The sequence below is a fragment of the Polypterus senegalus genome, chromosome 11, assembly GCF_016835505.1.
Source record: "Polypterus senegalus isolate Bchr_013 chromosome 11, ASM1683550v1, whole genome shotgun sequence".
NCBI lineage: Eukaryota > Metazoa > Chordata > Cladistia > Polypteriformes > Polypteridae > Polypterus > Polypterus senegalus.
Genome location: NC_053164.1, coordinates 94,182,345 through 94,304,240, shown reverse-complemented (window position 1 = coordinate 94,304,240; position 121,896 = coordinate 94,182,345). Strand labels below are relative to the sequence as shown.

Below are 121,896 nucleotides of genomic sequence, written 5' to 3'. Positions count from 1 at the left end.
GAAGGAGCCACACCCACCAACTCCAAGACCATTGGATACGATGATAACTCGCAGAGCCACGCCCACCAACTCGGACGCAACGACACATTGACTGTTCATAGAGGCATATTTCTCGCGGAGGTGAATCGCCAAATTTAGCGTGTAAAACAGTTTGCGAGGGGTATCCCATGGGATCCTTAAAACAATCCTTTACAACTGAGGTTAAAACACAATGAAGTAAGCAGTCTTTAAAAACCGGGTTTTCGGTTACGACGCATGACCGCGTGCACCATGGCAAACTGTTTTACACGCTACATACAGCAATTCGCATCCGCGACAAACATGCGTTTTCTTCACTCATGGACAATTATATGTTGCTCTCTCCAGAGTTCCATCTTTTCATTCACTTTCTGTTGTATCCTCAAACCCTCCCTTTTTAGACAACTGTGTCTTTCCAGAAGTGTTCAACCATCGATAAATAATTATGCTGCGTTTGTTATGCCGCAGGTTCACTATTGTGTTGTATTTTGCTCTCTCCAGAGTCCAATCTTTTCATTCGCTTACTGTTGTATTCTCACACCAACCCGTTTTAGAAAACCATGTCTTTCCAGAAGTGTTTAGCATTCAATAAATAATTATGCATGAGATTGAGCGTGTGTCTACCCGGCGCAAACCGTGGAATTCCCACTAAGTGCGACTCATACGCTCCCACTGGTTACGTCCCTACCCTTTGTACACACCCCCCTCCTACCTTGCTACTACCGTGGTTGGGTGTCTTGTTGGATTATATATAGAAAAGCAGCCAAAATAAGCACAGAGCAATGAAAAGTCTACGTGAGTCACAGATGCATCTGGACGTGCAAAGACGACAACGACTCAAGTGACGAGTTGGAGGTGGCCACATGAGCAGGCAGTGCATACTGAACGAGAAATCAGCAGACTAGCATGACGGAGGAAGCGAAATGGACGTCCTTCTCCTCTTCTCCTGTTCCACCCTCCACGCCTGATCGCCGTGCACCCCCATTCCCCCATCTGGCAGGAGAAGGCGTGATGGAGGTCCTCCAGTTTTCAGTCACGGACGATTGTGTGTTGGTTCATTCCGTGCATTGTTACAATGTTGCTTTTCTTGCTGATTTATTACATTTCCGATTTTTCAAATGTTAATTTTCTCCTTGTGCTTAAAAATCATTAAAAAACCGGTCTGATTATGCGGCGCATGGTACGCTGTGGGTTGGCTAGTATATATAAACTGCTCAAAACAATTAAAAGAACATTCTGAAAGCACATCAGATCTCAATTAGAAAAAATCATGCTGGATATCTATACTAATATGGACTGGGTAATGTGTTAGGAACAAAAGGATTCCACATCATTTGACAATCTGAAAATTATCAACCTACAAAGGGCTGAATTCAAGGACACCCTGAAAACCAAAGTGATAAAATGATGCAGCAGGCTAGGCCATTTTCCCAAAATTTCATTGCAACAACTCCAATGAGTACTCGAATGAGTACTCAGTAGTTTGCCCCCATGTGCTTTTATGCATGCCTGACAACGTTGGGGCATGCTCCGAATGAGACAACAGATGGGGTCCTGGGGGATCTCCTCTCAGATCTGGACCAGGGCATCAATGAGCTCCTGGATAGTCTGGGGTGCAACAAGGTGGCGCCGGATGGACCAAAACATAATGTCCCAGAGGTGTTCAATTGGATTTAGGTAAGGCCAGCGTGGTGGCCAGTCAATGGTATCCATTCCTTCATCCTCCAGGAACTGCCGGCATTCTCTCGCCACATGAGGCCAGGCATTGTTGTGCACCAGGAGGAACCCAGGACCCACTGCACCAGCATAGGGTCAGACAAAGGGTCTAAAGATATCATCCCGATATCTAATGGCAGTCAAGGTGCTATTGTCTAGCCTGTAGAGGTCTGTGCGTCCGTACATGGATTTGCCTCCCCAAACCATCACTGACCCACCACCAAACCAGTTATGCTGAACGATATTACAGGCAATCATAATGTTCTCAACTGCATCTCCAGACCCCTTCACGTCTGTGACAGAGTGAACCTGCTTTCATCTGTGAAAAGCACAGGGCCCTAGTGGTGGACCTGCCAATTCTGGTATTCTATGGCAAATGCCAATCGAGTTCCATGGTGCCAGGCATTGAGCACAGGGCCCACTAGAGGATGTCTGGCCCTCAGGCAACCCTCATGAAGTTTGTTTCTAATTGTTTGGTCAGAGACATTCACACCAGTGGCCTGCTGGAATTAATTTTGTAGCGCTCTGGCAGTGTTCCTCCTTGCCCAAAGGAGCAGATATTGGTCCTGCTGATGGGTTAAGGACCTTATACGGCCCTGTCCAGCTCTCCTGGAGTAACTGCCTGTCTCCTGGAATCTCCTCCATGCCCTTGAGACTGTGCTGGGAGACACAGAAAACCTTCTGGCAATGGCACGTATTGATGTTATTTCCTGGAGAAGTTGGACTACCTGTGCAACCTCTGTAGGGTTCAGGTATCACCTCGTGCAACCAGTAGTGACACTGACCATAGCCAAAAGCAAAACTAGTGAGAAAACAGTCATAAAAGATGAGGAGGGAAAAATGTCAGCGGCCTCCACCTGTTAAACCATTCCTGTTTTTGGGGTCGTGTCATTGTTGCCCCTCTAGCTGAAACTGATTTAACAACCTCCTCAGCTTCCTAACTGACCAGATCAATTTAAAAAGTGTTCCTCTAATTTTTTGAGCAGTATATATATATATATATATACACTCACCTAAAGGATTATTAGGAACACCATACTAATACGGTGTTTGACTCCCTTTCGCCTTCAGAACTGCCTTAATTATACGTGGCATTGATTCAACAAGGTGCTGAAAGCATTCTTTAGAAATGTTGGCATATATTGATAGGATAGCATCTTGCAGTTGATGGAGATTTGTGGGATGCACATCCAGGGCACGAAGCTCCCGTTCCACCACATCCCAAAGATGCTCTATTGGGTTGAGATCTGGTGACTGTGGGGGCCATTTTAGTACAGTGAACTCATTGTCATGTTCAAGAAACCAATTTGAAATGATTCGAGCTTTGTGACATGGTGCATTATCCTGCTGGAAGTAGCCATTAGAGGATGGGTACATGGTGGTCATGAAGGGATGGACATGGTCAGAAACAATGCTCAGGTAGCCCATGGCATTTAAAAGATGCCCAATTGGCACTAAGGGGCCTAAACAACAACAAGAACAACAACATTTATTTATATAGCATATTTTCATACAAAAAAAAGTAGCTCAAAGTGCTTTACAAAATGAAGAATAGAAAAATAGAAGACACAATAAAAAATAAACATAAGTCAACATTAATTAACATAGAATAAGTAAGGTCCGATGGCCAGGGTGGACAGAAAAAAAAAAAAAACTCCTCCAGAGGCTGGAGAAAAAAAATAAAATCTGTAGGGATTCCAGACCAAGAGACCGCCCAGTCCCCTCTGGGCAATCTACCTAACATAAATCAAACAGTCCTCTTTGTATTTAGGGTTTTCATGGAAGGACTTGATGATGATGGTCACGTAGACTTCTGGCTTTCAGTCCATCAATGTTGGTGCATCATGATGCTTTGAGTAGGTGGTGGTGGCGCAGGCCGCCACCACAAAGAAACCGGAAAAAGAAACAGAAAAGAGAGTAGGGGTCAGTACGGATTTTGGAGCCACTATGAATAGTTATTATGATACAGAGTATCAGGATTAAGTTAAAGTGAAGTTATAAAAAGGCCATGTTAAAGTAATGTGTTTTCAGCAGTGTTTTAAACTGCTCTACTGTATCAGCCTGGCGAATTCCTATTGGCAGGCTATTCCAGATTTTAGGTGCATAACAGCAGAAGGCCGCCTCACCACTTCTTTTAAGTTTAGCTTTTGGAATTATAAGGAGACACTCATTTGAGGATCTGAGGTTACGATTTGGAATATAACGTGTCAGACATTCCGATATATAAGATGGAGCGAGATTATTTAAGGCTTTATAAACCATAAGCAGAATTTTAAAGTCAATCCTGAATGACACAGGCAACCAGTGTAGTGACATCAAAACTGGAGAAATGTGTTCGGATTTTCTTTTCCTAGTTAGGATTCTAGCAGCTGCATTCTGCACTCGTTGCAAGTGATTTATGTCTTTTTTGGGTAGTCCTGAGAGGAGTGCGTTACAGTAATCTAGTCTACTGAAAACAAAAGCGTGAATTAATTTCTCAGCATCTTTCAATGATATAAGAGGTCTAACTTTTGCTATGTTTCTTAAGTGAAAAAATGCTGTCCGAGTGGTCTGATGAATATGCAATTTAAAATTCAGATTACAGTCAACAGTTTATTTCCGTCTTAACTTTTAATCCTAATGCATCAAGTTTATTTCTGATAACCTCATTAAATCCATTAGTGCCAATTACTAAAATTTCAGTTTTCTCTTTATTTAGTTTGAGAAAATTACTATTCATCCATTCAGAAATACCAGTAAGACATTGTGTTAGTGTATCGAAAGAATCGGAGTCATCAGGTGCTATTGATAAGTACAGCTGTGTGTCATCAGCATAGCTGTGGTAGCTCACGTTGTAACCTGAGATAATCTGACCTAACGGAAGCATGTAGATTGAGAAGAGCAGCGGACCCAGGATAGAGCCTTGTGGAACACCATATCGGATATCATGTGTCTTTGAGATGTGATTACCACAACTAACAAAGAATTTTCTACCTGCCAGGTAGGATTCAAACCAATTTAAGACACTGCCAGAGAGGCCCACCCATTGACTAAGGCGATTTCTAAGAATATTATGATCAATGGTGTCAAATGCAGCACTCAGATCTAAGAGGATGAGAACAGATAAATGGCCTCTGTCTGCATTTACCCGCAAGTCATTTACTACTTTAACGAGTGCAGTTTCTGTGCTGTGATTTGTTCTGAAGCCTGACTGAAATTTATCAAGAATAGCATGTTTATTGAGGTGGTCATTTAACTGCATAATGACTGCCTTCTCTAGAATTTTACTTAAGAAGGGCAGGTTAGAGATGGGTCTAAAATTTTCAAAGGCAGAGGGGTCAAGATTATTTTTCTTGAGCAGGAGTTTAACTACAGCAGTCTTAAGACAGTCTGGGAAGACCCCCATATCTAATGACGAATTAACTATGTCAAGAATATTATCAATTAGCACGCCTGATATTTCTTTGAAAAACCTTGTTGGTATTGGGTCAAGGACGCAGGTGGAGGGTTTCAGTTGAGAGATTATACTATGTAATTCAGGTAAATCTATCCTGGTGAAAGCATTTAATTTGTTTATAATGGAGTACCGGGCTTTGGAGGTTCTGCAGTGTTGGGGAGATATACTATGTTATCTCTAATATCATTAATTTTTTGATTGAAAAATATAGCAATGTTCTCACAGGTTTCACTGGAAGTATTCTGGGGGCATTCCTTTGTGTTACCTGGGTTTAACAGACGATCAATTGTAGAAAATAAGACTCTGGGATTACTACATTGTTATTTATAATATTAGAGAAATAGCAGCACCTCTCAAGGCGGACTGTGTTATTGTATTCTGTTATTTTAAACTTCAATATATAATAATGGATAGTTAGTTGAGTTTTCCTTCATTTACGCTCAGCTCTACGACATGTTCTTTTTAAATCAGACACTGTTTGGGTCTTCCATGGAATAACAATACTAGAAGATTTTTTAACTGTCTTTTCAGGTGCAACGATGTCAAAAGCAGCTCTTACTTTAGAATTAAAGTTTTCCACTTTACTGTGTGCCAAGAAAACATCCCCCACACCATTACACCACCACCACCAGCCTGCACAGTGGTAACAAGGATGATAACATGATGGATCCATGTTCTCATTCTGTTTACGCCAAATTCTGACTCTACCATTTGAATGTCTCAACAGAAATCGAGACTCATCAGACCAGGCAACATTTTTCCGTTCTTCAACTGTCCAATTTTGGTGAGCTCGTGCAAATTGTAGCCTCTTTTTCCTATTTGTAGTGGTGATGAGTGGTACCCGGTGGGGTCTTCTGCTGTTGTAGCCCATCCGCCTCAAGGCTGTGCGTGTTGTGGCTTCACAAATGCTTTGCTCCATACCTCGGTTGTAACGAGTGGTTATTTCAGTCAAAGTTGCTCTTCTATCAGCTTGAATCAGTCGGCCCATTCTCCTCTGACCTCTAGCATCAACAAGGCATTTTCGCCCACAGGACTGCCGCATACTGGATGTTTTTCCCTTTTCACACCATTCTTTGTAAACCCTAGAAATGGTTGTGCATGAAAATCCCAGTAACTGAGCAGATTGTGAAATACTCAGACCGGCCCGTCTGGCACCAACAACCATGCCACGCTCAAAATTGCTTAAATCACCTTTCTTTCCCATTCTGACATTCAGTGTGGAGTTCAGGAGATTGTCTTGACCAGGACCTCATCCCTAAATGCATTGAAGCAACTGCCATGTGATTGGTTGATTAGATAATTTGCATTAATGAGAAATTGAACAGGTGTTCCTAATAATCCTTTAGGTGAGTGTATATGTGTGTGTAATTTTCCCAAGCTCTAGCTCCCTCCCGCATACAGGTGTGGACCGCCTGCTCCCACCTGCAATACTGAAAATGAATCCCGCGTCGGAAAGCAATTACATTGAGTCCCACAAGTCTACAATTTAGGGCCATTACATGCTCATCATATATCATATATATCATATCAAGTCAGTCAAACTTGCATACTCACTTTCATTACACTAGCGGTATAACTATTTAATTGTAATTACTATATACTATATTATATAGTAATCCTGTTTGCTGTGCAAAGCGATTTTGATAGTGCATGTAATAGTACTACATAAATAAATCATGGATCCATTTATTGACAATTCATCTAAGTAGAATAAACGAATAAAAACACGGTAGTGTCCCCTGAACGGCACACTTATGGTTCAGGCTTAATTAATCAGGATTCGACCTGTGGACCCAACTGGGTACCATTCTAGGCTATTATTGAAAGTCACTAATAGTTTCTAAAGTAAGATGACCTTTTTATTTTTGGTTGAGTCGATTCTAATGGCCCCAGCATTAGGGAAATGATATCTGGGGCACTGGATAGATAATGCTCAGATTCCGAGGCTTAAATGAAGAGCCGATAGAACTTTGATGTATTCCAGTGTTCTGTTGAGATATCTAAAAATATCAGCTAATTTGATTATTAGGCAGTTTTAGACAGGTCATATTTAATTAACATTTCGACAAAGGCGTTAGGCGACATTTTATTTCTAATACTGTATTCTTCTTCTTTCGTATGCTGCCATTTGGGGTCGCCACAGCGGATCTTCTTCTTTCATATCTTCCAGTCTTCTGCATCTTGCTCTGTTACACCCACCACCTGCATGTCCTCTCTCGGCACATCCATAAATCTTCTCTTAGGCTTTCCTCTTTTTCTCTTCCCTGGCAGCTCTATCCTTATCATCCTTTTCCCAATTACACTCAGCATCTCTCCTTTGCACATGTCCAAACCAACGTAATCTCGCCTCTCTGACTACGTATCTCAACCTTCCAACCTGAGATGTCCCTCTAATGTACTAATTTCTAATCCTATCCATCCTCGTCACACCCAATACAAATCTTAGCATCTTTAACTCTGCCACCACCAGCACTGTCTCCTGCTTTTTAGTCAGTGCCACCGTCTCCAACCCATATAACATAGCTGGCCTCACTGCTGTCCCGTAAACCTTCCCTTTCATTGCTGATATCCGTCTGTCACAAATAACTCCAGACACTATTCTCCACCCATTCCACACCGCCTAAGAATGATCACATAGGATACAACCTCGTACATTAACAGTACTGTTGTCCAGTTACGGGTTTTGTTGCACGAAAACGCATCGCTGACTATTAATGATTGACACCATGTTTGGACAAATCATGTAGGAGAAACGATGACGTTAAACACCAATGAGCGACGTGAGGTGAAGGCCGCCTCAGTTCCGGCGCAGGTGACGTAGGCCACCGGTTGCCACCGCCTCTTCCTCTTCGACGGTGGCAGCGGGATAGAGGCACCATGAAGGCGTCTGGAGTTGTGCGTACTGTTTATTTTTTGTGTTTTCTGTAGGAGCCCTGACTTTATATTCAATTGTGGTTTTACATAAGGCAGCATATTAGACAGTTCGATTGAGTTTGGGTGAGATTATGTATTAGTCGAGTTAGAATTACGGTTTTATTCTTCCACCGTGTCTGATGACAACATGGCGGAGTAGTAGAAATACCATGTGCTGGAAGCACTGAAACGTTTTTTCTGCTAATTCACCTCTGTGGAGTTAATAGTATAGGTAGCTTGAAGTACTTTTCCCTTTTCCTATATATTTTTTCGTTTTGCACAGACATTTATAAATGTAAATTTGTATGGTCTCATCTATTCGGAATAGCTCAGTAACCGCTTTATGAACGCGCAGGCCAGTTCTAACTTCTGCGGGTAGAACACAACGCAGTCGTAAGACGCCTAGAACGAAAACATAGTAGGTTATATATGTCATATAATACAATCGTGATTCGTTCTGTGCGACGCCGATTATAATCATTGTTCCATTACAGTGCCAGTGATTGGAAATAACAAATTTGGTGTAGTAGATCAATTCGTCTATCCGTTTGTGTATCCATTTTTTACGGTTACAGAGATCACGGAGAACAAGACAGTTTGCGTACATCTCCAGACTAAAAGCTGCCAACATTTCCAAACTCAACGCCGGCGAGCAATTTGCGTAAAACCTCGGTCTGTTGAGGGCGCGTGCGCACGGTTTTGTTTTACCGGCAATTTAAGAATTAAATGTTAAGCCAGCATGTACTTTGTGTTCGGAGGAAAAACCGAATATCTAGCTGTCAGAATATTTGGTGTGCACCATTGGGTATCAGTTCATCCATGGCCGGCGAGATTTGTCCAATATGAGATATCTTAATTATAAGAAAGTTAATGAAAACGCGTTACTCTTCATTAAATGGTCTTTTTGTTCTAGAGTGGCACATGTCAGTAGTAAGCATTTTGTTTTTTTTTTGTTTTTCTTTCAAATAAAAGAACACTGCTTATTTATATAGAAATATTTTATGGAAACTAGTCCAAGGTAACACTCTTGCTGGTTGGCGCAGGGATGTCCGTTCGGGGCTTGGAAGGTCTTTATCTGTTTAGTTAGTATACCTGTTGGCGTCCCGAGCTGAATGGTTTTTGCTATACATTTTCTTTGAATTGCTTATTAAGCTTCAGAACCTCTTCATTGTTTATTTTTCCTTTCCCCCTTTACCAACAGCCACTCAGATGAGATCAAAATTAAGCCAAAAGGTGTCAGTCAGGTGTCAAAGTTTCTGGAGGGCCTCCATTTTTTTTTTGCTCCTTTTGATATTAGAAAGTTATTCTTGCTGTTTCAATGCCTTGCCATTGCTGTCTGCCAAAAAGCATTTGCAAAACTTTTCTTATTTCCCCTGAGAACGACATTGAAATATTTTGCCAACCTCAACATAATCAATATTTCGCAGTACTTCACTTTTCAAAAAATTTGTTTAAAACATATGTCATGGACACAGGGGGTGCAAGTGGGATCAAGTTAGCTTGTCATCGTTAGGCTCTGGCTTTGCATCTCAGTATTGGAGCTGTTAAAGGCGCTGAATTTTAAAAATAAGTCGGATTTAAGACAAATGAATTAAATATTGCCAGCAGCAGTGATTGTCTACTAATTAAAGTAGTTTGGACTGATACCCGGTAGCTGCTTCAGCCTTCCAGGCTCTGAGTTTGCCAGCCATGGGTCTCCTGTTGGCTCTGTCATTTCTCATTTTTATTATCAGTTAATTGTATTTTACAAGTTTTTCATAATTTTAGCTTTCTTTTTTCTCATTTTTTGCCTGTGCTGAGTAAGTCATTGAAATGACATGCTGTTGAAAGATGGATTTTGAAATTCTGTTTGATTCTAGAAAATATTAAATATTTTTCTTTATTCCTTAGCTTCGGGAGTACAAGGTAATTGGGCGTCTCTTGCCTTCACCCAAGAAACCAACTCCACCTCTCTATCGTATGCGCATTTTTGCCCCCAACCATGTGGTTGCAAAGTCCCGTTTCTGGTACTTTGTTTCACAGTTAAGAAAAATGAAGAAGGCTTCAGGGGAAATTGTCTACTGTGGGCAGGTAAAGTATTGCAGAGATTTGCTAATATTTCATTATATTCAAGACGTTTTGACATTGTATGTCTTTCACACGGGGGCTAAATGTATGGAATGCACACAAAACCCAAAGATCATTACATGTGTTGTGATCTTGCTTACTGTGCAGACAAAAAAAGGTACCTTGTCGCCTTTCACATGCTGATGTGCAGTTGAAAGTGAATTCAGGGTTTGACATTTTTAAAAAAGGAGCCAAATTTTAATTTGGGAAAACTCTGTTCTGTTGTAATACCTATATATCACATTTCTTTTTCAGAATAAACTGTAAAGATAAGTACAGTTAATTGGGGTGAAAATTAGCTGGATACAACATTAGTACTCTGGTCATGAAAGACTAATAGTCCTGATTTTTTTATATTAAAGTTGGCTTTACATTTCTGTACCGTATTGCTGTTAATTCATCAGTTTTTATTTGACTATACTTAAACTTGAAGCTGTACTAGCAAAGAATTGCCAGCTTAATAGATTTAGTACTTTGAATTATTCTCCATGTATCTGTGGAAATTGATTTTGAGTATTTAAACAATCTACAGTAAGGTTGGAATACAGTGAACCCTTGTTTATCACGGTTAATCCGTTCCAGACTCTACTGTGATAAATGAATTTTCGCGAAGTAGGATTCTTTATTTATAAATCGAATATTTTCGCAGTTAGAGTATAGAAAACCTGTTTACGACCTTCTAAATACATTTTTTAACATTAGAGCCCTCTAGACATGAAATAACACCCTTTAGTCACCATTACACTCGTATTACCCAATATATTAGACAAAATAAGAGAAAATAAGACATATTAGACGTTAGAAAAATATCATATTACTAGGCGCACTCGCCTTTTAAGGCGACCGACTTTTATCCTCAATTTTTGTGCGCTCCATGTGTACATCAGGCATGTAAGTGTAGAGAATGAGAACATCAAAGTGCCCATTCATAACATTTTTTTTTTATCACCTCAAGTGCCTGTCCAAAGTTGTACAATGTCAGCCCGAATCTGTACCGCTAAAGACAGAGTTTCATGCACTAAATAAGCTATAGATGAGAATAAGCAAGCACCATATCCCCTGATATTTACTACGCGGTGAGGCATTTGTACTCCATCAACATTAATTATTTCCTAAGACATAATTTTGTCTATTTTTCCAGCGCATCGCACAAAAGCAAGGGAACGGTGACAGCACCAGAACTCTGCTCACATCACGTTGCTTCGTACCTCAAGCCACAAGTAGCTAGTCTGTAATAATTGGAATACCGCTACCCTTTGCACTCACAGGAAGGACAATCCCAACCACTTTTCTATAGTAATTATTGTACTGTACATTTAATTGCACACAGCCACTAACCTATGAAGGCACGACCTCAGTAGGAGAGTTTTCAGAGGTGATGCAGTATCTTCAGCAGGTGCTTTGTTTTCTTCCGCTGAAGGAGTACTAGGAGTAGGCAGTGGGTGTCTGGGTGCGCGGCTGAAGAACATCTTGATAGGCAGTTGCTGGCACTGTCTTTTCATATGCGTGAGGAGGCTTTTGTAGGGTATTGCCATCTTTGATCATATCCAAGAGTTTCACCTTCTCCTGGATAGTAAGCATCTTCCTCCGGCGCTTAGTTTTATTGTCAGAAGGCTTAGAAAAAGCAGCACGTTTAGGAGCCATCATAGGGCTTAGATAAAAGTTCTCAGAAAGCTCATGCGTAGTGACGTAATCGTGTATGACAAAAAAAATCGCGATAGAGTGAAGCCGTGAAAGTCGAAGCGTGATATAGCGAGGGATCACTGTACTCTGTTTAGGAATTTAACACACCTTGGTACATGATCAATATTTAAATCTGGGTTGGTATGTGTGAGATGAGTTATTTTTAGTACAGCTGCGATCCAATAATTGATATCTTAGTGCTTTGTATTTTTTTGGATATGAACGTAATTGATTGTACACTACCTTCAATTGCTTGTCAGCCTTTAACTTATTTTTTTAAGAAAGTATACATTCGTACATAAAGTGTGTTGACTGTTCTGTTCTCAGATACGTAGTTCATTATTAATGAAACATGAGGGTTTTTTTTTTTTTCCTTTTTCCTGGAATGTGTCTGCCTTTTCTTTTGACAACAGAGCTTCACTATAGCTTACTTGGGGATGAACTTTTATCTATTCTGGGTGAAGGGGGCTCACGAAAAATGTAACAAAGTTTAAATGATTTCTTGTGAAGGTTTCGTGCTGCACCACTTTTTATTTGATTATATCAGTTTGTGACTTCTAAAAGTTGTATAAATTCGCCATGAAGTGCTTTCAGCTTCAGTTTGAAAGAAAGTAATTTGTAGTGTGTCAGAGTACTTGATTTTATTATAACACTGCTTTCGGAGTTCAAGCATGTTTTCCCAATTAAGGTGAGTCTTTGCTGTAACATTGTGAAAATCTTAACAGACCCAACTTAAGTTTAGTATATAGAGCATTTAGCATATAAATCCTTTCAACAGTGTTAACATTTACAATGTGCCATTGGTTGAAAATACATTTTGTTTTACATGAAACCCACTTTATATGCAAGTTGGAACTGAATGTGCATTGATGTGGGAAAAATGAGTGAAAATCCTAATGCTTTTACCGGGAAAAATGTTTCTTTCTTACTAATTGATTTAAATCACAGAACACACAATTTTAAGCCATCTTCAGTTCTCTTGCACCCAGACTTTGGAACAACCACTTTAAATAATGAGATTAGCTGAATTAATGTGTTCTTTCTTTTAAAATAAAACATCTTCAAATTTGTTTTTTTCAGGAAAGCATTTAACTTGTCCTGACATTCTGACTCTTTTAGTTTAGCCCTCCTGTCCAGGTGCTTAACATGATTTGTTGTACGATTTGTATTTGTACCACCAATTATTTGTTCAGGGTTTTTTGTAATGTTTTGTATTTCTTTCCTGGTTTATTGTCTGTTCTAATTTAAAGCTTTTTGTTTCCTGTATTACTTTATTTAGTGTTTTATGCTGCTATTGTTACAATGTTGTACAGAATAGAAAATAATTGCCCCCTTGAAAACATTTTGTTGCTTTACAACACTGTTTCCCAGCTTTCTTTCTGTGGTGGCACACTTTGTAGCCAAAACCTTCCTAAGGCACACCACTATTTTACTAACCACAAACCCAAAATCTCACACACATACTCAGTTGTCCAAAGGGATGGGATTACCAGAGAAGCCGGTAAAAAAAGCAGTTTAGAGATCAGAATTGACAGACCTAGCACTTATTGAGCACTTCGGTGGCATCTCCCAGCTGCTTCATTCCTTTGCCCACCCCTCTCTGCCTCCGAGTCAACTTGTATGCCCACTATCCACTGTGAGGCCCACTGACGACCACACACTCGGGCAGATGGACCGTAGGATTGAGGAGACATGTCCAAAGTGCTTTAACATAGTGATTGAGAGCTGCTTTTATGCAAGCTCCTTCTGGTTTTCCTGTCTTCCTCAGACAGGTTTTGACCACCTGCAGAGCCTGTCCCTCACAGGATCAGACCCAGACTGCACTACACTATTTTCAGGGCACAATACAGTGCTGAGGCACACTGGTTGAAAAACCCTGCTTTACAGCCTAAAATGCAAACGCACAATGCAACCTGTAACATCCAAGACAAAGATACATAAACATAATTTCAGAAAAATAAACTGATAGATTGAATTGATAAAGGATCACCCAAATCCCATCATGGTAACTGTACCTTGTGGATCTATCTTTTACTTTAATTACAGCCATGAGTCTGACTGGATACTTCTGTACCAACTTTATTTGCCCACTTGCCTATACAGAACTGTTCAAGCTCAGTCAAATTGTATGATGACTGTTTGTGGACTGTAAAACATCATATCATTCCACAGATTTTACAATAGATTTTTAGTCAGGATTCTGACTAGGTTACACAAGGACATTAATTGTTTCCTTCAGCCATTGCGTGGTCAATTTTGCTGTATGCTTTGGGTCATTGTCATTTTGAAATGTGAACCTTGTTCCCCTATTCAACTTTCTGGCATGGGGCAGCAGATTTTCTTCAAGAATTTGACAGTAGTTTTATCCTATCCATTTTTCCTTCTACCCTGACAAGTGCCTCAGTCCCTTTTGCAGAGAAACATCCCCACATGATTTACCGTAGATATATTGTGTTTTAGATGGTGAGCTGTTTGGGCTTCCTCCAGGTGTACCATTTGGTGTTGAGGCCAGGTGGTTCCAATGTGGTCTTATTGGACCATAACACCTTTTTACAATCTTCATGGTTGGCAAAACTCAAGCAAGACTTGATGTGGCCTTTCTTGAGTAGTGTTTTTTTTTTTTTTTTTTTTTCTTTTCTCTCTTGCAACCCACTGAGTTAAAATGAACAATTTTGGGTATTGATGTGCTTGTTTTTTTGTGTGGAATTGCTTTTAATTTTGTACACCATTAGTAATTTGTAAGTATTTTGAAATAGGGTTTCCTGTATTAGTGCATAGTGTGAAAAATATTACATTTATTTACAGGTTTATGAGAAATCCCCTTTGAAGGTGAAGAATTTTGGCATCTGGCTACGTTACGATTCTCGTAGCGGCACCCACAACATGTACAGAGAGTATCGAGATCTTACAACTGCTGGAGCTGTCACTCAGTGCTGTGAGTCAGAAATCTTCCATATGTTTGATAAATGTTTTAAAATACATCAGTCATTTTCTTTAATGCTTTAGAAGTATACATTTGGTATTTTATCGATGGTAAATAATGCTATGAACATTTATAGCCCACTTCTCTCTAAGTAACAATCTTTTGCTTAATATAAATGTTTCTTTATGAGGTTATTTGCAAAGTTCAGTGTACTTTTTTTTTTTTTGTTCTGCTGTTAAAATGATAGTTCGGTTACAGGTGTACCAGTAAAGATTTTCATGGCCAATCTGGGTATCTGATTTCTTTAGCAAAAATGGGACCCATTCTGAATCTGCTCATGGATTTTAAGGTGGTAATACTGTCTGATAGTGTCACGAGGTTCACTCTGATGAATAAAGCCATTTTAAAGTAGCAAACTGTAAACCACAATTTATTTATCCATCCTTGCTTCTAAGTAAAGTCAACAGGGGCAAAACCAATTATGGAAACTCTGGGTATGACGTCCACACTTTTGCAAGGGTACAGCCATAGCTGATCCTCTTCTTTAGCATATTGGGACATTTTCATGTCTAGTTAAATTGATTTGTGACTTTGTTTTATTTTTGCCTTTCATTTACAATAAAACATTCTCATACAGGTGAAATTTATAGACCTCATAGCCTTCTGTCTATATTGTGTAGTAGGTACACATGATTTGAAACTGTGAGGTAGTGGCACTGTGATTTCTGAGTTAATCATGTCTCAGACCACAATTTTTTTATTTCTCTTTCCTTAGCAGTAGCAAAAGTAAACTGCCCCAGAGAGTCGGCACTCCTCATTATAAAGCATCATACAAACCTTTAATTACTTATTACATAATAATTCAAACTAATAGAAAACAACATAGGAAGACTTTGAGATGTTGGAACCTAGTATAGCTTTTTTGGAAACAGTATGGAATAGACAAAAATCAAATTCATGTTGAAAGCTTCCCCACTGTTACTGCTTGTGGCATAGTGTGACAGGAAGAATCTGAGCAAAAGAACATCACACACAGCAGCTCCTTACACAAAATTGAAAATACTTTTCACAATTATAATCTCTTGTCTGTATTTATGTTGGATTGACCTGTTTCCAAACTTTGCATGCTACCTATTATCACAACCTGGATTGTAGTTTATTTATTTTTATATATATATATATATATATATATATATATATATATATATATATATATATATATATATATAATTCTTTAAATCTGTGATTAATATTTTAGGTCAGTGTAGGCATACTATATCTATAAATGTTGGACAGTATGCTAATGTTCTCTTTAAATAGTGTTTTTGCACAGTTAAAATGTAGGTTGACTAATTATAATAGTCACTATACATGTATCTTAAGTGTTTCCAGATAGGTCTGGATTATATATTGTGTTAATCATAGTTATGTATTGCTTCTACCAAGCTTCTTGCTTTCCTTTTACTACATTTCTGTCAGAATAATGGCTTTTTTGCATATTGAGCGGAAGTGTTGTTTTTGAAAGTAAAGCTCATTCTAGGGATTAGTATCAGCATGTTAGAAGCAGCTGTTCTTTAGAACACAACAATTAAAGGCAATGTAGGCATGCAGGCTATGGAATGGATAAATAAATTAATTGGCAAGTAACCTGTGATTTGTCATTTTTAATCCTTTACACTTTTTCGGTTTAATAGTTTTTATTTGTCTTTGTGACATGCAAGTTTTGAAGTGCACACTAAACCCAAAGATCATTATTTCAATTGTATAATGCTCTTGCCTGTTGTGCACAGATTAAATGTGCCTTGTCGCCTTTCGTAGGCCGCTGTGCTTTCGAAAGTGAATTCAAGGGACTACATTTTTTTTACTTTATATATGGCAATAATTTCTGGAAAAATATCTTCAAAAAAAAGTTGCGTTGTTTGCCTTGCTGTAGGCCCGTTTTTATTTTTTGGTCCTGTTTGGTCCAACGGTAACTGCTGTAGGATTTTAATTTTTTGTAGTCAACTGTGTTTAGTCTTGGGACTGCAACCTATTGATTTACAAAATTTGTGCACCAGTAATTTGAGATGCATCATTTTTTTAAATATACATATACACACGCACACAAGTGCATGCATACATTCAGTCACATTTAAAATTGAACATAGCTAACTGAATGTTTGCCATACAAGAGCACATGCTGGATGAAGAAGAGAAAAATGAACACACACTTTTCTACATCTGTAAAGGATGACATGGACAGGTACATTAAGCTACCCAATTTTGTCCATCTCTACAGTTTGTTTACTTCATTGGTCTCAGTGTGTTTAGCTTAAAATTAAATAAAATTTAAGTTATTCAATTTCCTGTTAATTTTATTCTAAATTTGTCTGTACACTAAGTGTAAATCACGGGTGATTTTTCTATGTAATAAACTTAAGTTACAGCTTAATGAAAATTGCATAATTAGATCTGGACCGCTCTATTCTTTTTGACAGCAAATTATTCAGCCTAGTGTCTTAATGCCGGTGTGTTTTTCATATTGGCCATCCATAATCGGTGGTAATCAAACCCATTTTTGGCATATTTGCTGTGTTGGAGGTCTACACTTGATGACAATTTGCCCTCGGATCAAGATAAGGTTTCTGATGGAAACACCAAAATGCATTTTACATTTTTGTGGCCTCACTAATACTAACATGTAACAACTTAATGTTTAAATTGTATATGTTTAGTTTGTCTAAAACTATAAAATATGTTTTATGTTAGTGTTTTTTTTTCTGCTGCTGTTGTGGTTTGTATTTTAAAGGTTTTACAAATCAAATAGTCCAAAAAGTTTTCCATCTTCTGCTGCTAGTCATGAACTCACTCTTTGTTGCATGTGACTGAAGTTTCATTTCAAATACATTTGCACTTTTGGTTGAATGTTTTATTATTTTTTGTTATGGTTGGAGTATTCACACCTTTACATCTTCCCAATTGCATTAGTGCAATTGCTGCTTGCTACTTTGGGCTGTTAAGTGACATTTTAACATTTACTATGATTGTACATATAGTAAATTTTAAAGGAATCTAGGAAATGTTTTTGATCACTTTGGAAGTACCTGAATGTCTGCATTAATTGTTGATTAAGAATGTGATCTGTCTTTAGTCACAGTCCTAGACAAAGTCTGATTAAAATATATAACACACAAACAATTGTATCTCTTTGTGGTCATTGTTTAGTACTTCTTAGTCCAGGCTGGAAAAATTACTTCTGTTTCAGGTCATTGTCTCGCGACATCTTCTCAGTGCTATTAAGCTATAAGTGACTGACCACCATCCTGACATTCTCCTGTAAAATGTGTTGAATTCAGTGTACCCTCTGTGATGTAAGCTGCCCAGGCCATAAATCAAGGTGTTTACTATAGTTTTTATTTTTTCTGCCTAGATCGAGACATGGGTGCTCGCCATAGAGCTCGTGCTCATGCCATTCAGATCATGAAAGTGGAAGAGATTGCTGCCAACAAATGCCGCAGACCTGCCATCAAGCAGTTCCATGTGAGTTTTTCAGGATTTGAAATTTGGATTGCTTTATAACTTTGTAAAAAAAAAATGTCTTTTTTGAAGTATTTTCATGATATTGTAATTGTGTGTGAGTGGACTCTGGCATACATCATCCAGGGGGTAGTTCTCTGAAATCGGCTTTAAATGTAAAATAATGCCAAGGCGGCCAAAAATTCCAAAAACAAGTACTTGCTAGAAAAGGACTAGAGGAATAAATATAAGACAAGGTAATCAAAGTAAAAATATTTATGCATCCCTTTGGATGTAAACAAATAAACCTGCCTGTCAATTGGGGGGTGCTATTTTATTATGCCTCTTTATATGCACCAAGCACACACACCATTACCCAAATCCAGGTTTTAATTCTACTCTGAACTGCCTCCCAATTCTGATTTTACAAGTGGTGCTAATGAAGGAGCAAGTAGTAAAGGGACCCTGTTCTACAGTCATACTTGTAATCAATTCCAGGATCTTAAATGCTCATTTGAAACATCTGAGTGTATCATTCTGGTACGAGTCGATCCTGGGTCTGAGTGCTGTTGCAGAAAATAGCAGCACTAAATCAGTACAAACATTAAATAATTTGCAGATAGTCATGTTTTTGTTTCTTGTTTCTCCTGTTTGCTAAGCTGGCTATCTGATTGTCTGTTAACAGTGGCACATTGGCAATTGTCGTCTTGCCCTTTCTTGATGAATTACATGCCCAGGGAAAGTTTTTCCTCATGTAAACTTATTAAAAAGCTACAGTTTTGCAGTTATTTTAAATGTTTTCACATCAAGTGAATAAAAAGGCAACAAAACCCCTAATGCGGGAATTGTTGCCAACAGAGCAGGTCTGTAGACTCCTACCTGAAGCATAATTGTCTCTCTGTAACTCATGTGCAGATCTACCATCAGGGTGACCAGGGTGCTTGCCCTTGGACCTTTGCATATATGATTTAAAAAGTAATGCCGTAATTTTTTTGTTTTACTTCGTGCACTTTAAACAACACATGTATGCAGTTGCTCATACATTAATGAAAGCTGACTCAAATCTCACATTACCATTATATTTAAAGGTCAAAGAGTGTAAATATATATATGTTTGTGATACTCTGGGGCCTGTGGGTAGTTATTAATCTGGTCTTGCTGTAACTCATTTTACAGTTATATAGATAATACAGAAGAGCTGATACTTGTCATTCATTATGAGCCCAACTTTTCCTAATAACCAAATTAACCTAACAGTCACCAAAGTGTATAAACAGCAACTGCAGTTAGTCTTTGTACGCTGCTAATATGCAGCTCTACGACTCACTGCAACAGGACTAAACCTGAAAGATAGCCTTGTTACCTTAAATATTGGGAAGACCAGATCAGCACAGGGATCATTCCAGGCTGATAGCCCACTGCAAATGACCCCGTTTGTGTGTTTCTATGCAGTCCTGTGCCTAGCTCATGTAATGGCATGGGCAAGCGCTGGGTTGCTTTTAAATAGCAAAGGGCAATATTTAATGTAACAGGCACCCCGTGAACTGTGTGTTGGACTGTAGAACTCATGTTAAAATTTTATTTAGTCCCAAGTTACCATTCTATCAAACTTGTCCCTGGAGTAACTTCTTAAGGACATTCTATATAACTACATAACTTATTGTTCCTTGGTAATGGGTGCAATTCCATTTTATTGGAATAACACTGTCCTTTTCACAACTACATGGTTTCTTGTTCCTTGGTGATTCCTTTTTTATTGGAATGACAGTTTTTTTTCCTCAGGCTTTTCTTCATTAGACATGGCCCTGTTGTACCCTGGTTTTTACCTTGTCCTCTGCTATAATGTATTGATGAACTGAAGACTGTTTGAATCTTGGCCCTATGTGGAGTTTGTACATTCCCACTGAATTTTTAATACTCCAAGAATAAAAAAAAGGTTATTTAGTAAATACTGTTGTGTACAGGACAGGAACCATTCATCAAAGGTTACTAGGGTAGACTTGTAGCTTCCCAGAAATCTAAACTGGTGTGGCCATTAATTGTTTAATCCTACTGTTAACATGAAATTTGTTATGATAGTTCAATTTCAGATTCTAAACTAAAGATACTTTTTTTTCCAGAATTCGAAGATCAAGTTCCCTCTGCCACACAGAGTTCTTCGTCGCCAGCACAAGCCACGCTTCACCACCAAGAGACCAAACACTTTCTTCTAAACGTTATAGCTAGAAAGCTGGGTATTCAATTTAATAAAAAATATAAATGACAGTGAATCTGTTTTTTTTTTCCTTCTTAATGTAGGTTTTGAATAGAACTTTGACCTTTTGTTTACAACCAGTTAACGCACGGGTATTCTTTGTTGTACGTATGGTACATTTCATGCTTTCTTTACCTTTAGGTCTAAAGGAGAACTTGCAGGAGCAAACCCTGTGTAAATCTGATTCTTTAATCTTTATGGGTGTTGATTTAATAGCCTTTAGAAGAACATGCTTGCATGTGAAAAATATTACGTTAACACTGCTGTATGGCCTTAATGAAATGTGTCAAGTGAAAGATCAATGTTCACACTCCATGTTGGATTTAACCACCTTTAACTTAAGCTTGATGTACTTTTATGATGCTTGGCTGAGACCAGCTAAGCTTCATTTATAACTGGAAAAGCTGAAGATTTTTGTGACAAGATAGTTAAGGGTGGGTGTATTATATCAGAGTAATCTACAGTGGAACCCCAGTTTAATCTGTTCCAGAACCGAGCTTGTAACCTGAACGAATTTTCCCCATTTAAAATAATGGAAATGAGATTAATCCGTTCCAGCCCTCCCAAAAAGTCCCCGAAATATCATAAATACTGAAAAAAAACATGGTTTTAAATAAGAAACAAACATCAAAATACTTTATTAGTAAATATAGTTCAATAAAAGATAAACCAACTTAAGAAAATGTAACCTTACTTTGGCAGCAGACGATTGCTGTTAACGGAGAGCGCCTGAGGAAGGAGGGAGGGAGGCTAGAGGACTGGCTGCATTTTCAGCACCTTCACATCAAAAAAAACTAAAATTGCACTTTACAGTAGAATTGTAAAAAAATAAACTTTCTTAACTTTAAACTTAGCCTAACACTTAACATTACGTACGTATGATTTTTTTTTAACGCTAATAATCTGTTTTTGCCTTTTTGGCTGCACTTTCGGCACCTTCACTTATAGCAGTTTCAGTTTTAGTATAAAGATACCTATGGAACGACGTTTGCTTTTGCCTGCTTTTTAAAAGCTTACGGAAGTGAGCCAAGCAGGGGTCATCATAATTTGCTGCAGAACGACTAGTTGCCACTTTTTCTGGATGTTTCTTTTCAATGAAACGTGTAACCTTCTCCCACATTCCCAGCACTTCTTTAATTTCACTTGTCGAAATTTCCTCTGTCTCGACCTCCTCCTCACTACCGCTGATCTCTTGCAGAGCCTCCGTACGTTGCATGTTCTGCAGCTCAAGCAACTCCTGTGTTGAGAGTTCCTCGACAAGCTCGTTGATATCACCCTTGTCAACCTGCAGACCCATCGACTTGCCAAGGGACACGATTTCATGCACTGGATCTACGTTGGGCACATTGGTCTCGGTATCAAGACCAAATCCTTCAAAGTCCCTCGTTGCAACCGCGTCAGGCCATAACTTCTTCCATGCAGAATTCAGTGTTCTTCTGGTCACTTCTTTCCATGCCAGGTCAATCATGCATAGGCATTGCACGATGTTGAAATGTTCTTTCCAGAACTCTCGGGAGTGTTCGCTCTGTATTTTCTGTCACAGCGAAGCATCGTTTGAACAGATGCTTCGTGTAGAGCTTTTTGAAATTGGAAATGACCTACTGATCCATCGGTTGCAGGATTGAAGTCGTGTTGGGTGGGAGGTAGAGGACTTTTAAGAATTGATATTCTTCCCGGATGTTGTCATGGAGACCGGGTGGGTGGGCTGGAGCATTGTCGAGGACGAGTAATGCTTGCAGAGGCAGTTTGTTTTCTTGAAGATACTTCTTCACCGCAGGTCCAAAGCAGAGATTTACCCAGTCGATGAAGAACTGCCGCGTAACCCATGCCTTTGGATTGGCGCGCCACATTACGTGCAGTTTTTCTTTAAGAATCCTGTGAGTCTTAAAGGCTCGAGGATTCTCTGAATGATAGACTAGCAATGGCTTCACTTTAAAGTCCTTCATCGGCTTATATCCTGGCATCTTCGTCTACTCTGCTGTGATGTGTATGTTCTACGGGGCATTTTCTTCCAAAAAAGCCCCGCCTCATCACAATTAAAAACTTGCTGGGGGAATGTAACATTCTGCCTTGATGAGCTGCGCGAAACGTGTGATGAACTCGCCAGCTGCCTTTTGGTCTGCACTTGCTGCCTCGCCATGTCTTACGACAGAGTGAATGCCTGATCGCTTCTTAAATCTGTCAAACCATCCATGACTAGCCTTGAATTCTGGTTCTACTACATCCGTAGATGTGGATGATTCTTTCTGCTTCAGGTCATTGTAAATGATGCAAGCTTTCTCGCTTATGACTGTTTCAGTAAGCGTATCTCCTGCCAACTCTTTCTTTTATCCACAATAACAGCAGGTTTTCCATTTCTTCGTGGACAGCCGACCTTTGCTGTGTAATTACGGTCATGCCTTTTGCTACTTTTACACTCTTTATGGTCTCCTTTTGCTTTAGTATTGTGCATATCGTGGACGTACTGCGGTCGTAAATTTTGGCGAGTTCCATCACACGCACACACCTCTCATGCTTTTCTATAATTTCCTGCTTCAACTCGACTGACAGCATCCTTTTCTTCTTGCTGCTGTCCTTTCCACTTCCTACCTTCTTTGAAGACATGGTTAATGCCCAATATGTATGATATGGCTCTGGGTAGAAGGGGTAGAGGTTTCCGGGTAAGAAAGGCGAAGCGGAAACTAGTGGTGACGTATTGGAGCTCGGCTCGTAAAATGGGCATGCCTCGTAAACCGGGCAGAAGTTTTGCTCGGATCGCGGCTCGTAAACCGAATTACTCGTATACCGAGCTGCTCGTGAACCGGGGTTCCATATCTGTACATAATGGGTTAAAATTTTAGCAACCTATGACTAATGACTAGATTTGACAAATTTAAACCGATATTTGATAGCCCTTTCATAAGGATGTTTAGGTGATGCTAAACTACTACCTGAAAATGTGGTGTGGAGGTTTTCCAAAGTGAGAGCGAAATAAAACGCCATTTGTATGATTTGCTTAACTAAGTCTTGCATAAACACTACTCAAGTGTAAAATTTTAGTAACATGAACTTAATTGCACACTTGAAGACATGCTAACTTGACAAATATATAGAATTTCTTAGTGCAAAGGAATAGAACCCAGCCCCACTGCACAAAATCAAAAACTGCAGTAGGGTCAGTCTGTTGATCAGTTTCTAGAAAAATCAAACCATTTTGAGACAGATTATAAAAAGTTGATGGAATTCATTGCTGTGTATGATCTACCACTTTTTTTGTTGTGGAAGATACTTGATTTCAAGAACTGGTTGAGTATCTTGATTTCCATTACACAATACCCAGTCATTATTTCTCCAAAGTAGTGCTTCCAGAGCTACATAATATATATGTGCACAAATTCCCTGCTGACAATGTCACAGCCATAAGTGTTATCACTGATGTAATGACATCAGATAAGAGTCCTGTGTATGCTCAGTTTAACTGCTCATTGGATCAACCACAATTTTAAATTACAGAAAGCAATTTTGCATGCCCAAGAAGCATCTGAATCGCATACTTGTATTGCACTCTTTATGGTTTTTTAAAAGTGTTTAAAACTTGGAATATACCAAAACACACTTTCCATGAATCCGATTGTAATGAGAGACCTAAACAAACATTTGAAGGTGGTCTTTGCCTACACTGTGCATGCATGCATTGGTGGCTAGCTCTTTGAAGGGGGTCTGTGTAGTGAAAAAATAACTCCGTAAAAATCAGGTGGTGTTTATGCGCTTTCAAAACTTCTCAATGTAGAAAAAAATTTAAGGTGACATGTTTATGTGCTGATCATAGTTGACAGTAAGTGTTCAGAATTGTCGTCTTGTTTTTGCTTTAAAGCTGCATTGTGCTTTTGTGTGTGTGTGTGTGTGTGTGTGTCTCTCTCTCTCTCTCTCTCTGTTTCTGTCCTGTAATATTGTGAGCTCGGCTGCATTTTACACCCATCCAGTTTAAGCGTCCTGTTATTAATTTTGCCAAAGAATGCCATACTCCTTCTTGAATTAATTAAATTTAACTAATACATATGGACTAAAGGCTGCTTGGTTGCAATCAGATTTTGTCTGGACTGTCAATTTTTCGTTGTAACTAACACATCCAGCAATGAGATTTTTGCAAAAGTGACCGTTGTCAATTTAGATGCATACAGGTAAAGCCTATGTTACATTAGTCTTTCCTAACAATTTTCAGTCCTAGCCTTAATTTACAAAGATTTTTGCCCGTCTGAAGCAGTTAGTGATGCGCATCTAATGTTACAATGTCTGTATAGACAGACTACAGTGATGTGAAAAACTATTTGCCCCCTTCCTGATTTCTTATTCTTTTGCATGTTTGTCACACAAAATGTTTCTGATCATCAAACACATTTAACCATTAGTCAAATATAACACAAGTAAACACAAAATGCAGTTTTTAAATGATGGTTTTATTATTTAGGGAGAAAAAATCCAAACCTACATGGCCCTGTGTGAAAAAGTAATTGCCCCTTGTTAAAAATAACCTAACTGTGGTGTATCACACCTGAGTTTAATTTCCGTAGCCACCCCCAGGCCTGATTACTGCCACACCTGTTTCAATCAAGAAATCACTTAAATAGGAGCTGCCTGACACAGAGAAGTAGACCAAAAGCACCTCAAAAGCTAGACATCATGCCAAGATCCAAAGAAATTCAGGAACAAATGAGAACAGAAGAAATTGAGATCTATCAGTCTGGTAAAGGTTATAAAGCCATTTCTAAAGCTTTGGGACTCCAGCAAACCACAGTGAGAGCCATTATCCACAAATGGCAAAAACATGGAACAGTGGTGAACCTTCCCAGGAGTGGCGGCCGACCAAAATTACCCCAAGAGCGCAGAGACGACTCATCCGAGAGGTCACAAAGACCCCAGGACAACGTCTAAAGAACTGCAGGCCTCACTTGCCTCAATTAAGGTCAGTGTTCACGACTCCACCATAAGACAGAGACTGGGCAAAAATGGCCTGCATGGCAGATTTCCAAGACGCAAACCACTGTTAAGCAAACAGAACATTAGGGCTCGTCTCAATTTTGCTAAGAAACATCTCAATGATTGCCAAGACTTTTGGGAAAATACCTTGTGGACTGATGAGACAAAAGTTGAACTTTTGGAAGGCAAATGTCCCGTTACATCTGGCGTAAAAGGAACACAGCATGTCAGAAAAAGAACATCATACCAACAGTAAAATATGGTGGTGGTAGTGTGATGGTCTGGGGTTGTTTTGCTGCTTCAGGACCTGGAAGGCTTGCTGTGATAGATGGAACCATGAATTCTACTGTCTACCAAAAATCCTGAAGGAGAATGTCCAGCCATCTGTTCGTCAACTCAAGCTGAAGCGATCTTGGGTGCTGCAACAGGACAATGACCCAAAACACACCAGCAAATCCACCTCTGAATGGCTGAAGAAAAACAAAATGAAGACTTTGGAGTGGCCTAGTCAAAGTCCTGACCTGAATCCAATTGAGATGCTATGGCATGACCTTAAAAAGGCGGTTCATGCTAGAAAACCCTCAAATAAAGCTGAATTACAACAATTCTGCAAAGATGAGTTGGCAAAAAGTCCTCCAGAGCGCTGTAAAAGACTCATTGCAAGTTATCGCAAACGCTTGATTGCAGTTATTGCTGCTAAGGGTGGCCCAACCAGTTATTAGGTTCAGGGGGCAATTACTTTTCACACAGGGCCATGTAGGTTTGGGGTTTTTTTTCTCCCTAAATAATAAAAACCATCATTTAAAAACTGCATTTTGTGTTTACTTGTGTTATATTTGACTAATGGTTAAATGTGTTTGATGATCAGAAACATTGTGTGTCAAACATGCAAAAGAATAGGAAATCAGGAAGGGGGCAAATAGTTTTTCACACCACTGTATGTAGTCTGTGATTGGACAGGATAAAATCAAAACAGGATTGTTTTTATCATTAGTTGGTGGGTTTGTCTTCAACCAGTGAGTGTTCATAGAGTTTAGCAACAAGGAATAACTAACATGCATGTTTTAAACCTCACAAACGGAAGAGATGCTTGTCTCTCTGATTCTTTGTGTTTTACATACAGTGGATGGAAGTGTTGCAGTGCCTGCAAGGTCCACCATGCTCAAGAAGGCACATGTACAGTTTGCCCAGTGAACATCTGAGCCTATACATGTTCCTTTGAGCAGGAGACTTGTGTGCGGTGCAAGATTTCAGTCTATTACGGTGTATTGTTACCAATGGTGTTCTTGGTGACTATGATCCCAACTGCCTTTAGATCATTAAGCTCCTCCCATGTAGTTTTAGGCTGATCCCTCCCCTTTCTCATGATCATCTTCAGGCCATGAGGCAAGATCTTGCATGGAGCTCCAAACCGAGAGCAATTGATGGCCTGTTTTATGTTTCTTCCATTTCCGAATGATCGCACCATCAGTTGTCACCTTCTCACCAAGCTTCTTGTAGCCCATTCCAGCCTGCTGCAGGTCTACAATGTTTTCCATGACATCCTTTGCCAGCTCTTTGGTCTTGCCCATGGTGATGGAGGGGGTGGAATGAAAGAAATTGATTCTGTGGGCAGGTGTGCTTTATACATATGAGTTGAGATCAGGAGTATCTGATTGTTTGATTAATTGTAATCTGTGTGCCACATGGGCATACAGCCAATCTGTGGGAGCCAGAATTCTGGCTGGATTGTAGGGGATCAAATACTTCACTCAATAACATGTAAATCAATTCATAACTTTTATGTAATGTGTTTTTTTTCAGGATTTTGTTTAATCTGTCTCTCCATCAAAATGAAACTGCCATTAAAATTAGGGACTGTTCATTTCTTTGCAAGTGTGCAAACTTAGATTCAGCAGGGGATCAAATACTTGCTTAGCCCCCTGGTACCATAACAGAATGGAAAAAAGAAAGTGAAGAGATTACAACTGAACTCACTGGAACTGTTAATCCTTTGTGAAGTGCTGCTCCTTCAACACAGCATGCCATTGGTTGTTAGAAAAAAGGGGCAAGCATGAGTGTACTGTAAGATTAGCACATGGTTGTAATGGTGAAGTAGGCTGCAATTTTCATGTACTTTTGACATTGTGCAGCAGAGAGTTTAAAATCTGACATGCCTCACAACAAAAAGTCTTCTAATGTGGCATCGGCTTATGCAGCACAACAAGCTTCGCGGAATGCATCTCTTTTATGCTCATTATGGTTGAAAATGTATTTTTTTTCCTTTTCCCCCAGTAGTTTTGAAGGTACAAGGGTTGATCAGTAAGTTTTTGGCCTGCCCTGTTAAGAGAAATTTCATAAATGCTAATATTCACACAGCGAGGCATGTAATTAATATGGACTTCAACCCCAACATCATAAATTAACATTTTCTTACCATCAGTAGCTGGGACCCTGTTTCAGTAGTTTTTATTGTTATTTGACTGGTGTCTTATTAATGTATCCTAGTTTTATCCCTATTTATGATGGCTTCTTAAATTCCTGCCATTCCAAGTTCACCTGCTTGAAATTCTTCTTGAAAACCACATTGTGAGGCTCTGATGTATTTCAGCAGTTAACCCTCTGGGCACCCAGTGTGCACTGACCTTGCTTATGCTTAATTGTTCATAAACCTTGGTTTCAAGCAATCCATACTTACAGCAAGGGTGCCCAAGTTCAGGCAGTGAGGGCCACAGAGGCTGCAAAATCCACTTACTTAATTAGAATCCAGTCTTCAGAGGCAACAAAATATATATAATTTAATGGCTTATTTCTATATTCATTATGTCGTGTCCGGTCATTCTATGTACTATGATACTATGTAGTTTCCTTTCTGAGGATATGTTCAAAATGGTTTATGACAAAAAGCAGATTATTAAATCTTCTGTAATTTCTGTCCAGATATATAACTAGAACATTCTTCGTGATTGATACACCTATTTAAACCAGACCAAGCAAACCAATGGTTCTTAGATTGTTTACATAAGTTGGTCATTCAGTTAGGTACACCACCTTTGCACCATGAGCAGTCTAGGTGTTGATTATATGATAGTATTCTGCTGCCATCTAGTGGATATAATAACATGCTGGAATAAAATTGTGAATATTTCTGTGTGTACTGTCACTGTTAACTCATCAATATCCATGAATGGGGTGGAGTCTTCAACCAAAATACTCAATGTTGTGTAAACGTCAGTCTTTAAAGCCAGTTTTAGAACAAACTGAAAATGAACCATTAGTGATGATAATGTGATTTGCTCATCGGACATTGACACAGATAGTGAAACTGATGCATATGACACTATATGAAGAAACCACTATGATATTCCTGGTGAATTTAGTTGCATGAGTGTTTGTTGTGGTACAAGTAGGTGCATGGGAAAAGGGCTGAAAAGTTATGGTCAAATGGAAGGACAATAAGTTGTTAATCCACTAAGCACTGTTCATAATGCAGCATCTGTTTAATGTTTGTGTTAGGGTAAATATGGAATTCACCATGCCTTACTCTGTAGTAGCCAGCAATAACACAAAGTGATTTTGTGGATCAGGCACTGACATTCTGCTCTCCCATGTGCAATCAACAGAAGAAATATTAAGAACAATGCACAAAGAAACACACGTCCCAATTGCAACACTGTGAGTTGGTGACTATTTCAAAACATCACACGAAAGATGTATAGTAAATCTGCATCAGTACAACAATAGACACTAGATACATCTTTCCTGCTGTATTTCCACATTTTTGGTAATTACGTGCTTCTTTTTCATAAACTGCTCAAAAAAACTGAACACTTTGAAAACACATCAGGTCTCAATGGGAAAAAATCATGTTGGATATCTATACTGATATGGACTGGGTAATCTGTTAGGAACGAAAGGATGCCACATCATTTGATGGAAATGAAAATTTTCAACCTACAGAGGACTCAATTCAAAGACACCCTGAAAATCAAAGTGAAAAAATGATACGGCAGGCTAGTCCGCTGTGCTGAAATTTCATTGCAGTAATTCCAAATCATACTCAGTAGTTTGCCCCCAAGTGCTTGTATGCATGCCTGACAACGCTGGGGCATGCTCTGAATGAGACAACGCATGGGATCCTGGAGGATCTCCTCTCAGATCTGGACCAGGGCATCACTGAGCTCCTGGACAATCTGAGGTGCAACCTGACGGCGTCAGATGGACCGAAACATAATGTTCCAGAGGTGCACTATTGGATTTAGGTCAGGTGAGTTTGGGGGCCAGTCAATAGTATCAGTTCCTTCATCCTCCAGGAACTGCCTGCATACTCTCACCACATGAGGAATGGCATTGTCATGCACCAGGAAGAACCCAGGACCCACTGCACGAGCATAGGGCCTAACAATGGGTCCAAGGATTTCATCCCGATACCTAATGACAGTCAAGGTGCCCTTGTCTAGCCTGTAGAGGGCTGTGTATCCCTGCATGGATATGCCTCCCCAGACCATCACTGACCCACCACCAAACCAGTCATGCTGAATGATGTTCCAAGCAGCATAACGTTCTCCATGGCTTCTCCAGACCCTTTCGCATCTGTAACGTGCTCAGGGTGAATCTGCTCTCATTTGTGAAAACCACAGGACACCAATGGTGGACGGTATTCTATGCTAAATGCCAATCAAGCTCCACAGTGCCGGGCAGTGAGCACATGGCCCACTAGAGGACGTCAAGCCCTCAGGCCACCCTCATGAAGTCTGTTTCTGATTATTTGGTCAGAGACATTCACACCAGTGCCCTGCTGGAGGTCATTTTGTAGGGCTCTGGCAGTGCTCATCCTGGTCTTCCTTGCCCAAAGGAGCAGATACCGGTCCTGCTGATGGGTTAAGGACCTTCTACGGCCCTGTTCAGCTCTCCAAGGGTTACTGCCTGTCTCCTGGAATCTCCTCCATGCCCTTGAGACTGTGCTAGGAGACACAGCAAACCTTCTGGCAATGGCACGTATTGATATGCCATCCTGGAGAAGTTGGACTACCTGTGCAACCTCTGTATGGTCCAGGTATCGCCTCATGCAACCAGTAGTGACACTGACTGTAGCCAAATGCAAAACTAGTGAAGAAACAGTCAGAAAAGATGAGGAGGGAAAAATGTCAGTGGCCTCCACCTGTTAAACCATTCCTGTTTTGGGGGTCATCTCATTGTTGCCCCTCTAGTGCATCTGTTGTTAATTTCATTAACACTAAAGCTGCTGAAACTGATTAACAACCCCTTCTGCTACTTAACTGACCAGGTTAATATCCCAGAAGTTTCATTGACTTGATGCTATACTCTGATTAAAAGGTGTTCCTTTAATTTTTTAAAAAGTATATAACATTTTTTCTTGTTTGCTTTAGGAATTGGGATCTGTTCCAAAAATGAAAAATAGTGTGAAATCCAGCTAATGCGAGTAAGGACCTGAGGAAGTCAGAGTTAATATGGAAATGCTGGCTGCACTATTTAAGAAGCAGAGGAAGCCAATAAAAGCAACAATGTTGAACATGTTGTACACCTTACTGGAATGACCTGTCAACTTAGAAGCACAACTCATTGCCAAATATTGTTGCAAGGAAAGATGATCAGAGCTTGAACAAATATTCTGGCATGCCCAAAGGAGTGTCTGCTCCAGTGTTGAAAGTTTTATATCGGGAAGCTTAATATAACTTAACCTTCTAAAACAAGACATCTACAATATAAAGAAGTAGCTTTGCATCAACATTACTGTAAGCCCTGTACGCAGCCTGTTTTTTTTACTTACATCAAACTTTCTGTACAACATTGTTTTATTCATACTTAATACCTAAAGTAACCAGGATGTTTGTTTTGCTACACTTTATATCTAAAGTGCATATCAACTACAGATAGCAAAATATTCAATACTAGGGGGCTTTGCACCCCCTGCCTGTTGTGAAGAGAGGAGCTGATAGCACATAAAGGAGATGCGGTTGCTCCTCCGAAACCCCTTTTAAATGGTGATATATACTGCATAAAGTATCTATCTATCTATCTATCTATCTATCTATCTATCTATCTATCTATCTATCTATCTATCTATCTATCTAAAATGGGAAACAAATACAGTTTATTTTTTTTTTTACCTCCTCTTTGTTCTATCAGCTTCTGGCTTGCTGCTGTTGTTGTGCCACATGATCTGCATGTCATGCGCCACTTCAAACATTTAAAAGCCTGTATAGCAGCTGTCCTTTTGTCTCACTGCCTTGTCTCTCTTCTCCCCCAGACATCTTCAAACACTATTCAATCTCTTTTTGCTGTTCCGTTATTTCACCAAGGAATATTTTCTGTTTGTTTGCGCTAATGCGATCTTTACTATCATTTTTTTGAGACTTTGGAATTTTCCTACTTCCATTACCTCTAACCTGCTCTACATGTGTATCACGGCAACGTTTTCGAATTCTTTATGAAGTTCTACTTTGTCATCTTATCTTTGTCTTATTCCAGCCTCGGGTTTAGTTAAAGTCTAGTCTCGTGGGACGTGAAAATGTCTTTTGTCTTTATGAGAAGGTCACGTCTCGTCCCAAGTTTTTTTTTTATATAAAAGAGAGACTTAAAATGCACCTTGCAATGTTGTGCATATGGTACCTGACAATGACTAATGTGTTGTGTCTCAGCCTTTCTTATATGGTTGTTTCTGCCAAATCCAAGAGTTTTTGAATCCTGAGTATAGCAGACTGGGTAGAACCAGCACCCCATTTGATTCAGTGTGAGCAGATACAGTGAGATTTTTACCTCCATATGTTAGGGCATGATATGTGGATTTCAAACTGTAAAGAAGAAAGTATGTATTGCTGCAATATGTAAGCTAACATTTGCAAATTGTGCTCGCCAATTTAATATTGATTCTGAGTGGAAATGATCCCACACCATTCTTTTGTGAATGTTCCACAGTATCTTAAAATTTTACTTGTTATTTTATAAATAAAAGTGATGTAAATGGATTCTGTTTGCCTGAGTAGCATAGCTCTCATGGGTTGTGCCTAGGGGACTCCTAGAATGTGAACTCAGGTGAGATGCTTACAGGGACAGGGTCCAGATTCTCTAAAGACGATGAATGAATAAGTGTATATATACTGTAGATTATTTATGTTAATAACAATATAAGTGTGACTATGCAAATTTCTCCTGCTATTAGTGGCCACAGGGAATGCCCCAACACAACAAATAATGCAGTTAAACATCTGGACAAGTTGATCCTCACCTTGCATTGTCCCCACTGCATTTACGCACAGGGTAATAACCAGCTGTTCTGTGTCTGGCTTCTGCTGACTTGTGGCTACCAATTCATGGTCTATTTTCCTGTACATGAATCATCAGAGCTTCTCATCATCATGTCCTGCTGCTGGAAATAATGGACCTCCTCAACCCATGCCATGAAAGCTGTGGAGCAGACTACAATACTTCTAGAAAGTTCATTGTCAACTAAATTGGTCCACATGTGGTAACACTGCAGATACTTGGTTCCATGCAATGAATAAGTCCTTCAGTCTGCTGGCTGCTACAATAATAATAATTATACAATGTTTAAGTAATGTTAAACATTCAGGTTGTCAGCCATCAATAGTATGCAAAAACAATATAATATGGTTAATGGCATACTGTTCCCTAGATTTTCCTGCTGTAGATGACTGCCTAGTTCACCAAAATGGTACAGCAGGCAATATGGATACTGTGTCATTAAGGTCACATCCCAGGCAGCCAACCAGATATTCCTGGGAGGTTGGCACAACTCAAGAAAGCTGAAGTGAAAGCAGAGAAGAAAATATTTTTTTCATCATTTCACTACTCCAGTCTGAATATTCATCTAAAGCAAGATCTAAAGCATCTAAAGATCCAAAGAGTTCTCTAAGTCCCTCAGAAAGAAGGTTGTGGATGCCTGTGAGTCTGGAAAGGAATTGAAAAAGGTAGCCAAACTATTTGAAATAAATCATTCCAGTGTACGGTAAATCATTTACAAGTGGCATAGATTTCAAATGACTGCTAATTAGCTCAGGATTGGAAGGCCCAGCAAATTTGGCGCAAAATTTGAACGGGTGATACTAAAAGAGTTCTTCAAGAACCCCAAAATTTCATTGTAGGATCTGTAGGTAACTCTTGCAAAAGTTGTTGTCAAAGAACATGCATATATATACAATCAGAAATACTGTAGGTTTGACCTGTATGTAAGTGGTGCCAAGAAAAAGATTTTAATGCCCATTAGAGCATGATTATAGTTTGGCATTGAAAATACGAGCAAAGACCAGGCCTTCCGGAACAATGTTCTTTGGACAGGTGAATCAAAGATGAGTTATTTACCACAGTAAAAGCAGGCATGTCTGGTGCACACTGAAGACAGAATTTTAGGAGAAGAACCTCATACCAGCTATAAAGCATGGTAGTGGATGTTTTGAGGTTGCTTTGCTACCGTAGGACCTCAGCAGCTTGTATTCATCTAGTCAACTATGAAGTCTGCATTATATCAAAGTGTGCCTAAGGAGAATGTGAGGCAATCTGCCCAAAAGTTGAAAATAAACCAGAAATGGACCTTTCAACGCAATAATCATCCAAAGCACATTAGCAAATCCACCAAGAAATGAAAAAAAAGAAAAAAAAAAAGAAATGAAAGGTTATGCACTCTTCACGTCAAAAATGCAGATTTTGTTCATTTAAATCCCATTGAAGTGTTTTGGGGTATTTAAAGCAAGCAGTGCATGCAAAAAAACCCACAAACATCTTGCCACTGAAGTAGTTTTGCATTGAGGAGTGATCAAAAATATCACTGAGTTAATGTCATAGACTGGTTGGCATTTATGCAAAATTCCTACAAGAAGTAACTGTTACTAAAGGGGTCAGTACCAGCTTCTGAGGCTAAGGGTGTACTTACTTTTCTCCCAGTAGATAATTACATGTATGATGTACTGGGGAAAAACCACATATATTTTTGTTGAAAAAATGATTAAATAGGCTAAATGTCCTTGTGTTTTCATTTATGTATATCACATTTATCTGTCAGTACTGTTTGCTTGAAGATCTAATGTTTGCCTGTTCTAATGTGTTAAAATAGTCAACACTTTCCAAGGGATGTACTTACTTTTTCACATGACTGTATATATACATAGTAATTCTGCTTCCAGTATACAATCCATACCCACTATACAATATAAACATTGAACAAAAAGTGTGACTTATTTAACAAAATACTGTACAGATTATATCCATATAGCCTTTGTGAGGCTATTCGTCATATAAGAAAAACGGAAAAAGCTGTTCACTTAATTCAACTTTTTAACCTAAGATTTAAACATACAGTATGAGCATAATACAGTAGAATGCACTAATAAATAAAGAAATGTAATAGAAGAGGAGGAATAGGAGGGAGGCATGAGATAGGATTATCATATTTTAATAGTCTCCATTAAACACTTCACTCTTTGTGGAGTTTCATGAATACCTAGCTGTATTGCATCATACACATAGCATTGGATGTGTCACATTTGTTTAGGTTGTCTTTGTTAAATTTATTTTACTCTCTAGTACTGTACCAATCCAATTTGTATCTTTCTTTTTTTTTTCATTACAATTCCATCCTCTGTACTTACAGGTATTTTTAGCTAGGTAAATACTACACAGTATGCAAATGATTAAGAGTACATTTGATTGCCTGCCTACATGTTATTATCCAGTATATTTAGTACAGAGAACCAAATAAAGTATGGAAAAATTTTCTGGTGAGAGCTAAACATAATATAACATATCCTTATTTTCTGCTGTGAGATATTTTGGTAATTTTTCTGTGTCAACTACAGTGTGTATTTAAAGGGGAAAAATTTGTGATGGATCATCAGGAATCTGCATCCGAAGTGTCAGCTTTAAATGTGGCCATTGATGTCCTGAAGATTTATGTCCACTCTTTTGACAATTTACCAATCAAAATGCTGTACTCGCTAGAACTCCCGCCCCTTTTATGAAAATTACAGTTTTCTTTTCATTGCGTATATCATGTTACATGCAATGTCACTGAAACAAATAAATGAAGAAACAATTAAGCAAATTCATAATGAAATAAGTAACAAAAAACATATTCATTCATTTCCTTAACCTGCTGACCAAGAGCAAGGCTGCGGGGAAGCTGGATCCTATCACAGAAATCAGGATGGAAACAATATGCAGACAGGGTGACAGTCCATTGCATGGTAAACACACATGGGCCAATTTAGTAGTGCCAATTCACCTAGCCTGAATTTCTTTAGACTGGAAGGAAGCCCACAGGGCAGAACATTTTCATAAAGTATTTGATTATTTAAGCTCACATATTATGATTCTTTTATATACAGTATTTATTGTCACATTTCACAATATATTTATTAGTCTACGTATTTATTTGTTTGATTTTGTCTGAAATATTCCTCAGAATGACTGTGCCTTGCAATGGACTGACCACAGTTGGTTCCTACTTTGCACTCAATGTACTCATCTTCGGAAAGACTTCTCCATAATCCCAAATTCAATAAGTACATACAGAAAATGAATGAATGGATGGATGATTTTGATATAATTCAGTGACTCAAATTACAGTCAAAACAGAGGATACTGGAAATAGCCAAGTTACCAAAAGGGAACCATCAGTTACCAGCGTAACTGAAGACGTGCAGACATTATTGCCCTGATGTGGAAATTTAGCCCTCAGAGTTATGTGAGTCCTGATTTTATCAGTGTGTTGAAGCTCAGAATTTTGCATTCGTTGACAAAATTAGCAATACTCTTTATTCATAATACTCAAGTTAAATCATAACAATTGAATCTAGTTCATGTGACAAAATAAAAAAAATCAATCATTGTTTTCTGATTGCATTTTAATGGAAAGTGACAGCAGAGGTCAAGTGTAAAAATATTGACTGTGTACACACCATTCGCCACGCAGACTGGAAGGAAGCACGTTGAGACAGTACTGGCACTTTAGATTTGGATCGGAACTAGCATTAACTATTTTTTATGTTTCGAATCCGCTTATTTCAGTAAAATAGTGTGATCCTGACAGCGGGATCTGAAAGCTCGTGTCAGGCTTATGCCGATGCAACTTGCCTCCACGTTGTAAAGTGAGAAACTCAAACTTTGCCATTAAAGTTTTTTGGTGGAAACTGTACCTAACGGTTTTAAACAGGCGAATAGCCATTGCTATTGTAACTACTGTTAACTGCTTATTAATTTATCATTTATTTGAAGTTCTTGTATCTAACACTAACGGTTTATCTAACTGTTTCACTCTAAAACCACTTACTTAGTACACTTGATGTTTTCAAGTTGAATTTAAAAACCTTCGAACAATAGCGCACTCATCCACTATAACGCGCTTCTTCGCAGGTTGTCCCTAGACTGGCGATGAACTCCAGCTCTGGCGCTGCAATTTTAACCGAGTTAGTGACGTCACTCCTGGCGCCCGCCCTCTCAGTCGAACAGCGGAGCAGGCGAGCTGCGAGACAATAAAATGCCAGAGGGGAGCTGGCACAGATGCAGAGTTGCTGCAGGTTGTCCGAGATCTCTTGCAGATACTCTTGCTGATTCTTGACCGGGTCTCGTCCATTCACGGAGTCAGCATGGCGAGACGAGACGCGAGCGCTTTCACCGGTTCGAAGAACAGCAAGTTAGATTCCTTCCTTAAGAGGAATCTTCCTCAGAGTGTATACGAGAGAGTTCGAGTACACGAAGCCTGCGTGGTCATCTCCGAAAGCGTCAATAAACTCTACATGTTCGCGGTCCTTACCGAGGACTGCATCTACTTAACGGAAAACCCGCCGAAAACTGTGCGTGTGGCGGCGCACTTTGGGGACATCTTTGGGGTCGAACTGGTAAGCATCACGGCTCCCGGTAGCGCAGCGCCTCTCATGGGTTCTTAAAATTTGACCACCCCGATAAAGGAGTTGCCTGCGCTACCCTCTTACGGTTCTTTTTCATTTTATTCAAAATCAAAAAATATTTATGGCTCTGACAATTTCGAATATGCTTAATTAAATTAACAAGAGACTTACAGAACAAGTCACTGGGATCTTACTTGGTTAGTGTAACCCCAAAGGAACTGATGACTCTTAGCGTTTTTGAAATATAAAACTTCTGTCAAATGTTCGTCACTCATAACTGATTAGTCTTCGCATTTTTGAAATATGAGATTTCTTTCAACTGCTCGTCAGGCACCTACTTGTCTAGTAATTCAGTAGCATATTTTCTCATGTTAGTCTTATTTAAGTTTACGTATTTATGAAAAAAAGGTTAATTGTTAATTTCTAAGTTAAGTTTTTTTGTGGGTAGAAGAAACGGTATCCTAGGGTTCACTAGCTCCAAATAACTACATAGCCAGCCTTCGTCGGTGGCCAGTTTGAAACAGTAGGTTGTAACCACTGTGCTTGTATTTAGGCAATTCCACCAATTCCTATATACAGTCTTGGCCAAAGGTTTTGAGAATGACACAGGTCTTGGTTTTAACAACGTTTGCTTCTTCAGTGTTTTTAGATGTTTTTCTCAGATGTTTCTATGGTATACTGAAGTATAATTACAAGCATTTCATAAGTTTCAAAGGCTTTTTTATTGACAATTACATTAGGTTTATGCAAAGAGTCAATGTTTGCAGCGTTGGCCCTTCTTTTTCAAGACCTCTGCAATTTGCCCTGGTATGCTGTTAATCAACTTCTGGGCCAAATCCTGACTGATGGCAGTCCATTCTTACATAATCAATGCTTGGAGTTTGTCAGAATTTGTGGTTTTTTGTTTGTCCACCCGCCTCTTTAGGATTGACCACAAGTTCTCAATGGGATTAAGGTCGGGGGAGTTTTCTGGCCATGGATGCAACATTTTGATGTTTTGTTACTCGAGCCACTTAGTTATCACTTTTGCCTTATGGCACAAGTGCTCCATAATGCAGGAAAGGCATTGTTCGTCACCAGACTGTTCTTGGATGTTTCTGGAAAAGAAGGGCCAAAACTGCAAATATTGACTCTTTGCATAAACCTAATGTAATTGTTAATAAAAGCCTTTGAAACTTATAAAATGGTTGTAATTATACTTCAGTATATGATAGAGACATCTGACAAAAAGATCTAAAAACGCTGAAGCAGCAAACTTTGTGAAAACCAATACTTGTAACATGATGTAATAATGCTAATAAAAAGAAAAGGGAGTTATATGTAAAGTTACTTTTATTTTTATATGTCCACCAACTTGCAGGAAAAACTTGGGGGTTGGTGGCAGGATTGGCACTCCAGCCACTGTAAAAAAACTCACTGTTCCGTGTGGTGCTTTGCACAGCTGCACTCGGATCTCAGTCTGGGTGGTTTGCCATGTGCTGGGTGCGGCAATGTGCTGGAGTCAGTGCATGCTCACAACCTTTCCTTTAATCAATTGCTTTGTTTTTAAGATATACATCTATTTTACAACTGATGTCTGCAGCACATTATGATGTAGCTGGGACAGGGTAATTTAGGGCTATTAATGATTTGACAAGTTGAAATACCAAGCTGTAGTGAAACATGTAAGGTGGAGGTTCCCGATCTTTTTTGGTTTGTGACCCCATTTTGAAATCTGAACTTTTTTTCAACCCTAGCTGTTTGAAATATGGATATTCACTTCCTATTCAGTACATTGTTTAATATTTTATACTATTTTTAAATATTTTGTCATGACCATATTAGCACATCATGTGACTCCACTTGGGGTCACGACACCAAGATTGGGAAACTCTGAAGTAAGGCCTCTGAAAAAAATATCTAGTCAGTCAAGAGTAAGTGCTGGTCAAAGCATACCAATATGCTAAATGCATCAGTGAATAATCCTGCACTTTGAGAGCAATGTTCCTCAAAGACAACATGGTAGGATTTTGGGCATTTCATCATCAACAGTGCAAATCTCTGTGTATAAAGGGCAAGACCAAAAACCACTTCTGAATGAATCCCATCTGCAATAGGTATCATAATATGGGCTAGGGAATTCTTTAATAAACCTTTGTCAACAAGCACCATTCACCACTGCATCTACAGATGCAAAGCAGAAACAATACATCATCACTGCCCAGATGCGCCTCTAACATCTCTAGGAATAGTCCTATTTGAGATGGAAAGTAGCACAGTGGAATTTTGTTTTGTAGTCTGGCAAGTCAACATTTCAAGTAGTATTAAGAGAAAACAGCCAACATTTTCTCTGAGTCAGGTCCAACAGCCAGTGCCTTTCATGGTTCAGGGTTTTTTATTAGCCATAGCATGGGTAACTTAAACATCTGTGAGGCACCATTAGTGCAGAAAGGTATGTACAAATTTTGGAGCAACATCTGCTGCTATCTAGACGTTGCCATTTCCGGATATGTTCCTGCATTTTCTTCCAAAGACCTGCATAATGGATGAATGGGGAAAAATTCAGCTTGCTAAACTTAACTAACCACTGTCTTTAGTGCCCAAATAAGCATTACTAAAAGAAATAGTGATGTTACACAGTTGTAAGCGCTCAACTTACACAACGTTTTTGGAGCATATTGCAGTCTCAAAATTTGACAAGTGTATATTTACAGGGAACACCAAAATTCACAAGGGTAAAACATCAAATAACGTGTTGCTGCCGTGTTCTCAGTGTAGTATAGGGTGAATATAATTTACAAATCACTCCTTTTTATTTTTATTTTCCCATTTTTGGAATAAAATAATCAATAAATAATTTATATTTTTTATTATCTGCTTCATTACTTTTAGTTATTCAACAAGCCATGTACAGCAGAGTGTACAGCATGAATTTTGTTTGCTGGTTGATATGGAACTCTGTTATACTGATTCAGCTCACCTGATAAACACATAGGATGGGGTTATGGATGTGGTATGTTATAGGTCAATCTTGAGATCTGTCAGGCTTTGTAATGAGAGGACACAAGGTCCACTCCTCACAGCAGGGTCTTATGTGAATTCTTCTCTGTTTGTACTACAGGAGCGGAAAATCATCCAAATTCTGTTCTGCTGGTAGTAGGTATTGTGTTCTTGCACACCTGTTTTACAAAGTTTATCTTGATTTTTTTTATTGAACATTGAGCCTATTGTTTGCTCATATGTAAAAAGTGGACCCTATACTTCATAAGAGGATTGACTATAAAACTCCATCAGACTCTTTTAACCACATTTAAAGTTTGAACTTACCACATAACTACTCAACATCTATATCGGTACCAAGTGTGAGGAGTTAGAATACCCACACATACCGTACACAGTATGCACACAGCTATATGTTTGTGATCTTTCTTAACACGCACAGTAAAGAAAAAATGCCAGCATTCTCTTGTCCTGACTGAGGAAATATTTCTTTCTAAGCAGCATTTATTGCTCTACCCTCTCTTGTGTATTGATATTAGAATAGTAGAATAATTTAATATTTAAACCATTTATGTTGATATTATTTTTTCTGTAGTTTTCTTTTGATGAATTCTGGTTTGGCTGGTAGTTTCTAAAGAGAACTTGGGCCATGGTTTGATTCTTGTGTGGTACGAGTTCTGCATGGAGGATGTGATCTTTGTATATTCACAATGATTTCTCCAGGAACTCTTTATTCCTCAGCCAAGCCAAAGAAATAATTGTTTGGCATCACAGACATTCTCAGGAATGAGTCAGTGAGTGGCTTGCATTTAGCTCATGCCTGGTTTCTACCATTTGACCAATGTTACAAATTCATGATCTTTGCACACAGGTGCTGCTGGGATAGTCTCTGCCTACTTGTGACTCTGAATTTGACTAAGTAGGTTTGAGAATGTTAGTTTAACCAAAGTCAACTTGTAATCAATATTTTATCTGAAGTTAAGAGATCTATTTAAAGAATATTGAAGAGGACAACATCTAAAACAACCAAACTATTTCACAATACACAGAAATCCTCTATTTTACACATGTACGTTGTGTATCCTTTCTTCTGCCACAGTCCTGTTTTTGTACTGCTCCCATTGATTCATGCCAGTCTTTTTGCTGTGTCTTATGATCAGGAATATTCCTGCAGTTTTTGTTACTTAACCAATGCCTGGATTGTCTGAAGTTTTGAAAGTACTGTTTTTAAATATACTGAAGCTAAAACACTGACACTACTTTACCTAGACTAATGCTGTCCCATCTGTTACATAGTCTACATCTTTCTGAAGTATATGTAGTCATGCAAGTGTGCCAGCTAGGCTTCCAAAGGCATACGACTCCTTCATCCTCTTATAGACAAAAAATGACTAAGAGTGTCTTACGAAACATGACTTCTGTCTCACTTGTTCAATAGTATAAATTGCAGTAGACAAGCTATCCAGGTGGCAGTAGGTTAAGCCTGTCCACCAAATAATCTAAGATCTTTTTATAACAGGGGAGCTGTCTAAGCTCACTAGGTATTGAATAATGGTGTACATCATCTGTGTCTTAAGGACTGGTAATCCAGTCCACTGTGGGTATTTTAAGAGGAAGCAAATGCGATTGTGATGTGTTCTGTTCAGTACATCATTTTAAAAACAACAAAAAAAAAAAGTTTTTTTCACTAGCACTGCTGTTATGGGCTTAGACCCCCCGTGACCCTGAATTCCCAGTTAGAATGGGACTGTTTCTTGAAGGGCTACAAAAGTCTCAAGGCTGCATGGGCCTCTAGAGTAAGCTCTAGTCTGGTATACCTGTAGTTTAATTAGGGCTGCCTCTTACCCTCTTGAAATAATTCTGGGGCTTGGCTGGAATCGACACCAGAAGAATGAATAGAGCTAACTCGGGACAGAACAAAGACTGAAATCGGAGACAAGACGAGAGTTTAGAGTGAAGCCTCACTGGTGAAAGGAAGAGTCCAAGGTGGTGAAAGAAAAGAGAGGAAGAGAAGCTGGTTTGTTTAACCTTTCCTTGAGTTATATTTGATACAAGAGTGTGCCTGTTATAGACAATCCCATGGTCACTCTTTCCGCAGTCATTTACAATTGTCTATTAACCAGGTTGGGAATAAACTCGTTCTTTGGAATCGTAACAGAGAAGTTTCAACCACTGTACTTATGTGCTTCTTCTGACATATTTAAGTGTTTTTAATTAATGCTTTCTGTTTAAATAAGTGATAAATGGTGTAATGGACAGCTGGGATTCTTACCCAACTGGGATGCCTCCATAACCGAAGGACTGGGGAAGGAGCTTGCATGGGGCAATACCTCCACCAGGACGACAGAGGGCAACACCCCTGGCGTGCTAAGGCGCCATGGGTTTGGAGCATGGAAGCTCAACCCTGCTGGACCCCATGGCCACTGCAAGGGGGCGCATAGAGAATGGCTGAACCCTCCTCTGCAGGGCTGCCGACACACCCGGAAGTGCAGCCAGAAGGAGATTCTGGAACACCTGGAACACTTCTGGGTGCTCTATAAAAGGGGTAGCCTCACTCCATTCTGGGAGCCAGGAGGAAGTGGATGAAGTTTTTGGAAGGAATAATGGAGAATTGAGAGAGCGAGAGAGAGAGGGAAAAAGGAAGAAAAAGGACTGGGTATTTAATATTTGGTGCTATATACTATGTGCTGCTGTGGGGTGTGAGACAAAAGTGTTTCCCACAGATGAATCAAAGTGTGTTGTGTGCAACACTTGGCCTCTGTGTCTGTTTTGTCCAGGGTTTGGAGAGCTGTACACCTCCTGGTTGCCACAATGGACATTTACATTTTTAGTAAAAGAGGCACATGCTGTGTTTTAAACTTGTACTTGCACTGTTTACAATTTCTAAATGCAATCTGAAATGAAATATGCCAGACTGAAAATAAACAAGTTTGTGAACAATGAAGGGTACTGCTATGATTGGAAAACAAAGATTATGAAATTTTAATATCTGAAATATTCACTGAGGGGTGCCAAGAACCAATAATTTCTCATAGCTACAATGCCTTGTCTTTGAATCTCATGCCTAATCATTATCCGTGTGTATTTGCCACAATCATCTTATGTCTTGGTTGAGTTTTTCTTATGTTACTCTGGTTTTCTTCCAAAATCTTAAACGTGTGTGTCAGGTTAATTGGCAGTGCTAAATTAGCCCCTTGTTGGCTGTGAGTGAGCTGTGAAGTATACTAGTGCTCTGTTGAAGTTAGGGTCCTCTATGACCTTGGACTGGATAAGCTTGTTTGTTTGTTATCTTAGGTAATATTCACAGAGTCTATGCAAATTTAGTGTGTTTAATTATATAAATTATATAATAATTCTAAATGATATATAAATTACTGCAGTGGGCTGGTACCCTGCCTAGGGTTTATTTCCTGCCTTGCACCCTGTGTTGGCTGGGATTGGCTGCAGCAGACCCCCATGACCCTGTAGTTAGTTTATAGCGGGTTGGATAATGGATGGATGGATGGATATATAAATTATATATATATATTATATAAATTATATAAATACAGTAAGTATTAGTGTTATGAGTAATTGTTGTCACAAAGGGAAGAAAACATACTAAAACTTTTCATATGAGAAAACTATTATAGCTGTGTAGCTTCTTATTAGAAATAGAACAAATGTCATTTCTTTGTATTGACTTAACTGATTACTTTGAGGCATGAACTGTAATATTTGCACAAAAGGTATTTTTTAATATTAGGCATATACACATGAAACTATTTAAAAAGTGATATTTAATTTGTAAGTGTTCATCTAAATGTATTTTTTACAGTTTTCATTGATTGCCCTTTTTATTTAAAATATTCAGAACTTCCTTTTTAACATGACAAGCACAGTTTAATATGTAGTGACACCTTTATAACTGTTTGAGAAGATAAAACTGTGTTTGGTTATCTAACATAACTGTGTTGTTCTGTGAAGAGATTTTTGTTTTGCCAAAGGAGATGCAATCAGCTTCATGGAAGGAACCAATATGATGTTGATTTATTTCATTAACATCTGATACTATTAGTCACATGTAGATTACAGAAGACTTTAATGACAGCAAGGCTGTTTAACAGCTTGTTCAGACGTGTTTTGGCAGAGTCAAGTACAATTATTGTGCCTGAGAGCAAGCGGTGTTAACTGTCTCACAAAGGGCTTCGTGTCAGGACACCTGTACTCGGTTGCCATATGAATCCTTTGTATATGAAACGTTGGGTGCAATGGTTGGAATGTGTCTTCATAGGTCTTAAAATGCTGCTAAAGCAGAAGAATATAAAAAAATATATTTCAGGTATGGGATTTTTTCAGATATTAGCAAGAAATTGATTCATAATCATTAATCATTTCACAGTATGATTTTAATACGTTTTTATATTTCATTGTCAGGAGGTATAATTTTTTTATTTCTGACAAGTTACTTCACTGAATGGTATTTATGAGGAACTTCCAGAATGGACTGCCATTTTGTTACCAAAAAGTGTTTTAGAATTATGCCATTTAAAAGATTATGTTTAACTGGTAGCACTGTAAAATTTGCCACTTGCTTTTCATTCACATCACCGCAGTTCAGGATAAGTTTTCTTGTCTCAAGCAATATGCTCTTTTGACATGCCATAGAATAGACAGAACAATATTAGTCTTATAGTTGGAAATCTCCTGTGAACACCCTTTAAAATGGAAGTTCCCAGTGGGACAACTCATTCAAAACAATGCCACCTGATTTAGCAGAGTTGTGATGTAACACCGACCATTCACCTTGTTCAATAATATAAAATAAAAGAAGTAATTGTCAGGTCAGTCAAGAATGACACTGTAGTGGATGACTTGAATTTGGAGTGATCTGATACCGTTGTATTAAAAAAAAATAGCAGTGCTTTTAAAGTGAAATATTGTTTTAATAGCTTTTGTTTCCATATCTCAAATGTAGTAGATACATTACACATTCAATTCCAAATCAAAACATTAACATATTTTACCAAGTCTTCATTATTCTTTTACAGGAAACAAAGAAAATGAATATGAATCTGTTTAATAAAAATGGCAGTGTTGATACTTTTCTCTTCAAACTCAAGTTCTCTTTAAGTTCACAGAATCTGCGTTTTAATGTCACCCCACAAGTTTTCAATGGGGTTGAGTTCAGGGGATTCAGCTGGCCACTCCATTACCTCCATTCTTTTAGTTAGCAACCAAGATGTTGCTCACTCACTTATGTGTTTGAGGTCATTGTCTTGTTGAAATACCCATTCCAGGGACATTTGCTCTTTAGCATACAGCAACATAATCTCTTCAAGTATTTTGATATATTGAAATTGATCCATGATCCCATTTCATAGGATGAATAGGTCCAATACTGTAGTATCAAAAACATCCCCATACCATGATTTTTGCGCCATCATACTTCACTGTCTTCACAGTGTACTGTTGCTTGAATTCAGTACCCGGGGGTCATCTGATATACTGTCAAAGACCACTAGACTTGAAAATAACAATTTTACTCCCATCAGTCCACAGAATGTTACGTCATTTCTCTTTGGAACAAGTCGATGTGTTCCATGGCAAATTTTAACTGATTCTGCACTTGCCGTTTTTTCAGCAATGGTGCCTTACAGGTTTCTTTCTGATAGCTTAGCTTCAGTCAAACATCTTCTGACTGTAACAGTACTTACAGGTAATTTTAAATCATCTTTGACCTCTCTGGAGGTGAGGATTGGCTGAATCTTTGCCATTTTGACTGTACTTTGATCCTTTTTAACAATAGTTGCTTGTTTTCTTCCAGTGTTCAAGGTTTATATTGCTATTTTAAAGCATTTGAGATCATTTTAACTGAGTGTCCCATAATTTGTTGCACTTCTTTATATGTTTTCACCTCTCCAGTCAATGTTTGGTAACAATGTTTGGAACAGCCTATTTTACTTAGCAATTCATAAGGAAATGTATTTTATAAAAATGTGTGAAACATTTTCTTTCCTTCCTTAATAAAGGACAATTAATGACACCTGTTTTTTCCACAGAAGGAATGAGTTCTTTAATTATACTCCACACTACTATTATTTTTAACATGGCCCTTTCAATGAATGAGTCAGTTACTTAAAACAAGCAGTGCGCATGTCATGACAGTTGGTTCTACAAGCAAATTATTATGCAGAAATACTGCTACTACTAATAACAGTGGTTCATCAGGGTATTGATGTTGTAGTGCTATTTTTTTAACACAATGATACATACTTTTTTTCTAACTCTCAAGTACTCTTAGATTAGTTGTGAAATTTGACTGCTATTGTTTGTTGTTCACTAATATGTATCTTGTGGGAGGTGTCTTAAGTGACATCCTCACCAAATGCAAATAGCAACTCAACTTGGTAGTCTTAGTCCAGAGAAGTAGCAGCAATCCTAAGTCCCACACGAACAAGCACAGTTTCCCTATGCAGGAATCTTATTTTGACTACTTACACCTACATATTTATTATATCCGTAGCCACCTATAGTTCATGACCATAAAAGAGGCAGGGTAAAATAAACATATTGACAAATGAAGTTATTTGTTCAAAGACTTAACGTCACTGTGAGTATCCATTACATCACTTAGAGTGCCAAGTGAAGTAGTGATCAACTGCAGGAGCCAGTCTGAAGTTCCAAGGCATAGTACATCCATATGTGTTCAATATATTCCTGTCTTCCAAGTGGTATCACTCCTAACCCCCACTGTTTGCTCTGTAGGTGGCCATGACAGCAAAATGTGGAATTGGGTTCATTATTGGATCTAGATAGCCCCTTTTCTATGGGACATTTTCACTGTTATTTTGTGAATATTTGCTAGAATTTGTTTTTGGCTTGGTCTTTGTTTGGTCTTCCGTGAGAGTATTATATCAAAGATAGCTCTATCAGTAGCAAAACCTGCTGAGAACTTCTGAGTACTGACAAAATCAGGCATACAATTTTGATTCTAGTAGGAATTTTCTTAGTTTATACATTTTGAATTTTGTACTTTATTTTATGAAAAATTAAGGAGGAATATGATGTCATATATTTAGTACAGTATGTCTTTTTATTTTTAAATCCTTAAGATTTTCACCAAGAGATTAAAATACATCTGAATGAATTGTTGCTAAATTGTGTAAATGAAGGAAATAGAAAAGTTTAGAGATCAGTGCTAGAAAAAAAATCCAGTTTTTCATTGTATTTGTTGTTTGCATTTTCATTGTATTTGTTGTTTGTATTTTCATTGTATTTTATTCAAAGATCTCTGCAGATTGACATGACCCTTTTTAACATTACATACTGGTAGCTGCAGTACATTGTTTATTGTTTTTTTATTAATATTCAATCTCAATATCATCCTTTGTTACTTTCTCGTATACAAATTATAGGGAAAGTATTGTAATCGTCCAAAAATTTGACCTCGAGATTTTGATTAATCTCGAAATTTTAGAACTAACTGAGTCTGAAAATACAATTTTTAGAATTATGTCTGTGTGTCTGTCTGTGTGTGTGTGTGTGTATATTTAAACATGATAACTTGAGTACGCTTTCAGTTAGGTCAACCAAATTTTGCAGACAAGTGTTAGGAACAAAACATAGATTTCTAGCAACTTTTGAGTTATTTTCGCTAGCCAGAGTGGTACTTTTTTATTCATGCACCTGTATTCAACTTTACTTTTATAATAATTGTTCAATATATTATTTATTTGATTTGATTTGTTGTTGATGTGTCTTTAATGTGGATAATATAAAAATATAATCATTGTTTTGCGGTTTACTCCACAAATATCAATCTCCATATCTCCCCTGGCCTGTGCTATGCACCACCCACCGTCTCTGCTGCTCGTGTACTGTATGTGGATTTCACTTTCACCAAACAACAAATGTTTTAATTCTTGTGGATATGCCTCTTCATTGGGAAGAAACACTACTTTTCCCTGATGGTGAAATACGAATTAGACGATCTACAAGTCTCCGACTTAAAGTTTAAATCCGAACAATATATTTGATCTCTTTTTGATGTTCCATTATTTTATCGAGTAATAATTTCCAATTTTTTGTGCTAATGCGATCTTTACTGTCATTTTTTTGAGACTTTTGAATTTTAGTACTTTCTTTATCTCTAACTTGCTGTTCATGTGTATCACACCGATGTTTTTGAATTCTTTATGACGTTCTACTTTGTCATCTACTCTTTGTTTTTTATTTCCAGCACCGGGCGTGGTTACATTTCTTGGCACAAAGTCTTGTCTCGCAGGATGAGAAAGTATCTCTCTGAAAAAGTCACGCCTTGTCCCAGGCTAAAAAGTCTCGTCTTGTCCCAGGATTTTTTATTATAATAGAGAGGCATATTATGTGTTTAGATCAATGTAACTCATGATTCCAGTCTGACAAATTACAGTCTTTTAAAACGTATTGAGAAATGACACATTTACATTCTAGATGTTCTTAAAAAGGATAATTGTACTAATTCTTAAAAGAAATCCTAAAAATCTGTTAAGCCCAGTTTAACTTTTAAAGTATTTAGTGTTTTCACTCAACCTACAATATCTTGATAACTCATAGTTTTATCAAAAACTGGATTAAATGATAAATTGATACAATGAGATTTATTTTCATTTTTTCCATTTCCATATTTCTGATATGTCTGATTAAATTTTTTGAATTAAATATATTGATTTCAATGTTATTAGTGTTAAAAAGCAGTTATATTTGTTTTTAAAGCAGTTAATGTCTGGAAGACAGACCACAAAGCAAGCAGTTAGCTAAATCAAAAGAAGGAATCAAACAGATATCACTATTCAGCAGAATGATTTTATGTTTAAGGACCAAGAATCTTTAGTCAAGAAACAACTTTGACTTAAGAAACCAATGAACATTTAAATATTTCCAGAGTTCTTTATTAGAACACTGATCATTGATGATAGCTTAAGTCCACAAGATGTTAAACTGAAAGCTAAAGAGGATCTTACAGTTTTAGTTAAACAAATATTATTCAGTTATCTTGATATAATTCCAATAGTCAAAATCTTGCTTCATCAAGGAAGATAATACATATTATACTTACCAAAAGCTCCATCAGCTACCTGTTCTGCCAGATGTGAAGCCAACCACTCTCCTTTTCCCTACCTTAACTTTGTGTGAAATCTTGCACAAAGTACCTTTGTACCTCTGTCATCTATGACAGGTAAATTCAGCAAGAGTACAAGTTAGTGAATTTGTCAACAATGTCCGTGTCATGGAATTTGTAGAAGCATAATGGGGAAGGTAAACCATTATCAAGTTCTCCCAATACTGAAACTTGTTTTGTGTAGGCAGATGCAGAGCATGTCTAGTCAATTTATCTATTTAATTTTTGAAGCAGCATGTCATTCATTTTTGACATCTGCTGAACAGACCCAGAATAGAATGCTAATATAATTTCGAATGTCATTTTCCATAAAACTCACAGAAACTGCATTAATAATCTTTTTTAGGTGAATGATGTTCCTGAATTTCTTAGTGGACGAGACAGAGAGAATGCGCAGCACATTCGTGTTATCTATAAAACATCAAGACATCAGAAGAAGCAAAACAAGAAAACTTCCAGTAAAGGAACTGTTCTACCATTTGTCCAGGCTACGAGAGGCAATATAAATATTTCCTCTAATCAGATAGGTAATTAAATGATACTTTTTGCCAAACTTTATCTTGATTTTGGTTTTGTCCTCATTGTATTAGGTATAGCTGTGAATTTCCCCTTTGGATTAATAAAGTATCTATCTATCTATCTATCTATCTATCTATCTATCTATCTATCTATCTATCTATCTATCTATAGCTGTACAAATTTTTGCTATTATAGTCATCTGAAGAAAAACTTACAATTGATTTATCGTCCATCTTCCCAAATATTTCTTAGATCATCACACACTGAATATATTGGCTTTTACCTTCAAACCTGGTTGTGTCAAAACAGAGCATGCCCATTCATATTTTATTTATACTGTATTTTTTAATTTAAGTTCTGAGGGGGGAAGGGGCATTATATTTTAATGTTTTTTTGTGAGAACAGATATGCTTAGTTTAAATTGTGTTCAGAGCATTGTAAAGTAGAAATTGCCCATGAGCAACACAACCCTGAGAAAGAGACAGCAGGGACTTTGTGTGAACAGTAGAACAGCAGATGTGCTTCCTGGAATAAATATTACCCATTACAGATTTAATCATATTTGAAAATTAGAATTTTGTATAAATTCGACGGTATAGAGGTACAGCAAGTAGGATTGCTGCAGTTTATTACCTTTAGATATCCACTTTCATAACTTCGTTATGCAGGGCATGACGATGAGTCAGCTGGAGCATATCCTACCAGTTGTTGTGTGGGAGAAATATGAGACTGCAAAAAATATATTTCATATCAACAAATATACAGTATAGAAAGAAAATGCCATTATATAATGCAACAAAAATGGCTGAATGTTTTAAACCAATACCACTAACCCAAGATCACACAGTTCTATTGAACAGAGCAGGAGAGCACTATTCAATGAAAGAGTTAAGTCTTGAGTTTTAATGTTTTGAAAAAGATTTTTGTAAATACATCTCAGGTTTTGTAAATCAGGAAATAAAATACAGTACAATAAGACACATTTCACTTTAACACATACCAGTTTGATAAGCTAATACTTATTTCAATAAATTATTTAATTGTGTTATTAAATTTATTTTGCTTCACTCCTTTTTAAGTGTAATACTGATGTTCATGCTTTTTGATAGCATTTACTGTGGAAATGTGATATGTAATACTGGCTGATTGACTGTGATCATCAAAAAGAGATGTGTTAATATTATTAAATGACTGTGATCAACAAAAAGACATATTTTGATTTTGAATTTCAGCAAATGAAAAATTTCCCAAAGGACACTTATTAAGAACAGGTGCAACACTGAGCAGACGTGCAACCACGTCCATTTTAAGGTAATTACTTTGTGTGCAATCTGTGCTTGTGATGCTGTAACTAGGGAGTACCAAAGATTGTATTCTCATTCTACTCAAATTCACCCATAAACATAAAACCTATATGCAATTCTGGCTGCATATTAACTGAATATATTGGATAGTGTACCCGTTCAGCAATTGCACAGTATAAGATGCTATTTTATAATATTATGCAAAGCACTTGTATGTTGACATAAGTGATAAGTACATATTATATAAAGCTGACAAAGATTACACTCATGTTCTACTGTTAGTAGGTTTCCTTTACTACATTTATAAAATCATATTTTCAATTTGTATGTAAGCATCTTATATGAAAATATAGTCTGTAGTAATTTTACACTACATTGTATATGTAGTGTTTTTTATGTTCTGAAGGCATTTACATTTTGTTCTTTATCATGTCCTTAGAGAGGTATGATGTAAAGCAAACAAAGAAGTCAAGAGTTTTGTGCACACAACATCATTATCTTGTAAACAGATTCCACTGTTTGCTCGTGACTGCTGCTGATGTGAGCTTCCTCCAGGGATTCTTTAATTCTCTATGGTTATGTACTTGTTTTTGGTGATAGTTTCAAGCGTATCAAGGGAAGTGCATTCAGATTTTAATAAAAAATACAATACACGCAATTTCATATGAACAAAGGCATATACTATAGAACATCTTTTGTCTTATAATTAAGAAGCATATTGACTATTTAAATATTTCTTTACAGTGTCTCATAAAATTGTTAATATAAAATTGTGGAATGCACACATGTTATTGGATTAGATTAGATTTGATACACTTTATTTATTTTGCCCTGTTGTAGCATTTAATTCATTGGCTACATCTGGACTAGATTTGTACTACAAATAAATTAATTTTGTAAGAGTAATTACACAAATATCAAATAATTTCTAGTGATCTTTATTTTAAGGCACAAGTAAATAAAATCTGTCCTTGAGATAACCAGGGTAGGTTTCTGGTGTCCTGCCTTGTGTTGTGCTGCCTGGATAGGCTGTGACCTAGTTGACTCTGACCTGAATGAAGCAGGACCAGTAAATAATTTAAACACCGACTTTGCATCCAATCAAGAAAATATTGATTCTTGTGCATGGGGAAGGTTGTTCTAATATTCAAATTATGTATAAATGTTAAATACATTTGCTCATCTTCAAAATATTTATACTGAACTTGTACACCTGTTGTGTAGTAGAAACCAAATCTGCAAAGAGTATTTATCTTTATTTAATTATTTAAGTTTCACATGACGTATACAGGCTGAAACTCTGACAGGCCTTAAGTTTTCAGATTGTTTTCTGTACTACCTAAACTTTTCTGAATTGTGATCTGTGGAATAGTTATGACAGGAAGTGGAAAACTGAAGACTGAAAATGTTATTTTAGATTCAATACATTATGAGACTGATTGCTACTGAGATGAAGTCATATTTGCTAAAAAGCATTGTTTAGTAAAAGCATATTTTAAGAAAAAAAAATTATAAAAAGTATAGGCGTTGAATCTCATATGCTGTATACTAAACATTTAACAAATGCTGCAACTTAAATAAACAAACATGTTCCTTTAATTAACAAAATCATATACAGTGAGTCACAATTACAATCCTAAAGCATCTCAGATTGGAAATAAACTTGAAAAATCAAACAGTTTTCAGGTGTTGAAACCTAAATATACTCTATATTTCAGTTTAAATAATTATGCTTCTTAAATTACCAGAATCATATGCAATGATTCATAAATTACATTCATGACAAATCTCAATATATGAAGCAACAATCTTTATTGCACATAATCTGCACAATTTACTGCTAAAACGATAAAATTATCAGTACGTTTTATGGCTAGTTGCAGCTATAGTACAGCTAGTTTTACAGCTTTAACGTCAAGACCCAATGGCATGTTCTTTTTTGTATGCTATCAGCTCAGTCTCTCTCAGTGTCTCAGTATTGAATCGTTTATGTATACAGTACTTGGAATTGTTTCCAATAAAACTGTACATTCTTCATTTTAGAATGATGATAATTTAAATAAGGAGACAGACATTTAACTTAAATAAGGGGACAGACAAAGCAGCAAGTGCAAGAGAAAGCATAACCATGGAGGGCTGCATGGGATGGAAACACCTTCTGGCTGATAAAGGGCAGTATACAGTTCTAGATAAGAAAAGGAGGGACCATTTAGCCTTTTAATTATAGGTACTAGCAAGGTGAATCCGGAAAGACTACGACTTTGTTATTGTTTATGACAGATGTAAATTTGTCTTGTAGACTCTGTTCTATAAGGACTACTGTATAATAATGGACAGAGAGATCCCTAAAGATATAAAAGGGAGTTCGGGCCTGGTGTCCTTTTATATTGGTATATTTTTTGAAGCCATCCTGAATCATTGCATACACCCATTCTAAATATGACACGCTGAGCCAAATAATGTCTGGAAGCAGGAAGAGAACAGGGTTGTGAGACAAAGAGGGACGGACCAGACATACAGACATAAGGTGAATTGTTGATGTAGATAGAAAAGTGGGTGAGTCATGTCAATAAGTAAATACGGGCTCAAGACATGTACAGGTAGGCCTGGAGTGACAACAGAGATCTTCTATTTTGCTTTCTCATTTCTTTGTGGTGTCTCTTTTGATCCTGCTCTTGTGTGTCTAAGTGAATAAATATACAATACTTCATGCATTTTGCCTCTTTGAAATTATTCTTGGTCCAAGTGGTCACTCAATCCTGCAGTTACATCACTTACAATGTAAAACTGTAAATCAGGGCTTTTCTGTCTTTAACATGATACTCAAAATACATGCCATTTACCACTAGTGGCTCACAAATACATTTAGGCTGGCCAACTGAATCATTGAACTAAAATATTGTTACAAATAGTGATTTGTTTGCCACAAAAAATAAGTCAAATTTCAGACAGTTGCATTTTATTTGTAAAAATAATATTATTACATGTGCATTTATGTTTTTTATTAGATCTTCAATAACAATTGAAGATAGTTACACCAATACATAGTTTGTATCTTTAAGAGTAAGTTTAATTGTAATGTAATATTAATTGCTGTAATCATTTCTCAGATGATCTTAGTTTTCTATGCATAATTTTATTTGTGGCTTTAAAACAACTTTTATAGAAAAGGCCAAGTGAAAAGCAAACAGAATTTTCAAAGAACAAATCTGTCTTTGTAGTGAGCAACATGAAATAGCATAGTCATACGTTTTGCCTTTATAAGATTTTACAAACTAATGGATGCTGATTGAAAGAAGTGTCATAATAATTTGTAAGGTATTTATATTTAAAGAGCAGACAACTTTTTTCCTTTTAAGAATACCCAAGGTTAGAATAGTAAAAGGCTACTTTGTGATGCATTATTTTCTGTAAAGCAGGTTTTTGGGCACTAGCTTGAAAAGGTGTTTTATACATATATTAATATAACAAGGGACAGTTTGGAAATTGTTCACATGAGGCTATACGTAATATTAGTAAAAGAATTAGAATTGCTTTATGAGTGAAATAGAGAATAACAAAGCTCTTGATGAACTAGTTTTATATCTGAACCACTTGTCACGGATTCGTAAAAAGTGGAGTAAGGTACTCCTGAAACTTTTTTTCATTGCCTGTGACAATGAAGTTAGTACTGATCGGCAGTTTCTAACACTCTAATATATAAAGAATCACCTCCTCAACATTAATTACTATAGTCCATCATAATTACAGCTATTCATTTTTATAAAGTATTCTTGATGTTTGAAACAATACAGATTGTACTGTTTATTGCAATATTACAGCAGGGCACACTGCCTCATTTACTTAAAATGTAATTTAATTAATTAATTTAATATGCTTTATGTTCTATAAGTTGTGATACCAGAGGCCCAGTACTCTGCAAGTATAAAGTCACAATAAATGAGTATCTAATAGTAGGTAATAAATTACACTTTGTTTTGGTGAAGGAAATAAAATTGTTTTCATTTGTTTTGTTCCTCATGCTTGCTGTACCCACCTATGGCTATCCATTCATCATTTAATGCTCTGTTTTTGTACTCTATAGTTTGTTGCAACAGTCTAAAAGGAAAGATGAGGAACAATGTTTAAAACAATGAATTGTTCTTCCAATATTTGAAGTTTAAATATTAAATGTTGCATATACTCTGTGTTGTTGAGTGTGCATACTAACACATATGATTGGGAAGATGTCTTTAATTTAGAGTAAATGAATAGATGCCATCTTGAAGTTATATCGCACACTAGTCCTGTGTTTAGTGTGTGTTTAAGCAGCAATCAGATTGCCATCATAGTTATCTGTCATGTTTATCAGTTGGGTGATGGTCCTACTCTTTCAGGTTTACAATTTGTAGGAATACAAAAAAAAAATCTGGTTTGAAAGAGAATTTGACAGATGTATTGAAATGAAAGTAGAATGTATTCTTAAGTGATTCATTGCATTTTTAAACTACAGTTATCAAACTGTTTTAAGTGAACTTATATTTTGTGTTGCTTCATCATACTGTCATATCCTCTTACCTTTAATGTCTACTGTGATTAGTAAAATTGTACATCGTTTTTTTAAAGTTTTTTGTATTGTATCACATATTTATCTCTGTATTACTAGTCTACTTTTTTTAAAGGTGGAAAGTAATTCAAGAGCTTTCCTCTTGTGTTCAAACACAGTGTCTTACTTTCAAGTTTGAATGTCAGACTGTAAATTGATACTCTGGTTTTCCTCTAGGCCAAGAGGTCCTAACATGGGTTTTCCTTTCACACTGTAATATGAAACTGATTAAGATGGAAACATCTCTGATACAGCTAACTTAACTTTATTTCTTTTTCCTTACTTATCATTAAATCATTCCTAGATAGGATGCCAGTCAAATGAGAAGCAATTTTATACTATGACACAGCCTCCCAAACACTCTCTCGCTTATAATATAACATGTACATGTTTGGGGAATTAGAAAAAAATAAAGTTGAAAAAAAGCATGTAGGCAGACACAGGGAAAATATAAAAAATGCAAAATTAAAGATTTAAAACACTTCAAAGGACAATGAAGGTAGTACAGAATATTACTGGCAACCAAGCCTTCTGTTCAGGACATGTGTAAATTACCTCTGCCATCCTGTACAGTTACAGTACTCATTCCTCCCTTCTGGCAAATGGTACAGGACTGTTCACACTCACACCAGTTGATTAATAAAAAGTTTCGATCCATCAGTCATAAGGTTTCTGAATAGCAATTCATAATAACAATATATGATTGTATATAAACATTATACTTTTTTTTTGTGGGTGTGAATGTGTTTTCTTGTTATTGTATCACTGTTCTGAGGAAGTATACAAGTCAAGTATTTCATTGTAATTTGATCTTAATCTTGAACTTGACACTGACTCATCTGAGAATTTAATTTGTGTTTCTGGAGACTTTGGGATATAGTGATGACCACTCGAGGAATATTTCATCTCATTTAATTAACTATTTTTAATTAATGTTTGAAGCAGGTTTGGAGATGTCACAGAAAATTTGCTGTCAAAATCAAAATGCAGCTTTTAAGGAATTATTTTATTGCAAAGTTCAAATCTAAAAATAAAATAATTCAAACAGGTTAGTTACGAGTGGTAGAATATATAAAGATGACAGATTATACACTTAAAGTTACATTAATCCATCCATTTATCGTTATTAAACCTGATTAATTAATTTCAGTATTACAAGGACCAGATCCTGTTGTGGCACTACTTGACACAAAAAGGATTCATCTCTAATAATGTTGCAATTAAATTAATAAGCCCTATCATGTATGTTTCCATTTAGTTTTTTTATCTTCTTGCATCATTTAAAAGAGTGTTCCTTATACAGTATGGCTATATTGTTTCTGCAGTATGCCTACTGTACATCTTGTACTGTATAGCTTTTTGTTACTACCATGTGGACAGTTTCTTTTAATAAAATATTATAGACCTTATAGACTGATTTGATTCAAGTTACTTCATTTTCTGAGAAGTTGGTATTCATATATCAGTGCTGATTTTTTTTAATTTGACCTAAATGTGAAATTTTCTCATTAATTAGAAAGACATATGTTAGAATTTTTTTCTTTATATATATATATATTTAGCCATATATCAAAGAATTTGTTATTTATATTTGTATTCATTTGTTTGCTTATTATATGGTTTTTTTTATTTAATTCCACCAAGCACTAAGAAACCAATGAAAAGTAGATCAGACATTTTCAGTAGTGAGGTTACCAATTATATAAAATAATGCTGTTGGAATAATAGGTTTTATCCTTTTTGTAATTTTAAAAAAGTGAGGATGTATGGAATGTTATTGAGATATTTGAGCTCCTAGGCTGGTTACACCCTTGGTTTATGGGTTGGGGGGCAGACAATGAATGATACAAAATTTTATTTCTGTGGTGGTTCACACAAAAACAAAAAACGTCACCTAGAATAGGGACACCAGGGTTAACTCCTAAAGCAAGGCTAAGGGTAGTTGATTGCCAGTGAGTGATTTGTGACTGAATGATCTATGTTACCTGGTCAGGTTGAAGCTTAAGAATATACCATATGGACTGTTCACTTGTATGGCAAAAAGTTGAGGGTTATTTGTGAATGCAAATGAGTGACAGATATGGATAAGTTAGTTGTGTCTGTTCTTTCTTTGTTCTAAATCAATCTATTTTCAGTTTAAACTTAAAAAGATTCAGGTATCTGTTCTGATGATTTGTAAGTCTGTGTTGAAACATTTCATTTCCAAAATATTGATACAATGATATCCATTCATCATCTTCCATTTAGGTAGCTTTTGAAACAATGTCTGTAAAGCAGGATTCATTAGGTAGATTTGACATGGGGTTAAATTTTCACAAAAAAAAAATACTTTTTGGGTCAGGCCGGCCCTGCCATAATTTCTCCTCTATGCTCACACAACAAACACACCCTGTCATTCACTCTTAGACACTCTTACCCAATCACCACATATTCACATCTCCCACACATTAAGTCAATTCGACTCTGTCCATCAAGGTAAGATATCAAGTACATGTTGTACTGAATTAATCTGCTGTTATCATTCCAAACTAGCAAGCCAAATCATTTAAATTCTTTTTTTTCCTTAAAATCCACAATGGAGTGAGAGTTTTAGTATTTCACCTTATTGTGTTTTAACTTTTTTTAAAGAAATTCAGAAATTAGTATTATTGCCATAGCTTTAAATTCTTATATTTCTTTTACCATATTCTTTTTATTTCACCCTTTTCTGCGGAGTTTGCTACCTCCATTGTATTCAACTGAAACAGTTGATACTGAATGAAAAAGGACAGCAGCTATTTTGTGTATAAAAAGAGCACAATTTCTAAAAATAAATTTACCTAAGCATAACAAATACAAAATGCTTGGTACATTCCAATCAGAATTTAGCAAAGCCATTTTGTAATTGTTGAATTGACAAAAAAAAAAAAAATAGAAAACTGGAAACCTTTTGCTTAAAGAAGCCTGGAGTCCAGTTAAAAGAATAAGATATGTGGGATACTACTGCCACAGTAGTATACAGGACCGAACTTGAGAGTTGCTGACTTATTGCAATATATTATTTGATTCATACTTCTGGAAATACATTTTATTTAAACAATGAAAGAAAATCCACAGTGATTATACCCAATCATGTAACCTTTTCTTATTAGTATAGGAAGAGAGATTTAAATTAATTTAACAAGTTAGTTGTCAAAATTATCTAGCTAACAAAATCTCTGTCAAACTCTTGTACTGATCATGGACAAAAAAACCTTGATCTTTTCAGTTCTTAATTAAATTGTTATTTTAATAATTTGTTAAAAGTGTGAAAATGTGTTGCTTTGATCAAAAAGAGTTCATTGGAGCTAGATTTGAGTAGCCTTAACTAATTATTATGAAATGCTAAACAGACTTTGTGGAATTTCTTATTAAGAAAATTTGATTTTTTTTTAGTTTTAGTTAACTTATGGAGGTATGTAAAGATTATTTGAATTCAGCATGAAAAGGTGACATGCAATCAGTGTAGTATTAGAAATGACACAGATGTATCATTGTATAATCTCATCTGGTGTTACTCCAATTAATGCTATAAGGGGAGGAATAGCAATTTGTAGTTAATCTTTATGTGACAACATTTCCCCTATATTTATAATAGTTCTAGTGTGGAACATTCCCAGAACATGATGCATGATGTCATTGTTTACGGTTAGGATGCCATCCCTGATAGATTTTTTTTTTTTTTGGTTGAAAAATGTGTTCCATGTGTAGTTTCAAGCTGAATTATACCATGTCTCTCCTGTCCAAATGTTAACTTTGCCTTCCCAAAGTGTACCATGTTGTCACAGACGAAGCTCATGTGACTGAGTATTGACAGTATAGCCATAATTTGCAAGAAAAGCAGAAAAGGAGCACTCACATAACTACATGAGAAATGGCAGGTGACCACTAGATGGCAGTTCCTTCAGAACACTTGGGAAGCAGTGTCATAATAACTCATCAGCCACTAGTAGGAGCTCATGAAACGTATCAGTTAATTTGAAACCTTAAGAAGCTGCCAGACTGGAAACCTGTTGACAACTTTTGACCCAAAATGGACAACACTTTTTGGTTCTTAGAATGTTAGACAGTACTTTACACTAAATATAGAAGAGGGCACATAATGAGTAACTTTTTTTCTATTCTTTCTTTCTTTAGAATATAAGGTTTCATTACACAACATTGCGTAAGATTGATTAGTAAAGCACAATGTAATATTAGTTGTTAAAAATCTAGAAATACTATCAGTATTAGCTGTTACTAGATACAATATGTGTGGATATTGATGGAAGACAAGAGAATTTGGACAAGTTCCCTTTGACAGTTTTTCCAATATGTACATTATGAAGTATTTAGTTGCTAGAAATCTATATTTTGCTAGTAACTGATCGAAGATGCAAAGAGCATTTTTATTTTGAGAAAATTTTAATAATATAAATTTCTAATACTTCCATTACACCATAGAGCAAATATTGATTTTATGCAACAGACATTTTTTATATGTAACGAGGTTTACAGTAATTTTCACATGTGCATACAGTACAAATCACTATTAGACTGGATATTTTCTGCCTTCTTCAGGTAGCCTGTGCTTCACTTTTCTAGCTGATGATTAGTGGCATGTCTGTATTTAGGACAACGGGGTGCTGCCCCCCATCTTTCAGCAAATAATGCTGTTATCTGACCACAGATTATGTTACTGTATACTATTGCATATTAACTTAAGTATTGTAAAATATTGTTAAAATGTTTATAGCAAACCTAATGTAGTTGGCATAGTAAATTGTTTCTAACTTTCAATGATATAACCAATGCAAATTCTTCTCTAGAAAAGTATTTCTTTTTGGAGTATGAGAAATTTTCCTTGTGCCTGGTATTGCTGGTCTTTTTCCAGGTTGAACCCTGCAGCTTTCTATGCATAACGTGGCTCATGTGCTTTACAACTAATTATATATTAACTGGGCTGTGTGTATTCTGTTATAGTTCAGACAAGTCTCAAGTAGGCTCCTTGGATGCTAAGCACAATACGCGTATTAATGAAATGAAGTAAGTCCTTGTCTGTCGGTGAGGGCTTGCTGTTTGTTGTTACTTTTAGATATACAATTTATATTTATGTTTAGATATCTGGTACTGTTTGTTAAATTGCCTGGCTATATGCAATTTTTCTCCAAAATGTGATTATAAACAAAACAAAATTTTAACAGCTGATCACTTTTTTAGTAAAGTGTAATAATTCTAGGTAATATTGACTGTTTTGCTACAGAACAGAAGCTCAAACACTGGGAGTGAAACAGTCCAGATCATTGTCCTGTCCTGCCTCAGACAATGAAAATCTCCATGTCGATGGCAAAGGTGATAAACCACGGCCCCTGCCACGGCCTCCTTCATCAAGCCAATCTCTAGCATCATTTTCTGACTTTACTCCTGATAAACTGCTGTGTACTGATAAAAACAGTATGGGTCTTCCTGCTTCTCTTATCAATGAACTGGATACAGATGCTGATGAGAAGAAGGAGGCACAGTTACACTTGTATGTTGTTTCAGAGTCTTCTCTTTTATTTCTCCACCTCAAGAACTCCTGGAATAATTATATCATTGTAAGTTATAATGCATTCTACCACTTTCAGTTCTGTGATTTGGTAAAGGAAGAAGCATGCATTGGTGTTTTGTATTTTCTTTTTAGTTCATTCTGTTCCTTATATTGATGGGCTATGATTTGTAAAGGCTGTTTATTAATTTAAGAATATGAATTTTTATGGAGATAAGTATTAACTCAAATACTATTGATTTTTTATTACCTTGTACTAAGTGAAATAGATAACTAAATGGCTAATGCTGACCCTAATCATGTTCAGCTACAGCTAATTTCTTAATTTTTACTAGCACAAAATTTATGTGCAAAGGATATTGCTTTCTTGTATATAAACTGCAGATTATGTTTTTAAACTTTCATTCATAATATAAATAGAAGTAACCATGCAGTGAGAATATTGAATGAGGAGGTTCCCATTTGAGATCCATAAACAGTACAGACCATAATTTGGTTGCAGATTGGGAAAAAAAACATCAAAATTAGAGCCATCACAAATATTAAAAGAAATCATTATCTATGTAAAATGTTACAGTCAAGAAGACATTGAGAAAGTCACGCACATGTAAGGTAAAAAATGTAGCGAGTCAAAATCATAACTTACACAAAAACCGTCAGAATTAGAATTTACTTTATTGACCAGGTACAGAATTGTGTACTAGAAATTGATATAATATAATCTTCTATGGCCCTGCGGTGGGCTGGTGCCCTGCCAGGGTTTGTTCCTGCCTTGCACCCTGTGTTGGCTGGGATTGGCTCCAGCAGACCCCCGTGACCCTGTGTTAGGATATAGCGGGTTGGACAATGACTGACTAATCTCCTATGACCACTAAAACAATAATGAAGCTGAGAATGGTGACATTTGGTGCATGATGATTCTAGATTGAGGACACATTCCAAGATCTCATTTTAACGGTTCTTCCCATCAGATGAATTCTGCATTATCAAGTTACATAGCAACAGACAGATAGTGCTTAAGGGCAACAGCGTGGCAGGAAATTCCTGACAAAACCAACAGAATCTCCCCTTTTGTGCACAAACATCTGGTAACTGTTGCCTGTGACTCAGCTCACATGAGAACAATGTGTTCAGCAGTGCAACACACTGTGGTATCAATTGCATGATGTCACAAGCACCCAAACATAAGAAAAAGGAAAGGAAAATAAATACAAGGAGACCACAAGTGCACTCTAAATACATACTCCAGAAAAAACAATTTTTATAATATAGTTTTTAATTTAATTTGCTTTTAATGACATATAGAAAAGATCAGTCCAGAGGATTCATTGGTATTAGGAAAATACATGAAAATTAAATTTATTTTAGAGCACATCAAGAGGGATTCTTAGCTGAAAGGCAAGGATCAAATGCCAAAAATAAAAGGTAGAAAACTGAGTGTTAAAATTCAAAACAGAAACCACAAATCCCTGTTAAAAACATGCTAAAATTATACAAACTAACAGGAAATCTTTATTCATTACTGCACCCAAAAGTCACTGGACTTTTTTTGTTGTTGTTGAAGATCTAAAAGATTGGATTGCAGAGTATGTATGGTACCATCTTTTATAATGAGAGAACAATTACAACATAGGCTGTGACCCATGTAACACTAGGGTGGTCCACAAATTAATGCAAAGAGTTGGTGTTTGTAGAATCACTTCTCCATAACACATATTTTTGTCTATTAGGGATAACTTGCTTACCTAACTGTAAAATATTACCTGATTGTGAAACATTTAGCGGTTGTTTCATTCTGAACTATTTATTTATATTTTTACTATGTATGTACTCTTCTTAACTGCCTAAGTGATTAGTAAACAATAAAAAAATGAAACAGAGAATATTCTAGTACAAAGGTGGAGTTCCCAGAACATTCTAGTAGTAAGCAGGAGTTTCTGTTTTAGCCCTTTTTGATGACGGAGCGTCAGCAGAAACAAAGCAAAAGTTGGTATAAAGCTTGCAGTGGCTACCATTACCAAACGTTCCTTAACGTCTTTAACTGACAAATTAATCTGAACAGCTGAAGTTGGACAATCTGGTGAATGGACAATGTCGTTCTTTGATGTCCTTATGGAAAAAAATCAAAGAAAGGTCTCAGTCCTTTCTCAAGAAACTATTGGCACGCATGTCAGTAATGAGCAATGCAGCTGAAGAGAAATAAGTCTTATCAAAAAGTACAATGATATACTGACAAAGAGCAAGGAACAGAAACTATTTATTCTTTGACTGGTAGCAAACCATTGAAAGAATTTTCCAACTTTATCAAATACAGTGCTAATATTGAAGCCTGAAAAGTGTTCAGATAATGTAAAAAGTGCGAATGGAGTGACCTATAAATGTTTATTTTCTTAACAATTTTATGTGTTGATATTGATGATAAAGAATATAACTAGCCTTGTGAAGAGCTTGAATTTGATTTTGATTTTTTTTTTACCACATTAATATAACACCACATTCTATGTTCACTTGACTGGCAACAGATACTGTTACTGTAAGCAATTTAGCAGTTACCATAAGAATAATAAAGAAAATGCCAATGTGCAACAAAACCCAACACAACATATTTTTATAAAATGAAAGTAAGATCTTATAAAATATAACAATAAAACATGTACTAGACATTATTACCATAAATGTGATTATCATTCACTCTAATTACACTGTCCTTAAATTTGGCCAAATTGTACAGGTCTTTAAATACAGTTGTGATGCTCAATAGAGAACACTGATTTCGTTCCTTAAGGTAAAGAAATTCCTTTTGCAGCGTAAAATATTAAAAGAGTAGACATTACAAAGCCCTTAGGTATTTCACAAAGGCCGTTTATCAAGAAGCTTATTGTTCTTGGTACTGGTAATTCATTTATCATCTTACTTCTGTTTTGAGAATAAACTGGTCCATGTTATTTTAATTGCTGTAATTATTCAGTAAGTTTTTAAAGAAGGATAACAAGAATCACAGTACTACACATTTCATTGTAATTAAAGTATTGTTAATCTGAAATAACAGAGACTATTTAAAGCAGCATATGGATAATTTAAAGTAAAAGTTTACAAATATTTTGTAAACAGCAGAGATTGTGAAGGTGGCTTTTTAAGGAATTTGGCAGAATATGAAAAATATGTAAAATAGACATCAAAAAGAAACTGGAGTTAAAATGGGAGCAAAATTAAATGTGCACTGACGTGAGATAATAAGATAATTAAATGACATCACCAAAGTTTATCTCATTTGCTTTTAATATTTTTGCAGCGCTCAACTCTAATGCAAGATCCTCAGTATTGTAGAAAATTAAGTTCAGCAGTTGAATCTACTGGCCATACACAAAGTGTGTGCAGGTAAGATGATATTTATTTGTAGGCAATTTCTGTTTATGAAATATAATCATGAAGACGATGTTTATTACCACTTTTTAGCTTTATTTTAAGCATAGGAACTGTGTCTGGGCACGCTTTGATGATGGTTTTAATTTTGCTTTTTGCATCCAGTTTTATTTAAGACTCAATATTCTATAATGAGGCATAGCTGTGCAGTTGGCTTCTTAGGAATATTCAAGTTGTTCATACAATCTACAGCTGTTGTGCTATATACACTGTAAAATGTAATTTGGTACAATATTAGTATGTGTATTTATATGGGTAAGCCATGTGATAGATAGGCCTTCCCTGTTTCAAATGCCTTTGGGATAAGATCCCGTTGTCTGTGATCCTGATTAAAACTAGCTTCCAAAAAATGAATGAATGCATAAATTAGGTATTTTTTTATGTTCAAATGTTTTCCTTCTGCATAATAAAGAATAGAGAAATGTTCAGTATTTTAAAAAAATACTACACTTGATTTATGTATAGACTATCAATGTCTTTGGATTATTGTGAATTTGTATCCACATTGGCAAATGTAAATTTGGGTGTCCTAAAATACTTGTGCTCCCTGTCTTAGGCTGAATCCTGCCATGCTCCCATAACAGGATCTACCTTCATGTATACATAAATTCCAATACAAAAGTAAAGCAGAGTGACACAGAAACTAAATGTAAGATACAGTCAAACACTAGTGGGTAAAACTACTATTTTACATACTAAACCAAGTTTCAGCTGCTGTTACAGTGCCACTGTTTTTGTTTAAATTTATTTGGAATGAATTATAAATAAGGATTATCAAAATCTTTAATATCCAATACTTCACTTCACTTCAGTTTCTGTCCTAGTGACATTATTTATTTTTATTTTTTATGTTTTATTCCTGTACTCTTGTTTTTGCCAAACAGATACTACTATATCTTCCATCAGGTTATGTGAAACTTTTTATTTTATGACATTTAGTGGGTGTTGCTTTAAGTTAACTTTAAAGCACGTGTTTGCATATATATTTTAGTAGAATTTCTGAATCATTTGGAATTTTATTTATTCAAATTTCACTTGTCCATAACATAAATTGTTTTCAGACAGATCATTTAGTAAGTGATAAACGAGTCACAGCATTCTCTCTTTTAAAAATATTAAATATCGCATGTTTTTCTTATCTTTTTTAATGAGAGTACTAACCAAAGCACATGGACAAAAAGCATGGTTGTATCAACAAAGGTACATAGTGAGAAATCTGTACAGGTAGTGGGTTGCTCGTTTTATCTTGGCCAGTTGCTTTGGTGAACAATGCAATAAATTAATTTAGTGAACACTTACAAAAACAATCAAAAGGTGTCCTTGCATAGTAAAATTTTATTAGCCTTAGGTTTTCTGCCTTGTAAACAGAACAGGAAAATGGTATGTACAGTGTTTGCTTGGTGGAGGTGTGTGTGAGTGAGAAACAAGCTGCACTCTCATCATTTCAGGCCAGAGAAATTAATACCGTCTGTTAAATCTATTTGGTTAGCAGAGCGTTAACAAGTATTCTGACTAAAAAAGAATAAAGTCTGTGTGAACAATGCAAATACTTTATACCAGTATCTACCAAAACTTTCAGAATCTTTATGTATAATGTGATATAGGTTTTTGGCAGTACCTCCCATTTCTATGTCCAAATCAAGATCCTTCTTGCAACAGTTTATACTCACATATCACCATATAACATTTTTTGATTTATTGAGAGATTGCTTATAATGTGATGCAATAAATTGCAGACTAATATTACCCTTTTATTTACATGGTTTGTTGTTTCTCTTAATCTGTGTGTAGTCTTTTCCACATGTTTTGTTTTGCCACATTTTCCTTTTATTTATATTACTAGCAAAATATCCGCGCTTCGCAGCGGAGAAGTAGTGTGTTAAAGAAGCAATGAAAAAGAAAAGGAAACATTTTGAAAATAACGTAACATGATTGTCAATGTAATTGTTTTGTCACTGTTGTGAGTGATGAGTGTAGTTGTCATATATATATATGTATATATATATATATTTACACACACACACATAAACATATATATATACATATCTATACATATACACATATATACATACATATATATATCTACATATATACACATACATATACATACACACATACATACATACACACACATATATACACACAAATACATATATATATACACACACACATATATAAACATATATATACATATACATACATATCTACATATATACACACACAGCTATTTCGTATCAGTGCAATACGCTGCTTGTTAAAATGGATAACTCCCGCTCTTATGTGCAAGTCTGCGTGGATATTATGAACTATCGTATTTGTTCAAGTTCTATTTAAATTTTAAATAGAAGGAATTTTTATTTAGTCGACAGAAATATCTTTGGTAGGAATGGTAAAAACAGACAGGAATATTATTCCTGAATAAATCAACTCAAACCTTAAACAACTTATAATATTTTGCTCTCCATAAAAATATATCCTGTCTAAATTATACAAGTTAGAAATAAAGTAAACATTAAAAGAACAAACATTCAAATTTCTTTACTCTTATGTAATTTTATATAAAAAATAAACTTAGATTTTAAATATCCCAAAAGATTTTGCTCTCCATAAAAATATATCCTGTCAAAATTATACAAATTCAAATATGAACATGCTGCATAACAAAACCTAGAAATATAAATAAAATGTGTTCCTTTCAGCAATAACAAATCAAATCATTCAGTTGTCTTTGCTCATATGTCATTTTAGAGCTGGACGCCTGGCATCTTTTTTTGGCAACAAATTCGTTTATGTTTGGTGTGAGGTTCTGTGTTGTGGAGATTCTCAGGATGGATTGCAGGTGCTCATCAGTGAGGCGACTCCTGTGTGCTGTTTTGTTAGTCTTTATCACTGAGAAGAGCTTCTCACACAGATATGTGCTACCAAACATGCACAAGGTTCGAGCCGCATGTAGACGGACTTTTTTTGTTCTTCAAAGTCACCAAAGCGCCGTGCAAACTCAGTGCGCTCAGTTTATCAGCAAAGTGCGTATTTTGGGAACACCGTAGTGACGACTTGGTTCAACATTACTTGGCAACAGGGAAAGTGGGGCAAGTTGCATTTGTGTCTCCCATAAAAGCAGCTTCACTTGAAATCACTTTGTGATTGTGCACGGTAAAACGTCCGCTGAAGTGTCAGTTTCTTATTTAATTCTTCTGCTTTCTGTATCTTCTGCATTGCATTCAGGTTACCCTGATGTTTTGTCTCATAGTGTCGCTTTAGATTAAATTCTGTAATTACAGCCACATTAGCTCCACAAATGAGACACACGGGTTCAGTAAACATATACTCAGCCTCCCATCGGTTTTTAAAGGCTCTATTTTCAGAATGAACTTTTCTCTCCAGCATCGTGTGAGCTAGCTTCGCAATAACTTGCAGCATCATAAGCTAGACTTGATTAACGCGGTAAGTGTTCGGCAAGGCAGCTGAAGCGCTGCATTATGGGATCTGTAGTTTATTGTGTTACCAGCGCTTCATATACCTGGGCCATTAATAACAATAATACAGTATATAAAATGATCTCGGGCCGGATATAATTACACCGGCCGGATGTGGCCCGTGGCCCTTGAGTTTGACAAATATGGACTAAATAGAACTTGAAAAGATATATTTTTGAAATGTGATCGCAATTCAGATAGAGTTGACGCGCACTACAGCCTGCATCCTCCCCTCGCTCTTACTTTTTTACTGTTCATCTAATGAATACACTGAGTATGGCTTTACCAAAACAATCATTGATGGCTAATAAAGTATCCATTATTCGAGTATGTAGATCGGGATATATATATATATATATATATATATATATATATATATATATATATATATATATATATATATATATATATATATATACATACATATATATATACCGCGATCGCAGCGAGAAGTAGTGTGTTAAAAAGCTAGAAAAGAAAAGGGAACATTTTAAAAATAACGTAACATGACTGTCAATATACAGTATTTGTTTTGTGAGTGTTACTGAGTGTTGCTGTCATCAAGGATTTGATTATCATTATTTCTTTCAATCAGGTTCGTATTTGTAGGATGTGTTGTGTTCAAGTTACATTCCGTGTTTGTCAATCGTTGTAAAGATGACAGGTTTCTTTCATCAATTCGTTTCTTACTGCATCAATAAACAGCTCGTCTTCTTCTTTATCTGAGACCTGACACACTGCATGCACGGGTTTTTTTTACACTGTCTTCCTTTAGCGGGACATTGACTTTTTCCACCGTGTGCTTTGTTTCCGCAGTAGCTGGATTTATGAATATGCTTATCAGACGCTTCATATTTTTGCTGCCTTTTCAATTGTGTAATTCGGTTTTGTTCAGCTCTTTGGAACTATTGCCTTTATCTGTGCACTCGTCAGTTCACGTGAGCCGCCGGTGTACATGCATTGAAGGTTCCCAGCTGTGCTGGTGCCATCTCGTGCTATGTCCGTGGCTGTATTTAATGTTACCTTAGTCCTGGCACTTAAAACTTTCTCTCGCAGTTTCGCTGAGTTTGTGTCAAACACCACCCTGACCATCTCATCTTCCTCTCCATAAACACAGTCCTTCACCCGTGAATATTTAGTGGGAGTTTGCTATTGGATTGCCGCTGACGGACGGCCTTATATGGGAAGGCACTAAATTACAAACGCCAGCGGCAGCCTGTCTATGAACTTAATTTAAAGTGTAGGTTTACATCGTGCTTTGTTTCCGAAGTAGCAGAACTCATGAACATGGTTGTATATGTCACTCGCTCGCTTCTTATTGTTTCGCTGCCTTCTCAATTATATAATGCATGTTTTCTTCTGCGCTTTTGGAGGTCTTCCTGGTTTTCTATGTACTGCGTGATTACGTGGGAGGCGTGATGATGTCACACGAAACTCCGCCCCCACGGCATTCAAGCTCATCTCCATTACAGTAAATGGAGAAAAACAGCTTCCAGTTATGACCATTACGCGTAGAATTTCGATATAAAACCTGCCCAACTTTTGTAAGGAAGCTGTAAGGAATGAACCTGCCAAATTTCAGCCTTCCACCCACACGGGAAGTTGGAGAATTAGTGATGAGTCAGTGAGTGAGTGAGTGAGTGAGTGAGTGAGTGAGTGAGTGAGGGCTTTGCCTTTTATTAGTATAGATTTCTTTAATAATATTTTTCTAGTAAATAAAAATACCCCCAATAAGGGTTTTATAGCTGTGCACATTTATCATAACTTGCATTTTTCCCTCATACTTTTGTTGGCACACGTGTTTTTCTGCGTACTTTTGTTAGGCCTACCTGTTTATTGACTTACTTTTTCTCATAGCAAACTGCTCAGTCCCAGACATGTCACTACTTAACATAAACCATTGTGATGAGATGACCAACAAACCCAGAATAATATCAGGGAAACTGAGTAATATTAAATAAAGTAATTTAACATGAAAATAAATACTTAAAGATACTCTATGTAAAATGGAAAGTGTAACAAAATATACAATAATAACAAAAAACATGCCTCTTTAGGTCTTAGTAATAAAAATAATAGTCCGTTATAGACATGTGGTGTGATTGTTTCTCACACCAAAAACCACACAATTCATTCTTTCACCCTCACCTCTCTCTCAAACACCACTGGCTTTGTGTATTCCAACTTAGCAAACCAGTGCCTCTCACTTCCCTCCAGATTACAAACTCTTCCTTGTGAAGACTGGAAGATTTTTAATCTCCTTCTGGGACTATTTTTGAGTCCTATCCTTGAATCATTTCTGGAGCCAGGAATGCTTTATAGAACTCCTAGTTTGAACTTTACTTGAAAGCCCCAGCTGTCTCTACAGTCCTGAATCCCAATATATACTATAAAGGCCAGTCTAATGTATGTCAAGGCTGTGGAATATGGCGTAACCATAGTCAATGTTATGCCATGTGGTTGTTTCTCCGTATTGTCCCTTGGCTTTTTTTGATGCAGAAATACACAAAGCATTGATATCTTTTGTCTGGCCTTTTTTAAAGCAGAAGAGGTGGGTCATAGAAGTCTTTTTTGTAAGCCAGTGTATTTTAGCTGTTAGTAGTGGTGATGTGTCCAAATCAGATACCTAACCAATTACAATCAATTGGTCTTTGCACAAGTCGATTTCTCGTTAAATACATTTAAGCAGTGGTATGTCAATATATATGAGAGCCTAAAGCTAAAAAGAAAATGACTTAGCTTATATCTAATTTACATTATCTGGAGAAGAAAAGTTGATATGCATACAGTAGCTATTCAGTTTCTAAAGGCAATTATGCTGTGTGAGATCTGTATATGGAGTGACTATCATGTCTATGGTTTTCCAGCATGACTACTGTACTCTTCAATTTGCCACCCTCCAACATATCTGAATATGTTAAACTATTTAAATAGAAAATTAAAATGACGTATAGAGAAAAATTAAGATACATTTTTGCATAGATTTTTTCATATATAAAGAAACAGCAATAATTTTTTATATACATAAGCACCAACTAGACAAGAATATAGTATAGACGCACTGATAAGCGTGTTCTAATTATTAGTTTAATATAATTCCGCTACGAAAACCAGAACCAAAGTAATAGGTGGGGATGTTTTCTGCGCAGAGCAAGAACGCATTCGGAGTAATAACGAAACGAAATTATAAATTGTAAATTAGTTGTTTATCTTCCTAGAAATTATTATCGGTGTAACGTTAATGTTTATTTTTGTCATTGCCTCATACATTTCAACTGCTGTGTCTGATGCAGGAGGACAGTCTGAACATTATTTTTCAAGCATTTGTGGTTGAAAATCAGAGAATTTGACTTTTTTCATACATGAGTGATATTTTTCCGAACCCTGCTGCTTACACACGAATTATACTGAGCCTTGTGGCCAATAATGCCGCCCCAAAAATGTGCCGCCCGGGGCGGACCACCCCAGCTATGCCACTGTCACCATTGCTCACCATTACTCAATATATACACTGGGCTCCAAACAGGTATATCTGAAGTTGTAAAAATGCTCCCTATTGTGAGCATTCTTTTTCAGGCCTAAACCTCATTTTTAATAACATGAGGATTTTCCTAATGGTTCAAGTGTGACAAATTTTGATGCAGCTCTGATACATAGATCACTGGCTGTGGTCAACTAACGGTACCTTAAACTGCAAAGTCAAACTGATCATGTTTTATGAAACTAATTGGTGAAGTGTAATTTGGTCTGAAAACAAAATTAAGAATACAATATTAATGCAGTATTTCAGTTCAGTTCTGATAAAATATTTTTGTGTACATTAGAAACAAAGACCACATATCAGCATGACACAATCCTTTAAAAATCATCTTTACTAAAATATTCTCTTCCAATTGTGTTTATGTTGAGGTAGAAGAGTGCTATGCATTCTGGTACAATAAAACTTCACAAATGAGTATTGTTGTAAAAATTTGCAAGTAAAGATCCACTCTATATGTAAAACTCGGCTACCAGAAAGCGTACATGGACTACCAGGTTTGTAAAGCTCGAAGCCCAGCACACTACCATATGCATTTGCAATTTGTCCACCACTATAGTAAGTGGTTTTTTGGCTTCAGTTTTTTGATCAGTGAGATTTGACTAATGTTTTGGTTTTGTTTGCAGTCTTGATCTGACCCTGATTTGTTTTATCGACTGTTCTCTCTGTTTTTCCCAACGGCTCTTGATCTCTATTTTCTGTTCAGTTTGGACTGGTCTGTTTTTAAGTGTTTTTTTTTTAACACAACAACTGTTAGCCAGAATGTTCTTTACATATACTGTTTACCAATCTAAGGAAACATTTTACAAATATATCCTGGAAAGAGGTGAGATGTGCTTCAGTAATATTTTGAGCCGGCTTTGTTATGCTGCATTGATTGGGTGCTGTGTCTGGATGTTATACAGCCAATGATAATGGACTCCTTAGTGTACCTACCGTGTAGAAGCTGGTAAGCATAACTTGAGAATCCTGCTTTCCTAAGACATAATGATGAAATAAAGGTGTTAGTGAGCCTTCTTGAAAATAGCCAAGATGTGTTGTGCCTACTTTGAGGTTGTCAATGATTGTGGCTCCAAGAAACTTAACATCCTCACCTCTGACTTGCTGCATGATCTTAGACCTACCGCCTATGCTCCAGCTGTTAAAAAATAAATAAGCAATTGTAATATCTCTGTATTGTGAAGCACCTAACATAGAAAGCTCCTATATAAAAATAAAGGTTGTGTTTTTTTATTTGGATATTCTGATATTTATTACCAAAATGGGTCAGTATTGTAGAGTGTTTGAGACAATGAGAGAACTGAATAAACTAATTGTATATTATCATACCTTGAAATTTCCTTTTCAATGTGAAAAATCACTTTGCTTGCAGAGCTTATAATTTCAGTTATCTTATTTTACAGTGCATAAAAATCTGTCAGCAATTTCAGAATTCAGAAAAGTTATTTTAAGCGTAAGGTTTATAATGCTTTTTCCACATGAAAATGCAGTGCCTCATACTAGTCCAATTGTTTGCCAAAGTGGATACATTGATCTGCAGCAGATTATGGTATTGAATATAAAAAAATAAGAAAAAATAATTTGAAATTTTAAAATAATTTATGGTTTTGGGTTGTTAATTATGCAGATCAGATCAAATGACAAAACTATTCAACCAACTTACAAGTGAACTCTTCCAGGATGAAATTTCTCTGGAGAAAATGTATAGTCTTCTTCTGGAGCTAAAGATGGCAGCACAAAAGTACTTTGCCTTAAAGAGGTTGTTCTGGAAGGTAAGATCCATGAATAGTGATAGATTAAGAAAATCTGGAAGAAATACTAATTACACCATGTAAAGTATATACATGTAATGGGTTTCAGAATTTCTCTTAGGAATAAAATTCCATAAATCATGGATTAATATGAAGATCATCCATCCATCCTTATTATATCCAGCATTTTACCTTCAAGGTTGGCAGAAGGCAACAGCAACGTGTGTAATGAACCCTAGAATACACACCAAGCTATTGAATTAAATGAAATTTGTCAAAGTAATTAATTATTGAACAATTAATATATTCATATTTTTATTGGGCCAATTTATTAGAATCAAATGTATACAGATTATTTTAACATTTTTTGAGTATTAAATTGAAAACTTTAAATGATGTCCAACAATCTGTCACAGAATGAGAAAAAGTGTAAAATACAATGAGTAATAATATTCTGTCCAAATCCTACATCTGAAATAAGAATTTATTTTTTCAGTGTAATTTAGAAGAGTAAAATTGTTACACATGTATTATATAGTAAAATTTAAATTTCTATTTTTTTCCTTTATATGCCTTCAGATAGTTTTTGTTTTAAAATCTGAAGTGTAATATTTAGTAAGTAAGTACACCATAACAATTTATATATGTTAACACCAACAAGTTCTGGTCTTGTAGTTAAAGAAAAGTGATGAAACATATCAGTTTCATTAACAAAACAGAATAACAACAACAACATAATAATAATAAGATGTCACATTGTAATAAGAGAAAAATGTGCAAGAACCATAAGATACTATTCTACATTAAAATCCCCATTAAAATGTATCCTTCAGTAATGCCAAGGTATTAATTAGGACAGATGTTTTAAAATGAATAAAGCTGTGTATTTGCCTGATTTTCTGCATTATTGTTTACATTTCAAACTGGTCAGATTTTAATGAATAACCTAATTATAGTAAAAAGAGACCCTTTGTGAATAAATAACATGATGGCTTCATAATTATTTTTTTAAATTGGTAAATTAATTTGTGCAGTGCTTCTGTGTGAAAACAAGTGAAAAGTAGATTTGTGTGTTTTTGATTATTAGCTTTTTCTGTATCCCATCAGACCTTCAGGATCACTTATGGACAGATGGCTTTACATTGTAAAGAATCGTTTGATACATAGCAGAATTCATGACTCCTTCCATGAAGGCAGGCTTTTCAAGAAAAGCAACACACCATAATACTTTTTTTCTCCAGACATAATGGGACGCATATTGGCCACAAAGTTGGATTTTGATTTTAGCAGAATAGCCACTTCTGGGAAGATAAAAACTCTTTCTCTGGAGAGTATTGTTCTGACTATGAAGCCGCAAAACTGTGCTTTTATAACCTTTTTGAGACAGATGGCTGTAAACCTTTTTTTCCTCCAAGGTTTTTTTAAATTGACTTATTTATTTAAATTTTATTGTAAAATAGTAACATTGCATACAATCATAGTAAAACTACATAAAAAGAAGACAAGAAAAAAAACCCTTAAATTTAAAACAGACACAAAACCTAACAAAACAGAATTCAACCCCCTCTTGAGAGAAAGAGAGGAGAGCCAAAGCATGGGCAAAAAAGTGAGAAAACAAAGAAGGGAAGATGTTTCCTCTGATATAAATGCTTATTCTGAAATTTTGTTAATTAAATCTTGCTATATTCTAAAAAGGTTTTGAATATATCCTCTTTTCCAATTTCAAATAGTATAGAGCATCAATTACCAGTGCTGGTTTGGGATTCTTTCACCTAAGCAAGATAAGTCTAAAGTATGATATAGGCAATTACAATCTATTTGACTTTCTCTTCTTTTGGAGTACACCAAACATAATGGGATATGAGTGATTATGACACCAAGGCTGTCTGATAGGCACTCAAAGATGTTTATCCAAAATGATCTTCATTTTATTCGCTTCCAAGACATGCTTCCCAGTGAAGCTGGAGCTAGTTTGCATTTTGGACAATTTTAAACAAGATAAAGTAGTTAAATTATTGAATGCTTTGCATATATAGAGTTAGATTGTATATAATGCTTGGCTGCCTTCCTCTACTTTTCTAAGATATTAACTAAAAGAACCTTTTCCCACCATGCCCTATGTTGAGATGCTGTCTGAGTCTTCAAGACTGATCAGTATTTCTTCTGGAATAGAAATGGGTGGGAGGTGTGGAAAACTGAGTAGGTTTCTTTTAGCAAAATTTCTGATTTGAAAGTAATGGAAAAATTGCGGTGCTGGGTAGTTAAATTTAAATATTTTGTGATGTAGTTCATAATGACAAGGATATCTTTCTTATTGTTACTGTTACTGCCTGTTAAAAGTGATGAATTTTATTGCTTCAAGAATTTGTTTACCACAGAGAAAATTATTTTATTATTATGATGAGCAATGGGTAATGATTACCTTCTTTCAGTCCAGTGATCTGTTTCCATTCCTAATCAAGACACTTTGTGATTACCCACCAAATCGCTTACAACACAATAGAGCTGAAGACCATGACAAAACAGAAGACAAGCTTATGTGAGTAAAATACCTACTACTAAAAATGCCATTTTTAGAAAATTAATTTTATACAGAGTGCTTGAAATGTTTGCATCCAAATGTGAAATTGAACACATGATGATCTTCATTGTATTTTTTATCATTTGAGGTACTGATTCCTATTATAATTTTGAGTAGACATCTTGCAGTAAGAGAAGAGACATAAATAAGGCTATGGTCACGTAAATGTATAGAACTCTTGAAAAAGACAGACATGAAGTGCTGTTCTTGTAGAGTTCAATAAAATATTTGAACAGTAGCAGTTATTTATCCATCCATTTTCCAACCTGCTGAATCCGAACACTGGGTCACGGGGGGTCTGCTGGAGCCAATCCCAGCCAACACAGGGCACAAGGCAGGAACCAATCCTGGGCAGGGTGCCAACCCACCGCAGGACACACACAAACACACCCAGCTCACACTAGGGCCAATTTAGAATCGTCAATCCACCTAACCTGCATGTCTTTGGACTGTGGGAGGAAACCGGAGCGCCCGGAGGAAACAACAGTTATTTAAAAGTTATGAATTACATTTTATTTTTCGATAGCAGAGTTCTGTTATGTTAGGAGTCTACAGCAGAATAATTTTCATTCTAAATTATCTGGTATGTTCAGCACCAAATGCCTCGAAAGTCCCCAAAGACCTGCCCCAGTCTGATCGAGAGTCACAGGTGATGTGTTCTTGGAATGGATAAGAAGACAATTTGGTCTTAAAATTGTCCCAAACGATTTCTTTGTATATGTACAAAATTGATTCATTGTGCTTTGTAAACTGAAAAAGGATATTAAGAGAGTTTCTTGTTATACCTGAATTATCATAAAATGTTTTTTTGTAAGCTGGTAGAAGCCTACACTTGACACATATGAATCTGACATTAACAACAGACCTTCCCTTCAAAAATTTCCTCACAAAATATGCTGTTGTTTTCATACAAACAAATATGTATTTGTTTGTGTTTGTATTTGTTTGCAAAAAATATGTTTCTGTAAACAAAAACTGCTTTAGATAAGAAAACATCCAGTATCATTCTAATTTCTGAATCCCATTTCCCACTATAGAGTGGTTGGACATGGTAGAAAAATATTGTTATGTTAATCAGTTCAGAGCTGCTTTGTGCTTAAATAAAATCTGCATCTTCATGTGTAAGCATTATGTAAATAGTCGTTGAAAGTTGTAATTGCATTTTACCTGTGAACTTGCTGCAACACCCTGAGCTAACACTAATACATGTGATATACAAAAATAAACTGAACAATTAAATTGAATATTGTAAAATATTAAATTCATTGCTATTTTTAAATGTAGCCTGGATGTTATTGCTGAATCAAATTAATTAAAAGAATAAAAGTAATCTTTTCCTGTTCTAACAATTGTACTTGTGTCCTGATGTAAGCTAATCTTTATTTTTGTTTCTTAGCTTTTGCACACTTATTTTAGACATCTTAGCTTTGATGCTTCAGGAAACAGAAACTGAACCAGCTTGCCTCAGCCTTCTCATATCGAAAAGGTGAGTGTTTTTAAGCTTTTGTTATTAGACATTGTTAAATTAAATAAGGTCACATTTTCACACCTGAAATGACCCTATGACCCTATGACCCTGAATCCAGTTTAGGGTAATTTCAGACCAGAACTTGTCATTGCAGTATTAGGTGCATGGCAAGAAACAGCTCTCACTCACACACATGCACATTTTCACAAAGCCAATTTGAGATTGCAGTTAACATAAATTACACATTTTTTTAAAGTGGTTGTATTTGAATGGATCAGTAGTAATAACTAGTGCTGCTAAGTAATATTTTATGAGTATTGTATTTGCATAGTGCTGTTCATTCTATTCAAACTGTAGATGTTTGAAACATACTTCATTGATATTTTAGATAGATAGATAGATAAATAGATAGGTAGATGCTCTTAATATGATATATGCTAAATTGGTATATACTGTATTATGGTAGGCTTTCCTGCTAATATTGAAATAAAGCATGTCACTTAGCCACACTCTGTCTGCCTGGTAATGTGGAAAATAAAATAGTAACCTTAACCTCTCTATAATGTGTAATCTTGGCTAAAAGTCACATAATATCCATTAAATCTTAAAAATATCAAATAGGACATTTTTCAGTATCTTTTTAGTAGGCTGAGTATTGCCCAAGGTTAACATATAGATTTTCAACTTTATTGTCTGCTTCTTTTCAACCAGTTTTTATTTAGAGACATGCTACTTTGTTTCTTGAATGCACAACAGATTTTGCATTACTTCTGTATGAAATAGATGTAAATTAGTCCAACGCACATTGTTTGCATTGGTCATAAATTATTTTTTCAGATAATAACTAAATGAATGATTAGAAGACATGTTTAAAATTAACAATGTGTACTACAGCAGAGGGATCGGTTTTGTATCTTCATCATCAAATGCAAAAGAAAGTTCACATATTGTTTACTTTACTTATTTATATTTACTTATTTACCTAATTTATTCTGTTGATGGCTTCTAAATAATTTATGGTCAGGATACTTATTCATTCAGACGGTAACCAATGCTACATTATTAGCATTTGTGGTGAAAGGTTTCTGCTCCACATTTCTAAGCATATACAGGATACATTAAAAAAGATAGTTATTTAAATAAATTACAAACATTACTATGGTCTATTTCATTAGAGATACACTTTCTCTCTTTCATAGAAGACAAACACTGTGCTATTTGATATTTCTGAGTAAAGACAGAGAGCACAACCAAGCTACCCAATTAATAAAAATGGCTGGACTTAAAGACAGGAACTCTAATCTCCCAGTTTAATATAACACAAAACTATCTGAAATATCTGATTTTAGTTCATTGGGAATTATCCCTTTTTGTTTGCAACTGGCAAATTCACCATTTATCCAAAGTGAAATGAGGGAAAGAATGTAATGTATTTTTTATTGGATTTTATTAAAAGCAAATAACATTCCATACAATCAAATCAATCTTAATAGAACTAAATTCAATCCCCACCCGAGAGAAAGAGTGGAAGGCCAAAAGACAGAGTAAAATTTTAAGATTAGAAAACTGGGACGAGATAAATTTTTCCCAATATAAATGCTTATTCTAAAACATTATTGATTAACCCTGCCAGGTTTTTAAGAAGTTTTGAACAGACCCTTTAAGTGAGAATTAGATTTTTTCCCATTTCAAATAGTATATAACATAAGTAACCCACTGACTTAAAAGAGGTAGGCTAGGATTCTTCCAGTTGAGCAATATAAGACTATATGCTAGTTGTGAGGTAAAGAGAATGTAATATCCTAATTACAGTTTATTAATAGGACTGATTATACACATCAAATCATGAGAGAATAGCAAAACAGAAGAACTGTGAAAATTAAACTCAAGTTACATTACATTGAAAATTTAGGCTGCTGGTCAATGAAAAGAACAAAGATCCCTCACACTAGACCCATGTAAGCTAATTATAATGTGTTTTTACAGTAAGCAACCAGTAGCTTTTTCATTATGTTTGCTTTTGTATCCAAGCAATGTTCATTTTTATTTTTAGCAGTTTCAGTTTTTTGTCATTATTTTCATGATGTCATCACATTGTCATTTCATGCATTTGGTTTTTCATATGTGCAACCATTTTCTCCATCTGGATTTCACTGGCAGTGCCACGTTATGTTTCTAATACCTATAATGCTGTGTGGGTGCTAGGCTTGTGATATACTGTACATGCCATGTGACCTGTGTGTTGCGATAACGGTTTTATTTCTTTTTCTTTGTTAATTTTCTCCATATCTTACTATTTCTTTGCAGAGAATTTGACTGTGTTGTTTGTAGCAATGTGTTAATATGTTTTAGTTTTATGCTCTTTTTGCATTTTTGCTGGTAGTCACATGTTCTGGTCTGTTGTATCATTTACATAATGTGTGCTACATATAAATAGTGTGCATTTACACACAGAATTATCCCTCAATGGATAAAAACATCCTTTCAGTTCTCTGTAGTTTTTGAATATGAGTTAATTGAGGGATTATAATTAAAGGGTTTAAGTGGTTTGGAGGTTACTGGATAAATGATGTTAAATATGTATTATTGTTTAGCTCCTTTATCATTTGTAGTTTATTACTTTCTGTAATCGGTGTTTTTGAGTACTTTGCAGTTACTGGCATATAACACACTTTTCACTACCAAATGTTTAATAAAACTAGGCTGTAGCTTTTTCCTTATTTCACTGTTATTTGTCCCATATTGTACTTGCCAAAATTAATAACCTCTTTGACCATTCTTTTAGAAAACAAATTTTGGAGTAATAATAAAAAATTATTATTTTTCTATCCCAAATGCCTTGGGTATTTCCTATTATCCATATAGCGTAAATATTATTCTCATATGCTTTTTGACTAACATTGTTATTTTTCTTAAGACTGTGTTACATTTACTTTAGTCTGTTTTTTAGGTCTTATGTGTCACATAAGTACATATATGATACAGTATATATTTTTAATGCACTGTTATGGACATATTTTAAATGTACAGTACATTTTCTTTCTAAACATCTCTAAGTACTTCAGATGTTTTGGCTCTGAAATTTCCAAACAGATAGCATTGTTAACAAATTAACAAAAAACTTGAATAATGCTTTTAAAAATAAACAGATGTGCTGCATATTACAATAAAAATATTCTGTTTGTAGTTATGTAATGTGTGTATTTGTGTGCACCACTAAAAGACCTCAACAAGGAGTTTTAATTTAATCTGCTATTGTTCTGTCTACCTAACAAATGTTAATAGTACTAATAAAACTACTCCTTATTGAAGCTTATTATTTAAATTGTGTTAGAGTATAATGGCTACCATACATCTTTTATAATTTATTCTATGTACATGTGTTTTAAGTAAAGTTATTTTAAAACCAGTAAGCAAAGTGAAACACTTTTAGATCTCCTGTTTCATAATTCCCAGGACCAAGGTTTTCTTCCTCTCCAGATATTGTGTGCAGAGTTATCATTTTCAGATGGATTTTCTCTGAGTACTTTGGTTTCTTCACACATCTTAAAGATGAGTGTGTCAGCTTAACTGAAGGCTGTAAAATGACCTAGGTTTGAGTGAGTTTTAGCTTGTTGAATGCTAGTGTTAGATGCTGCTAAAACAGGTTCTGGCTCATTGTGACCCTGCAGGAGTGTGTTCAGAAAAAAGAGAGATGGATCTTCTGAAAGCTCATCCCAAAACTCATAACCATATTTCGTTTATGCAATTAATAATACAAATCGGTATTTTCACATAATAAATCAAGTAATCAAAACAGCATGCAATTGTTACACTGAAAAATGAAGAAGTTAGGTATTCTTTCTTTTGGCAGTAATTAAGTTTAAACTGCTCTAATGTTTTGTCTTTGTTTTCAGTTTCGTCAAATGTGTGCTGGCAAAACACCTGATTACATTCATACTTTATATGTTAAACTTAATGTTTGCTTGTTCCAATTTTTAACACAATATAATTTTATTTATTAGACTTTTAACAATGCTGTGTATTTTCATGTCCCTGTCATTGTAAATATTACAGTTAAACATTTTTCTTTTTTCATATTAGGGGGAGTTTAATAAACAATCTTTTAATGGTTTTAATTGGAGAAAATCCATCTGAAATTGGGACAGTGGTTCACTCAGGGACTCGAAAAACAAATTCTCGACTTCTGGACATGTCTCAAGATGCAGAGGTATAACTCTATAAGCAAAGAATTAAGTTTCTGCCATTTATGTTTTTTTGGTTGTTTTTTGCCTACAATTTCATAGTAGGGAACAAATAAGTACTTAAATATCATGGAATATATATTCTTCTTTTTAGTGAAATAATGTGAACATTATTACTGTGTGGTTCCATACAGCACAGAAAGGAGTTTTCAAAGTTGATATGTTACTCAGATTATGTTAAACTCAAAAAGTTTTTTACAGAGTTTAGTGCATGTCAGCACACAGGGTGATTTTTGGTAATGTTATTAAGATGATTCAAATGTGCTTTATTCAAAGCTGATTAAAAATTCCTACTAACTGTGATGATGTATTAGCATCAGATTCTAAAATGAGATCTTTCTCATCATAAAATGGATTACAATAAATGTCTATAAATAAACAGTAAAAGTTATTCTTATCAATTAAAAACAGCATCTTCAGTCATTCTTCTTAACAAAAGTGATTTGGCATGCATTTTTGAAAAAAATCATACTCCATTCTGTTGTGTTCTGTTGTGGTTTTATGGCATATTTTTTGTTTTTTAATGCATGCAAATGGCATAAAGTGCATATCGATATTTGTTGATTGGTATTACAAATTTTCAATGCAGGTGTATAATGACCCTAACTTTTTAAATATACTGTATAAGACATTGCTTTGAGAAAAATATGATGTCATCAGTTTATTTCAGATGAATTATCTTGTGTACACAGTACAATAACATTCCTATTTGCCTGGAAGACCAACAAGCACTGTGTTGCCACTGTCCTTGTCTGTCAGCCGAATGTCACTCCCTGATGTTAAATATCTAAAGCTGATGACGGTCATGGTGTATGTAAAGTATAACATCACAAAATATAACGGGGAGAGATGAGCAAAACACCCAAGTTTCCCTTCATATACAGTTGAAATTGATGGTATAATGTACAGTGCATCCAGAAGGTATTCACAGTGCATCACTTTTTCCACATTTTGTTATGTTACAGCCTTATTCCAAAATGGATTAAATTCATTTTTTTCCTCAGAATTCTACACACAACACCCCATAATGACAATGTGAAAAAAGTTTACTTGAGATTTTTGCAAATTTATTAAAAATAAAAAAACTGAGAAATCCCATGTACATAAGTATTCACAGCCTTTGCTCAATACTTTGTCGATGCACCTTTGGCAGCAATTACAGCCTCAAGTCTTTATGAATATGATGCCACAAGCTTGGCACACCTATCCTTGGCCAGTTTCGCCCATTCCTCTTTGCAACACCTCTCAAGCTCCATCAGGTTGGATGGGAAGCGTCGGTGCACAGCCGTTTTAAGATTCAAGTCTGGGCTCTGGCTGGGCCACTCAAGTACATTCACAGAGTTGTCCTGAAGCCGCTCCTTTGATATCTTGGCTGTGTGCTTAGGGTCGTTGTCCTGCTGAAAGATGAACCGTCACCCCAGTCTGAAGTCAAGAGCGCTCTGGAGCAGGTTTTCATCCAGGATGTCTCTGTACATTGCTGCAGTCATCTTTCCCTTTATCCTGACTAGTCTCCCAGTTCCTGCCGCTGAAAAACATCCCCACAGCATGATGCTGCCACCACCATGCTTCACTGTAGGGATGGTATTGGCCTGGTGTTAAGCAGTGCCTGGTTTCCTCCAAATGTGATGCCTGGCATTCACACCAAAGAGTTCAATCTTTGTCTCATCAATTTTGTTTCTCATGGTCTGAGAGTCCTTCAGGTGCCTTTTGGCAAACTCCAGATGGGCTGCCATGTGCCTTTTACTACGGAGTGGTTTCCGTCTGGCCACTCTACCATACAGGCCTGATTGGTGGATTGCTGCAGAGATGGTTGTCCTTCTGGAAGGTTCTCCTCTCTCCACAGAGGACCTCTGGAGCTCTGACAGAGTGACCATCGTGTTCTTGGTCACCTCCATGACTAAGGCCCTTTTCCCCCGATCGCTCAGTTTAGATGGCCGGCCAGCTCTAGGAAGAGTCCTGGTGGTTTCAAACTTTTTCCACTTACAGATGATGGAGGCCACTGTGCTCATTGGGACCTTCAAAGCAGCAGAAATTTTTCTGTAATCTTCCCCAGATTTGTGCCTCGAGACAATCTACAGACAATTCCTTTGACTTCATGCTTGGTTTGTGCTCTGACATAAACTGTCAACTGTGGGACCTTATATAGAGAGATATGTGCCTTTCAAAATCATGTCCAATCAACTGAATTTAACACAGGTGGACTCCAATTAAGCTGCAGAAACATCTTAAGGATGATCAGGGGAAACAGGATGCACCTGAGCTCAATTTTGAGCTTCATGGCAAAGGCTGTGAACACTTATGTACATGTGCTTGGTCAATTATTTTATTTTTAATAAATTTGCAAAAACCTCAAGTAAACTTTTTTTCATGTTGTCATTATGGGGTGTTGTGTGTAGAATTCTGAGGAAAATCCATTTTGGAATAAGGCTGTAACATAACAAAATGTGGAAAACGTGATATGCTGTGAATACTTTCCAGATGCACTGCATTTCACATGTGATGTTGCAATCACAAAACCCACATAAAGAGGTTTTCTTTTGCAGTTTATGAAGACTTTTTGTGGAGCTGAAAAACAGAAACATTGCTCCTTATGGGTTTAGCAATACCATATCCACTTTTTGGACCCATGAACCTCTAAGAAAAGACCCTGATGAAAATAAATGGGGGAACTGTTTGTTTGAGCTGCAATGTGGCTTATGACAACCCATGAGGAGACAAAAGGATTTTAAAAAAGGGTTTAATCCAATGTTTTATCTTGGTAGAGTAATATGTTTTGCTCTACTTTCCCATTTTTGTTTTATTAATAAGTATATTTTGTCAGAATGCCTAATCTTACAGACTTACCACTGTTTACTTATAAGGTATTATTGTATATAACTTCTCCCCACCTTCCCTTCTATATCAATAACCTCAGGCAATTAGGTGTAGTAAAAAGACAAGCAGGAGTTAAGTTACACATAAAATAATGTATTATTGATAATATTCATAAATAATAACAATATGCAAAATACATTTGAATATTGGCAACCATACAACCTGATTAAATGGTGATATGTAGTTCAGGCGGCACACAGACTTGTAGCTACTTAAAATGTTTCTAGTTAAGGCATCATTGGTGCTCAGCTTCCAGCCACATGTCTGTTCAATATGGCTGAAGCTGTGCTCTTCATTGTGTTGCCTTCAGTTCATGGCGTGATGGTCTTCTTTATCAGATCAGTAAGAGAGAGAGAATGTGGTTGAGCAAGCAAATTTATGGGTTTTCTGTCCAACCCCTACAGCCAATAGGACATCATGGTACTTAAAGGCCTCTGAGACAAGCCAGTTCCAAACAGCCTTACCTCAGACCAATGGGGGAAATAGAACATCTTAACACCTGCCCCCAAACCATATGCTAAACATCCTGGCTTCCTTGCGGGGGTTGAAAGACTTTAGCAGAGAAATGCTCATCCTCCCCCAACTCTGTCATAAAATTCAAAGAGACCCATTCCTAAGGGGGGGGGTAAACACTAAATTACATTGCTTTGCCTAAATTACAAATAAAGACATACAAAATATTTATCAAGTTATATGTAAAATCTCACATCACAACACCCAGTGACACAACAAAATTGATGTAAAAAGTATAAAAACACCTACAGTATTCTAATTCTAACTTTGTGCATGCAGCACTAATCCAACAGACTGATAAGGTGGCTTTCACTCCGCCACAGCACACTACTGCTGCCTATGAGAATTGTAGTCACCTTCTTGGCACAGCTACAGGATTGCAGATGAGATGAAACTATACGGATGAAAAAAGTTTTTATTCATATATGTGCGTGTATATATTGTGAAAGACTGGGTGCCACAGAGCCCCAAAACCCCAGACACACAACACTAAAATAGTCCTGGGTAAAAAACAAACATTTTTATTTTGCGAAATATCTTTTTCACAGTCCATTCCACAATCTTTACAGTTACGAATCCTCCTTTTTCTCCTCCAGGTGAGCTTTGCCTTCTGCCTCCCAACTCTGACTCGGCCGGAGGAGCCTGGATGGCTTCTCTGTATGTTAGACCTGAGAGTATTTCTGGTATCGGGGGCATAGCCTGAGCGAAACACTTCCGTGTTAGACGGAAGCTTCCTAAAACAGGGAGTGCTCCCTGCAGCGCCCTCTGGCAGTACCCAATGACCCCAACAGGGTTGTCCCTCAGGACTACGACTCCCATGGATCCCTGCTGGTGTCCATACTGGGGCCATACATTTTCCAACAAGCTGCAAAAATTAAATTGAAATCAGCCATTTGTGCAAATGTAACTGTGGTAACATAGTCTGACCGACCAAATTTGAGTTAAAGTGCTAGGCAACTGACTGTCAATAATATATTCTTATTCAAATTAATCTTAAACTGGTCCTTTTTAGCAGTGGGTGAAAATTAAGATGACACTTGCCCCATTGTGATGAATGTAATGTTTTATATTCAATGCATTCCTGATATTGATTTGTCTGTCTTTTTTCAAATTACTGTGGCTGCTTTTAAGAGAACAGATGGCACTATACATTTTTTTACTTTTTTGCTGTCTTGTGTTACGTAACTTACAGCATAAACTGTAAGTTTAAACAAAAAATTAAAAAAAGCCTAATTAGTAAACTGAAAAGTTCAGGTTGCGCAAGTGCACACACACCTGAGGGTAAATCTAGAACACTGCAATGCAAACCATCCCTGAGCCGGAAACAGGTTTGTAGCACCCAGCATGAAGATAAAAAGCAGTATTTTTCAAGGTAAGACATTACATTGAGAATAAGATGGAAAATTGAAACAAAAACTGCTCAAGAACACAGTGTTGAGTATTATTATAAACATTCCACAAAAAGTTACATTACTGAGTAAAACTTGTTATTTATTTTGCACAACATCTGGTGGATTGTGCCCCATTGACCCTTAATGCAGAAATGTCACTGGATTTAGATACATTAAAATGACAAAAAAAGTACCAGCAAAGGATTATGAATAGTTAGACACTAGAACTATTAAAAGAAGGCAAACCTACTGTGAACTCGATTTGGTGAAACAATCATTTTGATTAAATTACTGTACATACAATAAACCTAATAGAAAATGTCTTTTAATTAATAAACCAAAAGTATCAGGACTGCACCATTCAATTGTGCTGGCTGCAAAAAACATTCTCCATGTCTTGTCTTTTTATTTGTAAAATGTAGTGAAAACTATTTTAAATAACTTACCGTACTCTTACCTATTTTATTTGCAAAATATGTGATGTTCCCCAGATGTACCAGATGTTGCTTATGTAAAAAGGTTTTCAATATTTGACATGTACATGGAACTATAAGTTAATGATTTAATTTACGGGACATGTAAACTTTAAATGCCTCATATATTCTAAGTAATTCAAAATGTCTATAATTTTATCTGATATAAGCTATAAATAATACAGTACATAAAACCATAAAGGTGTTGCAAAATTTTGTGTTACATGTGAAAATTAACAGGTACAATAAGTTAATTTATGTGTTTTTTTCCCAGTTTTTTCTATAGATAAAAAACATTATAATGTTATGTTACATTTTTTCATTTCCTTGAATCACTTGATCCTGAAATACAGTAGCTAGTTTCTCTTTTTTTAACTGGTTGTATAAAGGCTCAAAACACAGTATGAATGGTTTACAACTCCAGGATGCTTTTACATCTGGATTATGATTTTCATTTCATTTTAAGCCCAGAAGTCATGTTAGTTCTTAGAAAAAAATTGTTTGATTCTGGATACTATGGAAGTAACCCCTGAGGAAAACTGGAATAGTTCAATCAAACAGTCTTGATTCAGTCACAGATGAGTACATGGATTCCACGTTGCAAGGCAGAAGAGCAAAGTTCCCCTGTTTCAATCGGCTTTTAATATACTTCCTCTCTCCACCTTCCCCTTACTTATCAATAAGCACAATATGTTTATCTAAGCATTTCATCTTACATTGCGCAAATTGGCTAACCGTTTCTGTTTTGTGTACATTGCAGACGAGGCCCTAAAGAAAGAAAATTCATCTTTCCTGTGTCTAACGGACGTGTTCTAAATAAAGAAGTTGTCCTAGGTCAGCTTACTGCACCCTGTCTTACAACAGACACCTGTATGAATAACCTGCTGTTATAGCAAAACAGATTTTAACCCTTAGTAGCTTGCAGGCAGTTAATTTTTCTTTCACAATACACTCGATTCCTGTTAATCGGACCACATCGGGACCGGATCATTTTGGTCCTAATAACTGGCTGGTCCAATTAAACAAACATGCCCTATACATGTGCAACCAAGACGGGACGTGCTATAAGTAACATATTAAAATGTCATAATGACTTTAATTGTGCTGTACACGCGTATGGCGAACGTACAAACAAGAACTACATACATGTACATGTACGGCTGCTTACAACTTTGTTTATTGAAAAAGAAATCTACAAATTCTTCGAAACGATCTACATGACACTCAGCCTGCAAAGCACAATAAAAAAGATTACATTACCAAATTCCAGTCAACGTTTGAAGAACTTGTCGAGTGTGATCTGACGCATTCTGTTGACGCACTGCACTTGAACAAAATTACCACAAACATCTAATGCATCAATGGGACTGCCTTCATTTCCCTCCTGCATGAAATAGCAGCGCAAACTTTCAATGCATTTCCTGGCATCCTGTGTTGTCACTTGCACCATCAGGGTCATCATCATCATTTTCGTGGTCTTCCGCTTTACACTTACATTCGCTTTCTGCGGGCGACTTGTGGCTTCTTTTTCTTATTCTCTGTCACGTTCTTTGGTCCGATTAAATGGAATTTTGGTCCAAATAAGCGAACAATATTAGGCTTATGTAATATGATCTGTTTCGGTTCTTTAGGATTCAGTCCAAATAAGTGGCTGGTCCGATTAACCAGTGGTCCAATTAACCGGAATCGACTGTACACACGTTCCTTCAAGTAAAAATATCTTAGGCAATATACTAAAGTAATGAAGAATTATGCATGCTGTAAGTTATGGTCAGTCATTCCCTTCATTTTCTTGTGGTGCTTTATGCTCATCCTTCTAATCATCCTACACTTCTACAATTGGAGGTACCCCATCTGTTTCTTTTATTACCCTCTGACTGTGAACAACATGTTGTGCACACAATGAGAACATTTCCCAACACTTACAGTATGTGCTATTATAGTTTCACATATGCATGTGTGATAAAGGAGTCAGTTTAATGTGTCATACAGGTGGTAGTCTTAATGTTTTAGGACTCACATGTTTTATCTTTATCTCATTGTCTTCATACATTTTGTAGAAAAAATTAGAGTTCAGCATTCACTCATAAATGTAAAACAAAATATTATTGGACACAAACTTCTGAAATGGTACTGGCTATGAAGGTTTTCAATCTTCATGCATCATCTGTAGGTATTAAGTCAAAAGCAACTAGACTTGCAGTGTATTCTCGAAGATATTTCACTGCTTATCTGAGATGCTTCTTCAGTTTAACTCAGTGGTAGGGAAATTCCCAAGCATTTAAATTTGTTGAATTTTTGTACTACTTGAGTTAAGAAATCACTCAGTTGAGTAATGGAATATGTTTAAAAATTTTCAGCAAGTCCAGTTGCTTTTAACTTATTACTTATTGACATATATGTAGTACACTGGTTTGACCAGATTCTTAAGAAACCATATTCCTTTAGTAAATACCTTACTATTTAATGAAGAACTCTGAAAGGTCTTGCAGTTTTAAACGTAATCAAGCAGTCCAAGCACATTTTCTTTACAACAGAGCCGGAGGAGGACTAACTAGATACTCTGACTCAGCTTTTCCGTCTGCCCCAGGAATGCCAAGGATTCCAGTGTTCCTAAAAGAGTCTTTAACAATCATCACCCAACCCCCAATCTCCTACTCTCTAAAACGTTGCCAAAAGCAGGGTACAGTTGGGCCTCCAACCCTGCTGCAGATGAAGTCTCACACAAATTCATGAAATGCAATAAAAAGACTGAGAGCCTTTTCTCTGCAGTAGTCAGTTCACATCAAGATCTATTAAGGAATGAAATTAAATGTTGATATCTTGACATTTCATATAACTTATGCTAATTTGTGTTACATATTTATGTAATATTTTTGTGTCATTTTCCAATGGCCACACTGTGTGTATAACCTTAAAATGTTGAAAATGGTAAATAATATCATTACCTTGATCTCAAAAATTGTGTCAAGATAAACAAATGACAAAGTTTTCTAACTTTGTGTTGCCGTTGTGTTTTACCAGGCACAATTTTATTTAACAGATTAAGCCACATATTTGTCATTGCAAAATAAACAGCAATATCCATGGCGTTGTCATCATATTTATGTGTACTGACTTCATTAAAATACTATGAAGAAGTTTTAAATTATTGTGAAAGCTATTCTCTTACAATAAGGAAACATGATTCTTGTTGAACTCCCATTCATGGATTCATCCTTAAGATAAAACTTTTGTTTTCTACCTAGAATAACAGTAAATTGAATATGTGGGAGTGATTTATTTTAGCTTACTATACAAACTTATTTTTCAGATGGAGAATTTAAAACGGGAATACTTTGAAGCATCTGTCTCAGTGTTATATGAAATCATTCTGATTGCTAATCAGCAAGTAAGTAACCAGCCAAGTTGACTATATGTTGTGCAGTGAGGGCATGTCCATTGTGGACAGATTGAGTCAATTAGATGATTTATTTTGTGTGTTCTGTGTATTATAGCATATCTTAGCATTATGATTGTATATTTAGCACCTTTTATCAATTCCAACTCAAGATAGATAGATAGATAGATACTTTATTAATCCCAAGGGGAAATTCACATAATTCAGCAGCAGTATACTGATACAAAGAAACAATATTAAATTAAATAGTAATAAAAATGAAAAAATGAAAAAAATAAAAATAAAAAAAGTAGACAATAACTGAGTAATGTTAGCATTTACTCCCCCGGGTGGAATTGAAGAGTCGCATAGTGTGGGGCAGGAACGATCTCCTCAGTCTGTCAGTGGAGCAGGACAGTGACAAAAGTCTGTCACTGAAGCTACTTCTCTGCCTGGAGATGACACTGTTCAGTGGATGCAGTGGATTATTTATAATTGACAGGAGTTTGCTTAATGCCCTTCGCCACAGATGTTAAACTGTCCAACTTTACTCCTACAATAGAGCCTGCCTTCTTAACAAGTTTATTGGCAGTCCAGTCCAATTTGTCATCCAGCTGCACTCCCAGATATTTATAGGTCTGCACCCTCTGCACACAGTCACCTCTGATGATCACAGGGTCCATGAGGGGCCTAGGCCTCCTAAAATCCTCCACCAGCTCCTTGGTTTTGCTGGTGTTAAGATGTAAGTGGTTTGAGTCGCACCATTTAACAAAGTCTTTGATTAGCTTCCTGTACTCCTCCTCCTGAACCTGAATCAAGAACCATCTGCTAAGTTTATTCAAACATGCTGTCATACAAAAAGTAAAATCTCCCTCATTCCCCATTTGTGATATTGCAAAACACAAATCTAACATAATAAATGCTTGTGCTTCTTTCTGTTTTCACTTTTGTCTCTTGGATAATTTTGTTAAGCTGCCTTTTCTGTGTTTTTTTTTTCACATTACAATTCTTCTGTCTCTCTCTGACATGTTCTCCAACACTTTGTATTGAGTCTGCTTTGTAGAAAGAGAGGTAAATTTTTTATAAAAGTTCATATACATAGAGATTCATATGCTTTGTGAGCATTCTCATACCTGCATAATAAAATTTAGGTTTTTGGCAACCAGAACCCCATCAAACCCAATAGGTTCATGCATAAGGCAGCCACCAGTCCTAGATGGGGCACCAGTCATCACCAGTGTAAGCATTCAGACTCACGTGGGTCCAATTTAGAGTTGCCAGTTGATCAAAGCTGAACTTCTTTAAGATGTGTGAGGAAAACCAGATACACTAAAGCAAAAACTCACATAGACACAATAAAAAAAAGAAAATTCCAGAGAGACTACAATCAGTTTAGGATTCAAATGTAGGACACTGGGGATTCATAATGGAGCACCACTGAACTACCTATTAAAAAATTATATAGCTCTTTATAAGTATTAAAATGTTTATGTTAAAACACAATTTGATGGCATGGTGGCGCAGTGGTAGCACTGCTGCCTCACAGTAAGAAGACCTGGGTTTGCTTCCCGGGTCCTCCCTGCGTGGAGTTTGCATGTTCTCCCCGTGTCTGCGTGGGCTTCCTCCGGGTGCTCCGGTTTCCTCCCACAGTCCAAATACATGCAGGTTAGGTGCATTGGCGATCCTAAATTGTCCCTGGTGTGTGTGTCCTGTGGTGGGCTGGCACCCTGCCCAGGGTTTGTTTCCTGCCTTGCACCCTGTGTTGACTGGGATTGGCTCCAGCAGACCCCCATGACCCTGTAGTTAGGATATAGCAGGTTGGATAATGGATGGATGGATATCTAATTAATGTCAGTTAATACTAATAATATTATTACTTATATATTGGTTTGCTGATTTTGATATTATATTGATTTGAAAAATACAATCAATGCACTTCATTATTTTTTAATAGTTTTTGTATGTTCTTGACTTCAGGGAAGCCTGTCCTCTTATTCAGGAAAATTCATGACAGTTGGATGCATCATATCAACACTTCAATCTTTTCCATCTATAGTAAGTGTGATTAATTAACTGTTTAACAAAGAACTTTATATGTACTTTTCTCTATAGATGACTCTTTAATTTGTCAATGGGAGATCCAAGAAAAAAAACCATTTGTTTTCATAAATGAATATGTTGAAGTTATAATTCTTATTTTGTTGTAATGTGATTTATGTATTGTATGATTCTCATACTATGAATAAACTTAAGAGCACATGGAAAATGTTATTTCCTAGTCTTAGTTGAAGTAAAATCTGTTTTTCAAATGGAATAAACAGTCGGAATTTAAATAAAGGTTTCACGTTAGTTGAGCTGGAGTAGGGTTTGATGCATAATGTAGAAAGTCGACTAAAAAGTATAGAAAATTAGTCTTGTCTTTGAACCAAAAAATGACACATTACATGGTTAAGTTGAAATAATTTCAGTTTTAATTAACTGCACGAGTGTTTAATAAAATATGATTTACCAAAATTACATTTTGGTAATGTCTTCTGTTACAGGTCTCCTTTATCACAGGTATAGTGAAGCAGGTGACTTCAGTGCTTTCTCCACCGACTCCCCCTCTCAGCCCTGGCCAGATGGTGCTCCTTTACCAACAATGCTACATCCTCATCTCCTGCATCAAGCATGGCAGCAGCTTGGCCACCTTCATAAGGACGGAGTACAGAGAGGAGTTTAGGTAACATTTTCTTTACATATTATTAATTAAATCTATATGCTTTACAGACAGTTTATTAGGTATTACCAATTTGCAGAGTGTTTTACATATTAATGCTGCAGGTAAACATAGACAGCCATTGCCTTTCATTAATAAAAAACACAGTATATAAATTTTGCAGACATCTATAGTTCCTAGAGATGACATTACAAATATAGAAACTGCTTTCTAACTGCCATATGGCAACTTGTCCATTTTTAGTGGCAAAAGATGAACAAATCTAGATATTAGTGTGGAAATTGTCTGTTTTCCTGGCATGCAATTCTAATGATGTCTGGCCAACAATTAATAAATAAATATAAACAAAACCGTGGCAGATATCAAAGTACAAAACAGTGTTTAAGCCCTGTGCCAAAGTTCTGTACACTTGAAACACTGGAGAGCATATTTTGTAGCAATGCTGTTCTTATAAGATGTCCTGTTGATTGCTTCCATGTTTGATGTGTTATCCTGCAGGTATTTTATTAAGCCTGACTCAGTAGAAGAGAAGTTTTCTCCACTGTATCCAATTACTCAACCTGCATTTCGTCTTATATGTCAACTGCTTACCCTTGTGGAGCAGGAGTCCTAACGTCATTCAGAACTGTATTCCCAAAAAACCTGTGAATGCTGTATTTATAAAATAAAAATATATTTTTGTATTTATGATTTTAATTACCAAAGATAGAATGTGATTTTAGAAAATATATTTTTATATTTTAGCATTTTGTTAAAATTTGATGGCTTTCTTATAGTTTATACTAAATAATTGTATTCCATGTATTCCAGTATTAGCCATTTGTTATGAAAATATTATGTAAAAATGTCCTGAAATCATTTTCTTTTATTGGATCCATGAATACAGCTCAGATATAATAGAAACTGACCTATACAATTATGTAAACAAATATAATGAAAGGTTATAATTTACTGTTGTTTATTTTACTTTTCTCAGTCAGTTGTTATGTTTTCCAGTACATCACCATTCAAAATGCACACCATATCATACTTTTTATAATGAATTTTAGTATACAGAACTGCAGTTAGGGCCATCAGCGTTTGGACACTGACATCATTTTCATTATTTTGGCACTATATGCCACCACAGTGGAGTTGCAATGAGGAAATAATTATGTGAGTGAACCATTAATTCAAAGGGTTTAACAGAAATGTAGTATGAGCCATTTTCAGGGTTGATTCCAAGTATGGAATTTGCATTTGAAAGCTGTAGCTGTGAACTGTCAATGTGAAGTCCAAAGACCTTTGCATACAAATAAAAACAGTCCATCATTAGGCCGAGAAAACAAAACAAACCATCGGAGATACAGCAGAAACACCAGGAGTGGTCAAATCAATCATCTGTTACATTCTTGAAGAGAAGGAATGCACCGGTGAGATCAGCAACACAAGACAACTGTGCTGGATGATCACAGAATTCTTTCCTTACAATCAAGATACAATTTCACAAAAGTAAATACAGAGGATTTGCTACAAAGTGCAAAACCATTGGTAATCCTCAAGCATAGAAAGGACAGATTAGACTTTGCCAGAAAATTTTTTTCAAAAACCAGTGCAGTTTTGGAACAGTTTTCTTTGGACAACTGATTTTAAGATCAGTATGTACAAGAATGATAGATGGAGAAGAGAAGGGATGGCTCATAATCGGTAGCATGCTACATCATCTCTGAATCATGGTGGAGACAGTGTTATGGCATGAGCATGCGTGATTCCCAATAAAAGTGGGTCAGTGGTGTTTATTGATGATATGACTACTGACAAAAGTTGCTGGATGAATTCGAAGTGAGTAAGGCTATACAGTCTGTTGAGATTGAACCAAATGCTGCAGAACTAATAGGACAATACTTCACAGTACAGATGGACAATGAGCCAAAACATACTGTGACGGAAAACCAAGTTCTTTTCAAAGCAAATAAGTGGAATATTCTTCAATGGCCAAGTCAATCAACTGACCTCAACCCATCTAGACATGCATTCAACTTGCTGAAGGCAAAACTGAAGGCAGAAAGTCCAACAAAAAAATTGCACCTGAAGACAGTTGCAGTAAAGGCCTGGAATAGCATCAGTAGGATGGAAACTCAGCATTTGGAGATGGCCATCGTTTCCAGACTTCAGGCAGTCATTGACTGTAAAGGATTTTCAACCAAGTATGGAAAATGATTATTATATTCATGATTGTGTTAGTTTGTCCAAAAACAGTCAGTCTTTTCTAAACAATGAATACAATGTTTCTGTTAAATGCACTGAAGTAAAACTGCATGTCTACACTTTAAACTCATCTTGATTGCTTAATTTCCAATCCATTGTGGTGGCGAACAAAAGTATGAAAATCATATCACTGTCCAAATACTTATGGACCTAACTGTATGTAAAGTAAATTAACAGTTTCTTGTGAAGGATGCAAATCATATTTTCTAGACAGTTTCATTTTGTGCAGTCTACTGAACTTACAGAAGTCAGGTCTGAACATATTTATGTACAGTGTTTATTCAGCACAAGTACTTATTGTGCTGTGGTTTTAAAAAAGATAATGCTTTGCATCAAGCCATATAGTTTATAGGGAGCTTAACCCTAAATTGGCAGCACAGTTACTAAGCAGAAGCCAACTTTCAGTAAGAAATAAAACAGGAGTGCTAGGCCATATTAAATTGTCAATCAGCTGTGCACACGTGTCGCTAGGGTATGGATGGAAACCAGAGACAACCTATACAGACATAAGGGGAACATACAAACAAAAGCAGAGGGGCCAGGAGTGAAGTTGAATTAGCAGGAGCTGTCAGGCTGTATGTTAGTTTGAGGCTTTTTGTTTTAGTGCTAACAAGAAAAGCAAACATACCAGTTTCTTAAAAAATAGTATGAACAAAAGTGAAGAAACATATTAATTCAGATTTTACCATATAATGTAGAAGAACGTATTTTTAAATGTAGTCTTACTCCTGCTTACAGTATGTGAACAAGTTTTTGAAGTGCATATAAATAGCTGCAAGCATAACTAAAATTCAGATTCCTTGTACCCTGTTTACCCAGCTTCTCTGAAAGTGGATTTCTGAGTGAAAGAAGTGAGAAACTAGCAATTTACTTTCAGATCTGGCAACTACTAATCTTGGAGGTGCATAGTAGAGGTAACAGCCTCTTTATAGCCAAAAATAAGTTATGTTGAAAATTATATCAGAATAAGAGAGGTATGCTCATTACGGTTGAATGTCACAATGTGTAGTTATTATGTAAATCTTGTTTTAGTTTTTCTTTATTAGAAATTATTTTTTATGATAATATATTTGATTAGAACATACCCTGTCATGATAAGTCAAATTAAGTCTTACTTGTCTACTCATAGTTTCATTCAGACATTCAGCTGAAAAAAACTTAATTCCTTCTTTCATTTTTATTGTATTGCTGGTCTAGAGAAGGATCTTGTTGGTCTTACTAAATTGTGTTTTCCCTGCTTATGTTTATTTTACTATGTTGTATCTTGTTCTATGTGTTCATGTTCACCTGTTCAAGAATTCATTCATAATCACTGTAGTCTTTCAATAAAATTTCATCCGATGTTGACTTTTGATAAGTGTTCCCACCTTACTTCCTTAAATCTTGGGAGTCTTTGGATACACATAATATATGTCTTAATATTGTTTGCTTCCAAGAAATATAAATGAAGATCATTGTAAATGTAATTTAATAACAAGGGATCCATGGGCAGCAACCAGCAGCAGGAGTGTCTCAACAAATGTTTCTCTGGGATAATAAAGTCTACCCAACCTAACCTTATCCAATTTCTAACCCACTTGTCCAGTTCAGGGTAATGGGAGACCTTTGTGTATCTCAGTAGCTTTAGTAACTTGGCAGGAACCAACTGTGGATGGTGTGGTGTTTAGTAAAATTACAAAACAAAATCAGGAAACAGGATCAGAAAGAAACTACAGTCAGCCAAAGGTAGACTTCCATTATATATTCCTGGTCAGGCTAATTGGCTAATGTTCATGTTCATGAGTCCACCATCAGGAGAACACTGAACAACAATGGTGTGCACGGCAGGGTTGCAAGGAGAAAGCCACTGCTCTCCAAAAATACATTGCTGCTCGTCTGCAGTTTGCTAAAGATCACGTGGACAAACCAGAAGGCTATTGGAAGAATGTTTTGCGGACGGATGAGACCAAAATAGAACTTTGTGGTTTAAATGAAAAGCGTTATGTTTGGAGAAAGGAAAACACTGCATTCCAGCATGAGAACCTTATCCCATCTGTGAAACATGGTGGTGGTAGTATCATGGTTTGGGCCTGTTTTGCTGCATCTGGGCCAGGATGGCTTGCCTTCATTGATGGAACAATGAATTCTGAATTATATCAGAGAATTCTAAAGGAAAATGTCAGGACATCTGTCCATGAACAGAATCTCAAGAGAAGGTGGGTCATGCAAAAAGACAACAAACCTAAGCACACAAGTCATTCTACCAATGAATGGTTAAAGAAGAATAAAGTTAATGCTTTGGAATGGCCAAGTCAAAGTCCTGACTTAATCCAATTGAAATGTTGTGGAAGGACCTGAAGCGAGCAGTTAAAAGTGAGGAAACCCACCAACATCCCAGAGCTGAAGCTGTTCTGTACGGAGGAATGGGCTAAAATTTCTCCAAGCCGGTGTGCAGGAATGATCAAAAGTTACAGGAAACGTTTAGTTGCAGTTATTGCTGCAAAGTTGGGGATGGGGGGATTGTCACACCAGATACTGATACCACTCACAAATATGTAATATTCAGTCATCTTCCTTAATAAATAAATGACCAAGTATAATATTTTTCTCTCATTTGTTTAACTGGTTTCTCTTTATCTACCTTTAGGACTTGAATGAAAATCTGATGATGTTTTAGGTCATATTTATGCAGAAATACAGAAAATTCTAAAGGGTTCACAAACTTTCAACCACAACTGTAGATTTGCATAACTGCCCTCACTGCCCTGATCTATTTGTCGATCTCACTATCTCTTTTCCCTTTACTCGTGAACAAGACCCTGAAATATTTAAACTCCTCGACTTAATGCAGTAATTCACCTCCCACTTGGAGTGGACAGTCTACCTTTTTCCTCCTCTCCCTGACTGTTCCTTAATATCCTGTCCATGAAAATCACAAACAGGATAGAATGCAAAGTGCAGCCCTGGTCGAGTCCCACACCCACTAAGAACTGTGCTGATATTTTTCCTATTATGTGGACACAGCTCTCACTGTGATTTTACAGGGACCGAATAGCCCTTATTTGGAGCCCTGGAATCCTGTACTCTCCCAGTAACCCCCGCAGAATCCCTTGAAGAACATGGTCACATGCCTCCTCTTAGTCCACAAAACACTTGTAAACCAATCAGGTGCACTTCCTTACCTCTTCCAGCTCTTTACCCTTATGAGGATCCTCTGCTGGTTCGCTGTTACATGGCCTGGATGGAAACCATATTGTTCCTCCTGGATCTGACGTTGCACAACTAGGTGGAGTCTCCTTTCCAGTAGCCTGGTATAGGCTTTCCAAGGGAGGCTGAGGAGTGTGACACCCGATAATTGACGCAGACCTTCCAGTATCCCAGTTTTAAAAAGGAGACCACCACTCTGGTCTACTATTCCAGGGGTACTGTTCTCATTGACCATGTAACATTGAAAAGGCATGTTAGCCATGACAGCCCAACAATTTCCAGAGGCTTCAGCATTTCTGGGTGTACCTCATCACCTCCCAGGCCTTGCCACTGTGGAATTGCTTAAGTACCTCAGTGACCTTAAGAAATGGACTTTATTTCCCTGAGCTTCTGGCTCTGCCTTTTCCAAAGCAGGTGTTCCTTCCACAGCCAACTACATCCTCAGGCTGGGTCAGCATTTCTCCACCCTTGCCATCACCTTCTAAGTCGAGTGAAGATTTGCCAGAACCTCATTAAGTCTGATTGATGGTCGCTTTCTATGGTTTTTCCAAACTCTGCCCACACCCAGGATTTTGCATCCCGTACTGCCAAGGCTTCGGCCTTTATGTTCTGTCAGTAGTTCTCTTCTACTTTGGAAGTTTTCTGTGCTGTCCATACATGGAAGGCATCCCTCTTCAGCTTATTAGCATTCTACCCCACTTGTCTCCAGCATTTGGTCCTTTAGTTTCCACCTTCAGTGACACCTATGGCCTTCAGGCTACAAGACTACATGTTCCCAGTCTCCTAGGGATGTGGGAAAAGCTCTTTTAGAGGTGGATGTTGAAAGTCTTCCAGACAGGGGCCTACCCCAGATCACTCACAGACCACGTGAAGTTAGATGTCATGCTGTATAATTCTTCACTTTTGTTTTTACTTAAAACTACTAAACCAACTTTTTCTTTTTATATACTGCACATAAACAATTTTGCTGTTTTGAACAGTTAGGCTCATCTTACTCTTATTCCAGAGTGAAATTATTCAAGTTTTTGCATTTGGCATTTCAACAGATGACGCATCAGAAAAATTTATAGTAATTAGACGCATCACTGCAAATAATTGTTATGCTGCATTGCATTTCTCATTCCAGCAGATGGTGCATCAGAAAAATTTATAGTAATTAAATGCATTACTGCAAATAATTCTTGTGCATTACCTGCTAGAATGACAAATGCAATGTATTTTATTACTACTAATGATTGTGACGCATCGTCAGTTGAACTGACAGAGGCATAGCAACCAGATGGATACACAGTACACAGACATGATTTCTGTCTATCAGCGACAGTTACTCTCTGCTGGATGTATTCAGCGTTAACGTTTGCAGTGTTGTGTGTCCGTCAAGTTGCCCCGTCTCTGTTATATGACATTTCGTACAGGATATGTAAAAGTAGTGCTAATGTTTGTGATGGGCCATCTGTTGGATAGAAAAGGACATAGCACATGGACGGACACACATACAGACACACAGACACGTATCCTTTTATTAAGCTGATAAAACCCAAATATGGAGCCACTCCTCTACAGAGTTCAGATTTAGATTAAAGGTTTTCAAAGGTACATTTAAAAAAATTACTAAGACAAAAAGTGTGCACTTACCAGAGGATTTAGCTTCACTTCACTGTTTTTTTAATTTGCAGATTTCTTTACATGTAGCTATTACAATTGCTGATAAGTTTTCCTTTGTAAAAGTTGTTTTTTTTTTACTGTTGCTCATAGTTGTTTACTGTACATTTGTTTCTTTTTTTTCAAAACATGTTAAGATATTTTGAAGATTTAGCACCCAAATTATAATAAAAGAGATTAACTTAATCTCAAAGTTCTAATTAATTAATTTAGATTTTTAAAATTTATTTTAACATTTTGCAACTTTAGGCAATGTTTTGTGGCACAAGTGGTCTACAGCTTGTTGCATCTTTTACATAAATAAATAATTGACGTGCTCGCGCTGGGGAGTGTAGCAGGTGCAGGCGATCTGCAGAAAAGACAGCTTGTCTCTAGGTTGGTGCAAGGCAGTCAGCTAACCGTGCGCTGCCTTGTTGACACATGCTGCTGGTCTGATTGTCTTGTTACCATCTTGGGGCGCCAATCAGACAATTGCACCTGCAGCCCTCCTCAGTGTATAAAAGGGGAGAACAAGGCAGAAACAGCAGAAAGAATCGAGAGCAAAAGGGAAGACCTGTGAGATCTGAGCCTGTGGTGCTCGTTTAGCAGAGGCCATTTTAAATAAATAAATAAGCACCGCTCTCGCGGCAGCTTAGTGAGGGGGCGTGGGGCCATAGCAAGCCACGGGGCGATCTGCAGTGTGGGCGTTTCTCACCGAGTGCACAGGTGAGGGACTGCCCACATCCGTGATTGCTCCCGTGGCTAATATGCTACAGCTGCCATGGCCCCTCGCATTATAATAAGCGCAAGTCGGTTTGGGGAAAGATAAGGAACAGGAGAGAGAGAGAGAGAGAGAGGAGGAAAAAAAAACAAAAAAAAACAAACCACACACACAAACGGCCGGCATGGCGGTGGGCAGCAGGAAGCAGTGAAGAGGGAGCGAGCAAATCGGTGCTGAAGGCAGCCTGGGTGTTCGGCCAACACCTGGGAGAAGTTGTGTTCGCTCCCGCAGTGTTTGTTTTGAAGGGCGGGAGTGACCGTGAAGGCGCAGGAGTCGGGACTTGGGAAGTAGTGTTCCCTGTGTGAGAGCCTTGGTCACAGTTTCCCAAGTCACTGCCAGGGGGAGCCAACCGGAGCCAAGGATCGGAAAGGTGACTGACAGTAACAGCAGGAGTAGGCAGAAGGTCAGCTGCATTGAGAGCGTCTCGCCTGTTGTAGGGCCCGTATGGGAGAAGCAGGTGAGACGCTAACAGGAAAGAAGCACTGGGTTTGTCATTTGTTTTTAAAGACTGCTTCCTAAGAAACATTTTAACCTCTGGTTTTAAAGGATTGTTTTTTTTCTATTGTTTTTAAACCTCCACATTTCTTTTATGGATTATTTATTTAATGAAGATTTTGGAAAGCACTGCACTTTATTTAATTGAACACTTTGTTTTTGTTGACTGTTTTAATAAAAGCACTGTTGCACTTTTTTACCATCCCCTTGCTTACTTGTTGCCTTCAATGACTAGCTCACTCGGTAACATTATCGACGGTGTTGGGTTGAAGGGCTTCCAAACAATGAAGGAAGCGTGGAGCCGAACCTGCATCGTCACAGAGCCCTTTGAAGGAGCGATTGATTTGTGCTGTTGGGGTTGGTTCGCCCCAGTGATTATTTGTGTGAAGTGGGTCTGAGCATGTGAAGTCCTCCCCGGGGATCTGAGGCATGACTGCATGAGCATGAAGGAAGACGGGAGGACAATTGACCCTGAGCAGTCTGGTGGGAGCCACTTGAGGCATCCAAGATGGTGGTTGGGTAATGAAGACGTGGCTGCTGAGTGAGTTATAGGTGAGCTGGGAGACGAAGCAGGAGTTGGGTTGGGCTCGTCCAAGAATAGAAGGAACATTAAGGATCAGATGACTGTGTTTTACTCTCATTTTTAACTCTGAATTTATCTCAAGGATAACCACTGTTTTCTGCGGTGGGCTGATGCCCTGCCCAAGGATTTGTTCCTTCCTTGTGCCCTGTGTTGGCTGGGATTGGCTCCAGCATACTGCCGTGACCCTGTTAGGGTATAGCAGGTTGGATAATGACTGACTAACCACTGTTTTAATGGATTATTTGTGTTTTTTTTTTTTTTTGGATGCACTGCACCTTTGGATACTTTGTTTTAATAAAAGCACATTTTTTCACCTACCCCTTACTGTGTGTGTGTGTGTGTGTGTGTGTGTTCTCATCTACCTGGCTTGACCTGGTTTTGTTACTGACAGTTGCAGGTTCAAGAGGATTCTGCATGTACTAGGGAGTGTGGAGCCAACCTACACTGTCACACGTTTTATGCTTTATTCCCTTTTCGTAATTTGTTTTCTGCTTATTTCCTCACTATTCTTTTCTTGTTCTTAGACTAGTCTCATCTATTGGTTTTCTTTTTCTCCTGTCTTAAGCTGTTCACTTACTTTACTAACTAAATTTTCCATCCTGCCACATGATTTGTCATGATCAATCTACTACATGCTTATATCATTCATGTCCTAATCTGAATTCCACCCTTTTCCGTAGCTTTTATTAATTTAATTTGTTTACCGACGTACTCATTTTTGCCTCTATTTTCAGGATAGCCAGAAATATGAAGGTAACTTATCTTTCTTTTTAAGCATTTAAACCACACTTGCAGTGCCTTCTTCCAGTAGCCCCTACACTATCATCGTCAGCAGGGCTTGAAACATGTCACTGAAGGTGAAGAAATCTTAAATAGCTTAGCTGCTATTCTATTCCTTTTACAATGTTTTCTCTGAGGTAGGATCTTGTTTATACTTATTATTCACATATCTACCACTTCTAGTTTGAATTGCCAACCTCAAGAGACAAAATTCAAAAATATCAGAAGAATAAGACAATAGTTGCTTTAGAGTTTTCATCGATGTGGTCCTGGTCAATCCTGCCCTTGTTGCCAACTGTAGAGGGTTCAAAATTTCATTTGCAATTTTCTCCTCTGGCAGCAGAACAGGAGGCTAGATGTTAGCTTTAAGAATTTCTTATTAAACGATTAAGAGCTAATCATGCTTAAATAATTTTATGAGATGGAATCTCTGATTAGAAGGACCATACTTAGTCTCTTTACCCTACAATACCAATATATGATCTTATTACTTAAGATTTTAACTCTGGTTAGGCACACTATTCTGGAAATAGAGGAAAATAAACTTTATTGATTCCGCTGTGTCTTCACTTCTGAATAACTTACAATGCATATCCTGACTCTTTGCAAGCCATTTATTACATAATACAAGTTCAAAAATTTAAAATCTAAAACTGTCTATCTTATTTAGCTAGGTGTGGGAAGATTCAATCTCTGATTTTACATCCAACAAAAGTTAAGACAGTCACAGTTGCCCCAGTATATGAAACTGTGCTAAAATACTGAAAAATATTCCCTTAAGTAATAACGCTGAAGGGTGAATTGACTGTAATAACATAATAATTACTATATTATATGTCACAAACATCCATATGTAATAACAAAAAAAAAATACTATTTAATATTATATTGTTTCTGACCTAATAACATTAATTACTATGTAATAACGTTCTGTCACTGGCTGTGTGTAATACTAAATACTAAGTGTAAAAAATATGTTGTCATTGAACATGTGTAATAACATACATAACACATAATAAATGGTGAATTTAGCAGCAATTACATAGTATTTATTATGTCATAACACAGTCAAATGTTCTGGCATAGTATTCTAATTATTTATAATAAAACCAGATAATTATTGAGCCTTTAATATCATAGTAATTAGTATACAGTATAATAACATGTTGTATGTCATTATGTGTAATAGCAAAGGAATAACTATATAACGACATTAAATAGTGAATATTATGCAATATATACATATCATACTATTTTCAAAGTAGGTCCTGTGCAGTAACATAGTAAATTGATTTAGCCTTAAACTATAGCTACCTGGAACACTTTATATACAAGGGGTGACATACCACAATAATCGCATATTCTTCATTACTAGACCCTTGTTCTTTCATAATGCTTTGCAGTGACTGTGTCAAAGTACAAGAAGGATTTTGGAGTAACACGGTTAGTCCTGTTTAAACAAACCCAGTGATTCCTGAATATCTCATTTCATTACAGTACAAAAGGTTACATCAAAGCTGAAACATCATGACCGCTTTCCACGTTTTCTGAGTCTTCTTATTCTTCAGGCCACTGAAATGACAGCATCATTACAAACTAATTACTGTGTATTAACATAATAATTCCTGTGTAATAACTTAGCAAAAAGTATGAAATAAGAGCCCATCTTTACACAAGGACTGCTTTAAATGAATGTCCACACTGCTTTGGCAACCAGAATAGTCATACTTTTGAGGCTGTCTGTCCCAGCTCATTTCTTAGGTCTTTGTATCGGCAGTGTCATGACATTGTAATTACTTTGTAATACCCAAGGCAATGGTTAAATTTTGACATTTTAGATTCAAGAATTTGTCGCCTGTTTTCAAATATGTGCTTTCTTGTGAGCCCAAGATATTTTAACCAAAACAGTCATAAAATACATACTAAGACTAAACAATTTCAGTTAAAGGTAGGAAGTATATTTTATTGTTGATAGATATTTTGAAAAAGTATTTTCTGCTTGCATCTCTCAAGTGGAATATGGCCTAAATAGCTGTGTGCCTGCTTTCTATCCATCATTCTAAACCCCAGAGTGCTTCACATAACCAATAAAGCATGGTTTACAGAAATAAATGCTGGGACACAGACAGATTAAGAAATGGGAGTATAGTTTGAATCCACATACTTGGCATTACAGTTTTAATTCTTAAGTAGAAGGCAACACTGTCTCCCTGTATACTTTATTTTGTACTTTATGTTCTCATGTGATTTGCTTAGTTTATGTATCCAACTGTCCATCCATCCATTTTCTACTACTAGTCTGCGTCCGGGTCACAAGGGTAGCAGTCTAAGCAAAGATGCCCAGACATACCTTTCAGTTTATGTATTTTTTTAATTAATGTGTTCATTAAATAAAATGACCAAAAACAGTTTTTAATTTATTAGACAAGACAGTACCTAAGGTGTAATTGGTGCAAGTTTGATACCCGTGAGTGGCTGCTGTGGGCAGGTTTGTTCGTGAGCCTGAATCTGCTCTCTGAGACGTTTTATTTCCATTTTCTGCAGATCTATAATTTTTTCTGCCTCCTCTTCAAAATGAATTTTGGCTAAGTTTGTGTTCAAAAGGTCCACAACTGGAGTTTCTATTGAAAACAACAACACAGCATAGTTAATATCATAGAATAATAATGTCACTTACATCTAAAACGCTGTAGGAACATGGCAACTGTGGTGTTGATCACTCACAGAGTAGATTCTACAGCATATATCCAAGGGGACTGAGCTTAAAACTGTCAAGTTTGCCATACAAGCAAGTATGGATGAACATTTTAATTTAAGCAACTGTCTTGTGATTTTAGATTTGTCACAAAAGGGTACTTAAGGACAAAACACACTCAAGAGATTAATTGTCAAGTTAAAGGCAAAGCACTAAATTTGAAGTCAAAACCAGAATTTTTCTATCAAGAAGAGTTCTCAAAAATATTTTTGTCAAAAGACTTTCTTTTATATTGCTATAAATAATTAAATTATTTTTAAGGCACATGGCCATCTTTTATAGCATGGCTGCTACAATGTCACATGTCATGTAACATGTAACAAAATTTGTTTTTATGACAAATGTCAATTGTAAGCATACTTGTACTAGTATTATAAAGAAAATAATTATTGGAAGAAATTATTGCATTTTTTAAAACCCCCATTTGACTGGTTGATTGAAGTACTAATTGACCAACTAATTTGGAGGCAAAATAGTCGTTTGTTGCAGCCCTACTAACAATGATGAATGCAGCTGATAGATTGAATGTGCTGTTGTTCATCCCATAGTCTTTTCATCATAAAAATTTAACTAGCTTTTTGAGAGAAATACAGGGCAAGCTGTAGACTAAAGCCAGTGACTGCAGTTGATGTGAAGTTTTAAAAAGTCATATTTAGGACAACTATTTCTTAGAAATGGAAATCTCACACAGCCTGGTATTTTCCCTCCATCCATACTTGCATTTACAATGCTGAAATAAGTACTGAAAAAATTCAGAGGCATTATGCCTCAAACATTTGGAATTATTGTAGGAAAAAAAGCCCCCTCATTCAAGAGAAACACAAGTTTTCCAGAAACGCGCTAGTTAGATCTTGAGCATATTTGAATGTTAGTGTGTGAGTGTGAAGGCCCTTTGCTGATCTGGCACCCATTTCAGGGTTGCTCCCTGCCTGGCAACCAGAGTAGCAAGACTAGACTCTGCACTACTTTCAACCCTGAAACGGATTAAACAGTCAACCAGCCACATGGGTGCACAAACCAGAGTGTTTCTTTGTGACGGTCCCAATCCTGGATAAATGGAGAGGATTATGTCAGGAAGGGCATCTGGGGTAAAATTTTGCTAGATCAATATATGGAGAATAATACAGATTTCCATACTGGATCGGTTGAGGCTTAGGTTAACAACAGCTGCCACCAGTACTGTAAGCCAACAGGGTGCTGGCGGAAATTGGGCTACTGGTAGCCAAAGGAGGAAAAGAAGAGGGGGAAGGAGGAGGAGGAGAGGAGGAAGGTAAAGAGAGTGGAGGTGAGGGTAGGAACTTTGAATGTTGGCAGTATGACTGGTAAGGGGAGAGAGTTAGCTGACATGATGGAGAGAAGGAAGGTTAATATATTGTGAATGCAAGAAACTAATGGACAGGAAGTAAGGCCAGGTAGATCAGGGGTGGGTTCAAATTGTTCTACCATGGTGTGGATGGGAGGAGAAATGGGGATGGGGTTATCCTAAAGGAACAGTATGTCAAGAGTGTTTTGGAGGTGAAAAGATTGTCAGACAGAGACAGATGAATGTTGTTAATTCATATGCCCCTCAAGTTGGGTGTGCAATGGACAAGAAAGAAGATTTCTGGAGTGAGCTGGATGAAGTGGTGAGGAGTGTATCAAGGGAGAGTAAGTGTTGACTGGAGTGGATGTCAATGGGCATGTTGGTGAAGGAAACAAAGGAGATGAGGAGGTGATGGGTAGGTATAGTGTCAAGGAGAGGAATGCAGAAGGTCAGTTGGTAGTGGATTTTGCAAAAAGGATGGAAATGGCTGTGGTGAATATGTAATTTAAGAAGAGGGAAGAAAATGGGGTGATATACAAGAGCGGAGGAAGATGCACACATGTGGATTATATCCTATGCAGGAAGGTCAATCTGAAGGAGATTGGAGACTTCAAAGTCGTGGCAGGGGAAAGCGTAGTTAGGCATCATAGGATGGTGGTCTGTACGATGTTGTTAGATATCAAGAAGAGGAGGACAGTGAGGACAGAGTCAAGGGACAACTGGTGGAAGCTGTAAAAGGAAGGCTGTAAGTTGGGGTTCAGGGAGGAGCTAAGACAGGCACTAGGTGTCAGTAAAGAGTTACCAGATAGCTGGGCAAGTACAGCAAAAGTAGTTAAGGGTGACAGCTAGCAGGGTGCTGGGTGTGATATCTAGACAGAGGAAGGAGGATAATGAAACCTGGTGGTAGAATGGGGAAGTACAGCAGAGTATACAGAGGAGTACAAGGAGATAAGGCATAAGGGGATGAGAGAGTTGGCAAAGGGTAAAGAAAAGTCATATGATGAGTTGTATGAGTGATTGGACATTAAGGAGGGAGAAAAGGACCTGTACCGATTGGCTAGACCAAGTGTTCCCAAACTTTACCAAAAACTTTTAAAACCGTCGACCCCCTAGTCATTTACTTTACTTACTCAAATTAATACATTTGTACAGTACTCGATATTAAATATTTCACTAGATATCAACCTTTTCATTTTAATCACTTGTAAATAATGATTAAAAAAGATAAAAGGACTACGGAATATGACATTATCTTGTGCAACATTTAATATCGAAACCTGCACTAATGAAAATTAAAGCAAAAAAATACGAGTTTTTTTACATTTTTGACATTTATGAAGTAAATATGTAAATTCTAAATAAGTACAAATATTCCAAGATGTACTGTCTGCATTTCTTTTTTGGTTCAGTCAAAAATATTATTATATGAAGAAATAAAAACTTTTATTAACAAACAATTTCGACAGCCCCTGTGATAAAAAAAAAAAAAAATGAAGTATGTACTTGCTTGAAACCGAAGATTTTTGTTCAAACTCGAATAAATAAACTGTGTCCTCTGATTTTCTTTTTCGTAGTACTGCACCTCAATAAATAGTTATATTCAAAGTTCAAATCACAAATAAGTATGTGTCACATCAAACAAACCTATTTCTAGTGTTTTATGAAAGCACGACCGTACAAGACTGATAGATTCTGTTAAAATTGAATATCCGTTGTCTCGTCCCACCATGAGCAAGTGTGGACATGCAATGGTTTTTCATGTCCGCACTTGCTTTGATACATTCGATAAGACAATGCACAGACATGTTTGTGCTACATGTATTTTCATGCATTCTTATGTGTGACTCTTTTAATGACACATTTTACCTTTTCGTTTGCAAGTTTGGTCTGTAATGTGTTTTTATCAAAAAAGTGTTTTTTTGAATTATTTTACTTCTTAATTAGGTACCTATTGGAATCATAGATATTTTGAAGTAACAAACAAATAGCAGTAGTAAGGGGGTCTATTTTTGCTGTCGTCAACCCCAAATTTATTTATTGAAACTATCAACCCTTAGAAAGTTCAAATCGACCCCAGGTTATGGTGATAAAGGATAAAAATGGAAACATACAAGCAAGGAGAGTGTGTTGAGCAGATGGAAAGAGTAATTTGAGAGGCTGATGAATAAAGAGAATAAGAGAGAGAGAAGGTTGGATGATGGGGAGATAAAGAACCAGGAAGTGCAACGGATTAGCAGGGATGAAGTAAGGACAGCTATGAATAGAATGAAGAATGTAAAGTCTGTGGGTCTAGTCGACATACCTGTGGAAGCATGGAGGTGTATAGACCAGGTTGTTTCATGCAGTTTTGGAAAGTTACAGGATGCCTGAGGAATGGAGAACTGTACTGGTAACGATTTTTTAGAAATGTGGAAGAAAGGTGAAGAAGAGAATGCAGGCAGGGTGGAGTGGGTGGAGAAGAATATCAAGAGTGACTTGTGACAGACAGGTACCAGCAAGAGTGAAAGGGAAGGTCTACAAGACGGTAGTGAGTCCAGCTATGTTACTGTATATGGTTTGGAGATGGTGGCACGACAAAAAAACAGGAGACAGTGTTTGAGGTGGCAGAGTTAAAGATGTTAAGATTTGCATTGGGTCTGATGAGGATGGACAGGATTAGAAATTAGTATATTAGAGGGTCAACTCAAGTTGGACGGTTGGGAGACAAAGTCAGAGAGGTGAGATTGCATTGGTTTGGACATGTGCAGAGAAGAGATGCTGAATATATTGGGAGAAGGATGCTAAGGATAGAGCTGCCAGGGAAGAGAAAAAGAGGAAGGCCTAAGCAAAAGTTTATGGATGTGGAGACAGAAAACATGCAGGTGGTGGGTGTAACAAAGCAAGATGCAGAGGACAGGAAGATAAGGAAAAGGATGATCTGCTGTGGTGACCCCTAATGGCAGGAGCCAGAAGAAGAAGAAGATGCTTTTAGACATCCTTTTTGCTGAATCCTGTTGTCTGGACTTTTTTTTCAGTTTCAGTCTTGTCAGTTAAGATAATCAGATAAAATCAAACTAAAAATTAATTTTGTATTTTTAAAATAAAATTGTTATTGGTTAAGAAAATATATTTGGTACAATTGCCTAGCAAACTTTAGGGCTTTATTTACATTTATGAAAGGAGACCAATTTTTTGGCCCATTTCAGTAGCCATGTTTATTACATTTATCTAAAATATCTGGTTGCTTAATGATGAGCTTTTTCAAACTGACACTAACACAGTTGATAGAGTAACTAAAAAATAGTATAGTGTATCTAATTTTACATTACACTTTATCTTAAAATGCAGGTTAGGTTGCACAGTTTGCTAACAATTTGTAAGAATGTGACATTTAAGGACTGATAATCACCATACCTTTCCCTAACTGAACTGAATTTTTTCTTATTTGGATTACATTCTCAAGGTCATGCACTTTGGTACGAGCCACTTTAAGTTCTCTTCTTAGCATATTGATTTCCTTAATTAAAGAAACATTTTCCTGGTAAGGAAAAGAAAAGACACTGTAATCTGTTGAGCAGAAATACCTGAAAGAAAATAACAAAGAATGTGATGTAACACATGTAAGTGAGTCTACAGCAAAGTCTATCCAAGTGTATTCAATGTTATTTTCTGACCACTAAATGCGGACGGAATAAAGACCTCTGGTTGCATTCTCTGTAGAATCATGGTGGAAACAGTCTTGTGTTAAAGGTGCCCTACTGGTTATATGGGGCATCATTCAGAGGGTGGGAAGGATTGTTAATTTTAGTCAATAGCTTAGCCAACATTATTTTCTTTGCTGTTATCCAAGCTGATGCTCAGGTCAGAGTTAGCCCACTGTTGGCTGGCTGTTGGCATTTCCTATTCTCCTGTTACTGCCAAAATATACCACTACATAAAAGAGTACACTGACAATCACACACCCACCTGTACATATCTGTCTTATTCTGTACTGATGGGCAAACTCAGAACACACTGAGGAAATTATATTTCTAGATGGAATTTCATAGACAGAGATGTTGTCTGGTCTGATCGATGGTGTCTTTTGCCACTGGGATCCTTACCAGAATAGACACAATATGAGATGAGATTAAAATATAATCTTTGCCAAGAATTTACACTTATAGGCAAACTGCTGAAACTTTACTTGCTCCTGCATGCCAAGTAAGAACACCAACTACGATAGGTTAGGTTCTGGGCATATTTCACATTGAGTTATGCTTTCATGATATCAGTGCTGCCATGTTGTGTGTCGCCATGAACATTCTCTGTGTTTTTACATGTACATGTTATGCATGACATCATGATGGCTATTTTCCATATAAAAATGTGTGCTTGTTAAAAATAAAAATAAACGGTCAACAATTCCATTATGACATTATGGATTAATAATCAAGAATCAAATATTTTTTTGATTTACAGAACAGCTTCTGTATCTTAGTTCTTGTACCAGTTTTTCTGAGTAATCCAGAAAGAGACTTGTTTAGCCTTTGGATTATAATATGTATCTTAGAAAAATAGTACTTAATTCTAATTTTGTTATGTACTAGCTAGCTACATCAAAATGGTGCTAAGGAACTTTGAAGCTAGCTATTTTTAAGCAGACTCTTTTCTCAGTTAGGTCTTCAAGCCAGGCAAATCCTAACCTATTCTGTGCTCTCTGCATTGCTGCCAAACACAATCAACTTGATTTTTCCTCTAGCCACACTCTAGCAAGGCTTCTGATGTATTTGTTAATGTTTGTCCATGCCATTGTTCAGCTCTCAAACAAATAGCACCTGTCTTGTGTCTTTTTAGTCCAGCTGCAGTTCTTCAGTGTGATGACCATTTGTCTGAGCAGCTTGCAGTACCTTTCAAGTGGCTTTTGACTCCTGTTTTCACCAATTGTTATTTTGCTTTCTTCGCATTTAAGATACCCTATCTTCTTGTTCAAATTTTTGGTCTTCACTCTTGCAGTTTCCAACACAAACATCTAGCTGCTACTGAAATTAATTGCTTGAACTTTGTTCTCTGTAATATAACATAAGTAAATCAGCAGGCATCAAAGTAAAATGAGAGAACTTTTGTGACCTTTAACCCAGCCAGCTGTACCATGGCAGGTGCATCTGCCACACTCAGTGCAGTGTCCAAAACTTTAACCTTGTCTATTATTCTTCTGAAACACACCATCTGTTTTAAAGGGGGCTGCCTACACATATGATAAGGCGGTTATACTTAGGTAAGTACAGTATACCAAATAAGGTGATCACTCAATATATATTTTGCATTACTGTTTACCTCATATCTTGTGCTAAAATGCAAGGGCACATACAAAACCCATGTGGTAATTTCTTTTTTTGCGAAACTGTAATCACTCATATTACCTGTACGATCCTGAAGTGAGCAACTCGATTAATTTCTGCATCATCAGTTATTTTTTTCTTCAGCAAAGCAACTGTTCTCTCCAGGTGCTTTCTTTGACATGAAAATTCATATAGAACTTCAGGGTCCCTGTCTGATAACTTTTCTCGAGTTTTAACCTGCAACACATCATTAGCTACTAAAGTAACGTGATGCGAGTTCAAAATAAGTTAAATAAAATAGATAAAAGCCTCATACCACATCAGCCTCCTGCACATGTTGCTGATAGACCTTCAAGATGCTGCGTTTCAGTTTCTTAGGCTCTTGAATAAACGCCATACAGTTGGATAAGTCTGATGCAAACCTTGATTTTAATGTTTCAAGGGTTTGGAGCTGGCAGAAAAATGCAAATCATAAGAATTAAAAAATGTATCAGAACAATCAAAATATCTGTATTGACTATCAATGTACCAACTGTTGTGACTCTATTTTCATTCTTGCATTATTTTTACTTTACTTTGTAGGGCATATTCCTAGCTTTTGCCTATAATTAAGACAGTTTTTATTTAACTGTATTAATATTATTGATTATTTTATGAGAAGTGCATTCCATTTCTACATATTGTCTCAGGTTCCATCGTCTTCACATCAGTTCCTGTCAGAAATGTGTTTGGTGTTGTCCTGATTTGTTTTTCATTACTCTTGGACGGGTTCTTATTTAATATTGTTTTATTGCCATATTTTTAACATTATTTCCTTGACACCATTTTATTTAACTGTTGTTGTAGTGGGTGTCTCCATTTTCTGTATTTTATTTTTGTGATAAAGTTTTTATTAAGTAAACATGGCACCATGTTGTTGACAGAAACAATGTCTGTGGCAAATCACATGATGTGAAGAGCTGAAAAAGAGGCCTTTTCTAAGAGGGGCCCCAGAAAGAAGGGAAAAAATGTTTCTTGAGAAAGGGACATCATTTCACATGGAAGTGAGACCACAAAAAAGAGGGACAAGATTATAAAGCCAAGTGGTTTACTTCCAGTACTCATTTATAGTGGAACTGTGACAGAGAGTGCAAAGGCATTACTTTTGGAAAGGGCCCTAGCCCTGTCTACTAGGGAGCAGAGATTGTTATAATTTCTATAGATATTAACCTTATTTTTGTTAAAGGAATGTTTCCTGAACCGTGTTTTTTCTATAAATGAAGGAGAGTAAGTCTGCTAGCAAGAACGAAGACTTACTAATACAGACATTTTATATGGTATATTGTTTTCAGTTATAGTGGGTGATATGACTCCTCTGCGGTGGGCTGGCATCCTGCCCAGGGTTTGTTTCCTGCCTTGTGCCCCATGTTGGCTGGGATTGGCTCCAGCAGAACCCCGTGACCCTGTAGTTAGGATATAGCGGGTTGGATAATGGATGGATCAATGGATGGACATGACTCCTAACAATCAAATGCCTGATACACTTCACGGTCTACTGCAATGTTCCTTTAGTTGGATTGACTAAGAGGCAGCTTCATGAAGCAGCTGGAGTACAAGGCCCACTTCAAAATTGTCTATACTGACGTGAGAAATTAGATTTGCTTCTAATTAACTGACAGGACACTCAATAATATTCAGCATAGAGTGAAGAGTTGCTAATGTGCTTCATAATTTAATAACATGCAATGCCTTGATCGGTCTGGGCATGGAGAGGACTGACAGAATGACAGTTTTCTCCTGATTCTGTGATGTGGCAGTGCATGGCTGTTCTAAGCTGGTAGATCAATTTGCCTGGTTAAATCTGGTGGCCTGCTGAGTAGTTATAAAAACCCGAAAGATCACATTTCAAATTCATAAGAGGTTCAAAGGGGTTTTCAGCCATGTGAGCTTGAGCAATAGCAGGTGTGAGATGCTCTTAGATGTTATGGGTTACATGCATGCTACACAATGTGTGTTTAGTTGGTGCTGATTGGTGTGAGCAAACTGTTGATTTCAGTTTAATTTACCCCATAAACAAGGACATTTCCTGTAAAAGCAAGTCAAATTGTTGCAGTTTTGAAGTTCCTGTAATTAGTACACACTGCTTGTTACTAGTAATGATCAGATATGTTAATGAGTTCCTCCAAATAAGTACTAGTAGAGCTCTGAAAAGATGATTAAACATGACTAGCTAAAGGAACTGAAAACTGTAAAAAGCGATAAGGAAACCTCATTATAAGATAGTGTATTAAATAACATCCATCCATTATCCAACCTGCAATATCCTAACTACAGGGTCACGGGGGTCTGCTGGAGCCATTCCCAGCCAACACAGGGCGCAAGGCAGGAAACAAACCCTAGGCAGGGTGCCAGCCCACTGCAGAGCGCACACACACATACCCACACACCAGGCACACTTCCATGGAAATTTTATAGTATTTCTCCATGCATAGTTATATCTGATCATTACTTAAATATGTTTGATTTGTTTTTATCCATACCAGTACAATCACAGATTAAAACAAGGACTGTGCAACATCTTGACTGCAACACTGCATCCATCTTTTGAAATACAAAATTTTGAGAAAATCAGACTTAATTATGGAAAACAGTCCAGACCAGCTGACATCTGATTTTAATATGACTTTGAAAGAGGCCTTCCATACAGTGAAGCCACTTAAAACGAAAGTGATTAACGCACAAAGAGACTCTCCCTGGATTAATGAGTGCACTCACGTTTTTAAATTACAATGAAGAAAATTAGAGCATAAGTAGAAGGAAAAAAAGCTCCAGGACTTTCAAATTGCACATGTTAAAAGGTATGAAAAAGCTATTTTTATGTCCTTCTCTGAGTACTTTTCTGGATTGATAGATGACAACAGGAATAACCTTTGCGTACTGTTTAGACCAGTGTTCTGCACCCGGGTTCCAAACCAGGTGGTTCAGTGTGTGGTGGTGTGTCAACGTGCTATCAGTGCATCCTAACAACCGTACAACCAGTGTGCTGTGGCGCACTTGGTTCTGAACCTGTGAGGGACAAGCTCCACAGGTGGTCAAGACCTGTCTGAGGAGGACAGGTCTAGGAGAAGCTGGCATGAAAGTAACTCTATCACTGTGTTGCAGACACAACACTTAGAGCACTTCACCAGCTGCTGGAGTCCATCTGCCCTTGGATGTGTAGTCACCAGCAAGCCTCACAGTGCTGGTGGGTAGAGGGCATAAAAGTTGCCTTTCAAGCAGAGAGGAGTGGGCAAAGGGGTGAAGCTGCTTGAGCATGCCAGGAAAGTGTTTGCAAAGTGCCATATCTGCGAATGCTGATCTCACAGTTCCTTTTCGTACTGGCTTATCTGGTAGTCCAGACCCTTTGAGCAGTTGAGCAAGTGTATGAGATATATATGTGTTTGTGGATAGTAAGATAGTGGTGTGCCTTGGGATGATTTAGGTTACAAAAAGTGTGCCAAAAAGGTTGGGAAACACTGGTTAATCTAACACGTGGGAATTCTGAAAAATGCAAAATGAATGAAATGAATGAATGAAAAATACCTCCAACCACTAGCAGTCAGATTTTATTAACTTCTTTAATGAAAAAAGACAAAACAAAAAAATGAAATATTGGATTCTCAAACACTGTTTCCCCTTTAGTAATGTTAAATTAATAACAGAAAAGAAAGTAATAACTTTAATTTTTAAAACTAAACCTACTGCCTGTCCCTTAGTCCCAGTCCCGACATAACTAGTGAAAAGCTAAATAGCTATTCTGGAAGCAGGCATTCTTAGCATTATCAATAGTTCATTACTGACTAGTACATTATTCAGAGCATCATTAAACAAAATCAGAGCAACAGCTACATACACTTAATAGATCTATAATAATAATAATAATAGTGAGATCTATATATAAAGTGATAAGAGACCTGTCCATCTGGCGTCTATGCCCTTACTGGATATAATGTTGTCTGGCATCCACAAAAGGGGGGAATGTCTGATGAACAAAGACAAGTAAGGCAAGTACTGCCATAAGATACCAGAAAGTCTGTTATCTCAGTTCTACATGGAAACATGAAATTAAACATTTTTACCAGCCAAAAACTACATGGGGTAAGTAACATAAAAAGATTCAGAGCCAATTTCATATTCCTTCTTCTTACATATCAAGCTTTAAATGGCCTAGGCCCTACTTAGCTATCTGAAGTTAAAATTACATACAACGTGTTATAATCTACTAAAGACAGATCTTTAAAGGTTTAACAAAGTAGTGAGAGGTCGAGCTTTAACTTACAGTTTTTACCTAAAGCTGTGGAACAATCTGCCTGTTCATAAAAGAAATGTTTCTTCGGTCTGAGATTTTAAATCCGGACTGAATATTCACTACTTTAGTCTAAAATGCCCTAATATGAGCTGCAGATTAGCTGTGCAAAGCGCATCTCAGTAAATCATTTGTATAAAAATTCTGTGGTACTTGCTATCACCACTTTACTTCCAAGCTGCTTTCCTACCCATGGTAAAGACACCTAATATACAGGGAGGCTTGGAATCAAAGGATGGAAAAATTCTTTCATCAGATTAGACGGCCCAGCAGGGGCTTGTACAATGGAATGCCCAGGGGGGAGTGGATGGCCAGTTAGCTTGCGTTTCCAGTGCTGCGACTGTGTCTCACTCGGTCTTTTTACTTTGCATTTTAACTGATTGTGAACTCCCTGAGGTTTATTTTCTACTGGGATGCTGCTGATAAAAGTTTGCTTTTCTCTTATGAATGGTGAACTTGCCATAGTTTAACAGTAAGATTAATGTACTGATAGTAATTTTCCATTTGTATTAATTAGTTTGAAACTGCTTTGCTTTATTGTGTGTTTAAACAAGTCTGCATCCTCAAGTGTATGCATTTTGTAATTAGTAATTTGTAAAGTTGTAATTGCATTTTACCTGTAAAATCGTTAGTGTTCCGAGCCTTCACTATAAAAAAAAACAAACTAAAAAAAATTGAATTGATTTCAGTATGGTGGAAATCTGAATAGCCTGAAAGCAGAAAAAAACTGACAAGAAAATATGTGCACATAATGTGTGGCAGAGGGAGTGTTGCACAAACTATTCAGTTAAATCTCTAAAGTGGACAAGTGGACTGGAATAAAGTGATGGCAGTGCAACTTATCTGGATTTTAAATAATCAGAATTAGTTTTCCTTTCTAAGGTAATATATTTCTTACATTTGTCTGTCTTCTGCCTTTAGCAACCAAATAACTTTTATTTTGCATAGGACATTTTTATACTACACACCATCCCTGTTATATCTCAGCGAGGGTTCCTCTCCTGGCTGGGGTTCATATTCATGTCTTATGTTGTCTTTATTCATTTTTTAAATGACCACCAATGACTATTGATTGTGTTTATGTTTCATTGTTTTGGTGATGTTTCAAATATGTTGTTGGTGCCCCCCCAAGAGGTGGGGCCAGCTGTCAATCATCACCAGGAGCGTCCCTCTCCCTATAAATCTGGATAGACTCCCATAGTTCTTTGTGGTTCATTTTGAACACTTGAGCATTTTGGTGAGTTACTGTGATTTTTTGGGGATATTTTGAACCTGTGCTTTGTTTTATAACTACATCTTAGATTCTGTATTGGAACTTGGATTGCCCTGTGCTGCAGGCAACTTCATTATGTCTTTTGTACTCTTTGGAGTTACACTGAGCATTCATGAGAGGAAACGTTTTATGTTATAAAGATCCTGCATTTTGCCCTTATATTTACCTGGGATTCACTGAAAATCCCACCGAGTGGGCGTTTCTTGTAAGTGGTTTTGGAACTTACAAGCTTTGGAACTCCAGGTTCATGACAATCCTAAGGCACTTTATATGTGTAATGCTGTATTGCAAATATTTAAACAGAGATTTTTGCAATTAGGACACTGGCAAGTAAAGTGGTGCAGAAAAAAGGACCCCTCCCCTCTGCCCTTATGCAAGAGCAGGTTTAGAATTAATTGTTTTTTTGTTTTATTAATTTATGAAATTTGCTCTAGCTCACTTTAAAGGTTTAACTGGATTAATCTTCTGACTGAACTCAGAAAGAAAAATCCACTATCAATTTGTGCAGTGCAGGCTATTCTACAAGTAGAATGAAGTCCGTAGCCTAAGTAAATGGAGAGGTGGATTTAAGATTATTGACAATGATTGATCTGGCTTATCTGGAGCAATTCTGTCCATAATGTAATAAATTTACTATATTCAGTTTCATTGCTATTCATTTAACTGAACGGATTCCTCAAAATGGCTATGAGCTGTTGTGTTTTTAACACTTGTCTTTTCCCTCAGTCACAATATGTTGGTAAATAGTAAAATATCAGTTACTCTTCTGACAATAATTTTCTTTCTGATCTGTAATATTTTATTCTTTTAATACCTTTCTCATCATCTCCTGTTTTTCCTTATGTGCTGCTTTCAGTTTTTTCTTGAGCTCAGCAACACTCTGTTCCAGTTGTTTATGCAAAATGTGGCCATGCATCAACTCCACCTGAACCTGTCGGTAGAGAAATATGGGCAATTTTGTTAATGTTTGCAGGAATAACACTTTATAGGCTCTCCCAAGAAAACAAAACCAAAAAAATTAAAATCTCAACGTCTTAAAATGACCAAGCAAAATTTAACAGATCTATAGATATATATTGGGCAATGTGATCATGTGGGTGTTAATGCCTCATGAATTTGGGATCCTGGGTTTAAATCATGCACTCAGTCATTCTCTGTGTGAACAACTTTTTCACGGTTATGTTACTTTTCTTTCAGGTACTCATGTTTCCCTCCCAAATTCCTAAACACATGCTGTTTAGTTTAACTGTTGAATCTAATTTGGCTGAGTGTGAGTGTGCGTGTATGTATAGCTGAACTGGTTTCCAACTCACTGAAGTGCTTTGAGTAATAAGAAAAATGCTATATAAATGTAAAGTATTATTATTTATTATTATTATTACGTGTATTTGAATGGGCTCCATAACGGGCTGATATCCTGTACAGAGTTGGTTTCTGCAATGTGCCCAATGCTGATAGAAAAGATCAGCTTGTTATGAGCGAGGGTGTGTGCTTTGGGATAGACAGGCACCCAGTTTTGTTTCTCACACCCCACAACTCCAATTTTGGTTTAAGTGGCATTAGAATGTGGATAGATGGACAAAAACAGTGAGTATGATGTTATGAGTTTATACTGAAGTGTTCCAAAGAAGACACTTACATCTGCTATGTGTTTCTTCAGCTCTTTACCTTCACTTTCCCTAGGTTCAGCCTGGTTTTTCATATCTTTGATTGCAAAATTCAAAACATAATTAATCTCCTCCAGTTCTTGGCACTTTTTCCTCAGTGTGGATAAACAGCTCTCCTGCAAAAAACAAAAAAACTTTCACTACTGTCATCATCATCCCAGTGATTCTGAATTAGAGCAAGCAAATTTCTCTATGTTGTGTCAATGTTATTTTCATCCTTTGAAGTAATAATTATTTCATAAATGTCGATATTGTTGAATTTCAGAGTAATAATCCAGCAAAAAGAATTTAATGCAAATAAAGATACTTGAATTGTACAATAATGTAGTAATGGGGTCTTCAAATGAAAGTGAATATGTGGACACCTTCATATAGCTGGTATTTTATTAACCTAATGGGCCTCACTAATGTCTGGAGATAGCAAATCAAAGCAGGTGTCACTAGCACATTGAAAAAACTGTTTATATTTTTCATCTACTTTGTAATACTGAATGGTTTCATCACTGGTTTTAAGACATTTTCAAGTAACATACTATGGTCACGGTGGCGCAGTGGTAGCGCTGCTGCCTCGCAGTTAGGAGACCCGGGTCCTCCCTGCGTGGAGTTTGCATGTTCTCCCCGTATCTACGTGGGTTTCCTTCCACAATCCAAAGACATGGTGGATTGGCGATTCTAAATTGGCCCTAGTGTGTGCTTGGTGTGTGGGTGTGTTTGTGTGTTTCCTGCGGTGGGTTGGCACCCTGCCCAGGATTGGTTCCTGCCTTGTGCCCTGTGTTGACTGGGATTGGCTCCAGCAGACCCCCGTGACCCTGTATTCGAATTCAGCGGGTTAGAAAATGGATGGATGGATACTGTGGTCATTTTTACGATGTATACATTTACTTGCAATAAATTAATATGGCTTGAATTATATGATTGATTCAATTGGAGTTGTTCTAATTAGATTCTTTTATTATGTGATAGCACAACATAAATGCCAAAGTCTGGCAATGGCAAAATGAAAAACAACCAGTTAAAAGATTAAATAGAGAGACTCAATTGTAGGACAAAGGTGCATGACTATAAAGGTAAAGTTGAATTGACATTTCCCTGTAACCAGGAAATTGCTGATAATGTGTTATTGCAGTTAGTTTATTGTTATACTGCATTTTGTTTTAATTTTTATCACTATTACAGTGACATCACCATTATGCCACTTTGTATGTTTAGTTTTCAATGGATGCCTTTATTTTAATTTGTTTTTGATGCTGTGTAGTTATGTAGCGGTAAACCTGCTCTAAGTAGGATCAGTTCATTCTTGTATGAAGTCCCTCAAGATTGACCTGGCTTGGAATGAAGTATCAAGTATCTCCCTATGCAACCTAATACAGGATAATCCAATGTCCCATTAATGGAATTTCTTATATTATATAAACATGTTATAAGCTGTATGCAAAATATTCTCTTGTGTATTCCTGCACTGTAACATCTTTATCTAAAAAAATATTGGCAACACAACCCTAATCCCTGACAAATTAAGGTGTGCAACAAAGGCATCATTGTTAAATGAATTTATTATACATGTATATTGAGTCTGAAGAACCTTTTATGTGTGAGTGCTGAAGTAGAACTGGAATCAAGCTTTTTCTCTATCAGTTGTTAGGTATGTGATGCATGTGCCATGAGACCTGTGACATTTTGACAGCCATGACGGTAGCTAACATTAACATGATTTTGGTCCGTACATCACATTCTAGTTTGTTGGCATTCTGGCAAGGACCCTGTGAAATTAAAGAGAGAAAAGGTTTTGTTGATTATGTGGTGAAACAACTAAATCATTCCCAAGCAAAAAAAAATTTACAATGTAAGTCTATTAAAGTCATGTATGGGATAGGGACCCTGAGCTTAGCTCTGGCAAATCGAGGTCCTTGTATGCCAATAATTTGAAATTACATTTTGGCAATAATTAGCCTCATAATCAATGTCAACCACCAATGACACACCACACTGAATGGGCACAACATTGCCACCGAACCAGGGGCGATTGTCCTGGAACGGCAATATCAGCTGTCAGAGGCAAAAAGGACAGAGGTAGAGGTTGAGATAAAAAAAAAAAATGCTTGAATTGGTGTAATAGCGGAAAGTTTTAGTCCTTGATTTAATCCCATTATTTTTGTACCAAAGCCCAACAGAAGCTGGCTTAATTGGGTCTCCCATTTTGATGGCTTTCCAGGGCCTGGAGTGGATGAATGACTTCTATCAGATCATTTCATTACTACTCTATATATGTCAAAAGGGAATTGGTAAATTCCTTTAATAG

General features: G+C 36.7%; 2 protein-coding genes and 2 non-coding genes across 4 annotated transcripts; all 4 read left to right on the top strand.

Annotated features, from left to right (window-relative positions):
- The first annotated feature begins 7,959 nt into the window (after nt 1-7,959).
- Nucleotides 7,960-20,560, top strand: rpl18a (ribosomal protein L18a). Its single transcript, XM_039769276.1, has 5 exons — nt 7,960-8,065; nt 9,974-10,153; nt 14,678-14,807; nt 18,205-18,314; nt 20,411-20,560. Exons 1-5 carry the CDS (start codon nt 8,048-8,050, stop codon nt 20,501-20,503), a joined length of 531 nt encoding a protein of 176 aa, XP_039625210.1. The 5' UTR covers nt 7,960-8,047; the 3' UTR covers nt 20,504-20,560.
- LOC120539869 lies at nt 10,242-10,368 on the top strand. Its single transcript, XR_005635724.1, has one exon. It is a non-coding gene; the product is annotated as a small nucleolar RNA SNORA68 (small nucleolar RNA).
- On the top strand, nt 16,523-16,653 carry LOC120539868. The gene has a single exon (XR_005635723.1). It is a non-coding gene; the product is annotated as a small nucleolar RNA SNORA68 (small nucleolar RNA).
- A 16,485-nt stretch (nt 20,561-37,045) lies between the features above and the next one.
- c11h12orf56 (chromosome 11 C12orf56 homolog) lies at nt 37,046-93,887 on the top strand. Its single transcript, XM_039770172.1, has 13 exons — nt 37,046-37,352; nt 49,826-50,006; nt 51,231-51,309; nt 61,148-61,481; nt 64,725-64,810; nt 73,497-73,641; nt 76,053-76,159; nt 77,598-77,687; nt 81,753-81,879; nt 90,478-90,555; nt 92,521-92,598; nt 93,087-93,265; nt 93,761-93,887. The coding sequence occupies exons 1-13, from the start codon at nt 37,101-37,103 to the stop codon at nt 93,873-93,875; spliced, it is 1,851 nt and encodes a 616-aa protein (XP_039626106.1). The 5' UTR covers nt 37,046-37,100; the 3' UTR covers nt 93,876-93,887.
- The last annotated feature ends 28,009 nt before the right edge of the window (nt 93,888-121,896 follow it).

Excerpts from the sequence above, each read along its gene's own strand:
- c11h12orf56 (XM_039770172.1), top strand. The coding sequence starts at position 37,101 with ATGGCGAGACGAGACGCGAGCGCTTTCACCGGTTCGAAGAACAGCAAG. Across the intron at positions 90,556-92,520 it reads TTCTGATTGCTAATCAGCAA|GGAAGCCTGTCCTCTTATTC; the intron begins GTAAGTAACCAG and ends TCTTGACTTCAG. Across the intron at positions 92,599-93,086 it reads TTCAATCTTTTCCATCTATA|GTCTCCTTTATCACAGGTAT; the intron begins GTAAGTGTGATT and ends CTTCTGTTACAG.
- rpl18a (XM_039769276.1), top strand. Across the intron at positions 10,154-14,677 it reads AAATTGTCTACTGTGGGCAG|GTTTATGAGAAATCCCCTTT; the intron begins GTAAAGTATTGC and ends ATTTATTTACAG. Across the intron at positions 18,315-20,410 it reads CTGCCATCAAGCAGTTCCAT|AATTCGAAGATCAAGTTCCC; the intron begins GTGAGTTTTTCA and ends TTTTTTTTCCAG.